The sequence below is a fragment of the Arvicola amphibius genome, chromosome X, assembly GCF_903992535.2.
Source record: "Arvicola amphibius chromosome X, mArvAmp1.2, whole genome shotgun sequence".
Lineage (NCBI taxonomy): Eukaryota > Metazoa > Chordata > Mammalia > Rodentia > Cricetidae > Arvicola > Arvicola amphibius.
This window is the reverse complement of record NC_052065.1, coordinates 88109886-88254064: the sequence shown is the minus strand read 5'-3', so window position 1 is coordinate 88254064 and position 144179 is coordinate 88109886. Positions and strand designations below refer to the sequence as shown.

Genomic DNA, 144179 nt, shown 5'->3' with positions numbered 1-144179 from the left:
GCGCCCATTTCGCTGGCGGGCTGGGGGGGGGGGGTTGCTGGGTTGTAGCTCTTTGAAGGCGAAGGCGGGAATCAGCTAGGGAGCGCCAAGAGCCTGGGGTCCACCTTTCCCCGGGGGAAAGCTAGAGGACACCTGTAGGAATTGGCACGAGGGGGGCGGGGCGACGGGGGAGAGGGGGTGGGGGCGACGGAGCGACGGGAGGGGGGCGGGGGGCGGGGCGATGGATGGGGCGGTGAAGCGAAGGGATGGGGGCAGGGGAGGGGGGCCAGAAGGGGGGGAGGGACGACGGAGCGACGGACAGGAGGGGGCGGCGGGGCGGGGCAAGGAGGGGCGGTGGGAGAGGGCTGGGAGGGGGACGGAGCAACGGGAAGGGAAGAGAGGGCGGTGGCTGCGGGGGCGGGGGCGGGGGCGGGGGCGGGGGCGGAAAAAAGAGCGAGGAGGTCGCTGCCCTGCCAAGCTGCAACCCGCTTTACTTAAAATGTTAATAGTCTGTAAGCATAAATTTCGAGTTTTTGTTTTGTGCAGTTTGGCGTTTTTAAAATATTATAGTAAAAAATGACTTTCTGCATTTAGTGAACTTTAAAACCCTTTGATTTTGCGCGTGAGATGAGCGCCACAGAGGACCCCAGTAGGGCGCGGCGGCTACATCTGCCGCTCTTCTCCCACCTAGCCCTGCAAAGCGCTGAAAGTTCTAATTGCGCTGTGGCAGGTGGACCTAGCACTTTATGGGTAACTTGGCAACAACCTCTCAAGAAAAATATTTTGAGAGTTGTTCTCTGCTGCTTCGCAAACAGAAAAGAAAAGCCATATTTAGTTAAGTAACAGACATTTTCACATATATTCCTTTTTTAAATTTTTTAAATTTTCAATTAAAGAGATAACTTGTGACTTGGAAGCCACTCCCTAAATCAAGTCTCTGCGTATTATAAAAAACTGCATTAGGAGGTGGGGTTAGATTTAATGTACATCCATATCTTTCTTTTTAGCCATAACTCCAATACTAAACATTACTTATTTTCTCCCATCAGAATGGAACTTGCCCAACGCCTGGGTTTGCCTGAATCCAGAGTGCAGGTTAGTAAATTTTGGAAAAGCAATTAGGTAAGACAGGTATTCTAAAACACATTCTAGGTAATGTTTTGTCCTGGGAATTCTCAAGTTGGTGTGTTTCTTTGGTCTTTTCTTTTTCTTTTTTTTTTTTTTTTGGCTAATGAATTTTATATTTGAACCTAATTGATCACATGGCCAAGGGATGCAGAAATGATATTGAAGGAAGCATCTGGTTATTTGGATTTTCAAAGGGCAAAGACAATTTCTTAACATGTAAGGTCTTGTTTTCCTTTTTGGTGCTTTTTATTTTAACCTACATTTTCTGGATTCTGAAAGTGTTCTCAGGCTACCTTCTTATCTGTGTTAATGTAAAATACCTTTTCCATTTATTTAGGTGTTGATAAATTTTCTATTTCATGAAATTAAAAGGCGACTATACAGGGTTATGGGGAAAATGTTTAAAACATAATTGAAGGGCTGGAGAGATGGCTCAGAGGTTAAGAGCACTGGCTGCTCTTCCAGAGGTCCTGAGTTCAATTCCCAGCAACCACATGGTGGTTCACAACCATCTGGAATGAAATATGGTGTCCTCTTCAGGCAGAACACTGTATACACGGTAAATAAATAAAAAATTAAAAAAACATACTTGAATCAAATAAGTATTTAGTAGAAAATCAGTATAGGCGTCTTTTGTCATAGAGTCCATGTGTGGTGGAAATAGCTGTGTGTCTGTTGGTGAGACATACAGAAAATCACCCCCACCAAAGCAGGCCACTGACTTAGAGCATCATGATGACACAGCCTACTACTCCCTTAGGCAGACCTAGCTCAGGTTGAGAGGTCAACAAAGCAGATTCTGAGGAAAAGAAAAGCTTAAGTTTGGTACTTTACACACACACGCACGCACGCACGCACACACATGCACGCAAGTAACACACCTCTGTCCAAGGCCCAGAAAATAGTTAAAACAGCATTAAAGGGGGAAAAGAAAAATACACCAATATTTCAAACTCTACACCAGGCTTAGCTCAGTAGTTCTAATTTTAGTGGCCTGTAGGTTTTTTTTCCTATTATGACATTACTTGTTCAATATCCTAAATAATTTTCCCCCTCTAATTGTAGATTTGGTTCCAGAACAGAAGGACCAAGTGGAGACAACTTCAGCGGGCACATTTATACAGGAGCATGTTTCCAGTTGCCATGACTCCCCCTGTGGGTCTATACTTTGATGATCGTTATGGTCCCATCCCTATTGTGGAGGTTATTTGGAAATATCAACCTGTGGCGCCCCAGCCAATCCATCCTCTAATGCTGCCTCTCCCACCCCTGATTCCTCCACCATTCATGCCTATGCCTCCTAGGGGACCCCATCCACCTCCATTTCCCTGGCCACCTGCACCACCTAATGCTCGTAATCCTCCCAATGTTCCTCCCAATGCTCCTCCCAATGCTCCTAATGCTCAAATGCCCAATGCAGGTATGGGATATGTCCCCAACCGCAATGGCCAGTTCTAAGGTCCTGAAAACTGAAGTCTACATCAGTTTTCCCAAAGTGTTTTCCAGTAAGATTCATGCTGTTCATAGACATTGTTAAAAGTTACTTATCAAATACCTGTTAAATGAAATTGTGTGCAAAGTTAATGCCTCTATGTAAAGTTATGAGTTTATTTTCAATAAAAGTTTGGTTTAGCAGCATATTAGCTTTGAGAATCATCCTGGGTTAAGGGCATGGGTGGAAATTACTACAGGTATAAAATTTTAAGAGAATATTGCAGAGGACTCCTTTTATAAGATAGTATCCCTAGGTTACTCTCAACAGGATTTGTTCATCACGAAATTTTCCAAGAGCCCAAAGCCAGTATACAGAGTAACACACAGTCTCTCTGCACACCTCACCCTCTCCATTACTATTTTGCCCAGGAGAAAGAGTGCATGCACGTGCCAGATGATTCGGGGGGGGGGGGTGTTTCTGGAAAGGAAGCAGTCATTTCTAAAGGAGGTGTTGCGGGGGAGGGGGAATAGCAGCCAGTCACTTGACCAATGCCCTAATTTTTTAAAAATCAATGTTTTCTCATTTGTGGAGGGTATAGCTATGGTAGGCATTCTGGCCCTATAACTCTGCTGTTTTAGAGAAATGAGAGTTAGCTCATCAAAACTGGAAAGGGAGGGGGCAGAGAGACATCTCAGGAGGTGAAAGTGCTTGAGATGCGAGCCTGACTAAGTGAATTCGATCCCTGGAACTCGCAGTGGAGAGAAAGAACTGACTCACCAGATTTGTCCTCTGTACTTCGCACATGTGCTGTGGCTGATGCATACCAGAACTCAGGGCACATCACATCTACATAAATAAACGTTTAAAATGTAAAAAAAAAAAAAAAAAAAAAAAAAAAAAGACCATAGGCTGGGAGTGGTGGCTCATGCCTTCAATTCCAGTCTCCTGGAAAGTAGAATCAGGCAGTTCTCTGATTTCGAGGCCAGCTTAGTCTATAAAGTAAGTTCCAGGTCAGTTAGTGATACATAGGCAGACCATGCATTTTTAAAGTAAAATAAATGTAAAGAATGATAAAATGATATTGCACCCTTCCCTACTCACAGGCAGGAGAGTCTGTTGCTATAAATTTCCCAGCTTAAAAGGCAGAAATTTCATCATATATATTTTACATTAAACAAGCCAGACAGAATCCTAGTTTCTAGAGGTGAAACACTGGAAGGAAACCTGTCGGTTTAATGCTGCTCCAAGCAAAGGATGAGGTTTTAGAATAATTCTTGCAAGGCAGCACTCATGGCTAGAGGAATAAAAAGTGGTCGAGTATTCATGAGGCCATAGGTTCTCTTCTCAGCGCGGAAACTCGGAAGCCATCAGAATGCTGCTTCATTTATGCCGTCTTTATGCCAATCTCCCCAGGCAGAAAGTTGCCAAAACCAAAATGCAGCATGGAGGAAGGGGACCAGAATCCCAATTTTGAAAACATTTAACTTTTTAAAGTAAGAGGTTTATATTTGAATAATTGCCAGTTATTTTATGAGCGTGATTGGACTGTGAAGTTATTGTAGTTCCTTCAGATAAAGTGTTGAATCTACACCAGACTTGCCACTCACCGGAGGTAGAGACTATCACAAATCACTATTGCGGCATCGTGGTACATGCCTGTATGACCAGAATTTAGGAGGCTCAATTCTAGAAGTCAAAGACCTGCTGAGGCAACATAGTGAGCAGAGTGAGACTCCATCTCAATGAGAGAGAGCAAAAAGAAAGAAAGGGAAGAGAGAGGCACCCAGAGAAAGCATGGTATAAGGGGGCTATTTGCTCAGGAAAAACATACTGTTTAGTGTTGTAAATTTGTATTGCAGTTTATTTATTTTTCTCTCACACATACACGTGTGTACACACACATGCATGCTCTCTCTCTCTCTCTCTCTCTCTCTCACACACACACACACACACACACACACACACACACACATGCAAACACACTCAGTGGAGGTCAGAGGACTGGTTGGGAAAATCAGCTCTCTCCTTTCACTATCTGGGACCATCATCTGCAGAGCCATTTCACCCTACCAAACCAGTTTTCGTGACTCACCCGATACTTTTCATTCCTTTTTCCCATCCACAACTGAGGATTTCAAACACCACCAAAGGCAGTTGTCCTGTCTAATGTGACTCTTTTACAGCAAGGACAGCATCACTGCCCCATAGGCAGCTTAGAGGAAGGAACATTCAGGAATGCATCCTCATATATGCCAAATGTTGTCCTTTTCCAGGTGATTTTGAAATCAAATAATTCTAACTTTTTGTTGTTTCCACTCTGAACTATGGGATTTCTGTACGAATAAAAGTTTCAGGAACCTTTCACGCCTTGATACCTGTAGGCTCAAAAGTCAAACATTATCCAACAAAAAATCCCCATACTTGGTTGAAGAGATGGCTCAGAGGTTAAAAGTACTGGCTGCTCTTCCAGAGGACCCAGGGCCAAATACCAGGACCCATGTGGCAACCCACAATTATCCATAACTATAGTTTCAGGGAATCGCACACCCTCTTCTGACCTCTGAAAGCACCAAGGACATACCTGGTGCAAAGACATACATGCAGGTAAAACATCCTTACACATAAAAAGAAATTTTAAAAAATCGAATTCCCATAATTGGCTTTCATATTCAGCCTGACATACACAAACAAAAAAGTTATTTCTTCTCTTGGTAACTGGGTAAGTGGAAAAGTAAAGCCGTAAAGCCGTGAAAACTCTTTCACATAATGTATGAGGGCTTCCAGAGACACGTACACTATTTTTAAAAATCATACAGATTTCAGCAAATTACTGTTCTCTTCAGTCTTCAGTCTAGGTTTTTTTTTGTTTGTTTGTTTTTTTACAAGAGCAATTAAAAAAATTAAATATTTATTTGAATAACAACTTTTAAATTTGAGCTGCAATGTTGGCAATGCAGGTTTTAAACACAGATCACAAAATGCGTGCACAAAAAAGTATGGGCGCAGAGACAAAATGATGCTAAGAATTAGGCTAAAGAGCTGTTGATTTTAAACAAGAGGCCTGAAATCACTATACAAAATATAAAATGTATTAAATGCTACCATCCACAGAACAGTCATTATTATTGATTATATTTAAAAATTATCTGCAAAGTAAATTAGATATTGAATTATAAATGAGTATTATACATGAACCCCCTATTGGAAGGCAATTCCTTGTCACACTATAGAACATCTAATTACATTGCAAAAAGTATCCTTTTTCCTATTGGTAAAGAACCATTAATGGTATTACTGCAAGTATCAGGAAAGCTTTTAAAAAAAATTCTTTTTTTAATTCTGAGTGCTTTCCATGCAGAGTAAACCTCACTGAGCTGAGTCTGAGCGACCGACTGGAGAATGTCCTGGGTAGAAGAAATGCCCGAGCTGTTAGACTCTGCTCTTTACAAACCAAAGACTCAGAGGACTCATGCAGCCCTCTGACGACTGGGAGGCCACCACGTCACTTACCAATTCTGCCTTTCTAGAATGTCGACTGAGACATTTATAGACACGAGAAGACACAGACTGCCAGGTGACACTGCTCTCAGTAATGTCTGGGGTGGGAAGCACCTTTAGAAAGCGCCTATGCGGCAAGAGATACGCATCTAAAGATTCAAAATGAATCAACAGTATTGGATAACAATATCATTCTCAACTCAGAAGCTGCCTCGAGGTTGGGTGCATCTTCAGTTAATGTAATAGGAAAAGAAGGCCATGGATTTCTTTTTATTAATTGCATCCACTCACAAACCGACCTAGGGTCACCAGATGTGTAGGTAGACACAATGAGATTTTTGTTGTTCTTATCGAGTCTTTAATCAAAGTGATGATAAAGGAAATAGATCTATTTAAAAACAAAATCCAATAGCTATCTCTGTCTAGATTAGGAGGTGGCACCAGGTGTGGGATTCACGTTTTGCGTGGCTACTTGAGGTGCGACTTCGATAATCCGAGGTTTGTGGATGATTCTGGCTGTGCGGTTGCCCTTCTCTACAATCCCAATAATCCATGCTTGGTGGCCTTCGCCATATTTGGGGGACTTTATTTCTGCACAGAACCGAGCTGCTTGTTCACGTGGTAAACAGATGAGCAGGCCTCCTGACGTCTCCGGGCAGGTCCCATGCATGAGGCCGAACATGTTCCCACAGGCTTTGCTCACAGCTGCCATCTTGGCCAGCACTGGAAGGTTGTGAATCACAAACGACACCTCGTTCCTCTGCTGCTTGGCCAGGTTCTGTGCGTGGCCCAGAATCCCGAAGCCTGTGATGTCAGTGGCTGCATGAGCATTGAACGTGTGCATAAGGCCTGCAGCTGTCCTGTTGAGCCGTGCCATGTTCATCATCGCTTCTTGGTATGCCAATTCTACATCTTCTTGGGTGACCACTAGCTTAATTTTATTCCATTTTTCAGGAATATCCAGCCACTGGTGCACAGCAACCGCAACTTGTGTCCCCAGCGGTTTTGTCAATACCAGCACATCCCCTGGTACTGCATTATCGGGCATGATAAATTCATTGGGCTGGCAGACAGTTGTGGCGACTCCTCCCAGAACAATCCAGGGGTTTAACACTGTTTGACCACCCGTTACAGAGGTTCCCGCTTCCTCTGCCGCATCTTTAAAACCCCTGTCAGTCATCTTATTGCTGACTCCAAGGAGCATCAGCATAAATTGCATAGAGGTCACTGAGAACATTAGCACATGCTATCCTGCCCATCATGTAGGGGTCATCGACAATAGGATAAATGTAATCTGTGGTTTGAACCAAGGAAAGCCCACCATGCCTCAAAGGAATGACGCAAGTATCCATCCCAATGCCAAGCCATGGCATAACAGCTCCCAGAAACTGCTCATCTTCTTGGAAGTGGTTCTCTTGTAAAGATTCCAGCAATTTTTGCAAGACATCTTGGGGCACTTTGCAGCCTGTGCCTTTCAGTTCAGTAAACCTGGTTAGGCGGAAGCTCTTGTCCAGTTCATAACTTTCCGGGTTAAAGGACTCCCGAGTAGACATGGTTCTGGGGCCACACTCTTCACAGTTCAGCCCCTCCCCTCCCTCTCTTTTGATCCACTGGGCTTTCTACTTAGGATCCACCGGCTCGCTTTGCGCCCTCCGCCTCCTCCCGAAAACGGGCCGCGGCGCTTCAGTCTAGGTTTTAAATGTTTACTACTACTACTACTGTGTGCGTGCGTGCGTGCATGCGTGTGTGTGTGTGTGTGTGTGTGTGTGTGTGTGTGCGCGCGCGCGCGCGCGCGCGCGCGCGCGCGCTCCTGCTCCTGTTTGGCTCGGCACATTTATGGAGGTTAAAGGACAACTTGCAGGAGATGGTTCTCTCTTTCCACCCTGTGGGACTCAGGTCATCAGATTTGGCATCAAGTGCCTTTATTTGCTGAGTCATCTCACTGGCCTCAAATGAGTTTTGTTGTTGTTGTTGTTATTTTTAAACAATCTTTTTTATTTTACGTACCAATCCTCGTTCCCTCTCCTTCCCTTCCTCCTGCTCCCCGCACCTTCTCCCGACCACCCTGCCTGTACCTGGAGGTGAGTGTCTGGGTTACTCCCGTGGCACATCCCGAGCACCACCCCCACCCACTGAAGGTCCAGAGACCTGGCAGCAGCCTCCCCCCTATCCCCTTATCCCCAACCATAGCCCGTGGCACCGGACTGGAGCCTTGGCCCCACCTGCACCTGGAGGAGGAGAGTGTCTGGCCTCCCAACCCTGCTCTGTAGGCCCTAGCTTCCCCCTCCCCCAACATGGCACATCTCGATCGATCTCCACCCCAACCCACCGAAGTTCAAACTAGATTTTAACTGAGGATGTGCCAGGCAATAGCACAGTACTGTAATCCCAGCATACGGTAAACAGAGGCAATTGTAGCACAAGTTTGAAACCAGCCTGTTCCACATAGTGAGTTTCAGGCCAGCCAGGGGCCTAGGGAGACACTTTTTTTTTCCTCAAAGAAAGGTTGGGGAAAAGTATTCTAAAATAATCTCATATAAAATATTCTTCTTAAAATGCATTTTAAATTTCCATATCGCATAGAGCAGAAATATATCGTTAATTATTTAGAAGCTAACCGTCTTAAAGTTATCAGTACCAGGTGATTTTCAGGCGAAGTCCAGAGACTTGATAATTATACTACCGGCCTGTAATCCTGGATGTGTTCTCTAAAACTGTTTTGCGCTGAAGTGCATAGGATGGGAAACTCTCAACAACAGTTAATTGTCATCTTCAAATTATTCAAATAGAAGGTACGAAGTATTTGGGTAGGAATAACAAGTTTTTATTTATTAAAATTAGATGTATGTAACCTGAAAATTTTTTCCAAACCGAAGTAATCAGAACTTTGAAGATCCAAACCTCAAAGTGACTGAGAATCAACATCTTAAGCCATTATTTGAACTACAAGTACTTAGGAAAGAGGACACACACACACACACACACACACACAGCATTCATTCATGCCCACATGCTAAATAAATACACCATGAATGAATGTTAAAAAAAGAAGAAAGTGAAGTGTCTCCCTTGAAATAGGTGGGAAGATTATTGTTTAAACCAGGAGGGAAGCTGGCAGGGGGATCTCTGTGAGCTTCAGGCCAGCCTGGTGTACAGAGTGAGTTCCAGGACAGGCTCCAAAGCTACAGAGAAACCCTGTCTTGAAAAAAAAAACAGGAGGGAAATTACTAGTAATTATATACACAAAAATACCCCAGAGGAACAGACCTTATTTTGAATTGTTTTCAATCACAGACATTTCCCTTATGCTGTAATCACGCAGCATTGTGCCTGATACTGGGAATGCTGTGGGCACAAGTGGCTCTGCTGGGGAGTTTTATCCAATGATTTAGGTCAGGTTTTATTACTTTCACAGTTGTTGAAGACCTCAAGGTAAAGTACAGTGTCCATACAGAGTCTTTAACTGTGCTTCCTGATGTGAGATTTCAGGTTGGTCTCATTTTAATTGATGTAGCCCAGGGCCTCCCACTGATACAAGAGGAAAAGTTGGTGCAAACTGGCCCACACAGTTTGGCCAGGCGTTTTCAAACCTTGGATGGGCAAACGCACGGGAGGAAGCTGCTCTCTTGATACAAATCTCATCATAACCCCCCCTTTCTGGGAAAACGGTTCAAGAGATTTCAGGAGGCAGGATTTATTTGCGACTTCCCTACCGTCCCCAGTTTTTCAAGGCACTCGGAAGGCAGCAGGCCCTCAACCCAGCATCTCCATCCTGGCAAACGCATTCTCGCTTGCTTTGGAGGCGCCTTCACACAAGATTACCTTAATTTCCCATGTGAGACCAGCAGATGTCCCGAGTCTCTTAGGAAAAGGTGGAGAACAGGATTCCAGTCCTATTCTTTCACACCACTCTTCCAAGAATTGCGCTTTTTTTTTTCTGCTGGGAGATGCCTGATTTAAAGGAGGGAACTGCAGGGACTTCCAGTCACCCAGCACCCTTCATCCTACACAGGAGGGAGCCCCGGGTTGGGACAGTGCGACAACCTGTCTAAGATGACATGCAGAGTTCTCACCAAAAAAGGAAAGCCTCTGTGTGATTATGTTGCCCCCCTGGAGCCAGTGAGGAGCAGCACACCACAGCCCACTTAAAACTCCTTAGTGTTTATCACCCTCCATCTGCCCAGAATGCTTTCTTTTCTTTTCTTTTTCTTTTTTTTTTATTTTTAATGAGCTCTACATTTCTCTCTGCTCTCCTCCCTGCCTCTCCTCTCCCCTTCAACCCTCTCCCATGGTCCGCATGCTCCCAGTTTACTCAGGAGATCTTGTCTTTTTCTAATTCCCATGTAGATTTCTGTATGTCTCTCTTAGGGGTCTTATTATTTTCTAGGTCCTCTGGGATTGTGGGTTGTGGGCTGGTTTTCTTTGCTTTATGTTTAAAAACCACGTATGAGTGAGTACATATGATAATTGTCTTTCTGTACCTGGGTTACCTCACTCACAATACTGTTTTCTAGCTCCATCCAGGCAGAATGCTTTCCTTAAAGAGACTGGAATCTCCTCCCCAAGCTTAGGTATTAGGCCACTTTATCGCTAAGAAAAGTGAGCAGTTTCTCCTGAAGACGTGCAGTATGGTGTCCGTTCTCCACCTCTGAACAGCAGGGCCTTGAGAGACTGAAGCAATTTGGACCCTCCTCACAAAAGGCTGAGTGCGCTTCCACGATAGCTCTTGGAAAGCTGTGTCTCTCAACTGGCACCACAACACATAAGCAAGTGCCAGCTGTGGGCGTGTGCAGAATTAACATTCTTGTAAAGCGGGCGAATACTTTGGAAAGTGTCATTATACAATTTGCAATCATGTTGAAATATGGTTATTTATGCTTTGCCTTGATCGGTGCACGCACACAGGTCTGTAGGCTCCCCCATGCAAAGCATAGATCTTAAGGAGACTAGAGTTCCAACATGGACATGCAAATATTAGACTCTAGGAATACAAAAAGACTCCTGAAACGTACTCCGTTGTGCTTCGCAGACAAAGGGACACCAGCGATTTAAGAGGTGGCGTACAGACAAGGGCAGCATGATTGTTATACCAGGACCCTCCAGAAACATAGCCGCCGCAGAAAACTAGGGCCTCTGAGGAAGGCAGTGTTTGAATATAATTTTCCATTTCAGGCCTAAGCCATTATACAACTAATGGGTCAAGAGCACTGACTGCTCGTCCAGAGGACCCAGGCTTGATTCCCAGAACCCACATAGCAGCTTACAACTGTCTGTAACTCCACTTCTAGGGGACCCAACACCAATGTACATTTTTTTAAAAAGGAATAAAAGTCAACAAAATAACGTGATATCAAAAAAAAATACAGTATCGGTACTGAAATTCTTTGCCTCTTGCTTCCCCTCCACCAACGGGTGCACAATCTCTGCAGTTAGGGGCACATCTGACCATGCCCTGGGAACTTTTAGAATAATCTCATCACACAGTTGCTAGTACAGGACTATCATTTTGTTCCCTGACACCACCAAAAAAAAGGGGGGGGGGAACAGGAGGGAGAGAGAGGGTAATGGGATGCATGTGGCATGAAAGCAAGAGAGAGAGACTACCTGGGGAAAAGGAAGGGATTGAGCTAGAAGGAGCAGTGGGTTTGAGGAAGGCAGGAGGGACTGAAAAGAAGTAGAACAAAGTTTAATATGCTACATATGGATGAAAATTCCATCACAACATCCATTACCTTATATAATGATTTAAAATTAATTTTTTTAGAAAGTATAAACATGACCCTGGTGCTTAGCTGCCTTTTGGGAACGTGTTCCCCATGCTGTATGACCTCGCCCAGCCTTGATTGAAGGGGAGGAGCTCAGTCCTGCCTCAACTTAATGTGCCTTGCTTTGTTCAAGCCCACGACAGGCATGCTGCTTTCTGAATGGAGATGGAGGAGGAGTGGATGGGGACAAGGGTAGATAGGAGTCCTGGTGAGGGAGGAAGGGAAGTAAAACTGTGGTCAGTTTGTAAAATAAATTTAAAAATGCTAATTAAATTAAATTTTTTAAAAAAAATTTTAAAGTATAAACATGTTCAAAGAAAGAAGTTCCTGAACAATAAATATCTAAAAATTCAGTAAGGGTGTTAAGAATCATTTACTAAAGTAGACATTTGGCTCATGCCTATAATCCAGCACTCATGACACTGAGGCAAATGAGTTTATGGTTAGTCTGAGCTACATACTAATTCCATGTCTGTCTGAACTACAGAGTAAGACACAGGATAAATAAACACACAAAAGGGTCATTTATTGAGAGGTCATTTCTTTGGTCCCTAAAATCACCTGCTTCTCACAGCCCAAATAAATCTAACAGAAGTGGGGATGACAATAGCACTCGAGAAGCCGTTAATAAAATGGAACCACAGTCAGCCTGCATTACAGGGTATAGACTAAACAGTTCCCCGGAGCCTTTATGTTTGTAAACCACCCCAAGCCTTTACAATCTAAGTTTCTGTCAATACAAGGAAAGTTGCCAGATACAGTGGGTTGCCCCTGTAATCCCAGCATTTGAGAGCATTAGTTAGGAAGGCCCTGTCCACGGGCCCACCTGCGCTCCACAGTGACTTCCAGGCCAGCCAGGCCTAGTGTGAATCTCTTTAAAAAATAACAACACAATAAAGCAAAGCTTTCATTTTAAGATGAATCTCAAGAAACAAGTCAGATTCAAAGCTAGGCTGGTGCCTGCGGCTGGATCTATCTCATGCAAACTCCTGAAGCTTCTGAGCTACTGAAGAACAATGTGGAAGCTCTTAAAACTCAGTGGAACTACCAAATGAACAGGAAAAAATATCCACAAAAATAAAACCACTTGGTCGTCTTAACTAGAAGAGAAAGTGCTTTATTAAATTCTAACTGCCAAGCCACAGTTCCTCACCAGGCCTTTTGACTGGGCGGGCAGAAATCAACCAGCAGCCCCCAGAGCCTCTGGTAGGCATCATTACTGTGAGAGAATACGGGGAGGGGGGAGGGGGGAATGGGAGAAAGAGGCAGAATGGTTCATGACCTGGGGAGAGGGGCAGATCTTAGCGGGTGACGATGGTAAGGAACCGGCTGATGTGGATAGCCTGCTTGCTACCCAGGTCTATGGTGATATCCAGGTAGGAATGCGACACCATAGGGGTCCTGCCGATCTGAGAGGCCTGTACTGCCACCAGGGACCAAGTGATGTCCGGGCCTGAAATACTGCCAAGGACCATGTCTGAGTCCATGGTCCAATCACAGTCAGAGTCTGTCTTGGCCATGTTGTCACCTAGGGCCACTCGGTCATCAGGGGTCTGGATGCCACCTAGAACTGTGTTAATATCCAATAGCTATGCCTCTGCCGTAGGCATACAGATCTGAGTGGCCTGCACTACCACCCAGGGCCATGGCGTCGTCTGGCCTGGGCTGCTGCCAAAGATGTCCAGGTCTGTGGCCCTGCGGAATCTGCAATCTGTGTTGAAGTTTGTAGCTCCTATTACCACCCAGGGCAGTAAGGACAGAGCTAAGCAGAGTCGCCCCCCCCCACCGGCTACAGCACTAGGGAGAACTGGTCTTGCCCCTAACCAACTGCAGCACCCATTGCAGGCCCGGGAAAGCTGCTCCCAGGGTCACAAGAATGGGGGAGGTGACTCTGCTCTTCACTGGCTACAGCACTAGGGAAAGCAGGTCCCTCACCTCAAGCACAGGAGAGCAGACCCTGCTGGACGTGGGGCTAGGTGATGCAGAACCTGTGTGGGGAACCTGAGGCCACCCTTCATCTAAGTGACCTTTCCTCCTCATTCCCTCTCCCCTCCCTGCCTGTGGCAGCAACAGAGCTGACCCAGAGATCTGAGATTGGTGAGCTAGCACTGTCCCTCACTGACTGGAGCACATTGGAGGGGGGCCTTACACTTTATCTGTGCAGCACAGCACAGCTGACCCTCATTATTGCTGGAATGTAGGTAAGATGGCCCTGAGGGCAGGAGAGCAGGAGAGCTGACCCGCCCCCACTCCTATGCCCTGTACAGTAATCAGGAGAAAAGGCCCTGTTCCTTGCCTGGGGAAAATGGGACAGCTGGCCTTGGAGGGGTGAGTGCAGGTAAGCAGGACCACCGGGTGGGGGGGGGCAGGAGAGCAGGAGAACTGGTTCTGTTCCTTGCTGCAGGCCACATAGGGAGAGCTAGCCAGGATAGTGCTGGAGAGCTCGCCCTGGTGGTGGTGATGAGGGAGAGCTGGCGGGCTGACCAACACAGCCACTACCCAGGCCCAGATCCAGGGATATGAGTTAGCCCACCCCAGCATCCACCACATGCAGGAGCATGTGAAGGGGCTGGACCTACAGATCCAAAGCTACAGGATCTCCATGACACAGGACAACATCAGGATATCAAAGTGGAGTCCCAGTGAGGGCACAGTATCCATAGTGTAACAACACTTAAAAAATATATGAACTAAAGGGTGTATTGGGTAATTTACTAGGCCACTCTACAGCTTCCACACCAAGAATTCTCCTTCATATTCTCTCTCTCTCTCTCTCTCTCTCTCTCTCTCTCTCTCTCTCTCTCTCTCTCTCTCTCTCTCTCTCTCTCCCCCCCCCGTGTGTGTGTGTGTGTGTGTGTGTGTGTGTGTGTGTGTGTGTTTGGTTTTTCGAGACAGGGTTTCTCTGCAGCTTTAGAGCCTGTCCTGGAGCTAGCTCTTGTAGACCAGGCTGGTCTCGAACTCACAGAGATCCGCCTGCCTCTGCCTCCCGAGTGCTGGGATTAAAGGCGTGCGCCACCACCGCCCGGCTGTGTGTGTGATTTTTACTTGTTTAAATTTTGTCTTGTTTTTGTGGAAGGTTACAAGGGCAGATGTGAGGGGGTAAGGAGATGAGTGGGATCAGGATGCATGATGTGACATCTACAAAGAATCAATAAAACACTTTAAAAGAATGATCTGATGAAGAGGGAAAGGAAAACAGAAATTTAAAATAATTGCCCTATAAATGAAAAATGTGTAAACAAAGATAAATATAACAAGAGGGATAAAAAATAAAAATATAAAACTTAAAAAAACTAAGTTTCATTTTTAAAAAGATTTCTAGCTAGTCTATTTGTTTTGTTTTAAGATAGGGTCCTCATTTTGTAGTCCTAGAATACAGGTTCCCCCACCCCAGGCTCCCAAGTGCTTCAATTGCAGGTATGTGCCAACATTCACAGCTTCAAAGTCTACTGAACTTTTTCCTCTTTTTTGAGACAGGGCCTCTATATAGCTCAGGTTTACCTACACCTCACTGTGTAACCCAGGCTGATTTTGAACTTGAAGTTATTTTCCAGCCTCAGCTTTCCAAGAGCTGGGATTACTGGAATATACTACCATGCCTGATTCAAATTCCATTATTGATTTTTTTAAATCTTAATATTATAGGAGTGGATTACAAATTTCTTTCAGCAACTGAAGGGCAACTCTGACAAGCAGTTACTTACATATTAGCAATGCTGGGATGAACTAATTTTGTTATGAGATCTGCATCTCTCTGACTAGCTTGTTCTGTGTCAGTATGAGATAGCCTCCCTTACGTATGCTGCAACATACAGCCATTGCCAGACACAGAGCATATATTCTCCAGAACCGTGAACTAAATACACCTCTATTCTTTTTTTCCAGGCTTTTTTTTTAAAAAAGTTTTTATTTATTTATTTATTATGTACACTGTGTTCCATCGGCATGTATGTCTGCTTGCCAGAAGAGGGCACCAGATATCATTGATGGATGGTTGTGGAACCTGAACTCAGGACCTCTGAAAAAGCAGCCAGTGCTCTTAACCTCCCGAGCCATCTCTCCAGCCCCGACACCTCGATTCTTATTGGATTACTCTGTAGATGTTCTGTTACAGCAACAGAAAATGAACTCCAACACAAGACGGCCTCACACCTTCTCTGCCCCTGCTTCTGTAGAAAACTATGATTCAACGCTGGGGACGGAGCTGTTTTGGCACAGAGCTTGCCTAGCATTAGGCAAGTGCCATATAAACTGATTGGTGGTGCAGGCCTGCAATCCCAGCACTTAGGAAGCGGAGCCAGGAGGATGAGAAATTCAAGGTCATTCTCAGCTACATAGCAAGTGGGAGACTAGTCTGAGAAACATGTGACCTTTGGTATAAATGAGCAATCAAGACATAAACAAACTCCTTGATTTGGGGCATCCTCCCTTTTCTCTTTTTGTCTATACAAGTTATGAGAAAGCTGGATGATATGAAACCTCCAGCAAAAGGGCCATGTCGTGGATGTCCCCTCACCAAGAGCAGTTATGCCGCAGTCTGCTTTCTCAGCCTGCACCTTCTTGACTCAGTCTCTGAAGGCAGGTCAGCAGCATCTTGCCTGTTTTGGACTCATCTTGCTGTCTCAACGGCACCGTTATATGTAGAAAACCATGCACAACACTGTATGCAGAATTAAAACCATTGCAGTCAAAACCAACTGTGTTCAATGAAAACATAGGTTGGCAAACTGGCCTAAATTATCAGTGTTTGTGTCTATATTAATTTGCTTTATACAGGCAGTGATCAGTTGAAAGAGCAACATAACATCTGACAGGTCCTGAATGGCAGTCCTTGCTGTGAGTAATTTAAATTAAGCACTATCATCGTTCGTGGATTTATCTTCTTTCGAATGGACATAAAAGGGCCCCCAAGTTGTAAGCTGATGCTAATAACTTTTAGTTCAGTAACTTCTTAATTTGTACTTTCCCGAGTTGTGTCTTAGTCATTATAGTGTCTTGGAAAACAAAATATTTAAATAATTCTTTAAATAATTTACATATCCTTTCTCTACTCACTTCATCAAGTTCGGCAGCTATAAATGAGTTATGATAGAGACTTTGAAAAAGAGCTGTCATAAGTGAAAGGGGGAGATGAGCTAAGAGATCAATAGAACCAAAAAACAACAAAAAAACCCAAAAACCCCACAAGTACCTGATTTCAGAAGGCAGCTTGACTATGTCTTGTTGCCATTTGTAACTATCACGGCATGTCTTAGAATACTGACCTTGACATGTTGAAGGACGTGGGTCAAAGAACCCCAGGCTAAGTACAAGATATTCCAATTCCTACCTCAGTCTGGCATCAGGTCTGGCTTATTTCACTTTAAGAGAGTCTCTTCCTCTTCCTCCTCTTCTTCCTCATTTTTTTTTTTTTGAGTCAAGATCTCACTATGTAAGCCTGGCCTTTAGCTCACAAAATCTTCATTCCTTTGCCTCCTGAATGCTGGGATTAAAGGTATTCACCATTTCTGGTCCTTCTTTTATTTTTCTTTTTGAGGTTGGATATTGCCATACAGGCTTTGCACTTTCACAGAACACACTATATAGATCACACTGGTCTTGAACTTTCAGTGATCCTCCTGCTTCTGACTCACAAATGTTAGGATTGTGGGTTTGTGCCACCATGCCTGACCTCTTTTCTTCTTTCTGTGTCATTTATCTCAAACTAGATTGTTAGCTTCTTTCCAATGCACCCTCTATTTTCCCTTATCCTCACCATCAACACTGATCTCTGTGAAGTAATATTAACATATTAGAAATTCTTCTTTAATTAATCAATTAATTACAATTAACAAATTAGAAATTATCCCTCCTCTTTCATAGCTTGTAATTTAGTACAATTTAGTAAGGAACGTTTGACTCCCAGGACCTTTATCTACAAATGCTTTACCACTGAACTCCGTGCTTAGCTCTCAGTCTATAAGCTTTTTATCATCATGACCCATTTGCTTTGTCTCTGATTCAAGCAAAGGCCATGATTTAGTATGCACCCAGTGGAGCAAAACAGTGCAATGAAAAACTAAAGTGGACCATGTATGTAAAATTCACTAGTAATCACAACTTTGAGAAAAACAAAGATAAAATTAAACAGCTCTATATTTTAATTACTATCAAAATATCACAAACATTTATGTCTGTTTACCACATTCATGCCTGGTGCCCACGGAGGCCAGAAGAAGGGGTCAGATCCCCTGGAACTGTAGTTATGGATAGCTCTGAGCCACCATATAGGTGCTGGCACCTCAAACTAGGTCTTCTGCAAGAGCAGTCAGTGCTCCTAACTGCTGATTTCTCCAGTCACTCAAAATACTACTGAGATTTTGTATTCTCTCATAAAATGTCTCTGAAATCAGTTGCATCCTTTTTTTTCCTTTTTTTCTTTTTTTGGTTTTTTGAGACAGGGTTTCTCTGCAGCTTTTTTAGAGCCTGTCCTGGAACTAGCTCTTGTAGACCAGGCTGGCCTCAAACTCACAGAGATCCGCCTGCCTCTGCCTCCCGAGTGCTGGGATTAAAGGTGTGCGCCACCACCGCCCGGCTCTCAGTTGCATCCTTTAAGTTGACAGTACATATCAATTAGGACTAGTCACATTCCAAGTATCCAGTAGCCCCATTTTGCTAGTGGTTACATTAGACGATAAAATCTAGAAAGGAGTCTTGTGCTTGAGTTCAAATCTCAGCTCTAACTTGGAGCTGTGCGATCCGTACTAATAGCTTAGCCACCCTGTGCCTAGTATATCTGTAAGATACAGGAACACCAGTACCAACGACACAGGTACACCAGTACCAACGACACACTATACCTATATAGTGAAGATTAAAGGGAAAATTGTAAGAAGAGTGCTTGTTCCTGAAGTCCAGCTCATAGGAAATTAGCCACTATTTTTAGTATTATCTTTGCAGCTACTGAAATATCTAGATAATTAATTAATGCATGAACTGAAATCTCAGAATTCCTCAAATAGTAAATGCTTAGATTAAAAATTATTGCTGCAGGAGCACAGTGGCGTACACCTGCAGTCACAATAGTCAGGAGGTTGAAGCAGGAGGGCTGTGTGTTCCAAGCCCACCTGGGCTACAAAAAAATGTGATCTTGTTAGCTAAGGCAGGGGACTTGCCTGAGCACAGGAATGCAAAGGCCAGCCTAGATAACACAGTGAGATCCCATCTCAAGGAAAACAAAAGGTAAATACACTTTTTTTTAACTAGCCCCAGTGGAAATACATGATAGCACTCACAGATGACCAAACTTGGCCCCAAACTGTGAACATCGGAGTTTTGAAGAGTATAATTGTCTGGGCCCTTTTGCCAACAATTCTGTTGTTCTGATGTACTAAGTAGTATGGGCGTGGCTTGGACACTGTTTCCTCTGAAATCTCTCCAGGCGATGCTGCTACACAGCCCAAACTGGGAGCTGCAGCATGAGTTCTAGTAGGTCTTAATAATAAAAGCTTGGAGTCAGATAATAGGGAGCCTTTGATCCAGCCATGTTGTTTTAAACAGTGGCTAACTTTCTTTTTTTTTCTTTTTTCTTTTTTCTTTTTATTTGTTTCAAGACATGTTCTGTGTAGCCCTGGTTTTCTGGAACTAGATCCATAGCCCAGGCTAGTTTCAGATTCAGAAATTTGCCTGGCCCTACCTCTCATGTTCTGGGATTAAAGTGATGTGACACCATGCACAGCCTTGAACCATTCTTCTTAGAGACTACCAAGATCAGGCATGAGACATTTGCCAAAAGAGCAGATTTCTGGGTTACGTGTAAAGAAAGAGTCAAAAGTATGTTGATGTGGGGAGATTGCTGGGGGAATAGTTCAGTTGATAGAGTGCTTACTGTCCAAGTACCAAGACCTGAGTTCAATTCCTAGGATTAAAGATGCCAGGAATGGTGGTACATGCCTGCAATCCCAGGGCTTTGGAGGTAGAAACGGGAGGATACCTTGGGCTTGCTGGCTAGCCGGCCTAACCAAATCAATCTGTTTCAGGTTCAATAAGAGACTCTGTGTCAAAAAATAGTTGGGCTGGGTGGTGGTGGTGCACAACTTTAATCCCAGCACTCGGGAGGCAAAGGCAGGTGGATCTCTGTGAGTTTGAGGCCAGCCTGGTCTACCAGAGCTAGTTCCAGGACACGCTCCAAAACTACAGAGAAACCCTGTCTCGAAAAACCAAAAAAAAAAAAAAAAAAAAGTTGGGGGTCAGTTGAGAAGACACTGGTGCTGCCTTATGATCTCAACCTGCACGTGCATATTTGCTGAATACACCCACATGCACATACTTGAACACATACACATAAATGCACGCACACGCAAAATTACCTGGGAATTTGGATCACAGGGAGTCTACTTTTGAAGACATTCCTCAGATGATGTTGCCTTCCTAGCATTCTCCCTACCCCTTCATCTAAATACACATCTTTCAAGCTATTACATAATGTAAAACATTAACCAGCCCAATTACACATATTTAGTTAGGGAGTGATTCACTGTCTTTGGTCTCTGGACAAAAAAATAAAGTCTCTTCCAAGACTGGGGATATAACTCGATTGTGGAGTGCCTGCCTAGCACATTCAAAACTCTAGATTTGATCCCTAGCCCTGTACATGGAAACTCCTTTCCCTGTTCACTGAATCCTGCCACCTCCACTGGACCTCCCTTCAATGGCTACTCCATGGTTGCAATGTGAACTCACTCCTATGGTAAGCCCTGGTTTTGGCATATCACCCATCCCACAGCAGCAGGAGGGCTTCCCAGAGAAGTGGGCATCAGACACAGACCTTACGGGAGAGGGAAGCATTTCTCAGGTAGGGGTGGTACGAAGATGCTCGCATTTGAGCAAGAATATAAGTAATTATTGCAAGGTCAAAGCACAGACTCCAGGATGAGAGGATCAAAGTCTGATCCCACACCCTAGTCTCACCCATGAGCTCACCACTCCTTTCACATCAGCATCCCTCCAGCCTTTTCTGCCTTAAAAAGCTACTTCATAGCTACTGAGTTAAGAGCCTCTGTTCCCGTCATCATGGTCAAGAAAAGCCAGTGTAGGACTAATAATAATTCCTCCCCTCCTCCAGGCACCTTCTGTTTGGGCAGTTGTCTAGTGGCAGCCATATGATTACTTTCCTTCCAGTCCTCTGCCCTGACAGGCTTTTCAAAGGTTTTCTTCATGACTGCCGAGTTGTTAGAAGTCATTATCCTCACCAGTGTGTGCCCAGTTCGCTGTGCTTAGTTGAAGATGGCTTATCCAACTCCCAGGTCACAATGCAAGAGAAACACACAAACTCAGATCTAAAATCCCAGGCCCAGCTGCTGACAAGTCATCTGCATGACCTTAAATCAGTGATTCTCGGTGTGGTGTGAGGAAGACAAGCATGAGAGGCACCCAGAGGAAGGCATAACATACAGATTCCTAGGCCCTATAGACCAGCCAGATCAAAATCTCCAGGTACAGAGCTTAGGAATCTGAATCTTCCCCCCCCCCCCCGATGCCAATTTGCTTGGTTGTGAATGGGTACTGAGAACATTGGAGAGCCTATAGAAAATGGAATATAGCAGTGCTAATGAGAAATTTTAAACATGTCACTCTGTTTTACTTATTAGCATACTGTTCCCCTTCAGGTATGAAAGACAGAGGCCAGATACTTACAGGAGTGCTGTATTAAGAAGCAATGGAGGGCTGGAGAGATGGCTCAGAAGTTAAGAGCACTGCCTGCTCTTCCAGAAGTCCTGAGTTCAATTTCCAGCAACCACTTGGTGGCTCACAACTATCTATAATGAGATCTGGTGCCCTCTGCTGGTCTAGTGGCATATATGCAGACAGAACACTTATACATAATAAATAGATAGATAGACAGACAGACAGACAGACAGACAGACAGACAGACAGACAGACAGACAGACAGACAGACAGATAGATAGATAGATAGATAGATAGATATCTTTAAAAAAGAAGCAATTGAATGGTAGATTTTTTTCCCTGGAGGCTATCCATTTTTAAACAAAAATTCTAGGAAATAAATTTTTAATGTGTGAATGGCCTATGAATAGAATTTCAGTCCCATGTCAGACTAACGGAAGCAGTGGGAGCCACTGAGATGGAAGGAAACAGAGAAAGGAAATAAAGGAAAAGTGGAATAATTCTGTTGATGTGTCCTGTTGGCAATAAATGTACAAAGGAACTAAATCTTTATGTTGTTCCCTTGGAACAAACCTTGAAAGATATTACCATGCAGTGGGCAGAAATTTTTGTTTAACCTGAAACTCCTGGGCTAAATGGCACCTTGTTCTCAGGAAGAGGACATACCTGTAAAACGTGTGATCGATATGACTATGCTTCCTGGACTCCAGCCGGACCCTGACAAGGACAAAAGTCTAGCTTATCAACTCCAATGGGGGTAGATCTACTTGACAGTCTTGGTGATCCTCTCCCTTCTTTTGTCATTGTATTAAGGTAAATCTATTGTTATCAATAATGTTGTTTGAAGGGGGAGGATTTGGGTTTTTTAAGAATGAGTGGTTTTCCGTAAAGAACATCACATTTTAACTTGATAAGCCATTTAACTGAGTTCAACAAGAATCTGTAAGGCAACCATTTTGCATTCAGTGTCCTGTTCAGAGATGTCTCTTTGCCCTGCCAGGTCCCTTGGCCAGGAGTAGATGACAGCCTCTTAATCTTCTCTTGCAGGTCAAAAGCTTGAATTTCTCATCTTCAGTATTCCCCAGTCTTAGGTGACTCAATCGATCATTCTCCATGGAATTAAGTGCACCCACGCATGACTATGTGTAGAGGCCAGACTTCCACGCCCAGTGTCTTCCCCTCACTATCCACTTTGCTTTTCGAGACAACGCCTCTTTCACTGGACCTGAACCCCGCCTATTCAGTGAGACATCAGTAATATTGGTGTAATAATATTATTAACTAGTCATATAAAAGCACGAGGTAAATATTATGATTGTCATTTGTATGCCACTCTTTCCTCTTCTGTAAAACAAGAATCTCAAGCAATATCACCAATGATAATGACACAGTTAGGATTTTATCACCAGGCAATGATTCCCATACAAAAACTGAATGAATGAATGAATGAATGAATGAATGAAGAAGAGGAGGAGGAGGAGGAAAAGGAAGAGGAGAAAGAAGAGGAAAAGGAAGAGGAGGGGGAGGAGGAAGTCACAAATTTTAAAGAGCACAATGAGGGTATTTAGAGGGAAGGGGAAAACAATATAATTATATATAAAATAATAATATAAAAGTATGGGGTAAATATTATGATTGGCATCATTTTACAGAACAAGAAATGGTGTGTCAGGGAGGAAGTGACAGAATTTGAATCCAAATCTGGCAGAGTTACATAAACCCTGTCTGTAACCGAAGTTTCCAAAATAAAAAAAATCCCATTTGTAAATGTATCAGATGATTTCAGCTTAAAAGAGGCAAAGTCAGCCAGGTGTGATGATGCACACACGCCTCAGAAAAGTGAACATAGGAGAATGGAGTTAAAGGCCTGCCTCGGCTACATCATGAGTTTGAGGCCAGCTTGGGCTACATGAGACTCATTTAAAAGATGGGGTGGGACGTAAATAGGGTTGGTATAGGACACTTTTGGGCACCACAGCATCAAATAAAATGCTGTAATTATATTCTGGACAGATTGTAGGCAACCTGATAGTTTCAAGACACTGTGGTGAAGTATCATGAACAAAGGTTTGTTGTTATTCACGGTTTTGTTTTGTTTTGTTTCAGTAACAGGGTTTCTCTGTAGCCCTGCCTGTCCCAGAACTAGCTCTGGAGATCAGGCTGGCCTCAAACTCACAGAGATCTGCCTGCCTCTGCCTCCTGAGTGCTGGGATTAAAGGCAGAGCAACATCTTTAAGAATGAATTGAACTTGACTTTGAAGCACAGAGCAGCTAGTTTCAGGGTGTACGATGTGACCAGGTTACAGAATCTCTCTGAGCCTCTGCTGCTGCGTCTACTAAATAGATATGACTGGTTTAACTCTTGACAAATTGAAACTACGAAGTTTAAATAAGCTGCCAATGTAGAAGACAAAACATTAGTTTTATAACCAGATGGGTAGAGCTCCAAATTTAGCTCAGCCATTTAATAGCTGTTTGACTGTGGGTGGGTTTTCCTTTCTGAATACTGTTTATTTTTTAGGATTTATCTTAATCATTTGTATGTGTGCATGTCTGTGTGTGGGTATGTATATATATATATATATATATATATATATATATATATATATATATATATATATATATATGAATGCAGATGTCCTGAGGCCAGAGGTGTCAAATCTTCCTGGAGCTGGAGTTACAGACTGTTGTGAGCCACTTGACATAGGACCTGCACAAGAGCATTCTTGTCTCTCTTCACTGCTGAGCCTTCTCTCTGGCCCTGAACACTGGTTTCTTTATGATGTGTAAAAATGTGAGAAATTATACAGTTCATTCTCTTGATAAATATTTGTTAAATGCTAGATACTGTACTCTGTGCAGCTCTGATGAGAAGCTAAATATTCCTTGCTTTTAAGAATCTTACATTCAGCTGGGCCATGGTGGTGCAGTACTCCCCAGCACCCTGTCTAGAAAAAAAACACAGAAAAAGAAAGAAAAAGAGGGGGGAGGGAGGGACGGATGGACAGAGGGACGGAGGGAGGGAGGGAAGGGAAGAATCTTACATCCAGATGCAGTGACATATGCCTGAAATTCCAGCACCTGATTGGCTGAAGAAAGAGGATTGCTCAATGTTTGAGTGAAGCGTTACCCTCTCTGAGGAGCAGAGGGGGTCTAGGGTGGGGGGGGGGAAGGTGGGTGGCGTGGAAGGAGGGGAGGGAGTGGGAACTGAGACAGGTATGTAAAATGAGAAAAGATTGTTTAAAAATTAAATTTAATAAAAAAAATGTTTGAGTCTAACCTGGGCTAGGAAATAAGTTCTAGGCCTGCCTTAGCCACAGAATGGCACTCTTTCTCAAAGAGGGTGAGAGGGAGGAAGAGAGAGCGAGGAAGAGGAGAGAGGGAGGTAGAAAGAGAGACTTCAGATTTTTCCAGCATGAAATGGCAAACAGACATAATAGCTTAGTGTACGTACTATGCGGCAACAGGGAACCAAAGAAAGGAGTCGAAAATGCGATGTGAAGGCAAGGGTGAAAAGAGGAGCCGGGAACCAGGAGATTTAAATGAGATATTTTAGGCGTCATAGGAAAAATGGGTGAAGGCAGGTCAGAAATGCTAAATGATGTATAGCTATTTCAGTGTGTTTGCTTTCTTTCCTGAGGCGCTGGGAATTGAACCCAGGACCTAGCATATGCTAGGCAGTGTTCTGCCATTTAGCTATATCCACAGTCCTCTTTTTACTTACTAAGGCAGGAGCTCACTACTTTACCCAGGCTGGACTTGAACTTATTTTGTAGCCTCTTGAACTATTAATCCTCCTGCCTCAGACTTTGTAGAATTGGGATCACAGGTTTGGGGCACCAAGTTCAACTGAGGTTTAGGGGTTTTTTTCTTTTCTTTTCTCTTTTTAGACCAAGTTTCAAAATCTTGGACTCCATCAATCAGTCCTCCAGCCTGAACTTCTCAGCTGTCTGGGACTCCTGAATAGGAACGTGCTACCACACTTAGCTATCTCTTACAACACATACAAAAAGGTACAGAGAAAATAAATTCACAGTTGAACATACTGCCACAAATTACAAATGTATAAAGCACCATAAAGTTCTCAACAACACCCAAGTGTTTCCCCAATACTCACCCCTATTACTATTCCTTTCCTCTCCAAAGGCCAACATCTTCACATTTCAAAGGAGCCAGGAATTCAGAGATGGCCTCGTGGTTAAGAACACATGTTGCTCTTCCTGAGGATTCGGGTTGGAGTCCTAACTCTTATATGGGGGCTCATAATTGTCTGTAACTCCACTTGCAGGGTACTTGGCAGCCCTCTCTTGTCCTCCAAATGGACACCAGGCACAAATGTGGTGCACAGACATATGTGCAGGCAAAACACCCATACACACACATGCATACAAAAAACATGCTAAAGTAGAAAATAACAATAAAAAAGAGAAACCATGGAAAAATAAATGCCATGGTTTTGCTCATATGTGAAGCCTAAATTAAAAATCATATATAAACATAATTATATATTATGTAATATAATTTTATAATTAAATATTTTTAACTTTAGTTTTACAGTGTGTGTGTGTGTGTGTGTGTGTGTGTGTGTGTGTGTGTGTGTGTGTTGGTAACAAGGCTGGAAAGGACATCACGAAAAGGAAGGATTAGACAAGGGTGAAAATATATAATAGGAAACACAAGTTGTACTCAATAGGGGAAGAAGGGCATCAGTGGAAAGAGACAAGGGAAGGAGGAGGACGAGACAGCAGAGAGCAAAAGCACAGCCCAATGGTACTGCCTATGCCGACGCCACGATGAAACCGAGGCTTTTATACCAACCTAGAAAATTGTTTTCTTTTCAAAGCAGAGATTGTGCCTATTCTTGAAAGTCGCATATTACAAATGGATTATACACTGTAGTCTCCTTTTATCTAGGGTATTTTGTTCCCATTATAATCGCAAGATTAACCCATTCCTCATTTGCACTCTCACGGGCAGTGTGTGAATGTTCTGAAGATGACTACTTTGTAACTTTGCCTAGGTGGATGTGAACAAATGTCTGTTCCACTCAAACAGAGTGACAGCCGACCATAAATATTCCATCCAAGTCCAGGTTGATAAACCAAGGAAATTATTGGGCTTATTTCTGAATCAACTTCATTGAAGAAAAGCCCCAGCGTAGCACAGGTGGTAATCTCTTCAAAGGCTAAGAATGCAACATTAAGATATGCATGCATTCAGCAATAGCTAATATGGTTAAACAGATTTTTAGAAACTGTTTACAGATTTTTACACTTCAGTTAGACCTATGTTATTTGTAAGCTATGTAAATTATTGCTTGTTTTTTTTTAAAGATAGGATCTTACTAGGTAGCCCTGGTTGGCCTATAACTAGCTATGTAAAAGAGGCAAATTTTTGAACTCACAGACATCTGTTTGCCTCTGTCTCCTGAGTGCTGGGATTGAAGGCCTGTACCATCACACTAGGGCTTTTTTTCTTTTTAAATAATTTCACCAAGTAGATACTTCTGAATCTCTTTTAGATTCTACCCATATCTCCTTTTATTGTATTTTTCTTTTGGACCTTGCCACTATGTTTATTTTCCACTGTTTTTGGAATGCAAATAGCATACAACTAAATACACAAATCTTAAATCTTAAACTATAGTTTGCTGTCTTTTCTGTAGTGCTGAGGATTGACCCCAGGGCCTTGCATCTGCTAAGCAAGCACCCCACCACTGAGGTGTTTCCCTAGTCCTGTTATTTCTTCCTGTCTTAGATATCCTTCTGGAATTATATCTTTTTCCTTAAATGTATTATTTAGAAATTTATTTAGCAAGAGTTTCTTGTAGCAATATCTATTTTTGATTGTGAAAATCCTTATTTTGTACTCATGATTAAAAATTGAAATCCAATCAAGAAAACACCAGCTTCAACAATTTATTTACACTAATTTGTATTATACTTCAGTTTGGTGTATAAAACAACGAGCTTCATTTTGTCATTTTCTTTTTAAAAATTATTAATCATTTTATATTTATGGATGTTTTGCCCCCTCAATATTTAGGTTAGAAATACAAACTCTTGAGGCTGTAGTGCTTAAAAGCACTGGCTGCTTTTCCAGGAGACCCAAGTTGAGTTCTAAGCACCTGCATAGGGTGGCTTACCACCACCTGTCAACTCCAGCTCCAGGGAACCCCAACACTGTCTGTCAACTCCAGCTCCGGGGAACCCCAACACAGTCTTCTGACCCCTTTGGGCACCTGCACATATGTACCAGACACCCACAGTTACACATGCAAATCTTTTAAATCCTTAAAAAAATATACTAATGCTTAAAATTTTATTGATCATGACACCATGACTACACCAGAAACTAATAGTAATATTTAAGATCATTGAACATCTACTCAGTCATTGTGCACAAATGCTGATTGCTTAAAAAACACAAACACCCTCAATTTCCTTGAATCAGGTCTCAGATATGAGATCTACATTGAAATCAGTTAATTCCATCTTCATGTATCTCTTTCCTTTTTGGTTTTTTATTTGTTCGTTTGATTTTTGATTTTTGGAGAGAGTCTCTGCAGCCCTGGCTGTCCTGGAACTCACTACATAGACCAGACTGGCCTCAATCTCACAGAGATCCACCTGGCTCTTCCTCCCAAGTGCTGGGATCAATGGTGTATGACATCACACCCTTCATGTATCTCTTAATGGAGAGGACCACAATTATCACCCCACAATCTTCTTGCCTTTCTGTTTCCCTTGTAACTTTTGGTGAGGAAACTGAGTCATTATCCAGCTGAAGGTCTGACTATGGAACGGACAAGCTGCATCCTTTCCTTTCATCTCAGTTTATTCAAACTTGAACCAAATATATAATCGTCCTTAACCAGAGAGCACACCTATAAACTAGACCATCAAAACTTACTTTACAGGGCCAGAGAGATGGTTCAGGGGTTAAGTGCACTTGTAGCTCTTCTAAAGAACCTAAATTTAGATCCCAGTACCCATATCAATTCAAACGTGCCTGTAACTCCAGCTCCAAGGGATCTGGCAACCTCTTCTGGCCTATGCAGGCACCCATATATATATGGCATAAATACACACACACACATACACACACACACACACACACACACACAGAGAGAGAGAGAGAGAGAGAGGAGAGAGAGAGAGAGGAGAGAGAGAGAGAGAGAGAGAGAATCTTATTTTAAAAACTTATACTTCTTCCAGCAATAGAAAAATCACCCATTTTATATTAGTGCCAACATTGACAATTGTTGGCTACTGGGAAAGGGAGCGATAAGGGCTCTGAGAGGCTACCCGGGCACCAGGAGATGGTCCTACACACATGCACAAACAGGTAGTATTAAATAGATTCTATTTTTTTCATTTGTTGTTTTTATGTGCAGGAGGAGTTGAAACAAAAATTCTTTTCTATGGGTTTTTAAAAAAGAACACATGAAATAGAGAAAGAAAGTGGTGGGGTATATATGGAAAGAATTAGAGGGAAAGGAATGGAGGGGTTGGTTTTTATCAAAGCACCTTATATGCATGTATGATTTTTATCAAAGCACCTTATATGCATGTATGATTTTTATCAAAGCACCTTATATGCATGTATGATTTTTATCAAAGCACCTTATATGCATGTATGATTTTTTTTTTTTTTGGTTTTTCCAGACAGGGTTTCGCTGTAGTTTCTAGAGCCTGTCCTGGAACTAGCTCTTGTAGACCAGGCTGGTCTCGAACTCAGAGATCCGCCTGCCTCTGCCTCCCAAGTGCTGGGATTAAAGGCGTGCGCCACCACTGCCCGGCATGTATGATATTTTTAAACAAAAATTAAAATGGATGTCAATGTATACCTATAATACCAATACATAGGACATGCAGATAGGAAGAGCAGAAGTTCAAAATTATGAGATGTTGTGTCAAAACAGCAACCAAAACAAAAGAAAAAGACGCACATAATATCCATAAAATAGAACAAGTAGAACATTTAGAACTGAAGATAAGTTAGGTCTGGTGGCACTGGCTGGGAACCCCAGACACTAACAAGCTAAAGGCGGGAGGATTGCAAATCCAAGATCCCACTGGGCCACACACTGAGGATAATATTAAATATTTTTATTGTGGGCATTGGTGGCGCACACCTTTAATCCCAGCCCTTGGGAGGCAGAGGCAGTCAGATCTCTCTGAGTATGAGCCAGCCTGGTCTATAAAGTGAATTCCAGGACAGCCAGGCTACACAGAGATCCTGTCTTAAAAAATCAAAGAAAGAGGGGGCTGAAGAGATGGCTCAGAGGTTAAGAGCATTGCCTGCTCTTCCCAAGGTCCTGAGTTCAATTCCCAGCAACCACATGGTGGCTTACGACCATCTGTAAAGGGGTCTGGTGCCCTCTTCTGGCCTGCAGACATACACACAGACAGAATATTGTATACATAATAAATAAATAAATATAAAAAAATCAAAGAAAGAAAGAAATATATGCATTAACATAGGGAAAATAGATAATTATTTTGAATTTTTAGCTGAAAATACCTCAGAAATTAAGGAAATCAGTATGTCCACGTTTGGCTACAGCCTTTTGTTATAAGTACTATAGCACCAATCTTAATTTTCTTAGGTTTTTAAATGATTATATTTCCAGTGTGGGAGGGGGATAAATATCTTGAGGCCTGTCTCCTTTAAGTTATTCTCATAGTTACTGCTGAAAAGGCAATTTCCTAAATGCACGTGAAATAAACTGGATTAACACTGATTGACACACTTGATCAAGGATGATTTACCAAGAATACTGACTAATTACAAATTAATGGCAGCATTATGAAACCATTCTGCCCTTGGCAGGCACACAACCGGCTCTAAATTATAAGCTACTATGTTCATTCTTGCTGTAAGCAGTAATTAATTGCATGGTATTTTGTGGTCTGCTTGTGATGCCTTTCTATACATTTTGGCACATTATTATAAAGTACTATATAAACATAAGATAGCAGGATACTCTGCATAAATTTTAAAAAATGATCTCCTAAGAAAACTAGTGGAGAACATCCATAATATATTTATTGTTTACCTTGTGATGATTAGGACTTACAACCTTATTGGGTCTCATTATTATTTTTTAAATATTTATTTATTTATTTATTATGCATACAATGGTCTGTTAACATACATACACCAGAAGAGACACCAGACCCCATTACAGATGGTTGTGAGCCACCATGTGGTTGCTGGGAATTGAACTCAGGACCTTTGGAAGAGCAGGCAGTGCTCTTAACCTCTGAGCCATCTCTCCAGCCCCTGGGTCTCATTATTATAATCTAAATACTTTAGAAAGAAACAAAAAGATCTAAAAAGTAAACACGTTAATGGCATGAAAAAAATTCCCCCAAACAAGAGAAAATAGCGACAGCACTCAGATTAACAAAGCCACAATTAATATCAAATCACTATCGTTCTTCATACATGCAAAGCACTTTTATAAAGAGAAAATGAGGATTAGAGGGGAAGACAGAAAAAGAAACCTAACTCTACGGCAGAATGGCATATGAGGTAAATAACCATAAAGTGGACATTTCAGTAGAAAATACATCCTAAGATAAGTTAGGGTTGCCTTAAAATGAACTAGACAAGAACTTCAGAAATACCTGTAGGTAAGCCAGACCAGAATGAAGTCTTCGCTGATTTTTAACAAAATATCCACACTGACAGCATGGAAAGGTTTTCCATTTCATGAACCATGTCTTGGTTCTCTCTTTTGCGACACTCTGAAAACCAGTGCAAAAGTCAGACTGTGTGTGTTTGTTTGCCTCTCACCCATGGGAGCTTAACACAACGCCTAGCCATTAGTAGGCATTCCACAAGTACTGCTCAACAAATGAATGAGAGGAAGCAGCATCCCTTTGCCTTCGGAGACTGAGAAAGATCTGGAAGTTGCTTCATTTCTGTTCTGTAAATGATGTATCAGTTACCTAGTGCTAAAACACAAATCGCCTCCAAATTTGGCACAACTTCTGTATTATATTATAGCAGAGTCCCCAGATCAAGACACCATATATGCTGAGATGGGTACTCTGTCTCAGGTCTTCTCAGAAGGCTGCCATCAAATATATTCTGGTATTCTATTGCTCAGTAGGACGACTAGAGATAACAATATAACGGACATTTCAGAAAGATAGAGAAAAAAACTTGGAATGTATTCACTACAACATCAGAATATTTTATTCATACATATTTACCCCAATGTAAATGTTTAATTATACACACACACAGAGGTATCAAACCATTACAATGTACTTCATATGTATGTACAATTTTATGCGTCAGTTAAAAGTAGGTTTCAATTAAGGCTGGGGATGTAGCTCAGTTGGTAGAGCACTTGCTAAGTATGCATAAAGTCCCGAGTTTAATGCCCCGAATACCATAAAAACAGCAACACTTAGGATATAGGAGTAGGAGATCAAGACCAGCTGGGGCTACACGAGACCCTTTCTCAAAAATAAAACAAAATAAAACATCACGTTCAACGTTCAACGCCAGAAAAGCTGCAATAACAAAGTAAACAAAGTAATACTGAACCACAACCCAAAGCATTAACGGAACCAGAGGTTTGGGAGATGGCTCAGTGGGTAAAGTGTTTACTAGGTGAACATTAAGACCTGGGCTCAGGTCTCCAGTGCCTACATAAAAGTTGGGTGTGGTGGCATATGCATGTAATCCTATCACTGGGAAGGGCAGAAACTAGCAAATCCCTGGAGCTCTCTGGCTAGTTGGTCTAGCTATAATACCAAGTTCAGGGTTCAGTGACAGGCTCTACCAGTAAAAGTAAGGTTGATTCCAGCACTGAGGAGTCAGAGACAGGCAGATCTCTATGAGTTTGAGGCCAGCCTGATCTACATAGGGAGTCCCAGGCCAACCAGGACTACAAGGTAAGAGACTTACTGAAAATAAATGAACAGACAAACAAAAAGAAGATGGAAACAGAGGAAGAAATCCAGCATCAATCAACCTCTGGCCTCCACAGGTATGCATTAGCATGTGTACCTCACACATCACACATACCACACAGAAAGAGAGAGAGAGAGAGAGAGAGAGAGAGAGAGAGAGAGAGAGAGAGAGAGATAATATATTAGTATATTATACATACAGTGTTCTGCCTGTATGTATGCCTGCAGGACTGAAGAGGGCAACAGATCTCATTCTAGATGGTTGTGAGCCACCATATGGTTGTAGGAATTGAACGCAGGACCTCTGAAGAATAGCTAGTGCTCTTAACCTCTGAGCCATCTTTCCAGCCCTGGAATCAGTATTTTCTAAAAGATCTGTACATGATTCTGATGTTCAGGGGAAGAGGGAAATATTGTTCCAGTGGTTCTCAAATTTAAATATGCATCAGAATCATCAAGATGAACTGACATAGCGTGAACCACTCCTACAAACATCTGTTTATATCCAGGGGAAAGGCTACACCCAGCCTTAAAAAGAGAAGCCTCTCATTGCAGTGAAAGAAGATAAAGACAAAGACTCATGGCTGCACAAAATGCTGAGATTAAAGGACTGGTGAAGGCTCAGACTCAGACAAAATACTTACACCACTTGCTTAAAGCTCGGAAAACATTGTGAGAGGAGGAAGAGAATATAAGAGCTGGAAGACGGGGAAGGGAGCTGCAAAATAGCATTCTCTAAGCTGGCTATGTACATGAGAAGGACAAACATGACAGCAGCCTTGCAGGACACTCCTAACAGTCAGCTACGAAGGTAGAAGGGACGCGTGGAGCCCTGCAGCACGCTGCTGATCTGTACACAAACAACAGATTCTGGAAGGAGGGGAGAAGCATGGTATCAAATTGTGTACCAACCGTGAGTCCACAAGGCTCTGAAGGCTGGTTCTAAAACTTAGGATCACACAGACAGTCCTGATGAAATTTTCCATGGGACACAAAAGAACAATACAAATAGAGAAAAGAGATTTATAAAGGGATGCTGGTAAGACCCAGAGGAAAACAGGAGAATGTGGGAGTAGAAAGAAAGAGGGAGCAAAAATACTGAGTGTGCATGTCTGAAAGTGTAAAGGAGCAAACTTTACTAATAGAAAAAAATAAAGCAAATTCCCAAGCCCAGCCCTAAAGCTCCTGGCAACTCCAAGGCTGGCTACCAACATCACCGGAATAAGCCTCCTGGGAATTATGATCCACTACTTAAGTTTGCAAACCACCACAGGAAACAATCTACAAAATCCCTGCAAACTCTCAAGGTGTATCATTTAACTGGCAATTGTACAGTCTGATAAGTTAAAAGAAAAAGAAAATCCAATAGTCTCAGAAACATAGTTTAAGAGTTCTTAAACACCAGAGGGGGAAGCTATAAACCTCTATTTCCTTATGTCTTCTACATGATCTTAATGAAAGTCTGTATAGTCAATTCTTTACCCAAGCTAGCGGGGGCTCATGGACTCTGGGCTGATTACTGGGGAACCTGCATCGGACCGAACTAAGACCCCTAAATGCAGGTGGCAATGGTGTGGTTTGGGCAGTATGTGGGGTCACTGGCAGTTGTAGTGGCATTTCATTTCTATTTTAATAAATAAAGCTTGCCTGAAGATCAGCAAAGTAAAACAGCCCCACTGGCCAGCCTTACAGATCAGGCAGCAATGACACACACCATTAATCCCAGTAGCTATACTAGCTTGCCAAAGAAACCACGCAGTAGTGGTGCACATCCTTAATCCCAGAACTAGGGAGCATTATTAAAACAGGAGGAGACAGTTCTCTTAGTCTCATTCTGCTGTAGGAAATCCTACAGCCAGTAGGCTTTAAGTTACTTGCCCACTTGGGTGTAGCCTTTTATACTATTTATGTTGGTGTAAAGAGCACAAGCGACCAGCCTCTTTTTCAGTTGCGGGATTCAGTTGCTAGTTTCCATTCCAGCAGAGGATTCTGATTTGTGAGTATAACCCTAAATAAATAGCCAGCTATTATTCTCAATTCTGAGCTAGTGTGGGATTTATTTTAAGCGTCCTTTTTCATCTGGTGCCCACGTAGATTCGGACTCCACACCTACCAGGTGGACAGCCTAAAGACCTAACCAGTCCATAGCCCAGAAAGTCTCCCAACCCTGCCCACTTGGCTTGCTTTTACCTAAGTGGTTTTTTGTAGAACCCCCTCCACAGCGAAGCTTACTGTGTGCAGCGACTTGAAAATTTCCCAACCGCGCACACACGCTTGCTGCCCTCACTGCCCCCCACTGTCGTGTTCCTTGGCACAGTTCCCTGTTGAGGTTCCTTGCCATGTGGTGACTTGTGCTGGCTGCTCTCGGACCCGCTGCCCCCTCTGCTCTCCAGACCTACTGCCCCCTGCCTGCCAGGCAGCTGCAAATCCATTTCGTTGGTGCCTTGAGGAGACTCCTGAACCAGGTTTTTTTCCTACTCCCACCACCGGCTTCCAGACTTCAATTGGTGAGTCTCCCCCGTTCTTCTATGGTTGCTTCCCTTCACTAAAATTGTGTTTGGACTGACCTGGGGTCAGTCATCCGGCTCTAGCACTGCAAACTCTGTGCGGTGCATTCAACTGGGGACCCAGGGTCCCTCAGATTCTTTATCTTTTTTCCTATTTCTTCTTTTTTCTTTCTCCTTACTGTAAAAGGCTGCTCAGAGTGGCCTCTGGCCTCTCTGGCTTCTGAGTCACCCTGACCAGATTCAGCCAGGCCATAGCACCCCATCCGGGGTCAGGGGACGCCCAGCCCATGGGTGCCTGCGGTGTTCGCACTGATTCACACCCCGCCACAGTCGAGAGACTTCTCACAGTGTGCCTAGGTGTGTTTTGTGGGTTTTCACAATTTCAGCTGTGGGTAGCAACCATCCATGTCCGTCCCCCGGCTTTTTTTCAGTTCTAACCGTAGCATGGTGCAGTTTTATTCAGTTCCAGCCTTTTGCTCCCCACTGCGGCTTGTGACATAGTGGCTCAGCCACAGGGCAGATCGCATCTCTAGGTCTCTCTTATTAAGCTTAAAATCCTTACAGCTCAAAAACTGTGGCTCTTACGTACAACATGTGATCACCGCCATTTTGATTGGGGTCAGGTGACTTCGCAGCCATCCTGGTTGACAGCCAGGTTAGGTGACCAAGTTCCATCTTTATTGAGATATTCCCTGTCTTGTTCTCCAGTGTTAACTCTGTTACATGGGTGACCTTACCGCCGAGTCAGGTCAGGTGACCAGGTTCTCCCATCTTTACTGAAGTATACCCTGCCCCGTCCCCTGGTTTTCACTAAATTCCTCTTGTTGACTCTGTTGCATGCATGTTTTCTGCAGTGCCATGCCTTTGGTAGGGCCCACCAAGACCATCCACTTTCCCCAATTCCTGTTCACTTTGTGTGTATGTTCATAGATGTAACTTAAATATACCTATGCTTAATGTTATAATTGTTTATTACATCTCATTTCAGACTACAAAAACAATAAGTCTCATGTTTTAAACTGGTATGTACTTTTAAGTCTCTTACAAAAATACTTTGTTTTTAATCCAACCCTCATTTAAAATATATTAAGCTGTTCTCTACTATTGTCAGTTCAGCTGTTAACCTTCTATTGCACGCAGTTTCTTCTTTCTGCCTTTTTACGAGTGTAAATCTTACCTGTTAAGAGCCAGCACAGTCAAACTCAGACCCAACCTTCCAGACAGATTCTACACTATAGTTATACCTGATAAATAGCCCTCAACTGCTCAGAGATCTGGGGAATGTGATGTTTAAATATTTGATTATTAAAAAACTTTTCATAACAGTAAGAGACAGGTTGGCTGCTAGCAGCAGCTCTCTGCTTCCTCCAAAGAAGACGAAAGAAGAAAGGACACACAGGAACGTCCATCCGCAGTTCACTTCATCTGCCAAGTGCTGACCACTGGGCAAAGCTGCCTTTCATCTAAACTGAAGATCTCCTGACGTGGACAGAATCGCTGGAATAACAGCCTAGCTGCTCAGGTCAAGGTAGGCCTGTCTTCCTACAGATTTCTTAGCCCACAGCATCTTCTGGAGCCTAGCAGACCCTGCACTAAACAGCAAAAAGCCAATGCAACCTTCAGCAACCATGGAGAACCCTGAAGAGTAGCTCTGGGTGCCAACCAAGTAAGTTCTCTGTCGTTTTTTAATCAGTAACTCAGGTAAAATTTTATCCTTCTCAAAGATCTCTGATGCAGTTTGACAGCTGAGAGGTTTTGTCAATTTAAAAGGACAACCTCACCAAACAAATTTCAGATCAAATTTTTCTCATACTCCCTTCCAAAGTTTTAAAAATACTTTTCATTGTACAAAATCGTCACAGTCATTATACAATGTATGTGTCTAAAACTTCTGTTTTCACAAACCCAAAAAATTCTTATAAGTTTCAGAGAGCCGAATTAAAGGATCCACCTTAAACAGGTCAAATACATCCCCCTCAATTTCCTGGTCCTAATTTTTCCCCTTAATTTAACTTTGTCCTCTGTTCTGGCAATACCTTAACCAGGTGTAAGAGATACCAGACATTTCCATACCACAAACACAGGACAGGAGCAAAGGGACCAGCTATGCCAGGATGTGGCCAGTGCCCAGCCTTCTCAGGTTCCCCCCCCAAAGATGATGCCCACAAATAAGCTGGAAGCAGTCTTGAAAATCCGCCGTCCCAATTCCTTCAACCTGTAGTGCCTAATCCCCCGCTTTTTATTATAAAAGAGCTGGGAATGAAATGATTGTTCTGTCTCTTTAAGAGAAGCCACGCCCACTCCCTTCCTGCTTGCTGTCTCAGAGCCCCACTCTTCCTCTTCCTGTCCCCTCTCTGGGAGAGGCAGCCTCTCTCCCTCTCTCCCCCCCACTTCTCCCCTTTTTCTTTCCCCTCCATAACCCATCTAATGTTTAACTTTACTATGTATGGTACGTTTATCCGTCTCTCTCGCCAGCTGGCCACAGTCACATGGAGACCTGCCATGTGGTCTCGTGCACAGTCCCCTCTCGGACTGGCTGCTTCTAGGACCCCAGCAGCTTGCAGCAAATCCATCTGCATGGTGTGACTATCTGTCTGCCCCTTACCCACCCACATGGCTAGCCGCTGGGGATGCTCAGGGGACCAGCCACCTTTGGAGACCTGCTTCATGGTGGTCCCAAGTCCTGCCTGAGACTGGCTGCTCTTGGACCTGCTGCCCCCTGCCTGCCGGGCAGCTTGCAAATCCATTACAGTTACTGATTCACAATATGCAGAAAGAGTTGTCTGACATATTGAAACTTCTGAATTTATACCAGATGATACAGAATTGACTTCATTATTTGTTCAGGTGCAAGACATAATCAGGAATAGGCTTTCTCCTATATACCTAACACACATCCAATCCCATATGGGTCTCCCAGGCCCTCTAGCACAAGACAATGCAGACATTGATCAGTTATTGATAGGAAGCATGTTTCAGGCCTCAGAATTTTATAAAAACATTAATATCAATAGCAAAGGTTTAAAGAAAGGGTTTTCTATTACATGGCAACAAGCTAAGGAGATTATAAAGAGATGTCCTACTTGCTTTTTCTATAACCAAACACCGCTACCTGCAGGGACCAACCCAAAGGGTACTCAAAGGAATGAAATCTGGCAGATGGATGTGTTCCACTTTGCAGAATTTGGAAAATTAAAATATGTACCCCACACCATTGACACTTATTCAGGTTTTCAGTGGGCAACTACTTTAAGCTCAGAAAAGGCTGATTCAGTAATCACATTTATTAGAAGTTATGGCCATCATGGGTATACCTGCACAAATAAAGACAGATAATGGTTCAGCATATATCTCAAAGAAAATGAAATTTTTTGCTTATTATAATATTAAGCATATTACAGGTATATCACACAATCCTAGAGGTCAGGCAGTTATAGAAAGATCAAATCAAACTATAAAGTATATGGTAAACAGAAAGGGGTAGAAAATACCCCCAGAAATAGATAGGATCCCATCTCTGTTTCCCAAGTGCTAGGATTCTAGGCATCTGCTATGCCTATAATCTGGCTTGTGTTCCTTTCATCGGGCTATGGAGATCTGTGATTGTTCTTATGATTTAACACCAAGCACTTTATCCACTAATCCATCTCCTCAGGCCATGAAAAGAAAATTCTTGGATACAGAGGCATGTCAAACAGCAAAGACATACTTCAAGTTACTGTGATCTATTATTCCCTTCCTGCTGCCTGGGAACTCAAATCATTCTATGATTTCTAACAACATACTAAGGAAAACAACTGAGACTTTGTTTCTATATAAAAGCAATAGATATCGTGCTTCAAAACACATGGGGGTCAAGGCCTGGGAATGTAGCTCAGTTGGTAGAGTGTTTGCCTAGCATGCACGAAGTTCTGGGTTCTATCCTATCACAGCATACAAACAGGCATGCTGGTGTATGACTGTAACCCCAGTGCTCAGATGGTGAGATGGAGGCGGGAAGATCAGAAGCTCATGGGTAGCATGCACTCCATAAAATTCTGTCATGAAAAGGGAGAGAAAAAGGAGAGGGCAGTGGCCAAGATACCACCAGAACTCAAGCAATAGAAAACGTAATTTTATATTAGGGTCAGCAACATGCAGAATTATTTTTGAACTTAGTAACAATAATGGTTATGTTTTTTATTGTAAATAAATAGACTACTTGACATTAGGAAGTATTTTTATAGATATGATTAAATACATGTGTGTATATATATATGTGTGTATATACATAAAGCATACACATATACATACAAGTATATGTTACAGAAGTACATTTATTTTTTACAAAATCAGACTGAGATGAAATTGTCACCTGGGTTTAGCTTTTGTAGCATTAGGGGCTGTTCTCATCCTATGGATCTCAACCCAGTGAATGACCCTTTCACAGTGGTTACCTGAGACCTTTAGAAAACACAGATATTTACATCACAATTCATAGCAGTAGCAAAATTACAGTTATGAAGTAGCATATATAGTGATTATAGCATTCTAGTGAATGTCATGCTAAAAAAAAATCAAGTGAGTGACATTGGACCTAAATCTAGTAACTGCCAGCCTATCATCAAGAAACCCAGATAATACATTATAATATTCCACTTACCATGAGGTGCAAACCAACAGCAAGAGGGTAGAATATTGTCAGGCTCAAGAAACAGTGCCTTTATTAGAATCTCCTCTCACAAGAATTAAGAGAAACACTGATCCTGTAGCTCACACTTCTATTTGTAAGAATAGTTTTACTAAATTAAATGTAATTACATCATTTCTGCTCTTTCCCCCTCCCATGCCTGACCCTCCCCTCCCTCCCAAATTCATGGCTTCTTCTTTAACCATTGTTGTTACATATACATATATCAACATATAATGCATCCTGCTGAGTCTCTTCACTGTTGCCTCCATGTTATTGTGGCTAGGGCTGAGCACTCGGTATTAGGCTGTCTTTAAAAAATGTCTGTACTTGGTTCCGTGTCCTAATACTGTCATTTACTGATTTATGTCAAAGGAAGAACTCACAGAGAAAGCTGCATGACAGCCTCTTTATAATAATAAAACTAAGAAATTGTGGGGTCAGGGGTACAGCTCAAGAGTAAGAGCATTAGTTTAACATGTTCTAGGGCCCAGGTTCAACCCTTACCAGCAAAACTAATCAACTAAAGAAATGTGCCTAATTTATCACCTTATTCAAACATTAACTTTCTCATAGTCAAACGAAATAGTATCGGAGAAATTCTTCCACTAAAACCACAAGCTTCCAACTCTGGCAGTGGTTTCATTATTTCTTTTTAAAGATTTATTTATTATGTATACAGTGTTCTGCCTGCATTCACACCTGCCCACCAGAAGAGGGCACCAGATCTCATTACAGATGGTTGTGAGCCACCATGTGGATACTAGGAATTGAACTCAGGACCTCTGGAAGAGCAGCCAGCGCTCTTAACCTCTGAGCCATCTCTCCAGCCCTTGGCAGTGATTTTAATGAAACAGAAAACCAAGTAAACTTCACTTCCCCTCCAGTCATTACCAGTTTTGTGGGCAGCAGCTCTTAGGCACTGAATACTATGTAGGATGATAATGACCACCAGAGCAACCATCAAATCTCGATAGCAGCTCTCTCCACAAGAATTCTCTGTGATTGTGGAACAGTTTTTAAAAATTGTTTGTTTTTTTGAGACAGGGTCTCTTTATATAGCCCAGGCTGTGCTAGAACTCACTCTGTAGCCCAGGCTGGCCTTGAACTCAGAGAGCCACCTGCCTCTGCCTCCCAAATGCTTGGATTGAAGGCATGTGCCACCACCATGCCCAACATTGTGGAACATTTCTCAGATTCTGTGTTTCCAAAATAAAAATCAGCCTAAAGCCACATGTGGGTATTTGGGCACTTGAAATACTGCTGCATGACTTAGGGAAAAAAATTGAACTTCATTTAATTTCAATTCATTTACACAGTCACATATGTCTAGTGCCTACCGTTAGGACAGTACAGCTATGGAGTACCTTAAAAAAGAAACACACACACACACACACACACACACACACATACAGGTTTTACTTAGTATCTAACATTTATTAAAAATGGAAGATTACAGACAGCATGAGTAAGACTGCCTTTTTCATTAAACAAGCTTAATTAATCTACCTTTGACTAATAAATGAACATAGTTACTAACAAAACATTCAGAGGATAAGTCTATGCCAATCTGTGAAACTTAAAAAAAAATTCCAAAGCAGAAAAGAACCATAGACGTCCCTCTAGTGGCAAGAAATAACATTGTTGATCAAAAAACAAAAGCAAACTAAAAACTTACACACAAAAAAACAAAAACAAAAATCAGATTGGCACCCGAATCTACACATACAACTAATCATAGACATTTCTTTTCTGGAAACTTAACTTTAAAAGGTTCTACAGCAATACATAAAGAAAATACATCGTTTTTGTCAACAACAACAAAAAAATCGAACTTATTTTCACTTATGGTGTGAATGATAATCTCTCTAGAAATCTGATCTCTTCAGAAAAAAATGTTTTACTCATGACTTTTGGGAGACTGAGACTCTCACAAAAGAAATTTGTAAAGTCCAATCAAACTGCCACCAACGATAAGGACAGTTGTCTGTTAGTGGTAAATGCTCAGGAATGGAACTTTGAGAGGAGCTGATTCGGAGTATACAGTAGTAATAGCAGTGGGGTTTTGAAAAGAGAGAATTAAGATGGAATGATTACCATAATTCTTAGAGACCAAAATGACTCATTTCATTCTGATATTGGGTTCAAAAGACAATTCTGCCACATAGCCAGCTTCAGTTATAATCATACATATTCGTTTAGACATAACAGCTAAAATATTTTCATGTGTGAGAAGGAACTCAACATAGAAACCAACTGTGCTCTATCGTCATCCCCTCCTCACATAGCTTTGAGAAAAACAACCAGGTTTTATATACACCGTAGTAGGTACAGAATGTACAGGAGACTGTCATATATACAAAAGTGCATTAATAGAATATATTTTGCAGGAATACAGGAAAAAGTCCTGGTTAACAATCTGATACTTTACAGTATTTAAGACTACTTGCAGATTCTCTGAACCAGTCACCTTCCTACTACTTTGGTTATGATATTGATACTACATACCTAATTTTTGAAAATTGGGGGAGCCCCACAATTTGCAACTCTTAACCGTCTGTGAAATGTTTTACATGTACTTGTGTTTATTGTTATATTGTTATTTTTGGCAACAGTCCTATTAAATTGCTAACACAAAGATTTATGAATAATACTTTTATCTAAGCTACTCAAACAGGAAATTAATTTCACCCACTACAGGAAGAGACACTACCAGCTCCATTCTCTAAAAGCCTCGAAATCTCAATGTAAACCTAAAAGGTCAGCTTCAGTTTAAGAACAAGCAACTTTACAGAACAAGCCATGGCTGTTCTTCTGAACAATTCAGCATCTTAAGTGTGTACTCATCACCTGTACACATTGATTCTACAATTACCTTGACATAGTCAAAACAGATATGTATTAATTAAGCAATTCTTCCTTTTTCCACCCCATACATCACCACAAAAAAGAACACATATCTCCACAGGTTCCATTCACCACAAAGATGTAACAGAAGAAACCTGACAATAAAGAAAAACTACTACATACTGAAATCAGCGAAGACCACACTGGTTTTTCTGAGTTTGGCATGAATGTCAAATTAAAATGCAATTTGCCATTGTCTGGTCTAGGTTAAAACATCAATAATCTCAATTCAAAAAATCATGGGGCAGGAAGCTGCAAACAAATTTAGTATTTAAGAAATGGAAATTAAATCATAGTGAGACAATCTGGACCTTAAGCTATGCCATGCCACTGCCTTACTCTTAATAGCCAGTTATAAGACATTTCAGACTTCCCGCTAAGCCTCATAGAGAACGAGAACGTAAATTATTTTTCAAAGACCAAATTTAAATATTCCAAGGACTGTGTTCCAAATACTACTCTGACAGAAATGCCTAGCTCAAAATACCCAAGAGGTCTTACACATTTAATAATGTTCAGTTTTAAGATAAAATTTATTCCACTGTATTAAGTTTAAAACTACTGCAAAGTTACCATACTAGATTTTTACTCAAATATTTATTTCCTAAAAGTCCCTTTCAAGACGCAATTTACCTCTAACTTAAATATGTTGAATGTCAACGAATTCAACATCCACACTACTATTGAACACAAAAGAACTATACTATCAGCTAAGTCAAACTGACTTCACCCTCCATCAATTCCAAAGAAGAATTCTTAAAGACAGAGCGCTAAGAGGTAATTTGTTAAAAAGGAGAGAGGACAGGGTGACCTGATGAATACACAGAGGAGCTCAATGAATCCCTAACATTAAAAGAAGAAACACCTTGCTCTATAATCTTGGTTCTAGAGTTTTGTCTAGACCCTAAAAATTCTTTCATGATATATGTTAGCTAGTTTAAAAAGGTACACTCCCCAGACATGTCTGCGTCCCAAAACCCAGAGAAGCTAAGGGGAAAGCATCACAAGTTCCAGACCAGCCTGGACAACATAGCAAGTTCAAGGCTAGCCTGAAGTATATAGGGAGACCTGTCTTAGAAAGAAGAAGGAAAGAAAAAGTATCCTGGCCTCAGACATTTTTCTCCAGTGGAAAAAAACAATACATTAATCAAAACTTTACATAAATGCAAGGCTCTTCAATAATCTTGTGGATCAAAACTAGTTTTACACAATTGTGTCTAAGATTTGAAGGTTTTTGCATCATTTGATACTCTGTGACTACTACTATTGGTAAGTTTTGCTTACTAATATCCAAACACCATGAGCATTATATGAACCAAATTATAACATTCTGATATTTGAGTTTGGAAAAGCCTGATATTGATGAAAATGTCAAAGTTCACCACCTTTAAGGCACATGAGGCTAAGAGAAGCCATGGAAAAAAAAAGTCTGCTACGAGAACCCAAAACAAACAAGACTTCTATAGTGTTTATGTAGTAACATTTTTGGCTTAAATATGAAGATATACAATAAATTTTACAATTTTTAAAGCTCATCAGAATCTGGATATCTTTATACAATAATTTCTTATAATTTTTCCTTTTGAGGGAATTTACCACTTTTAAAAGCTAAAAAATGAGATGTCTACGCACACTATAGGTCATTATTTGATAAGTCAGCTTTTGGGATTTAATTCAGCAATATCTAACTTACCCACCAAACAGAGGAACTGAATAAAGCTGCCACTATCTACCAAAGGTGAATAAAAAGTTTCATTTTACTCTATGTTCTTGGTAAGACAGAATAAACCAGCCCGTTACAACCTACCACATTCTAGAACACTGCCTTCCTTTAATCATTTGCAAAACTGTATAAAAATACATGCCATTTAGCTTAACTCACTACACCCACTTTTAAAAGCTGCAACAAGGACTGACATAGTCTTCCAAGGTCTCTAATAAAGTCTGGATAAATCTGTAAAGAGGAGACTTATTCGCTCCACCGTCAGCTTTGTACAGAAGATAACCAACATTGGAGCAAATTTGGGACTTCTCATTCATTCACCAATTTATCCATACATATTTATAATCTACTTTGATCATATTTACCTACCATCTTTTGCCCCCCCCATTCCCTTTTTACTAGATCCTTTCCCCTTCCCAAAGTGTCCCCTTCTAATTTCTTAATTTGCATTTTATTAAATCTAGACTTCACATGTAAAAAAAACCCCACAATGTTTGTCTTTCTGAGTCTGCCTTACTTTGTTTAATGTGACAATCTCCATCTAGTTCCATCTGTTTTCTTGCAAATGACATAATTCCAGTCTTCTTTATGGCTAAATGCAACTATGCTCTGTGTGACACATTTTCTTTATTCATCTGCCGATAAGCATCTATTTATTGGCTATTGGGAACTATACTGTGAGAAACATGGAAATATAAGTATTCCTGCCATATGCTGAATTCATTTATTTTGAGCATATACTCAGGAATGGTATAGCTGGATAATATAGTTCCATTCATAATTTTTTAAAAAAAGAACTTCCATATTAATTTCCACTGGTACAGCCGTTCTGTATTCTCCCTAGCAGATCCTTCCTACCCTCCCCTACCCCGTCTCTACTCTCACCAGTATTTGCTTTTGGCTTCCTGGATGATAGCTGTTCTGACTGGAATGAGATAGACTCTCAACAGTTTTGATTTGCATTTCCCTGATTTGCCTTTTAATTAACTGATTATGTAGGCTTTCCATTGAAAACGAAAGAAAAGATACTGACTTGAATTTGTTTTAAATAGACCCTACAGAGATAGCAGAGTTAATAAATCACCACCCATTCCAACAATTCTCTCTCAGCCACATGAAACGTCCTGACAGATAACAGCCTTTTTGTGATATAGCTTCTATTTTGGAAGGAAAGAGAAAGACTTTAATCTTTTAAATCATAAACAAGTCCAAGAGTTCCACTTTTTGCTTTTAAATGAAAGTATTTTCAATCTCCTCCAAATAGAGTTTATATTCTGGTTCTAATGTATAGAGTGAATAGACTCACAAAAAATTTTATGACATATTTCTATAAATATGCAAACTTTTATAGTTTAAAAATCTGCCAATGGCACTTTGGTAAACTTATTCAATAGTGACTTAAGTTAAATCTAAGTTAACAAGACTACATGATTCTTGGGAGCATAGAGAAATTGGTCTTAAAATTATATCCTGAACCAGTTTTGCATTTTCCTCAAATAAACAGTTGGCAACTATATGATGGATAAATGCTGCTCTGCATCTCAGTGTTACCCATCTTCCTCAGAGAACAGGAAGAGAAGAGCATGCACCAGCTCCTTGGTGCGATTTTGCTACTAAGGGAAGGCAGCTGGTTTAGATGCATTTGCTTCTCTTCTCTGTTCTATTTCTGTGCTTGGAAGGGAAAACAGAGCACACGTTTCATCAATTATTCTAGGGTCTGACCCCGAGATCTCTTTGGTCCCTCTAAACTAGAGTACCAAAGTAGGTGGGAGGAAAATCAGAACTATTCCTCGAGCTGAAAGCACACAGCCATTCTTTTACTTTAGGAGGCCGGACCACAGACCTCAGCAATGCTGCAAGGCACTAATCTTTACTCTCAGTTTCAATTCTTTAGCCTTCAAGGAAGCAAACTAAAACTTTTAAAGGTATACAAAATTTCAGTAGCACCATGCAGCCCAGGCTGGCTTTGAACTTGTCATCCCACCTCATGCTTGGATTAACAACAGTGTGTACCAACACACCAGGATTAAATTTTCACCTTGAATTTAGTCAAATTTAAGCCCTTATACCAAATGAAAATGAAGGAAATTTAAGTTGTCAATCTTTTTGAAGAACTAAACTTAAATACTGTCGAGAGCCTATCAACCTCTGAACTGTAGTCTTTTCGAAACATTGATTACATGATCAGTTTGCCTTCCAAATGCTGTCATAAAAATGAAAGTCAGAAAGCAAGTCACCTGTCAGTCTCCGTTTCTATCTTCTCTAGCCCATGTGAATGCCTGAACACGTGGTAAAGGAATCAGACTATTTCTAAGTTCATGATCATGAATTCTTTGAAAACATTAAAGAAACTCCATGATTTCACATTTAGACTTAGAGTCCTATCAGGAACCCACAAAGGTGCTTTCTACAGTCCTCTCTCAGCGCTTTCTGCAGGTTGGTAGAACTCTAAGTGGTTTCGCGGTTAAGGAACATTAGCCTGTTCATATGCTTGCAAGCTGGCAAATGAAATATATAAAATTGGAGATGTTCTGCATAAAAATCTGGGATTTTTCTGATAGAGAGCAATAGATAAATAATCTAGTTTGGAGATTATCTGACAGCCTAAAATGTAAGGATGCAATGGGAAAGTTTGATATGCTACCACTGTTTAGTTGGAATCTCCATTTGAAAATTAATCAACAAGGCATTTAGTCTAAAATTTTGCTAGTGTAGCCATTATTTTCTTAGTAGTTATTACTTGAAGAAATGATTCTCACTTGACATAAAGTACAGAAAGATAAAAAAAGACCACATCTAACTGAAAAAGATTAGGGCCTTTACTTATACCTTAGTATTAATACTTAATGAAAACGGAACTAAACCTAATGAAGGCACTATTGTAAATAGCAATGCATGACTTATGCGCACCCTCACCTCAAAGATTTGCCCCTAGGAACTGATAATTATATTATGGCCCTCTTGAAAAATTAAACTAAGAAATCTTATCATTAAGAAGGGAACTGAATTACAGATGCTACACATAGTGACAAACAATTTGTCATCTATACATGGACATCCCCTAAACTGCAAATGTACTAGTCTTTGAAAAGCCCATTTAATCACCACAAAGTTAAAATAGTTAAGACATTTACCAGTGATTCTTAAATCAGAATGTGCATGAGAATAATCTGGCATTGGTTAAAACACAGTGCTGCCCCAAATCCACACGGCCTATGGGTCTGGAATGGGGCTCAAATGCGATTCTAACATCTTTTCGGGTGATGCTGAAGCTGCAGGTACTGGGACTACCCTCTGCTAACCACTGGCCTAAATGATTAATGGTACATCAGCACAACCCTAACCAAACTTCTGGTCAAGATGCATGTAAGCCAATGAGAACAGAACAATGCTTACAAGACTGCTGATAGATTTACCCTATTACATTAAAACATCAACATCTGCTTCGTGGTCTTCCTCAGTCACTTTCAAGGACAGCACCTCTTCATTGAGGAAGAGCCCACTGAGCCTCTCCTTCCGGGCCTGCCTCTGCTCCTTCAGCTGCCTCTTGCGGAAGGCCTTCTGCTGTAGCTTTCGCTGCTTGGATCGCTTCTGTCAAAGTGAAAAGTACAAAGTCAGTAAGGCTTAGACACTGCTGTATGCAGCCCAGGGTTATGTGGCTCAAATTCTCTATTTTCTACATTTTAGGAGCTGCTCAAGTTTCTCTGCAGAGTGATTCTTATACCAACAAGTAATACATCAGCTTAGATGTAAAAAAAAATAAGATTCTATTTTTATTGTATCTGACTAGTGATTCTTGTGGCTAGCAAGGGCTGATTCTTTATTGTTTGAGCTAGCTATGGACAACAAAATACTGTCAAGAATTTGTATTTTTAAAATTCAATTAGGGTAAAATGGCATCATCACAGCAAAAACAAAATGCTAGAGTACAATACTGGATTATAAAATGCAGAAAACATTGTCCAAATCCCCAATGCTATGTTTTCAAGGTACATTTTACCCCAGAATACTAAAAATCTCCCAATGGCTACAAAGGAATCATGCCTTCCTAATATCAGGCAAATGCTAGCTTAAAAGCCTATTAGGAAACCTGAATCCTTATCACTGGTAAACTAATACCAAAAAAAGAACCACGAATTCAGTGAAATCCCTTGGTGACCATCAAAGATGGTTGTTTCTTCTACTTTGACAAAATCAAGCAAAACAAAACAGGGGGAGGAATCACTGTGTATCTTCTGATCACTGGATTTCCAAAGAGTTAAAGAGATTCTCTCATCTTTAAATGGGCTCTACTCTGTGCCACTGCAAGGAACCATACATACTCCCACGCTGAGCCACATAACCATTCCATATGTACTTCTACTTCCTTTTACAAGTGCCCAACAATAAAATTTCAACAATAAAAGTTTCAACAATAAAAGAATAGAACTAGATTACAGAAAGCCTTACTTTTTCCTTAGTCAAGGAACGGTAGGAACAGTTAAGGTTAAAACATCAAGAAAATTCACACACACACACACACACACACACACACACACACACACACACCGCATGCATAAACAAACACACACCAAAGGCATACACAACAGTTTTAGAAGCTAATAGATGGCAACATTAGCAACATAGTGAGATTTGCTCAGTAGTGAGTTGCAATCTTGAGAGTAAGCTGTTATTTTCCTATTTCTAGTATTTCTTACTGAAAGGGAACATCAAAACTGAAAGACTGAAGGCAGCATGGTAGTGCGTGAAGAGTATCTGAAAGCACTCGAGCTTTCTTCAACAGCGGAGCACTCTGATTGTTCAATCAAAACCAAGACCCACAGGCATCCAGAGAGTGGAGCAATTTTTAGTTTGCAGAAGATTGAAACGAAAGCGTCCTAATGTTAATATTGAAAGGTAAAGTTCTGTATTGAATAGACATTTTACTTTTGAATCCCGAATCCGCTCTGCTGCACTCGCAGACAGGTTGCTGTCACTGTGTGCTCGACTCATGTTGGCACTGGAGTTTGAAGCAGAGTTTCCAACACTGGACCCACTGCTGCTTGCAGAACTGACCATGCTGGCACTGCTGCTGCTGGCGCTGGCACTGGCACCGCTCACGCCACTGGTGCTTGCACAGCTGAAGTTGCTTCTCTTCCAGGCCTCCCTTGTAGGCCGCTGACGAGGGCTATGCTCCTTGATATAGTTTCTGACCTTAGGACACATGGACAAGCACTGGTAAGAATTGCACCTTGATACTCCACCCTCAAGATGGTGGAGGAAAAAACTCACAGTGTGTTCAATCTGAACGATGCAGAGATGCATAAAAGAGGCAGAACAGAAGCTAATAAAAAACACCCAAATATAGAAATGAATACCAAATCAGATGTATTAGTTCTAGCACTTGGAAGGCCGAGGCAGAGGGTTGCAACTAGTTCTGCCCAGTCTGAGCTTAATAGTGCATTCTAGGCCAGTCTAGACTATTGATTGGGACTGTTTCAAAACAATACACAAGAGAGGGGCAGGGGAGGAACAGCACGAGGAAAGGAAGGGAAGGGAAGAAGGGAGGAGAAGGACAACCACAATACCAGAAGGGGTCAAAACTCCAGCAAACACAAAGACCTATATTTTAAAAATATAAAAATTATTTAGCAAATTCTATTGGCCTTTAGAATTTGAATTTTGAGAAAATAACACTGAAGGAGAAACAACAAAATCAAACAAATGTGGTTACACTAAAAATGAGGTAAGCATATTAATGATTCCTTTTCTGACTCGTGTACATTTCCCCCTAAATTTTGCGAAGGGGACAATGGCACCTGGTTTTATTTTATTTTTTTCGAGACAGGGTTTCCCTGTAGTTTCTAGAGCCTGTCCTGGAACTAGCTCTTGTAGACCAGGCCGGCCTCGAACTCAGAGATCCGCCTGCCTCTGCCTGGCACCTGGTTTTAAATGCAACACATCAACTTACCACACTAAAGAAACTAGCAGAAATGGGGGGAAATATTTCGTTTTGAGAAATGAGAATTTTCAAATGCCAAATGCAAGACACCAGAGGCAGAGAATTAAGAGCCTTTCTATTAGAGCACGCATGAGAGAAAAGGTGCAGCAAAACTGTTATTTGGAAGGGATCGTAAATGTACAGAGTAAAACACTGGAGGAAAGGTCCCTCAGATGTCACTCTGTGCAGGCTGTTATTCCACAAGGCGACTCAAATCTCTCGGCACACATGCCTGGCCACATAAAACTCTTCTTAAGTAGGACTAGGGAGGTTTCAGTTTTTGTTTTGGCTTTGAGACATTCAGGATCCCAGATATTCCAGGCTGGCCCTGAAGTCTTTAACAAATCAAAGATGACCCTGAACTTGTGATCCTCCTAACTCTACATCCCAAGTGCTATGATTACAGACGTGTGCCACTACTCCAGGTCATTTTCTTTCCTTTTTCTTCGCAGTCCTGGGGACTGAATTCAGGGCTCTGTACATGTTACCCTCTAGCCCTGAGCTACAAGTCTTAGCTCAGCATCAGTGCTTCCTAATGTTCCATCTCACAGCAAGGATTCTGGTCTTGATAATATATGAGTATGCACATGATTCACATAGGCCTACACTTCATAAGATGGTGGCATCTTCAGTAGATAAACAGTGTACATTTACTTTTCATACCTGCTTCAGTTTTTCATCTGTGAGACAGTTAAGTTCAATAATGAACTCACTGTCAGTAGGGGAGATCTGAGCAGAAGGATCAATGATTTTAATAATATCAAGTTGCTCCCGAAGGCCCATCTCAGTACTGACTTTACGGCTCAGATACTCAATATATTCCACCTATGTGAAGAAAAATAACAACAAACAATATCAGTGTTAATACATGACTTTTACTATGTGAATTATAACACAACTTAGACGTTAGAAGAATTATTTTGCCCAAGGCTCCAATGAAGCACCAACTGCTGTCTGAATAGGAAAGCTACTAATTTCTTATGATCATTGCTAAGATGTCCTAATTTCATTTGCTTACTAGAAAAAGTTAAAGCTCAATTTCAGAATTATTAAGCAATTCACACAATTCGGGGGCTACAAAGAGGTAATTAAAGGAGGTTTCACATTTCTCTCCACACAAGCTTTATTCCACATCCACTTTAAATTAAGAATGCCAGCATGTTTACCTGCTCGTCATTTGTCATTGCACTCCAAGCAAGTTCATCTAGATTCCGGTGCTTGTTTTTCTTTTTAGGAAGCAGGCAAGGTGAACTGGGGATACTGGGTATGACGTCAGAAAGTACATCACTTCCACTGGCAATGTCACTGCCTGGTAACTTTAGAAAAGTAAGAAGTACAGGGGTTAAAGAAAGTAAAACTTGAAAACTGGTTTTTAAATATGGCGACACATTTTAGGCATCAATTAAAGTTATTTTAGTCAGCCACGGCTGGTTACATATGCAGGTAATCCCCATACTCAGGAAGTAGAGAGTGGACGATCAGTGCTCTAAGGACAGTCACTATAGAGCTGAATCGTCAGTCTCAGGTCACCCTAAGGTATAGAAGATCATGTGTCAAAAACAAAATAAAATTTACTTCAATACATGACTAAGGCAAATATACAATCAGGATCTTTCAGGCAGATTAATATTGAACCATACCTATTTTATACAAAAGGACCAACATCAGGATATTCTCTTTGAAGATATCCCATGAAAGTGTACTTTCCAAAACGCATAAGTCATAAATATGAATTACTAAAATGCTAGTTTATGTTTCAATACTACTAAGGTTTTTAATTTATAGCCACAATATCATCAGAGCCCTAGAACATGAGTAAGAAGTGCTGATCTCCATCACAGGAGGCCTAAGTGCTCTGCCATCAACTGAAGTAATTTTTTTAAAATATTTATTTATTTATTATGTATACAGTATTCTGTCTGTGTGTATGCCTGCAGGCCAGAAGAGGGCACCAGACCCCATTACAGATGGTTGTGAGCCACCATGTGGTTGCTGAGAATTGAACTCAGGACCTTTGGAAGAGCAGGCAATGCTCTTAACCTCTGAGCCATCTCTCCAGTCCCCAACTGAAGTAATTTAAAGTATGCTATTGATATAAAGCAAAAACTCTTTCAAGAATGGAAATACTAGAAAACAAAGCAAGAAAATAGATGTGTAGAGAAAACAATGTGTAGAGAAAGGATAAATAAAAACTAAACCCCAGAACACAGAAAAATCAAATAAAATCCATTTAAAGAAAGACAAGTATCAAGAATGTATTGCCTCTAAAAAGAGTGGATTAAATAGCTTCATTAATATACACTTCATAAACAAAAACTACACAGCATATAATTTGATGTATTTGAACATGTATCTACGAAACCAAAACATGTCACATCAAGGTGGTAAGTATATAAATATCCTCTAAAATTAGTTAATTTAATGCAGTATTTTTAAGATACTAATAAAAAATAGGTAATTTTTTTCCTTTCTTAGCAAATTTCAAAGAATATTTTCATGATTACAAGCTATATCAACTATTATTGGTCTTTTGGTATTCAGAATTTGCAACCACATTTGGCTCTGAATGATTTCTAGGCCTTGAATTTTCAAACAGAACAGAACTTTAGTACTAAAAACTATTGCTTTCGTATGTATTTAAGATGCTAATACACACACGACACTATAATAGGTATAGGGGAGTGAACAGAGTAAAATCATGCTCATTACACTAAAATTTTATACAACACAATACCATCCATTTACAAATGCAAAATGCAGCACAAGGTGGATGTAAAAACAGACAGATCCTTGGGGCTCACTGGCCAGTGAGCCTAGATTAAGGTCAATTAATTAGAGATGATATCTCAAAAGATGTGGATATTCCTGAGATTGATCTCTAAATTCCGCATGCTCTCGCTCTCTCTCATCACCCCACCTCTCCCTCTCTCCCTCTCTCCCTCTCTCTCTCTCTCTCTCTCTCTCTCTCTCTCTCTCTCTCTCTCTCTCTCTCTCACACGCGCGCGCACACACACACACACACACACACACACACACACACACACACCTAAAAATAGCTAATACTTGGGCTGGAGAGACGACTCAGTGATTAAAAGTACTTGTTGCTCTTGAGAGGACCCTGATTCCCAACACACACATGGTGGTTCACAACCATCTGTAACTCCAGTTCCAGGCATCAGGCATGCACACAATACACAGACTTATATGCACACAAAACACTCACAGAAACATAAACTAAATAAAGCTAAAAAATACAAAAAATTCAACTTTCAAAGTTTAGTAAACTTTTCTTTGAATCTTTGGAGACTATCTCTTTGGGATCAGACTATATGATAAGCACTTAAATTCACATCTTTGGTTTTGTCTGGTGTGGGAGATGAGGAGATATAAAAAACGTTATGAATAATAATTTTGCTATTTTTTTAGGAAAAATTTAAAACACCCTAGAACACAAAACCTAGTTCCATTGCTCACTAGAGCTAAGATCTTGTATAACTTTTTATTTAATGGCTGATTTTCTTTTTGAGAGAAGATCTCACGCTGTATGTCAGGCCACATGGAACTCTCAATATATAGACTAGGCTGCCTTGTTCCTCCTGCTTCAGCCTCCCAATACTGCAATTACAGGGATCTGGCATCATACCTAGTGATCTTGGGTGATTTGGATAATTTGAGTCAGTCTTCAACCATGGTTTCTGAGACCACTAAAAAGGTAGTAAAAGTCCTTATAGAATGTGTGCCAAAGTGGTATTTAATGACTTCAGAGGGACAGAAAAAGACATTTGGGAAAGAAAAATAATTTAGTAAAACCACAGATGGCAAAAACACAGGGTAAGGGAAAAAAAACACGACATAAACAAAAAAAGAAGTCAGGCGTGGTATAGCGCACCTCTAATCCCAGCACAAAGGAGGCAGAGGCAGGAGGGTCTCTGTGAGTTTGTAGCCAGTCTAGTCTATACAGTGAGCTCTCTAGGACAGGTGGGGCTATGTAGAAAGACTCTGTCTTGAAATGAATGAAAAATTTTATTTTAAAAAAGAAGGAAAATTATTGCTGAGGATCGGGACAACGGAAGAACTAGAAGCACTCTATGTCATACAGGAGCGGACGGACACAAAACGTTTTCCAAGTGACAGTATCTTGAGGAAACAAAACAGAATGAAGAATGATTGGAACGAAACATGAAGCCTTTGCCGTGATCGTGCCTATCCTCTAACAAGCATCAACAGGAAAAACAGATGACTATAAAAGTTTAGAAGAGAAACGAAAATGTATAAATCGTTTAGGAACTTTCATTGCTCTCTGCTTACTGGCTACTGATGCTATAGCTGCCTTGAGAGTCTGCTTCCAGGAATTACCCACCGCTAGGGAGTCCACCCTCAAAGTAGAAAAATAAAGCCTTCCTTAAGAAAAAAGAGCTGTTTGGAAACTGGCTGGTTAGCAAGGAGTCCAATATTCAGACCAGAGAAAAATAGTTCACAACCATATAACCCACACAGGATGGTACACTCAAAGACTTCAAATATTAATAATTCTAACTCAATACACCTATTCTAAAATTAAGGGGGGAAATAGTATCCAATGAGACTCGAAGAACTAGTGACCAAATCCAAAGTAGGACACAAATTCATTGCATTCACATAAGCCAGGCAATCTGGACTTCAGTATGAAAGAAGAAGATGGTGCAGTGTGGGGTGTAGGTAACAGGAAAATGGCGGGTGTGCAAATATACTCTCAATAGACAACAGTCATTATTCATCATACTGTAAGATATGTCACAAAGGCTCATGCACCTTTTCCATGAGAAGGCAATTTTTGGAAGTGACATCACTCACTGATCAAGGACTCAGCATTTCAGATAATGGGTTACTATGAAATAATAAAGTCATTCAAGTGGAAATGTCAAATAGTCAATTGGACATATGGGACTAGAGTAGCAGCTATATAGCAGAATTAATTGTATGGGCGCTTGTATATTTATTAGGCCAGGAATTTCCCACTTTATAATTGATAAAGTATTTCAGAATAAAAAGGCTTAATGAGTTCCTATCCTATATTTTTATAGACCATATTCAATATATTTATACCATCATATTCAGTATATTTATGCCATAATCTGTAGCCGTGACACATGGAGAGGATTAAATCAAACCTCTGTCTTATTTTCTGTAAGTTTCAGCAGAATTCTGTAAGTAACCTCATTTCTCTAACAGCTGATGTGTAATTTCAAGTAACTCCTCTAGGTTTAAAGTATGACAGAATTACTTGCTCATTGCATCCTCTAAGCTTTCCTGCTCAACAGAAATGGTTTCTTAAATGCAACTTTCCAAAATATCTGTGAATCATACACATTAACTATTGTATCCCCAAAACATTTACTCAGAAGTTTAACTAGATGGAGGTTTTAACCACAAGAGTTAATGTAATTTTTAAACTCTAAAACAATAATTTTCAGTAAATTCTAACATAATTTGTAAGCACAATCTTGTATAATTTCCTTAATATTATTTTGAGATCTCACAAAGATAAGGAAGCGTTTTAAACTTCTCAGCATAGTTCAATGTTAAATATCCGTGAGCAGAGTGCCTATTCTCCAGTGGAAGAAGTGGAAAAAAAAGTCAATGAAATGATTCCTAATGATACTGCTTTATATATACAGTGAGAAATCTGCAACTGAAATTATGAAAAGAATGACACTTCCAAAAGTAAAATAAAGGATTTTTAAACAAATTTAACAAAGATTTGAATACTGAGAACTATAAGGCATCATTGAGAGAATTAAATAAAAACAATACCACTTTCATGAATTGGAATGTTGAAATTAAGACAGCAATCCTCCTCACAGGCTTAATGCAAACTGTACTAAAATTTCAACTGCTCTATTTTGTAGAAATAGAAAAACTGTCCTAAAATTTGTGTGGAATTACAAGGGACCCCCAAAATCCAAATAATCTTAATAAAGAACAAAAACACTGTGCGAGTTATCTGGCGACCACGGGCGGCAGAGGCTATAGCAGGCTGAGGCTGTAGCAGGCAGTGGCTGCTGTAGCCTACGCCTCCAGAGAAGCTCCCCTGTGGAGTGGGGCGCAGCGGAGGCTCAGTGCCAACCCAGGGGAGAGTTAAGCGCCCTGGGTTCCGGCAATGATGCTAGGAGATCCAGTGCCCCACGCGGCGACAATAGCAGAGGCCCCTAGTACAACATAAACTGGCCTTCCGGGGCCTGCCTTTGCGCCCACGGCGACGCGACGGGCGGCGGCCTCGGGGACAAAGGCGCTCCTGGAGGCGGTGGTGGCAACGCCAGAAGAAAGAAGCGGCCGCAGCCCAGCATCCCGAAGCCCTGTCCCGCAGGACAAGGCATGCGCAGAACCTGCGACTGTAGCTCTAGGGTCTCCTCCCCGCCAGCCTTCCCCGCCTGTTGCCTGCACCCCGAAAAGTTCGACCTCAGCCACCACAGCGCCAGAGGCGCGGACGGCGGACCATGGAACTCGAGAACATCACGGCCAACACTGCTACTGAAGGCTCCGTCAAAAGGATTTTAGCAGCCTTTGTGACAAGCAGCCAATAGGAAGACTTCTTTTCAGACAATTCTGTGATACAAAACCAGATCTAAAGAGATGCATTGAATTCTTGGATGCAGTGGCAGAGTATGAAGTTACCATTGAAGAGGAGCAAAGAGAGTTGGGGCTAGCCATCTTAGATTCTTACCACAGATACCTCCAGCTCTTGTGAAAAACTGTAAATGGAATCTGAAGCAGAATTCCTCCCCTAAAAATGTTTTCCAGGAATGTGCTGGAATTGTCTAAACCTATTTGAGTGAAACACCACTTGAAGAATACCAAGACAGTACACACTTCTGTCGATTTTTACAGTGGAAACGGTAGAAAGGCAGCCAGTAACAAAGAACACGTTCAGATGTTACAGAGTACTAGGAAAAGGTGGATTTGGAGAGCCCCTTTATCATTTGTATATAGGAGGCCTACTGATTTTTTTTAGTTGATTTTTGTATCCTGCCACATTACTGAACTTGTTTATCAGCTCTGAAACTGAGAAGTTTCTATAAAGCAAAGCACACAGTCACTATGACAAGAACGGCACCTTACAGAATAGGAAAAAAATCTTCACTAACCCCACATCAGAGAGAGGACTGATCTCCAAAATATATAAAGAACTCAAGAAATTAAACCTCAAATTACCAAATAATCCAATCAAAAATGGGGTACAGATCTAAACAGAGAATTCTCAACAGAAGAATTGCAGATGGCTGAAAGACACTTAAGGAATTGCTCAACATCAGAGAAATTAGCCATCAGGGAAATGCAAATTAAAATGACTCTGTGATACTCTGTAATCGTACACCAGTCCTAATGGCTAAGATAAAAAACACCAATGATAGCTTATGCTAGAGAGGATGCAGAGTAAAGGGAACACTCCTCCATTGCTGGTGGAGTGCAAACTTATACAGCTACTTTGGAAATCAGTGTTGCGATTTGTCAGAAAATTGAGAATCAATCTAGCTCAAGACCCAGCAATACCCTTCTTGGGCATATACCCAATGGATGCACACTCAGACCACAGGAAATTTGCTCAACTATGTTCATAGCAGCATTATTCATAATGGCCAGAACCTGGAAACGACACTGGCACCCCTCAACTGAAGAATGAATAAAGTGGAGTACTACTCAGTAGTAAAAAAAGTGACACCTTGAAATTTGCATGCAAATGAATGGAACTAGGAAAAAACATCCTGAGTGAGGTAACCCAGACTCAGATAGACAAACATGGTATGTCCTCACTCATTAGATTAGACATAAAGCAAAGGCAAACCAGCCTATAGTCAAAGATCCCAGAGAAACTAGGTAACAAGGAGAACCCTAAGAGAGACATACATAGATCCCCCTGGGAAGAGGAAACAGACAAGATCTCCTGAAAACATTGAGGGAAGGTGGAAGAAGATGGGGAGAGGGAAAGGGGAAAGAGGAGGAGAATATGAGGGAACAGGATGCTCAAGAAGGGAGAAGGATAGAGAGGGAGAGAGAGGAAAGAGATATTTTGATTGAGGGAGCCATTAAAGGGCTAGTGAGAAACATGGCACTAAGGAAGTTCCTAGGAATCTACAAGGATGACCCAGCTAAGACTCTAAGCAGCAGTGGAGAGGATGCCTAAAGTGGTCTTCCCCTTTAATCCATTTGATGATTACCTTAATTGTCATCATAGAACCTTCATCCAGCAACTGATGGAAGCAGATACAGAGATCTATAGCAAAGCACTCGACCAAGCTACCTGAGACCAGTCCAAGACAGGGAGGTGCAATATATGAGCAAAGGAGTCAAGACCATGATGTTGCTATCCACTGAAACAACTGATCTGAGCTAGTGAGAGCTCACTGACTCTGGACTGATAGCGGGGGAACCTGCACAGGACCAAACTAGGCCTGCTGATTGTAGTGTACAGTTGTGAGGCTTGAGCAGTCTGTGGAGCCACTGGCGTGGGACCAGGATTTATCCCTAGTGCTTGAACTGGCGTCTTGGAACACATTTTCTTTGAAGGGACACCTTGCTCAGCCTAGATATAGGGGAGAGGGCCTTGGTCCTGCCTCAGAGTGAAGTGTCAGACTTCGTTGATTCCCCATGGGAAGCCTCACCCTTTCTGAGGAGTGGATGGAAGTGGTGCGGGTTGAGGGAAAGGCTGGGGTGGTGGGAGGGGAGGGAGTAGGAATAGGGATAGCTGCATAAAATGAGAAAAGATTATATTTAAAAAATTTAATAAAAAAGTCACCTTTCATTAAAAAAACACTGTTTGGGAGCAGGGGTGCAAGTTTTGAACCCCAGCATGTGAGAGTCAGAGGCAGGTAAGTGGATCTAGTTCAAAGCCAGCTTGATCTACATAGACAGGCTGGCCAAGGCTACATAGAGAGACCCTGTATAAAAAAAAGCAAAAACCAACCAAACAACAACAACATGGGAGAACGCACACTTCCCAAACAGTGTTGTACAAGCACAAGGACAGATGTTGGCATTAAGACAGGAGAACTGTGAGTCCAGAACCAAACCCATTTGTAGCAGGATGCCAAGACTATTCGATGAGAAAAACAACAGACTTTTTAGCAAATGATGCTGGATTAAAAAAAATACCTAGAAACCAACATCCACAGCAATGAATTTATATAAACTGAGAGCAGACGAGAAATTCTTCTCTATCATACAGGGCATTTACTGAAAAACTCCACTAACATTACAACTAAGAAAAAAGGCAGGCTTTCCCCCAGTTTCACTTCTTTTCTGAGGTGTGTGTGTCGGGGGGAAACATACACACACAGAGAAAAAACAAAATACATCAAAGGCCTATACATGTAAGAACTAAATCTCTAAACTCTTAAGAAGAAACAGGTAATTTTCATCATCTTGGGTAAAGCAGTTTTTAATACAACAGCATAAGCACAATGAAGTAAAACACATGCAGAGGAGTGGGAAAAATGCATAGCTCAATAAAAATAATAAAAAGAGAAAAAGAGGGAGCTGGAGAGATGACTCAAAGGTTAAGAGCACTGGCTGTTCTTCCAGAGGACCTGAGTTCAATTCCCAGTAACCACATGGTGGTTTACAACCATCTGTAATGAGAACTGGCACTGTCTTCTGGCATGTGGCCATACATGGAGGCAGAGCATTGAACACATAATAAATAAATGTTAGGAAAATGATGTAAGTATGAAAAGATGCTCAACACTAGGCATCAGAGAAATATGAACCACAATATGACACCACTTCACACTCACCATGCTGATTGAGATAAAAAAGATAAACATCAAGTATAGACCAAGATGGAAAAATTCAAATCAGAGAGGAATAAAATCCATGCTACAATATGGATGAACCTTGAAAACAGCACAGCAGCTCTATATAATTGTGTATGTCCATTTATACAGAGAACGGGAAACTGAGGTCATCAGGAGAGCTCAGAGAGGAAAGGAACTTACAGTCCAGTCTGATAACCTAGGTTTGATCTCTGGGATACACATAGTGGAAAGAGAGAACTCCCTCAGAATTCGTCCTCCAACCTCCACATGCACATGGTGGTACACATGCATGCACGCGTACACACACAAACACACACTAAAAATAATAAAAAAAAAATTTTAGAGATAAATCTACAGAATAGATTGGTGTTTGCCAGATGACAAAGGCAGAGCAGAAGTGAAGCTCTGTGCTTAACAGGTATATAGTTCCTTTGTGTGTGTTTGTGTGTGTGTGTGTGTGAGCAATTATGGAAATACCCTGGAATTAGTGGAGATGCCTATGCAGCACTGTGAGTATATTAATGAGCATATAATTGTATGTTTTAAAATTATTTAAATGGTGAATTCTATCATTTTTAAAGGTAAAAAAATAAACTTTGATCTGACGTATATTTGCATCTCTATGTGGAACAGAAGCTGAAATAACACACAAAAAAGGGGGTGGTGAATTATTTTTTCCTCTTTAAAACCCCTTAGCTTAGCATAGCACTCTTTACAGCACATATATACACAAAGCTGAAGCCAACTAAAAAACATTACGACGGATACGATACGGCTCTGAAAATGAATGAGATATTCCAGCATCTGAAAAAAAATCATACAATTACTAAGTGAAATGTTTATATATGAACATACATACTATGTGTATATGAACATACACTTCTATCTGTAAAAACTCTTCACAGTGGTAACCAGAAGAGTTTTTGAGACTTTTAATTTATACCACCTCGTATTATTTGATAATTTCATAAAAATAGTTTTAACTCAAATAATATCTAAACCTTCTTTAAAAATACAAGTTTATATATTCAGATGACTTTTAAAAGATCAGAGATTAAAGTTTATCTGTTGAATAAAACATGCAGTATATGCAAGGGAAGAATTTTTAATATTTTTTTTTACAATCACAAAATGGATGTTCCAATAAAGCAACATACATTTTCTAATATATCACATTCATTATAATGCAGTATTTGTAGACAACTTGTCACAAAGACATTTTACATATTATATATGCCCCAAGAAAAAAATTATTGTGGCCAGAAAAACATCTGCGTGAAAAAAGAATATAAAATAATAAACTAGCATACTTTGGATAAGAGAACCAAAAATTAGATGACTGTAACAGAAACAAATTATCATATTTGATATCTAATATAATCTGATATGTGTCTTCTAAGCACAAGAATGTTATCAATTATGAAGTAGGGAGAATACATTTGCATAGTAAAGTGCTGAGTGCTTAATACACAAAAATCTACAAAAGGATGACTGTAGGATCAGAAGCCTAAAATGCATATTACCAAAATTATAGAATGCGCATTCCATCTATTTCTTAACTGTATGACACACTTTGCAAAAAATACAAAAGAAAACTGACTTCACCAAGACTCCAAGGTGGCATCAGTCATACTACTGAAAGAGAAGGCAATAGATGTTAAACTGGAAGAGCTGCCATACTGAATATTGATGGAAGAGTTCATCCCCAAAGTCACTGCTGTTACATTTCATATTGGTTATGAACAGTATTACAGAAAGAATGTCAACACAAGAAAAGAGACCATCACTAGTGTTAGCATGGGGCTAACTTAGAGCTTATGTGTGTTTCAGCTACTTGGACTAACAACTTAGGATTTTTACAAAGAACTCAATTATGAGCAATGGTACAAGTACCACTGAAAAGGAACCAGAATAGAAAGCACTCTGTGCTTTTTTAACGTGACTTCCTGCCAGCTCCCAATCATGAAGAATTCAAGTCAGACTGAACCTTTTCATAACCTGAGAATTAAGGTCCAAGAAGAGGTGAGTGGCACATGCAAAAAATAAAATTAAAATAAACAAATACTTGGAGGTAAAAATGAGAAACTTGAGAGAATTTACACCTTTACTTATAATAATGATGTTAACAAGTGGGGGGGAGACTTACCTACCACTCAAAACCCACTTTCACTTATCTAATAATAATGTTAGTAAGAAGGAAAAGAAAACCTTACTTGCCACTCAAATTCGCTGTCTGACCAATCCCAGTAAGTGCTGATAGAAGAGGAGACATCACTGCAGACACTTCCCTCAGGGAATAGGTCAAAAGAAGTGAAGTCTTGATCATCCAACAGCGAATAGCAATCATCTTGATCTCCCACGGAAACGGACGAAAACAGCTCCTCGCTACATTCTGAGCTTGCGACACTTGTTCCGCAAGAAGTTAGGTTCCACCTTCAAAAGCACAAGAGAAGTCCCATCAGGAACCCCAGAACCACACAACTTGAAGACATTAACAAAACCCACTTACGATATTTGTGACGAAGGACTTTTGCAGTCCGAGGGTAGTGTGATTATTTTTTAAAGTCTTAAACCTTTGGCTGAGTTACTGTGAGGGATTATATGAAAACCCATATAAGATAACTTAACACATGCTGAAAAAAACCCACTAAATACACTAACCACTAAATGTGCATGTGTGTATTTGGACCAGAATACAACCTGTGTCAGATTTCAGGAAGTGTCCACTTTTTTGTTTTGAGACAGGGTCTCCATGGCTGGAACTCATGATGCAGGCTAGTAAGCCCCAGGATCTGGCCGTGTCCCCATCCCCAGCACTGGGTTACAAGCGCATGCTGCTGCACCAAGTTTTGAGTTCTGAGGACAGAGATCAGCAAGTGTTTTACCAACTGAGCTACTTCCCGAGACCCTGAAACATTTTCTAATATTAATTTTACCTCACGGTTACAAGGTGGATATTATCCTCATTTAAAAATAGCACTGGGGGAGCAACTCAGTTGGTAAGGTTCCCACGGTGCTAATGTGAGGAGGATCTGCGTTTTCGCTCCAGCACCCATGTAAGAAGAACTGGCACAGCAATGTGAGCATGTAATTCCCGTGATGAGAAGGTGTAGATAAGAGGATCCTATCTTACTGGGCAGCTGCTCTGGCCAAATCAGTGAGCTCTAGGTTCAATAACAGATCCTATCTCAAAAAAATAAAGAAAATAATAAATTAGGGGCTGGAGAGATGGCTCAGTGGTTGTTCTTACAGAAAACTGGGGCTCAGTTCCCAGCAACCACATGTCAACTCAGAACCCTCTGTAAACTCCAGTTCCAAGGGTTCTGACACCCTTTTCTGGAACCATGAGTATTGCATGTATGTGGTGTACATACAGACATAAAATAAATAAAATTTTAAAATATCATTTAAAAAATATGGAGATTGAGAAAGGCATATGACACCAATCCTTGTGTATGAATGAACACATATACACATATATGAACAAGTATACACAAATACACTAATAACGATAAACAACCCAACAGAATTAACCAAATTACCGGGTCTTGCAATGAAAAACTCTAATTAGCAAGCATAAGTTCTCTCCCAGGTGCAGCAATATACTGAGCAAACTACTTATTCTTGCCTTCAAATCCCATGTGATTCCATAACACTCCCTACCTTTGTTCATTCACCCATTCAACAATTGGTAGTAACAGCTAAGTGCCAGATACTATCTTCAGTGCTGGGGGAAGCTGCAACTAATTGCTTTTAATTAGAATTGCCGTTCAGCATGAAAAAATCCTGTGGAAATATGTTTGCCTCCCCGCGTAATAATGACATTCTTCACATAAAGCCTGTCTGCCACACTTAATAACTAGTCACTGACAAGAGTCGGGCCTTTGCTTGCTTTTGTACTCTTACTTTTGTACTCTCCTCGGGCTTTCAGGTGTGTGTGTGTGTGTGTGTGTGTGTGTGTGTGTGTGTGTAGCAAGGCTCTAGAATATGGATCGTCTCAGATGCCACGGCCTTTTTTATCAGCATCAAGTGAAAAGGATTCACAGCTAAAACAAATAATTGGCAAAATAGAAAAATAGAACCTTTTCCTGTAACAGATTTTTAAACTCCATATATGTATAGCTAGTCTAATTTGCAAATATAATTCTTTTATCTTTAAGCAATGCAGATAAAACAAAGTAAGTAATATTTATCCACTTCTGGAAGTTGGTTCTATGTAAACAAGAGGTTTATAATTCCCCTTCTAGGAATCCACTCCCTTTCCCAAATAGAAATTTGAAAAATAAAAGATGCATTGCAAATATGTACAAATAATATTATTTTACTGTTTTGCTGTTGTTGTTTGGTTTTTATTTTTTCAAGACAGGGTTTCTCTGTGTAGTCTTAACTGTCCTGGAACTCACTCTGTAGACCAGCCTGACCTCAAACTCAGAGGTCCACCTGCCTCTGCCTCCCGAGTGCTCAGATTAAAGGCGTGCGCCACCACTGCCTGGAAAATAATGTTATTTTAAAAAGATAAAACAAATGCCCTAAATGCCCCTTGACCGAAGAATGGATAAGGAAAGTGTGGTACATTTACACAATGGAGTACTGCACAGCAGAAAAAATGGATGGAGCTAGAAAACATTATTTTGAGTGAGGTAACCCAGACACAGAAAGACAATTATCACATGTTCTCACTCATAAGTGATTTTTAATCATAAAGCAAAGAAAATCAGCCCACAAGTCACAATCCCAGAGAACCTAGACAACAATGAGGACCCTAAGAGAGACATACATAGATCTAATCTACATGGGTAGTAGAAAAAGACAAGATCTCCTGAGTAAATTCGGAACATGGGGACCTTGGGAGAGGGTTGAAGGGGAGGGAGAGGCAGGGAGCGGAGCAGAGAAAAATGTAGAGCTCAATAAAAATCAATAATAAAGAAAGAAAGAAATGCCCTCAAAGCATGAAGAATGACAGCTATATCTCAATACTGGTATTTTCAAACTATGAGAGTACTGGGCTGGGGAGGCAGTTCAGTGGTTAAAGCACTTGCACCACAAGCCCAAGGACCAGAATTTGAATCCTAGAACCCATGAAAATATTTAGGGTGGGGATTATTGTCCACCAGTAATTCTAGCATTCTAAAGGCTGAGAGAGGGGACCCCCAGGACAAGCTGGTAAGACAAAGTAGCCGAATAAGCAAACACTGGCTTCAACTGAGAGATTCTGCCTGAATGAACAACAAGGAGAGCAGAGAAAAACACCACCACTGGAACCTACACACACAAACACATAGCACATACTCACATACATGAACACACATAAACACGAGAAAAAATAGAATACACAACATAATTACAATAAACGGTTCACAGATTAAATTGTGAACACACACACACAGGAGAGAGAAAAAAAGCCACAAATCCAAAACTTTTGGCAGGCAAGCTTTATACCATAAATAGAACATTCCACCCTGACCTCATATGATGGGGTACAGTCAAAATAAAGGTGTACTAAAAATATTATATACAATTTTCTTCAAGCTATGCCTGCACTACTCATGTGAAACATGAATTCAGCATTTAGACTTTGGTCACATCTCTAACAGATCTCATTATGTATGTGAATACTGCAACCAAAAATATATAAAATTAGAAACATCAGATTCCAAGTATTTCACATGAGCAATCCTCAATCTGTATTTATACATTGAAAAAAAATGAAAAGAAACACAGTGTTGACGATATTCTCTCTGAGAAAAGAGTGACTTTTTAAAGCGCCTTCAACTTCCTATAAAGAGCTTTTGAAATAAAAATTTAAATAAGATTCTCTTAGACTGTTCTGATAGTTTTGAATTCTCAATGAATGTTCAGTGTGTGTTCAGCACGGATTCATTCAAAATTACAAGCCTTTACACTTTTAAATTGCTTAATTATTTTATGTGTATGGGTGTGTGTACCATGTGCGTGCTTGGTGCTCACAGAGGTCAGAAGAAGGCATTGGGTTCCTTGGAAATGGAGTTACAGATGGTTATGAGCTGCCATAAGGGTGCTGGGGATGAAATCCTGGTCCTGGGGAAGAGCAGCCGGTGCTCTTAACCACTGAGCCATCTCTCCAGTGAGCCCTTATATTTTAATGCACTAAAGCCGTTGAACGCCAAAATATGACCATAACATTAGACGCAAAGGATGAGAGTAATGCTATGGTTGTAGTTAGAATTTGAAGAGAAAAATGTAGACAAAACTCCCAATATTTATGGTGTTTGACTTTAGCAATTAAGCTTGCTGTTCTAATTTCAGGGTTATTTTTTTTAAAGAGGAAAGCTAATAGCATTTCTTCCCAAAATTATTCTAGTGTACATATGGACTAAAGACTTGGTTATTTTGATAAGTTGTGATTTAAATGCTAAAATAAAACTAGTTGCTTTTGCTCAAGCCTGCTCCCAGTACTCAGCAAGCTACAACAGGAAGGAATATTTTATGAGCTTGAGCCCAGCCCAGGCTACAGAGCAAAATTCAAGAGAACCCTAGGATACACAGTGTGTTATAGGCCAGCATGTCAAAAATAAAATTAATTAGAAAAGTTTAAAATTAAGAAAAGAACTAGACAGGTCAGATGGCGGTAGTGCATGCCTTTAATGCAAGCAGAGGCAGGCAGATCTCTGTGAGTTGGAGGCCAGGACAGCCAGGATTGTTTCACAGCCTTTCTCAAAAAACCACCCTGCCCCTGGAAAAAAAAACTGAAGAGAGAGAGGGGGGGGGAGGGGGGGAGGGAGAGAGGGAGGGAGAGAGAGAGAGAGAGAGAGAGAGAGAGAGAGAGAGAGAGAGAGAGAGAGAAGAGGTAAAAGCTAGGCCCTTTTCTTAGGGGAGGGACAGTGGTAGATATGGAGAAGGAAAGTGGGGGAAAATGGGGGGGTACCTCATGCAGTTGGGATGTGATATATGAGATAAGAATAAAAAAGAATAAAAGAGAAGAGCATGGTGCAGGCCTGTTCTAATCCCAGCATTCAGGAAGTAAAGATGGGAGGAGGAGCAGCAACATAAGTCCCAGGCCAGTTAGGACTATATAACTATATGAGACTCTGTATTTCAAAAGCAAAAACCATGAGGCTATCAAGATGGGTGAAAGTGCTTGGCACACAAGCATGAAGAACCTCCAGTTCCATGCCTACATGGGAAGATTACAGGTGTATAAAAGGCACAAGACTGGAGATGGGGATGTATCTCAGTGGTAAAGAGCAGTCCCTAAATGTCTTTACCCCCTACAGTGCTGACAAAATAGGTGGCTATAATAGCTCACAACTGATCTGGGCCTGGCCTTGCTGCTCCACGGCTGTAATCCCCGAGTGCTCAGGAGGTGTAGAAAGGAGGGTAACTTCATGGCTAGCCTGGGCAGCTCAGCAAGATTCTGTAAGATCAAAATAAACATAGGACAAGGGCTATACAATAGTAGCAGAGCATTGGCTTAGCGTGCATGAGGCTCTAGGACAATCTCTAGTTCTGTGTTGGGGCGGCTGACCAATCCCTGCGCTGTATTCAACAGCTCATTTCACACCCTGCCAGAAAGGTACACAGAGCCAGGTAAGATCCTCACCCACACGCTTTTCACAAGGGTTTATGTTGATGACATAGTCCCCTGACAGATGAAGGGAACGACTCATCTGTCTGGCAGTTTTATTCTCCTCTTTCATCTCATATTTGAGTTACAGGACTTACCAACATTGCTGGGAAGGAAACAAAAAAAATCAAAGGAAGGTAAACGAAACCTCTTTTTACAGTGGAAAAACCTCACCAAAAGGAAATGTCTTAAGCATGTGTATATATATATATTTAACCCTGACATTTTGTTTACAAATCTACTCATTTTTTGACTTACCAAAACTTATTCTACTCTTCCAAAATTCTAGACAAACCCAATTACATCATAAAATATAATCACAGGAAAAGGTAAATGCTTCTGAGGTGGAGTCGAAAAACTTAACCCAGACCTGGTTCAAATTCCTGGGCTCAAGTGATTCTCCTACCTTGGCATTTCTGTGTGCCACTGCAATTATGGCCAGTGAGTTCCTTAATAAAGGCATTTACTTGTCATGGAATTTACTTTTCCCCAAATCTAGTCTGTTGGTATGGTAACCAATGTCACAGATGAGATTCAACTTTAGAAGTTAATAGTACTAGTGCCAGGACTCCCTGGGCTAATAAGACTGTAGATACAGCCTGGTATCTGATAAATGAGCAGGCACAAAATTGTCATCATCACAAGGCCCTTATCAAGGACAGTATTTAAACAGTCTGGCAATTTTCTTATCTGGTAACAAAGAGGAAACAAAATCAAGATAAACTAAGTATCTAACCACTGACAAGTTTCTAGATGCAATAGTTTGTTTTTTAACGACTAAATCTTAAGCTGGATTTTTATGCTCAACTATTCAGACCTGGTCTGTGGACTGTGGTGTGACTTGGCAAACAATGTGAAGCAAAAAAGGGATGGCGTTCAACTCCAAAATCAAAGAACTCCCGACCGAATTAAACTGTGCCCACATATATGACTTAGCTGCTTGCTTCTCCCTGAAAAGAATCAGCTGCAAGCATATGATCTCCTCAAACACCATTTTGAAGAAGGGCAAGAAGGCAGAATACTGCTTGAGGGTGAAAAGATCTAAAAAGAAAGGCAAGCCAGGTATGAAGACTCACACTGGGGAAGTAGGATCTCCATGAGTCTAGGGCCAGCCCAGGTAGAATAGTGAAGTCCAAACCAGCCTGAGCTACAGAGCAATAAAACTTTCTGTGTGTGTGAGAGAGAGAGAGTGAGAGAGAGAGGGGGGAGGGGGAGGGGAAGGGAGGGAGGGAGGGAAACAGAAAAGAGCCAGGCAGTGGTGATGAATGCCTTTAATCCTAGCACTCAGGAGGAAGAAGTGAGCTTGAGGTCAGCCTGGTCTACAGAGTGAGTTCCAGGACAGGCATAACTACACAGAGAAACCCTGTCTCAAAGAACCTATACACACACACACACACACACACACACACACACACATATATATAATAAAGTAAAAGGAGAGGGGAAAAAGTCAAGTTTAGTGACATATGCCTATAATCTTGACACTTAGAGACAGAGACAGGAAGATAACAAATTCAATGCCACCCTTGACTACATGAAACCCTATCTCAAACCTCTAGCCAATCAAACACACATTAAGATAGCAAAAATAATAAACAAGGTAGTCTGGGGCAAAAATCCATTTTGTGTGTGTATATGTGTGTATGTATGTATGTATATATGTATATGTGTATATATACATATAAGATGCCTTTCTCCCCTACTTTCTGATGAAAAATACACATATCTGGTATTCCTGCTTATTGTTCCAAGCCTTGAGAAAAGATGGGTTGAAAAAGGATATTCAAAATGAAACAGTCAATCTGGGTTTGGTAGCTCCTGCTTCAAACCTAGTACTCAGGAAAGCAGGACAGAACTGTCTCAAGTTCTAACCCAGCCTGGGTTATGCAGCCTAGACTACATAACAAGACCCTGTCTGAAGTAAACAAAAATAACTAAATAAATAGGCAGACAGGAAGTAGGAGAAATTATGTTTCAGTTCAAAAAACAGAGCCTTAGTAGAAGCCTACCCTTTCCACCCTGGCTGCCCTATTCTGGAAAACAGTCTTGACCTTAAAAGAGTCTTGAAGGGGTGATAACAGAGAACACATTGTAAAAGAAAAACAAAAAAAAATTCCTCAAATGCTGGGAACTGAATCTGTGTCCTCTCTGGGGCATTACATGCTTTTGATCATGGAGCCATCTCTCTAGGCCCTCAACTCTCACCCAGTCCCTTACCCTTAATCACCAGATTTTGCAGTGTTTATGCTCAATCACCAGAGATGGCAAATTCTGAAATTATTTAAATGTACTGGGCATATAACTTTGTCTAGTGCTTCAAAAATTAAATACCTTAAGCACACTTAATTTTGTCAAATTTCTATGTATGTTTGTTACATCATGGGCTAAATAGACTTCTCTTAGTTTAAGAAAGCTCCATGACCCCTGATAACATTAGATTCTTTAGTTCTTTCTTTTCTTTTTTCCTGTTTTGGCTTTTTATTCTCAAGCCAGGGCTTCTCTGTGTACCAGTCTGGGCTGTCCTGGAACTCACTCTATAAACCACGCTGACCTCGAACTCAGAGATCCCCTGCTTCTGCCTCCCGAGTGCTGGGATTAAAGGAGTGTACCACCATGGCTAGCAATCCTTTAGTTCTAATCCAAGTTTTCTCACCGGCTCCAAAGGTGTAGTCTATGACTGAAAGGTCTTCGCCTGACTAGAAAATATGAACTTCACACTTGGTTTCTCTCTCTGGGCCTCAGTTTCTTCATTATGCAATGAAGACTTAGTTTATCAGAAACTCCCTGTCATCTCGTTTTAAAATGTGTTGTGCTGAAATTCTAGATGATTATTAAGCTATAACATTTTCTTTCCCCAAACTGTAAATTTACCTTTTAAAATCTCATTATATACCAGGCAGTCGTGGTGCATGCCTTTAATTCCAGCACTCAGGAAGCAGAAGCAAGCGGATCTCTGTGAATTTGAGCCCAACCTGGTCTACAAGAGCTAGTTCCAGGACAGCTAAGACTGTAACACAGAGAAACCCTGTCTCGAAAAATCAACAACAACAAAAAAACCTCATTATATATGTAAATGCACGAATTACACAGTAAAGATAGGTTGATTTAAGGATTGGGGGGAATATATGCAAAATATGGATAGATGTAACCAAACACACATAGCAAACTTGGACCAGAAACCAGAACTGGATTCCTTATTTCTAATCCACAGATGGATCATTTCCCTCTTATTTCCCTCTTCTCTTATCCACACTCTACCAGTCCTGGTGTGTGTGTGTGTGTCTGTGTGTGTCTGTGTGTGTGTATGTGTGAAGTTGAGGGGCTGGAGCCAAGGCTCCATGGTTAAGAGCATGTACGCTCTCGCAGCAGAGCCAAAGCCTTTCCCAGCGTCCACATACAGGCTGTTCACAACCACCTGTAACTCCAGTTTCATGGAGTCTGAGGTCTCTGGTATCCATAGACACCTGCACTTCCATCCACATACCCACCCCCAACACACACCCACACACCCACACACACACATACACTTGAAAATAAATCATTTTTAAAAGTTGAGGCCAAATTGAAAACCCATTTCAAACTGACCAAATCAGATATAACACTTAAATGCTTGCATGTCCAGAACACTGCCTTCCAATAAAATAATTTGGATGAACCCTCTGAAGAAATTATTTGTACAAATTAACCCATCCTACACTCGCTCTACTTCCCTCGCCAGGGATGCAAACCAGGTGGTATGTTTTACAAAGGAATCTTCCAGAGTTTACATTTTGGGACAGCCTACACAAGTAATGCAAGGTGTTCACAAAGGAAGGAGAGAAAAAACTGACTAGTTTCTAGGGTAACTAAGGGTATAGCTCACTTGGCAGAACGATTAGCATGCATGAGGCTCTGGTATCAATCCACAGTGCTGCAAAAAGAAAATTATAAACTGAATTGATTAAAATACAGTAAACTTAGTTGGAAATAACAAATGCTTGTAATCCCAGAATTTGGGACAGGCAGGGAGGGGGGGTTCCAGGAGTTCAAGGTCATCCTCACTGAGTAACCAGTTTGCTGATAGACTAAGCTACAGGAGATCCTGCTTTCAAAGCAACAAGGGGGAGGCGACGGGGAGACTAATTTTCCAATGCTCTGGTACAACGTGGATTAGAACGGGGTTAAATATCGAGAAAGGGGAGGTTCGATAAGATCCACAGATCTATTTGGGGCTCCCTGAAATCGTGTACCGGAAATAGAAGGGGTTAAACTTTGGAAGATGAATCTAAAAATCAAGAGTTGGGGTTTAAGATTCTCGGCGTACAGATGGGGGGTGGGGGTCACAAAGAGGTAAAGGAGAAGATCTGGAAGAAAGGAATCAGTAGAGTCCAAAGAGGAAAGGGGGAAGAAGAAAGAAGGCCCAGGGAAACCGGTCTTAAGAAAAATCAGAGGGCAGGGGGTGAAAACTGGGAGGAGCTGGGGAAGAGCGCTGGTCAAAGGAAGATGGGGGAGGGGGTAGCTCGCGGCTCAGACCGGCACGAGGGACCAAGAACAGCCGGCAGGAGAGCAACCCGGTGTCTTTCAGCCGCCTGCGGGAAGTCCGCCCCTGCTCTCGGAAGAGCTCCTTACCTGTTGGTATGAAACCGGTGGAGCGGATCCGTGCGATGGCAGGAGGACAGCTGGCAGCCGAAGTCGCTGATGTCCAGGCAGCCGGGTTCTTCGCTGGGGCAGGTGCCCACCCCACGAGGGGCTCCTAGGAGCGGGAAGGGTTCCTCTGGGGTTAGAAACTTCTCATAGGAAGTGGTGGCCGACGTCTCGTCGGACATGGTGGGAGATGGGCCGGCTCGCACTCCGGTGCTGGAGATGGGCTACTCCGGCGCTCGCCCCTTCCCCCACGCTAACCTGTCCGCGGTGGCCGCCGCCCCCGGGTGTGCCCACTGCAGCGGCCCAAGGATTGGGGGGCTCTGCACAAAGGTCGCTGGAGGCTGCAGGGACCCGCCGGCCACCCAGTCTGCTTCTCCGGAACCTCGGAAGCCGCCTCCGCCGCCGCTGCCGGGCCCAGCGAGTCTCTGCGGCGCCGCCGCCCGGCCGGCCGCCCCGCCCACTGCGCTCGCCGCCCGCTGCGGCTTCGGTCCGCCCCGCGGCCGCCACCAGCTCCAGTGAGTGGCCCCAGCCGCTGCCCTTGCCCCCTGCCGGAGTGGAGGAGGAACTGAATGTCGGTGGTTGAAGGCCAGGGCGACCTGGCTGGCCTCGTGGATTCGGGGATGGTTGAAGGGCCCATGACTCAGCCAGCCTCCTCCTTGCGCTTCCCACTCGCACTCAAGAACAAAATGTTGGCCAAATAACAACTTACTTCTTTGGACCAGGGACTTAGCCAAGATCACACTGAGGGATCCTGTGAAAAACTAGTCTTAGGTGCCCTTGAACACCAGTAGGCTGGACCACTGTGTCTGCTTCTATTTATACTGAGCCCCCTCAGTATGTGTGCCCGGTCAAAGCAATGAGCTAGCTAGCTGTAAGGGAAATGGGCCCTAGAGAGAAGGGAAAAAAATACCTGCCTCTCTTTTAAGTCACTTTAATCCAAAAAAAAAAAAAAAAAAATCCTAATACAGCTGCTAGGCTACTCAGAGCTGCTGGACGGTAAGGTTCTTTTGTGTTCTGCGCTTTCTTTCTGTTGTGGATTCTGGAATGTCCTGCCAGTCTCCTCTGTTAATCCCTAAATCCCCAGCTCAAGTGCTATCTTTTCAGTGAAGCCTTCCCTACCTCTCAAAGGAGACTTAATGTACTACTGCTGATAATGGCCCGCAACCCTGCTTCCGTTGATGTTATGCGCTTAACTTGTTCGACTGAAATTGTTATGCCTTTCATGGCTGGCTCCTACAAAATCAACTTACTAGGTGTCACATGGGAGTCCTTTCTCCTAGCACTTCACTTTTCTTGGGTTCTAGCCAAGTGATTCCAAACATCCATCGGAGGCATGTTTTTGTTTTAATATCCAGCTTCTTAAATGCTCCCTTAAAAATGTATATACAGGCCGGGCGGTGGTGGCGCACGCCTTTAATCCCAGCACTTGGGAGGCAGAGGCAGGCGGATCTCTGAGTTCGAGGCCAGCCTGGTCTACAAGAGCTAGTTCCAGGACAGGCTCTAGAAACTACAGGGAAACCCTGTCTCGAAAAACCAAAAAAAAAAAATGTATATACAAAAAAATAAAAATAAAAAAGCCGGGCAGTGTAGTGTCGGCACATGCCTTTAACTCCAGAACTCAGGAGGCAGAGACAGGCAGATCTGTGGGGAGTTCGAGGCCAGCCTGGTCTACTAGAGGTAGTTCCAGAACAGGCTCCAAGGCTACAGAGAAACCCTGTCTCAAAAAAAAAAAAAAACACCAAAATGTATGTACACATCTGCACATCCCTGGGGGAAAATTCTGATTAATCCTGATTACGGGATCCCTAAAAATAAGAAAATTGGTGGAAACTCAAGTTCCTTAAATAAAATGATATGGTATTTGTATATTATCCGTAGAATAAAAGGGCCAGCCAAAGAAAGCTACTCTGGCCCTGAAATCAGGGCCAGTGAAAGAAACACATCCTAGCTCTGAGACCCTAGCCAGTGAAAGAAATGCTTTAGCCCTGAACCCAGAAGCAAAGAAATACACCCTGACTCTGAAACCAGAGCCAAAGAAACACACTTTGGTCCTAGAATCCGAGCCAGTGAAAGAAATATGCCCTGGCCCCAAAACTAGAGCTAAAAAGCTAAAAAAGGCCAGTGAAAGAAACACAGTTTTGTCGCGAACCCAGAGCCAAATCTGCCCCTGACCAACTATGCAGAAAACCAACCAATCAAGGAGCAGAAAACCAGCCAATCCCTGAGCAGAAAACCTGCAACTCCCTGAGCAAAAAACATATCCCTGCGCAGAAAAAAATAATCCCTGAGAGGAAAAATAATCCCTGAGCAGAAAATCAGCCAATCCCTGAGCAGAAAAACCAATCCCTGAGCCGAAAACCAGCCAATCCCCGAGCAGAAAAACAATCCCTGAGCCGAAAACCAGCCAATCCCTGCGCAGAAAAACAATCCCTGAGCCAAAAACCAGCCAATCCCTGCGCAGAAAAACAATCCCTGAGCCGAAAACCAGCCAATCCCTGCGCAGAAAACCAATCCCTGAGCCGAAAAACCAGTCAATCCCTGTGCAGAAAAAACCAATCCCTGAGCCGAAAATCAGCCAATCCCTGAGCAGAAAACCAATCCCTGAGCCGAAAACCAGCCAATCCCTGTGCAGAAAACCAATCCCTGAGCCGAAAACCAGCCAATCCCTGAACAGAAACCCAATTCCTGAGCCTCAGATCTAGCCAATCTGAGCTCAAGGGACTGAAATCTAATTCCCACCCTGAAAATCTCCAGGGAAAAACTCCTCCTCTAGGAAACCCTATGTAAATCCTGCATCTGGCCGGGCAGTGGTGGTGCACGCCTTTAAGTCCTGCACTCGGGAGGCAGAGGCAGGCTGATCTCTGTGAGTTCGAGGACAGCCTGATCTACAACAGCTAGTTCCAGGACAGGCTCCAAAGTCACAGAGAAACCCTGTCTCGAAATACCAAAAAAAAAAAAAAAAAAAAAAAAAAAAAATCCTGCTTCTGTTAAGTTTGGTGTTGCTCTTTTTCCACCCTGACAGAGGCAGCCACTCTCCTGCATTCCTTCCTCTTGAATGAGGTTTGGGTGAGCAGAGGCAGAGCGGGGCAGGGCTTGTAACACTTTCGCTGGGGGAACCTTCTAGCAGAATGGAGTTGTTACACGCTGGGGCACCAGCCGAACTGTTACATCTATGGTTCAGGAAGTCCTCTCCTACCAGAACAGAGCTGTTACATTGGACAAACCTTTCCCCGGAGCCAGGCTGTAAGCGTCTGTGACCTGTGTTATTTCCTGGTCACCGATTGCCAGAATATGCTTCCATCCCTGGCCCCTGACTGCCAGTATACTTTTCCGTCCAAGCTGTAGCACTTATTCCTTGGCTCCCGACTGCCAGGATCCCTTTCCATCTGAGCTGCAATGCTTACATAATCTACACACATTTTCCAAAAGACTTTAAATCATCTCTAGAGTGTATAAATGATATGAAGTTATGGTAATTTGTTCAAATGATAACCAAAATCTGCAAGTCTTAAACACGTGTGCATCACTATATGGTGGGAAGTGAACCTAGGACCTTGAGCATGCCTCACAACTGTTCAACCACAGAACTATACCCTCCACCCTTTCGCTATTATAACCCTGAGTTATTAATATGACTCATGCCAGCAATCTCTGCACTCAGGAGGCTGAGGCAAGAGGATTGGCAAAAGTTTAAGCCCAGCCTGGACTGCTCTGTAGGGCCTATAAAATAAAATAGCATGGTGTAATCATTCCATATCTTCACTAGTCAAGGTGTCACAAAGACGCATCAACCTCTCATCTATGGTTATTTGAACCTCATGTTTTGAGTTTTGTCAAAATTTGCATGTCAGATTTCCTTGTACTTCTTGCCATACAACAATTTGTTGGAACATTAGATGGAACAGTGAATGTGATGGGAAATCACACATCTAAAAGTGAGAGCCAGACAAATTTTTGTAGCGACCATGATAGAAGTTATGGCTAAGAATGCTGTTCAAAGCAAGGGAATAGGGCCATTGCCCAGACTGAAGTCTGCAGAAATAGCTATAATTGCCCAAACTATCCATGGTAAGGTGTAATCTCGGGGGGGGGGGGTCAAAGCATTACCTATTATTTATTTATTCATCCATTCCTTTTTTCAAACATTTTATTTTTTGCTTTATAAATAATACCATTCAAAATATCCACCTCCTCCCATTTCCCTTCCACTCCCCCCATTCACCCTCCCCTCTCCCTCTCTAGTCCTAAGAGAGGGCAGGGTACCCTGCCCTGTGGGAAGTCCAAGGCCCTCCCCCTCCATCCAGGCCTAGGAAGATATGCATCCCAATAGATAGGGTCCCAAAAAGCCAGTACATGCAGTAGAATCAAATCCCAGTGCCATTATCATTGGCTTCTCAGTCAGTCCCCATTGTCAGCCACATTCAGAGAGTCCTTCCTTTCTTACATCTCCCTTCCTCCCTCCCTCCCTCCCTCCCTCCCTCCCTCCCTCCCTCCCTCCCTCCCTCCCTTCCTTCCTTTCTGTTTTTAACAAAAACAAATTCTCCCTCAAGAAGCAATCTCATATCCTGAAATAACTATTCTGAACCAAGGCCTTTTCAGTTTCATGACCTAGGGCAAGAAATTCTTTAGTCTTAAGTGCTATTTTGGATTTCTTAAGTTAATGTAAACAACTCCACAAACCTGGTAACTTAAGACAACGAAAATTTCAATTTCTTTTCAGGCAGTTCTGGAGGCTGAAAGTCTGAGGTCTCGGAAGGCCACACTCACTCCAGAGTTGCAAGGAGGAGAAATAGGTCCTTCTCTTTCAGCTTCTGGCGGCTGCACATACCTTCCGGTACTTGTGACTTCATCTTTACATTTCATCTTAGTCTTGACAACATTTACCTTTGTGCATATTCGCCAGATTTGCCTTATGTCTATAACCACACTGTCACAAGGCTTCAGGCATAATGATCTACTTCAGTATGTAGTCCTCAATTCAAAATCCTTAACTGAATCTACTGTTTTTGTCTTCTATAGTAATATTCACAGGCTCCACATATGAAGAAGTAGATATATCTTTTGAATGAGCTGCTGTTCAACCTACCACAGAGCATGGTTTAAATCACTGGTTCTAGCCGGGCGGTGGTGGTGCACACCTTTAATCCCAGCCCTCGGGAGGCAGTGGCAGGCAGGTCTCTGTGATCTACAGAGGAATCCTGCCTCAAAAAAAACAAAATCAATCAACCAATCACTGTTTATTCTTTGAACCATAACACGTAGAGCTTTTCTACTTATGAGTCCTCTTGTAAACTATGAGATTGTAAGGGCTACAGAGACAAGGAACGAGTCCACAATTTGGATGAAGGATTTGGGGTTTCAGGTGTTTTGTTGTTACCGTGGATTGAACCCAGTGTCTTGCACATACTAGACAAGTGTTCTATCACTGAGCTACATCCCTAGACCAGGCTGTAGTCACCGAGTCAGAGTTCTTCCTTCATTTTCATATTGGGGTTTGCAGATAAATAAATGACAACAAAACAGGTGATAAATCAGTTTATGATCATTTCCATCATAACAAGAAGAGCTAACAAAATAATTGTGATCTAATTGAAACATTTAATAAACACCTCTGTCTACTAATTGTAAGCATTTTTCATGTCCTACAGTGGCAAGGAATTACAATGAAATTGCACACATATACATATACAATTTGACAGAATATGGTATGTAGGTCTCAGCAAAACAGGAGATGTTAGGAACAAAGTGTACCTCATTTTAAAGTTAGGCCACATGTTCAAGTCTGATTTGAGAGGATTTTACACTTGTACTTTATCACACTCCTGACTCCTGTGGATGTAAAATAGCTTTTCTGCCAACACAGGGAGAGCACACAGGCCTGCTTTACACAGTCTCTGAAAAATATGGGCTAGATAGGAGTCCCCCATATGATTATCTGAGAACAGAAGCTGAGCAGGACCAGGGGCAAGTGATTTATGGAGGGCATGCTGGCAAGTGCAGGACAATGAGAAAAACAGGATAGGACATGGGGAGGGGAGGGAAAGAGATGAAGGCAACCAAACTGCTTCTGCCATTATTTGAAGAGAGGCTCTGGAATAGGTTATGCAGCACGGATTGGTTATTCTTAAGGCAAAAAAAAAATCATTGTACCTTGAACCCTCACCGTCAGGCAGACACTGGACACAAGTGCACAGGTTGGTAGTGTGATCATGACATTCTTATAGGCAGGGGAGCTCTTCTATGTGTTTGATTGGAAGTGTTACCTTAGCCGCTAACATCCTTATATCCAACAAGTCTGGAATGTTTGAGTTGGGGTTTCACCCCAGCTGCTGGCATCCAAATGTCCTGGGAGTCTGAAATGCATCCCAGGGCCCCTCCTCTGGGAGTTGCCTCAGTCCCAACTCCACCTCCGAGAAAGCGGCCAAAAGGTGACCCCTCCCCAGAGAGACGCAAGACCACGCCCACAGGGTATTTAAACTATCCCCCCCCCCCCGCCCCAACCAAACACGTGGTCTTTCCAGTCTTCCTTTCCCAGCTCCGTGGTTTGTCCAGTCTTTCTGCCAGGAGCGCTGGCTTCCATTAAACCTGGGCTTTTTTTCTATGATATCTGTTAGAAAAAAAAAAAAAAACCCTGGCTTTTTCTAATTCGGTTTGATTTGGTCTTATTTGGATTATTGCATCGGCTGAGAGGCTTAAAGGGGTGTAAAAACTTTTCATCTCCAGAAGCTTAAATGGGTCACGATGAACTATCACATAAAATGAATTTCAAGTTCATAGTGATTGGTAACCTTGTGAATCAACCTCCAGCAAATGAGAAAGGGGAGGGACAGTGGAAACTCTACATTGGTCTCCCCTCCCTCCCGCCATCTCTCTTCAAGCCCTTTCAGGCATTGTAGTAATACCAATCAAACCGAATTAAAGGTGAAAAGTCCAGACTTAATGAGTACGATCTCCCGGGTGAATTCTCGGCCATCAGAGAGAAGGGGAAAAGAGACCAATAAACCACATGGCCGGTCTCTAGGGGGACAGTTTAAATGTCCTGTAGGTGTGGTCTTGAGCATCTCTGGGGGAGGAGCTGCCAAAGGGCGGGTTTTCTCATGCCTGAAAGGGCTTGAAGAGAGATGGCGGGAGGGAGGAGAGACCAATGTAGAGTTTCCACCTGAACACCAGTCATTTTACATGCTTTGGCATAAAAGATGCTCGGCTGTAACAATGAGCTAGCCCGCCAACGCCTAGCAACTCTCAGGGCTGGAGGTTGGAGCGGGCTGCGGATGCTGGCAGAACGCTAAGTGGGACCCTGTCCTAGGAGACACCGGAAGGATGCCGCGAGCTTCTCAAGGGCTGCGACTTTAGCTAAGGCTTTTGGAACCCGGTCCGGTGTGGCTACTGAGGCTGCCGCTATTTCCTGGAGGTCGCAGGTCTGGGCCAATCGGCCTCAGGGGAGAGGGGGGAAAAGGCGGGATGTCGCGGTTCGTCTTTCTGAGTCAAGGCTAGAAACGTACAGCCACAGGAGGTTCAAAGAGGCGGGAACTGAAGTGGGGTGGGAATAAGAGACTGAACGAACGCACGGCGACTGTTGATGACGCCACACCGGGGGGTGTATCGCCGTTTCCGGTGTGCTGATCTTGGTGTTTGTTTTTTGTTTTATTTAGGTTGTTGGCGGTCCGCGAGCAGCCGTCTGCAAGGATGGACACTGAAAGATAAAGCGGAGAAAAGATCTCGGAAGAAAGTGTTGCTGGCCGGTACTCATTGGTTTCAAATTCATTCGGCCTTAGGTGGGATGGTTGTTTTTTGGTACAAATTATTGACTGCTGCTCCTGGTGCATTCTGTGGCTTCCCTGTAGGCTGTGTGCCGGGAGGAAATTAGGTTTTATTTTCGCCGCACTTTACATTCTGAAGTTGTCATTTATTTTTGAATTGGAGCAATCACAGCACAGAGTTAGGAACCTGGAGACTGCCCTGGGGGAAGGATTGACAGAATGCTTTCTTTGATTGGACCGCGTTCACATCTTTTGGGCAGCAAATAAAGCAAAACTTTGTTCCAGACATTTTACCCCCTAGGGCCTTTTAGCTCCCTGTGCAGCTGTTTGTCAGAAGTGGGGAGTGGAGGAGATCAAGTAATACTTAAGGCCCAAAGTGGTTTATTGCTGGCGAGAGAATTTGATGCTATACTTAAGAGCAGGACCCCTCTGGGAAAATCAGTCTTAACTGAGGTCAAAGTCTACCCTTGCACTTGGATCTGTCTGTAATCTGTTGAGGACATAGCAACACTCCTAGCGTCTGAAATTCTTCTGTGCTAGTTGTTTGTTTAATAAGCCAATCAGTTGACAGCATGAAACCCTGACTCATCAAAATCTGAAGCAAACTTTTAGTGAGTCTGAACGGCCCAACCTTCTGCTTTGTTAACGAGAGACTAGAGTGTAGTAGGTAATCCAAGTTACTAATTCTTAAATTTGTCTGTGCATCGTCTTTATCTGAGGGACTTGTTAAGACACAGACGAATGGGCTTCACTAATAGAATTCTTCCATCAGTTTTTGTGGGATGTTTTCCAGATTTTAGATTTCTAACCATTTCCAGGAAAAAGCATTCACCGTTGGCCCACCCTTGGAAAACTGTTGAGCTGCTATTCCTGTGTCTCTCATGTGTATCAGCATAACTATGGATGTGGCCCAACACATTTCTAGGCCACAACTTTATGTTCTAATGCCAAACATTTGAACACATCCTGGAACAGAGCTCACATGTAAACATGAAAGAGTTACTGGAGGGCTTCAGTGCAAGTTACCAAGTAGTGTTCCCGCTGACCTGGCTCAGAATGCTCTCTCTTAGTAGCAAGAAAAATATTGTTTATTTTGTTAAAACTGAGGAAAGACCTGTCTGTCTCTCTGCCTTGCCCTTGGCAGTGTTATAGAAAAAAAAATGAAGCAAATATTAGGAAATATGTGACTATAGTTTGAGCTATGGAATCGGGTTAAAAGAACTGGGAACTAGTTCTTCCTCCACATACCAGGGCCTTTAGGTTGGTCCATTCCTACTGCCAAATGGTATTATGGGGACTCATACCACTTGGGAACTCTAGGAAGCCTAAAACACTCCCAAATGGAGTTTGTTTACATGTCACCTAGAACAATTTGTGTGTATATGCATGCATACTGATGCCTGTGTGTGCCAGTGCTCCACCTTGTGTACCATCTGTTAAGTAAAAAATAAGAAAAAGGGCAACTCCACCGGCACAAGAAATCCAATTAGGCCAAATCAAACCAAATCCAAATGCCCATCGTTTTATTAAGAATGGCCGAGCGCATAGGCAGGGAGACATAACAGCAGGGAGCCCATGCAGACGCGAAAACCATGTGTTTCTCCTCCAGGGAGGGGTCAGGACCTGGCATGCTGGGATTTGGAGTCCAGACCAAAGCAACTCCCAGGTCAGGGAAGCTGGGATGGATGCCAGGGGTTGGGGGCTATGCTCCCAACTCAGCCCCATCCACCATTTTTTTGAGACAGGTTCATGTTGCACTGTCACTCAAAAAGATCTGCCTGCCTCTGCTTACTGAGTCCTGGAACTAAAAGTGTGCACCACCACACTCAGGTTCAGCTGTTTTTTTGACATAGGGTCCAGGGGTTTGTTTATCTCTGCCTAATAGTGGTAGGGCCACTGAAATGTCCGACGCGAGTGAGAAGAAGACACAAGATGCAAACAAACCCACTTAGGAGTTTAATAGAAGAGAGGGGTGCTCACAGGCCTGAGGAAACGTTGGGGGCGGGGAGAGGGCAAAGATGGCAGTCCAGCTTTTAAAGACCGCCTAGCACATACGCACAGGGGGAAGACGTGACTATATCAGACGCTGATGACACAGATGGCGGGCGACCCACGCATGCACGCAAGGGCTTTAGTTGAGTCACACGTGGAGGTAAGCACGCATGTGCGCATGTGGGTCACGAGGGCCCTTTTGTTAGAAAAATTGGGGGGGGGGTTCGAGGATTAAAGTCTCTCATGACTGCTTCACGCTGACTTTGTGGGTGTCAAGGAGTTGGGATGTTTGACTACATCCTGGGGTGGCTGATCACGGCTGTATTTTCCAGGCTCTGAGGAACTGGGTTGGCTGGTAGTTTGGACCTCGCAAGATGCTGGAAAGACAAAAATTATGTTTGGGAGGGAAAAAAATTAGATCCTAATGATTAATAGAGGAGAGTCCCAAGATGGAAGATAGAGGGGGAGGGGGTTTAGGGTTTCCCCATACCAGGAATGATAAGAAAATAATTAAATGATACTTATCGGGTGAGTCTGGTCTGTTTAGCTGTAGCGGCTCTCCAGGAGAAGAGCAGGATCCTTATATTCTGCGGGGAGACCATCCCCCACAGCCCCCCACCTTCAGGCAGCCTGGCTGCCCTAGTCAGGATAGCTGCCGTCCAGGGCTGAGCTGTCCCCTGGTGGCTTGAGCCTCCGGAGCTGTCCTATTGCAGCTCTAGGTAGCCTGGCTTCCCGAGAAGTCAGGAGGATATCTTTGCAGCTCCAGAGCTGGAACACTCATTCCCCTACAATGAGGGCCTGAGTTCATTCCCTAAAACACCTAAAAATGCAGTGTGTGTGTGGTGGCTGTTAATATGTTTAAAATTTATTTCTTTTTTTGTTTTTTCTTTTTTCTTTTTTTTTTGGTTTTTCGAGACAGGGTTTCCCTGTAGTTTCTAGAGCCTGTCCTGGAGCTAGCTCTTGTAGACCAGGCTGGCCTCAAACTCACAGAAATCTGCCTGTTTCTGCCTCCCTAGTGCTGGGATTCAAGGTGTGTGCTACCAGCATCTGGCACCCTATTTTCTTGTACATTGAAAAGTTGTATATGCATATTATTTGTATGTAAATGGAATGATGAAATCAAAATAACTGACTTATCTGGCACCTAAAATAGTGGTTTTTCTGATGTGAACATTTGAAATGGTTCCTTAGTGATTTGGAAACATATAGCTCCCTGGTATTAATAGTAGTAGTCCCCATCAATTGCCATAATCTAAAAAAAATCCCTCCCATCTAATTGAAAATTCAACTCACAAATTCATCTAATTCTTCTTCCCAGGGCAATTCATGTATCCCTCTTAGGATCCTACTTGTTACCTAGCTTCTCTGGAGCTGTGGATTGTAACCTGGTTATCCTTTGCTTAACATCTAGTATTTCATTTATGAGTGAGTACAGTGGGACCAGGATCTATCCCTGGTTCATGAACTAGAGCTTGTTGGAGCCCATTCCCTATGGTGGGCCGCTGTGTTCAACCTAGATATTGGAGGGAAGGGCTTGGTCCTTCCTTCAAGTTATGCACCAGACTTTGTTGACTCCTGGTGGGAGGCCTTACTTACCCCTTGGGAGGAATGGATAGAAGATGGGCTCAGGGGTAGGTGGGAGGAGGGGCAAGAAGAGGGTGGGACAGTAAACTGTGGTTGGAATGTGAAATGAAATTAAAAAAAACCTGTGTGCTAGTTACCTCGTTCTTTTTGTCTTTTTTGTTATTTTTCTCTCCCCTCCCCCCCCACCAACCCTGGAGCTGAGGACTGAACCCAGGGCCTTGCACTTGCTAGGCAAGTGCTCTACCACTGAGCTAAATATTCTAAGAAAATTGGGAGCCTGGGGTGGGAAGGTGGGCCAAGGGAGAGCGGAAGGAGAGGGAGAGTGGTGGAGGGGAAGGGGGAGGAGAAAATGAAAGAATGGGGTGGTCGAGATGGGGCAAGGACAGAGAGGGAGAGCAAGAAAGGAGATATCTTGATTGAGGGAGCTATTATGGGACTAGTGAGAATCCTGGTGCTACGGAAATACCCAGGAATCCACAAGGATGACCCCAGCTAAGACACTAAGTAGTAGTGGAGAGGGTGCCCGAACTGTCCTTCCCCTGCAATCAGATTGGTGATTACTTTAATTTTCATTGTAGAGCCTTCATCTAGCAACTGATGGAAACAGATACAGAGATCCACAGTCACTGGCTGAGTGTTGAAGGTGCCATGTTAGCCAAGTTCCAGTTGAAGAGAAGGAGGAGCGATAATATGAGCAAAGGTGTCAAGACCATGATGGGGACATCCACAGGACAGCTCACCTCACCTGTCGGACTCTGGACTGACAGCAGGGGAACCAGAATAGAACCAAACTAGGCCCTTTGAACGTGGGTGAGAGTTGTATGACTGGGGTGGTCTGCGGGGCCACTGGCAGTAGGATCAGGATTTATCTCTACTGCTTGTTCTGGCTTTTTGGGATACTATTCTCTTTGGAGGGATACCTTGCTCAGCCTAGATATAATGGGTGAGGGTTTTGCTCCTGCCTCAAAGTGATGTGATAGACATTGTTGACTTCCTATGGGAAGCCTTACCCGCTCTGAGAAGTGGATGGGGAAGGTAGGAGGAGCAGGAGGAGGGAAGGGAGTGGGAACTGGGATTGGTATGTAAAATGAGAAAAGGTTGTTTTTTTTTAAAAAATAAGTAATTAGGGCCGGGCAGTGGTGGTGCATGCCTTTAATCCCAGCACTCGGGAGGCAGAGGCAGGCGGACCTCTGTGAGTTCGAGGCCATCCTGGTCTACAAGAGCTAGTCCCAGGACAGGCTCCAAAGCTACACAGAAACCTTATCTCAAAAAAGTAATTAAAAAACACATTAAAATAGAAGAAAAAAGAAAATTCAACTCACTTTACTATTTCTCCATTCTCTATACTCTCCAGGTTCATAGTTCAACTCTGCTTCCATGAATCTGATTGAGATTTCTACAGCCTGTGAGAAGGTAGAGAATTGGGCCTGGGCAGGTCTGGCTGTTGTCACGCCATACATATTCCATCTATGCTGTTGCAAATGAAAGAATTCACTTTCTTGGGTGTGGCAGGGTAAGTGCGTTGGCGGGGGCATGTTTTAATGTAGGCACATGTACACTGCCGGCTTTTGGATGGTGGCTTCCTCCAATTGAAACTTTCTGTCCAGGAGGGATGAAGAAGTCTTGTGAGCAGACAAATGTCTGGGAGAACAGAGAATTGGAATATTTTTGAGGGCCTCACTAGCAGTATAAGAAGGAGTAAACAGCTGCTGGGTTTGGAGACCAGGAAACCCAGCTTCAGAGAGAAGAGATTCTCAGACTGTCAAGCAACCCTCTGTGAACATCGCTCCTGATGAGAAGGGCTTTTGTGATGTGGCTGCTTTTGAGTTAGCCCTGCTCGTTGTAAAGTGAGCCCTCCCCCATGCTCCTGTTAGTAACTCCAGTGAAAAGTCACTGCTTCAGCAAGTCAGACTTTGGTACAGTTGTTACTTTAGTCTGTTGCAGGTTCCCTTTCTGAGGTCAGTAGATGTGTGTCTTGTTGGTTGTCTCCCCAGCAAACGTCTGGCTGGAGGGTAATTTTCCACATTCTTCAGGCCATACATACAATTTTATTCTTTAGCTAGGGTCTCTCTTTGGCCTCTCATGTAGGCGTGAGGCCTAGGGATCTGCCTGTCTCTATTTCCCTAGCCCTGTGCCAACATTTTAAAAATAGATTTATTTGTTTTATTTTATGTGTATGAATATTCTGCTCACTTGTATATCTGTGCACTGTGTGCATGCCTAGAGATCAGGAAGGAGGGTTTCAGTCCCCTGAAACTGGAGTTATGGACAGTTGTGAGCCACCATACAGGTGCTGAACAAGTGCTCTTTACTGCTGAACCATCTCTCCAGCCCCATGGGCAGCATTGTGTGTGTGTGTGTGTGTGTGTGTGTGTGTGTCCACTCTAGAGTTAGTGGGACCTAGGAGAATAGATCAATAAATGAAGCAGACTAAAGTCTCATACAGTAGCCAGCTTTATTCAAACAAAGCATCAGACAATTTATACACTGAGGGTAAGAAGAATCACATGGGTAAAGTTCCCACGAGATCAAGCTTTATACAATCACAAGAACGAGCCACACGTGGCAAAAACATGTTTTCCCACAGCAGCATATCAAGAATAGTTTAAACATTTAGTTGAATAACAGCAGCCAGCAAGAATAATCTGAAGTAAATGGACTCCTATCTGTCAACCTGGGAGGAGCATGAAAACACATTCCAGGAACAATTCCATGTTTTGAAGGAACTCGGGTCACAAGGCTCTTGTTTTCTTGGAGTGTTCTCATAAATACTCAGAATTCCCCCCATACTCCTGGACTGTGTTCAGGCTGTACGTGTGTGTGTGTGTGTGTGTGTGTGTGTGTGTGTGAACTTGTATGTGGGTGTACACACATTCACATATATATGTACCATATGGTAGTAAGAGATTGATTTTGGGTATCTTCAATGTCATATTTTTTGACACAGAATCACACACTGAATGAGGAGTCATGATTCACTTAGTCTGGCTGGTCATCACCTGCTGGGGCTTCCATTTCCCTGCCTTCCCAGGGGTAGGATTACAAGTTACCCCTCCAGGAGGTTTTTTATGTGAATTTGGGAGGTTGAAATCAGATCATAATGCTTAGGGGATAAGCACTTTACAGACGGAGACTTCTCCATAGTCCCCTGACCCAGTATTTTGTACTTGGGTTCTGAGGATGGCATTAAGGTCCTTGTTCTTGCATGGCAAGTATTTTATAGATTTTTATCACTTCATCAACTGAGCTATCACCCAGTCTCAGAATTTACTTCTTTTTGAAGGCTATCAAGTGTTCAATTGTGCATATATATGCAATTTTTAATCAACCCTTCAGTTGACAAATGCTTAATTTTGCCATTTTGATAATGCTTAATTCATTCAGTATTGGCATGTATCTCTTCCTTCCAGTTACCAATTTCTTATCATTTTCATATGAAAAATTTCTGGCTGGCGACATAACTCAGTGGTAGCACTCCTCCTGCTGATATGTGCCTGGATCTGTATTCTATTCATCAGATCCATAATGTAAGTAGAATTAACATGTATATAATGTTGAAATCTTTTCCTTTTTGAGTTTTCAAATGACATAATTAGTAAGGTAAGTACTAATTTCCCCTCTAATCTGCATTGAGTTACCTAGCCCATAAATTCTCCGCATTTACCTGTGCCCTTGTGTAGTCGTACTTTCTAGTTGGAACCGCCAGCTCGCAAATAATGATCGGAGACTTCTTATTAATTATGAAAGCTCAGGCTTAGCTCAGGCTTGTTCCTAACTAGTTCTTATAACTTAAATTAACCCATATTTTTAAGTCTACTTTCTGACACATGGTCAGTTGTCTAATCTCCCTACTGCCCATCCTGCTTCCTCTGTGTCTGGCTGATGACTCAACCTTTCTTCTCCCCAGAGTTCTCTCTCCACCCATACCTTCTGCCTAGCTATTGGCCATCCAGCTTTTTATTACACCAATCACAGAAATGCATGTTCACACAGTGTACAAATATCCCACGACATTTTTGATTTTTTTTTCTCTCTCAAGCTATTCAGCTGCCACATCTTTGGCTATTCAGAGGAATTTTGATTTGATAGAACTCCATATATTAGTGTTTTCATTCATTCCTTTTGGAATAAGGTCAAAAACTCATTACAAAGACCAGTGGTCTATAATTTTTTGATTGTTTATATCTAGAAATTTTACATCACAGGTCTCATATGGGACTATAAGAAAGTATATTTGTTCATGTTGTTCATTGTTGTATGTACTGTTGTATGTATTATACTACTAGTGTGGTTTTCCTAAATTAAATTAAGAAAAGGTGTTTTTCTGCCATTATAGATTTTTTTAAGGTTTATTTACTATGTATACAGTGTTCTGCCTGCATATATGCCTGCATGCCAGAAGAGGGCACCATATCTCATTATAGATGGTTGTGAGCCACCATGTGGTTACTCTCTAAAGGAGCAGGTTCCCAGGGGCTGCTAAAAGATGACCAGTTCAGTGAGGAGTGATTATGTGCAAAATTTAAAATAGAATAAATGAGAAAAGCCAGGGAGTCACCAAACAATAAAACCAGAGCAATTCCAAAGGGCTGTTGGGGCATATGCCTGTTACTTCAGCCCTAGGATACCTGTTTTGAGTTCAGCCCTAGGCTACAGCGTGAATTCCAAGGTTGCAAGAGCCCCATAGGCTACAGCGTGAATTCCAGGGTTTGAGAACCCCACAGGCTAGAGTGTGAATTCCAGGGTTGTTAGAGCCCCACAGGCTACAGCATGATTTCCAGGGTTGTTAGTGCTCCACAGGCTACAGTGTGGTTTCCAGGGTTGTTAGAGCTATACAAGCTACAGCGTGAATTCCAGGGTTGTTAGACCTCCATAGGCTACAGCGTGAATTCCAGGGTTGCGAGAGTCCCACAGTGAGCTGCTCTGTAGCACATATTCTCCCAGTTCACATGCTTGCTTAGTGACATATTGGCCACTCAGTCAGTTCCAGAATCTGTTTGTGCTCATTAGGTATACACTGAAAATCTGGTAGTAACCCAAACCTTGAGGATCAAACTGGCTGGAGATTAGAGTAGGCTGGGATCCAGGTAGTGCACCTCCTGGCACTTCCTGCTTTTGGAAGCATGCAGAGTCCTCACTAAAGCAGATACAGATAGAAAAATTATGAGCGTTCCCTGGCCAGCCAGTTTAGCCTAATTGACAAACTCCTGACCAATGAAAGATTCTGTTTCAAAGAATTTGGACAGCCTTCTAGAGGATAGCACTGGGGTTCACTTGTGTCCTCAGACACTGGTAAACCTGTTCACCCCCGTGCACATGAACACCACCTACCCCCAGGCATGAAATTACAGCACCTACTTCTGATGGATCACAAGGGCGTATTACCCAAGCTCCAGAGGATCGAATACACACACACTCTTAAAAAAAAAAACCCAAAAAGTCCTGTTAAAATGTTTTCTTGTTTATTTTTATGTCTTTGGGTAGTTTGCCTGCATACCAACTTGTACACAGTGCCCTTTGGAGCCAGAAGAAGGTGCCTGATACATGGGAGCCTGAATTACAGGATGTGTGAGCAACCAGAAGTAGTGTTGGGAATGAAATCCGTGTCCTCTGGAAGAGCAGCCAGTGCTCTTAACTACTGAGCCATCTCTTCAGCCTCACCATTTTTTAAAAAGTAAGTTTTTGAGTATTATCCTGGGTATGGTGACTAATGAGTTTAGGATCACACTAAGAGATGTTATCAGTGGGTGATGGTGGCGCACGCCTTTAATCCCAGCACTTGGGAGCAGAGGCAGGCGGATCTCCATGAGTTTGAGGCTAGCCTGGTCTACAAGAGCTAGTTCCAGGACTGCCAGAGGTGTTACACAGAGAAACCCTGTCTCAAAAGCAAACAAACAAACAAAAAGAGATGTTGTTATCTAAACCAGCCTGACCTAAGTGAACGTTAATGTCTAACCAAAGCCCCTGACTGTAATGCTTTGGTTTTAGTCAGAATGCTTGATAAGTATTGGATCCCCAGTTATTGGGTTCTTCCGCTGAAGTAATGAGCCAAATCAAAGTGAATTAATAAATCTGGATTTAATAAACAGCAAAGCAAAGCAGAGCACTCCCTGGTGACTCTCAGGAAGGCAGGAGAAGATAGATAGAAGACAGATCTATGGGCGAGGTCTTAAATAACCTGTGGACCGTCATAAGCAGTTCCAGGGGAGGAGCTGCAGATAACAGGCTTTCTCAGGGGCGGGGTTTGGAATGGGAGGAGTGGGACTGGGTGGAGCTTTCCAACAATGCTCTGCTTCATTAACAGAATTTGAAAATTACTTATTAGTGTGTATATGTGTGCATGTGCACACACACAAGAGTGCATACTTGTGTACATGAATGAATATTCATGATTCGTTTGTTGCCACATGTAGTAGACAGAAGGCACCTTTGTGGGCTCAGTTCTACCTTTAAAAGTTACTTGAGCCTGGAAAAATTGCTCAGCAGTTAAGAGTACTTACTGTTCTTGCGGAGGACCTGAATGGTGGCTCATAACCATCTGTAATTCCAGTTCCAGAGAATCTGATGCTCTATTCTGGCATCTGTGGGCACTGGGAATGCAAGTGGTTACAAACATACATTCAAATTTAATGTGTGTGGGCATTTTGTCTGCATGTATATTTGTACACTGTGTGAATGCCTGAGAAGCCAGAAGAGGACATTAGATCCCCTGGGATTGGAACTAGAACTGTTTGTGAGTCACTGTGTGGATACTTGGAATACCTGGGTCATCTCCAAGAGCAGCCAGTACACAGAATCTCTTGGCCATTTCTCTAGCTCTCTTCTTTTTGTAGATATCGGACTAGGTTATTTTGCAGGACGTTAATGGAAATCTTTTTTAAAATGAAAACTGAGTTTATTTAGAGTTGTATCCAAAATTGGGGAGCAAAAATTTCTCAGTATTTCTTGGCCTTGCCAATATCACTGTTACAACTCATAGAAGAGATTATATACATCTGCATATTTAGTTGTAGGCTAGGAGGGTGGGAGACACAAAATACGAACTTCTAGCAACCTGGGATGTCACCCTTTTTCCATAGGACTTCTGCTCAGGTAAAGGCAGGCAGTTCCTTGATTATGACATAGAAATAATTTCATAACAAGCCAAAGTGAAACAAAGTTAGTGAGCTTATTTAGTAAGTGTATAGATAGGAAATCATGGGGGGAAAGACAGTATATAATCTTGAGACATGTGTATGGTCTTCTCAAGAGAAAAGGCCATTATGGGTCTTTAAAATGTCTGTCTTTGTTTGTTTGTTCTTGCTATTTATATGCCTTTACTCCTTAGCAAATGAGCCCAACATAAAGCCTTCACAGTAGGATACACAATAAATGTCATTTTGAACCCTTTGAAAATAGTTACCCCTTTCCACCACCATGTGGGTACTAGGGATTGAACTCAGGACCTCTCGAAAATCAGCAAGTGCTTTTAACCATTGACTCATCTCTCCAGCCTCTTCTTTACCTTTTCATGTCCCCATAATTTTCCATGGCTTTTTATCCTGCCTCAGACCCAAGTTACCAAACAGGTCTTCCTCCTGGTGCCAAGCAGGAAGATTCTTGCCATGGATCATTTCACTGACAAGTCTGGCATTTCTTGGGGCTCCTTCCTAAAGGACATCTCTGGATTGCTAGGCATATTGCCAGTGTGTAGTGAGAGCGGCAGACTGCTTCTTGCCACCCGGCTAGCTTTACCCAAAATAATTACACAGAAACTGTATTCATTTAAACACTGCCTGGCCCATTAGTTCTCATATCTTGCTTTAACCCATATTTAGTAATCTGTGTGGCACCACGAGGTGGTGTCTTACAGGGAAGGATCTTAGCCTGCGTCCATCTCGGAGAGGAGAGCTATGGCGTCTGCCTGAGGCGTCTGCCTGACTCTTCCTTTCTCCCACAATTCTGTTCTGTCTACTCCGCCTACCTAATTTTCTGTCCTATTAAAGGGCCAAGGCAGTTTCTTTATTAACCAATGAAAGTAACACATAGATAGATGACCCTCCTCCATCACCAGTGGTCAGATCTGTGTGAATTTAGCTCAGAGACAAAGATGAATTTTGTTGCACACTACATAAAAAACTTTTCATTTACTTTTATTTGTATCTTCATGAATGTTAACAAGTATGTTAATGAGGTTCAATGTGAAGTTATTACATGTATACAATGTGGAATTGTCAATGTATGCAGTGAGATTCATCCCAGATACCTGGTTATGCTAATAAAAACTATTTCATGGTGAGCTTTAATGAAGCATATTAAGGAGCTTATGAAGTTGGGATAGTAAGTAGCACACACTGCAAATTTAATGTGGGCATTAAGGGAGTGGTATATACATAAGACATGGTTCTGAGCATCTCACAAGGGAGAGATATACTAATTTTTTATTAGCATATATTAATTATACAAAACAGTGATTTTTATACATAATACACAACCTATTTTGATATTACCACCATTACCCTCTCCTGTCTCCTTCCTCTTTCCCTTAGACTCTTATCACTAGATATACATATGGTTTTTTGTGTCTTTTAAACTGCTTAGAGGATATAATTTATAGTGGGTTAAAGGTTTAAGCAACATTTAAAAGTTAGGATTAAAATTAAATAGAAATATGAATTGGTTTTCTTATTTTACTTAATTTCCTTTTCTATTTTTTTTAAAAAAATTATTTTTTAATTATGTATACAGAGGGGACCAGATCTTATTACAGATGGTTGTGAGCCACCATGTGGTTGCTGGGAATTGAACTCAGGACCTCTAGAATAATAGCCAGTGCTCTTAACCTCTGAGCCATCTCTCTAGCCCTTAATCTTCTTTTCTAAATATAACTGTTAAGGTGTTTTATCAGTTGCATTGCTCAGGATTCACATTGACAAGGACTAATATAATAAAATTCAAGATCACACACATTAAGCTTTGCATAAACAGTTCATTTGTTGTTTTTGCTAACCTTGCTTGAGATGTCTTTGGGAGAGGAGGCATTGTTTTTGCAGGCAACTTGAATTTCCTCAGTTGTGCTGAAGTTTCTTACTCTTAGATTCTGGGGGTGAGGTTCTTCTTCCCTGGTTAGATATCTCCATACTTTTCTCTGTGGTTTTAAACTTGTCTCAGAATGATTCAGTCAAATTAATATAACCATTGCCTGACACATTTAGCTCATCTGATATGAACATTAGAAATATACTCATAGTAATTGTCAAAGTCCAATGCCCTCTTATTCCCATAGTGACCATGCTGATGAGAGACCTCAAAAATTAGTCCCCTCGGGCTGCAGAGATAGCTCAGAGAGAGCTGGTTGTTCTTGCAGAGGACTCAGGTTCAATTCCCAGCACCCACAAGGCAGCTCACAACTGTCTGTAATTCAAGTCCCAGGGAATCTAATGCCTTCTTCTGGCCTTTGCAGGTGCCAGGTGCACATGGGGTGCACATGGGGTGCACAGATGTACAGGCAGTCAAATACCCATACACAAAATTTTAAATGAAAATGATTTACAAAAACCATTCCTCCTATCTAATTGAAACTTCCATTTATGACCACCATCTCTCTACTCAGCCCATCTTCCAGTTCCCAATCACCACCACTTTATTTTCTGTCTGTGACTGCGATGGATTTAGATTACACAAAGGTGAGAACACACAGTATCTGCATTTCTCTAAAAGCCAGGCTGGTTTCACCTCCCAAAGGAGGCATATATAAATGTTGTACCTTGTGTCAACTCCTTTTACTTTTGAAACAGAGTCCCACTATGTAGTCCTGAATGACCTGGAATTATCTATGGAGAGCATGTTTGTCTCTAATTCACAGATATCCTTCTGCCTCTGCCTCCCAAGTGCTGGGATTAAAGCCCTGCACAACCACACCCAGCTCTGTTTCAACTCTAGAAGTACAGACTCTGAGTCCAAAACAAGTAGAAGGTTTTACACCACTGTGTTTTAGACTTATTATGAAGCAATAGGAAAACCAAAACATAGGAAGCTGAGTTAATAAAAAGTGGACTATAATTAACAAGGTGGCAAGTGGTTTCTATAAGATAGACTAGTAGAGAAGGTTTTTATTTTTGCTCCTGCTGAGCGGCCTTTTTAAATCCACAGACTACAGAATGAGCAGAAGTAGACAGTTGTGGAACTATTGGAAGGGGAAGTTATCCAGTATATTCACTTTGGGTAATCACACCTGCTTTTTTGACACAATCCTGAAGCATTTTTTCATTTCCTTAACTGAGTATGTGGGTTAAGATCAGAGATTTGTGGAGTCTGTCTAACTAAAAATAAAGTAATGTTAACACTGGCAAACCATTCTTTGGATAACAAGATATATTAGTGTAGAACAAAGAGCAAGCCTTTGAGGAAGTCCTAATGTTTGAATGTCAGGGTTGGGGCTGGCGACACAAGAGGTCTGACTGCCTTTAAACTACCACCAAAACATAAACAAGAAGTGAGAAGAGTGTATTTAACAACCACCAAAATGTTATTAGGAATTAAATGAAAAGTGAATGTGTAAGCACTGCTTTGGCATCTACAACTCTTATTTTAGCTGTTATCATTTATTATTTACTCCAACAGCATATTCTGTGAGAAGATAATATTGCCAATTTAATGAATTATAATTTCTAGTTTAGTATATTGTTTCTCTTTTCATTATCTGGTTGGAGTTATGCATTACTATTATGTCCATACTCCAGAAGAGGAAACAATGGAATAGCATACTTCAATTTGTTTTTTGCTCAAGATGTCATGGTTTAGAAAAAAAAAATGAATGGAGAGTCCAACCTAGAAATTGTGGTTTCTAAAAGACCCTGTGCTTCAGGCATACAGGGAGAATTAGGTATGAGATACAAAAATGGGGAACAGAGAGTAGAAAGTTACAGATTCAAGATGAACACATCAGAAATGGCACATTCCAAGTCAGGACTCGTCCAGTAGCTTAAGTGAATCACAATCAGCTGCTCATATAAGAAAATTAATTCTTGCTGGGCCATGGTGACGCACACCTTTAACCAGCATTCGGGAGGCTGAGGCAGGCAGATCTCTGAGTTTGAGACCAACCTGGTCTACAAGAGCTAGTTCCAGGATAGGTTCCAAAGCTACAGAGAAATGCTGTTGAAAAACCAAAAACAAAAAAGAAAGAAAATTAATTTTCTGGTAGGAGAGATTGTAATGATCTGTTCTGTCTCTTTTAAGAGACAAGCCACGCCCACTCCCCCTCCACTGAGGCAGGCAGATCTTCCTGCTTGCAGCCAGAATATTTCCCTTTTTCTGTCTCCCTCTAGAAGAAGCCGCTTCTGTCTCTCCCTCCCTATCCCCCTCTCCCTCTCTTTCTCTCCCCTCTCTCTGCTCTTCTCCCCTTCCCCACCATAACCCACTAATAAATATCCAACCTCACTCTGCATAGTGTGCCTATCCATGTATCCATCTCTCACTTGCCACAGCGTGGCTCCCTGCCCGAGACCAGCCTTAGGAGATCTGTAGTATGGTCTCGTGGTGTGCCCATCTGTCTGTCTCTCCTCATGACCTGCTGCAGCCACTTGGGGACCTTTGCCATCCCTTCCTGGGACTAGCTGCTCTCAGGACCCACTGCCTGCCGCCACTCAGGGACCTGCAGTGTTTCTGCAGCTGCAGCCGCTGTGGATCCTGCAGCATTTTTTATTTAATCCATTCCAGAGATGGCTCAGCATTTGGGAGCACTGGCTGCTCTTCCAGAGGTCCTGAGTTCAATTTCCATTAGCTTAAAACCACATGGTGACTCACAACCATCCATGAGATCTTGCGCCCTCTTCTGGCCTGGAGGAAGAACACTGTATACACAATACAAGAACGAACGAACCAATAAACGAATGAACCTTTTAAAAAGAGGAAATTAATTCTCACATCAGAATGCTTGATAAGCTTCTAAATCAACCTAGAATACAAATTTAGGGCGGGGCAGTCAGGTTCAGAAGATTAAAAGGGGGCAGGCCCAGCATTTTGTTTTAGCATAAAAGATGCTTGGGTGTAAAGAGTGTAGCGAGTTGGCTCGCTTGTGCTCAGGAACTCCCACAAGTCAAACCCTGGCTAGAGTTTCGAGCTGGCTGGAGAAGGGGGAGGTGGCTCCTTCGTGTTGCGTCTGAAGCATACTTGGAATTAGTGGCGAACTTGTCTTAAGCCTTTCCTTGAGGGAACAGTGTCAGTGTGGCCAGTGCTACCGCTACTGCGGCAAGCTAATAAGGACGCGTAGCGAAGAGAAGCAAATGGAGGAGGGACCAGGAGAGGAGGAAGTAAGAGCGCTATCTAACTCGGCGACCATTGATGACGTTTCCTCAGACCGCATCGCTGTTTCCGGTGCTTGGATACCGAGCACCTTGGAGTTGCTTTGGTAGGAGGATAGCGGCGAATTTGTAAGGAACTTGAGTTTCTGGGGGATGTTGTTGCAGGCCGGAATCCACACTCCGGGGATCCCAGTAGGATGAATTTCGTGCAGTGTCCTAGGCCTTTCGTTTCAGATTCCAACTACTGGCGTGAAGTTTCTTCTTAGAGCCAAACCTGTTCTGAGTACCAGTTTTTGTCAGCTCTTGATACTTTCTCTTTCTGACCTGCTAGTTGCCGTCCCATTTGGCACTCAGGCACTGATAAAGCTTCTGTTAGAAAAACCTATGGTAGACTCCAAGCTGCTCTGGGAATGGATCTGAGTGATACTTTAAGATACTTTGAGAGGGTTTAGGGAGTTGGATTCTTATAAAAATAATAGGCCTTCACAGTGAGAAATCACCCCGCCCACTTAGAGATTAATAAAGGAAAAGCCTGGCCAGCTGTTGGTAATGCCCAAAGAAGAGCAGGCCCCAAATAGAAGACTTTACTAGCTTTCCTACCCCTTAGGTGTATTCACTTTATATTCTCTGTAATCTTTACATTTCTTTCATGTCCAGGACCCGGTTTACACTTCGAACTGTTTAAGAGGCAGGAGACTGCAAGTCTGGCCACTTAGGAAGATTTGCACAGCAAAGATGCTGCCAGAATTGTTTTAAAGTACTCCAGTTCTGTTCTTTTTGAATACTTGTTACCCAGGTTCATCTTGCCCACCTGTCTGAATTATGCTTTTCCTGATAGGAGCCCATGGTACCTAATTGCAGCCCAGGACTTAATGGTTTTGTGACCCTGCATGGCCCCCTCAAGATGCCTGTTGGAGACTTGTTCTTTGGGAGCGGACCTAATGTCTGGTGAGTCCTGGCGAACAGTAATGTACATCCTAGCATGGTAACTGCTTATCTCAAACGGGCGTGGCTAGCACACTGTATCTTTGTGGTGCTATGGAGGCAGCATTCCCTTAGCTAAGTTCTACTTTGCGTGACTTAATGTCTCCTAAGCAAACTTTTAATAGGTCCTTTATGACATTAATTCTGTCACTTTGAAAGTCTTCTGCATCAGTCTTGGGATAAGAATTGTTGGTGTGCAAACATGAGGACCTGTGTTCAAATCCCTAGCACCCACATAATTAGCTAGAAGTGCCATCACAGACAGGGAGATCCATGGGACTTTGTTGCCAGCCAGCCTAGCAATAGGTTCAGTGAGACACTCCAGTTAAGAAAATAATGTGCAGAGTGGAGAGCAGAATAGCCTAAATCCTCCTCTGGCCTCCATGTGCATGTGCCCTCTTCCACACACATACACACAGTTGAAAAGGAAGGTTTTGAAGATAAGCTCCATTGTGTGGTATGCTGATGTAGGGGGATTCCCAAGATTGGGAGGTCATCCTCTGCTAGATAGTGAGTACTGACCAGGGCTCCATAGCAAAACCCTGTCTCAGTCTCTCTCTCTCTCTCTCTCTCTCTCTCTCTCTCTCTCTCTCTCTCTCACACACACACACACACACACACACACACACGAAGATGGAAGGAAAGGAAGGCCAAGGGAAAGGTGGAGGAAACACTGGAGAGTAAAATGTTGTCGTGTTTCTTCCTGGTGTTATTTCCGGGTACCACTTGTTGGAGGACTAAGTATTACATAAGGCCCAAAGTAGTTAATTGGTGGTCAGATCGTTTTCCTGTGCAACAGAAACACCCTCTTGGAGAATGAATCTTAACCTGGCAAGCGCTCCATTTTCCCATGGAGCCTGTAATTTCACATGGGGACATTGATGCAGGGCTCACCACCTCACAGGCCGGAATATGTGGAATACTTCTGTGCTAATTATTGGCTGTTGGAAACTGACTTCACAGCAGGGAACTGTGTACCCACCAAGCAAGCAGTCTTCTAGTGATTTGGAGTCCCCGAAACCTGCTGCTGTTAGCCAGAGAAGCAACAGGATAGCAGACACTCTCAAACTTCTCTGTGTCTGAATCATCTGGATGACTTATTAAAATACAGATTGGAGTTCTCAGAAAAAGGCTGCATGTTTGTTAATGATTCTGGAAGGCTCATTGGTTAGAACCTGTGCTTTCTGGGGAGAGCGAGAATAGTGCAGATCTGGAGCCAAATTATCCTGGGCTATTTTAGCCTCTTATTCTTTGTTTGTTTTGGATTTGTTTTTTTTTTCAAAACAGGGTTTCTCTGTGTAGCCCTCACTGTTCTGGAACTCTCTCTATAGACCAGGTTGACTTCAAACTCATGGAGATCTGCCCACCTCTGCCTGCCAAGCGCTGGGATTAAAGATGGGTGTCACTACACCCTGCTTTTAGCCTCATCAATAGCCATTCATTGTCCACGTCTGTGCTTAGCCTAACAGCTTTGTGACGTTTAGGTAAAAATCCTTTTAGGCTTCCCTAACAGACCACTTGTTATGGTTTTGCTGTGGGTCCCCACAAACCAAGGTGGCTGGTTCCCTGGGCGTCCCCGGCGGCTAGCCATGTGGGTGGCAGGTGGGTAAGGGGCAGACAGATAGGCACACCATGCAGATGGGTTTGCTACAAGCTTCCTGGGGTCCCAAGCAGGGACGGCACACAAGACCACGTGGCAGGCTCCATGTGTCTGCAGCGGGTAGGCGAGAGAGACAGATAAACATACCATACAGAATAAAGTTAGACATTTATTAGGTGGATTATGGAGGGGAAGGAAAAAGGGGAGAAGGGGGAGAGAGAGAGAAAGAGGAGAAGAGGAGAGAGAGACGGGCGGGGGAAGCGGAGAAGTGGGGAGAGAGGCAAAAGCTGCCTCTTCGAGACAGGGACAGGAAGAGAGGAGAGTGGGGCAGAGGCTGCTAGGAGGAAGGGAGTGGGCGTGGCTTGTCTCTTAAAGAGCCAGAATATTACACCACTAGCTCCCACCAGTTCAAAGCCTAATGATGTCATCACATAGCATTCAAAGCATATAATAGATTTCTCCACCTTGCTTTAGCCTGTCTACCTGAAAATTGCCTTGCTCTGTGACTTTCAGTTATTTTATCATTATGGTAACTTCATAACCTGTCATCATGTTGGAACATGATATTCAGGGCAACCTAAGCCTATGCTCCTGGGTCATGGTCACTCAAACTCGGCTCCAGGACAAACTGTCTCTTACTCCCCTTGACACGAGTCTTATAGTTTTGCCTTGACACTAGTTTCCATTCATAGAGTTCCTTTCTGCTGACCTTTGATGGGCCCTGAATTTAATTTGCGAATACCATGGCTTAATATGTTGGTTTGTGGGCTATAACTAGAGCACTCAGACCTATAACTAGGTCTATAACTAGGTCTGAATAGAGAGGACATAAGAAAAACATTTTGTTTGTTTTTTTGAGATAGGCTTTCTTTGTGTAACAGCTCTCTGACTGTCCTGTAACTCGATTTGTAGACCAGGCTGGCCTTGAACTCACAGAGATCCACCTGTCTCTGCCTCCCTTGTGCTGGGATTAAGGCATGCATCACTACTGCCCGGCTGACATAAAAACACTAAACTAGAAGTCTGTGGATATAGCTCAGTTGGTAGAGAACTTGTTTAATCTGCAGGAAGCCCTGAGTATTCCCATTGCCAGAACTGTGTTAACTGAGGGCACTCCGGAGGTGGAGGCAAAGCAAGGCTGCATGAGACCCTGTCTCAGAACAAAAAGAAAAGTAGAGTCCCAGGCCATAAGAATTTGTTCTGAGACGAACATATGCCCACATTAAGAAGTAAAGAAAGGAGCTGGAGAGAGGTGTCAGCAGTTAAGAGCACTTGTTGCTCTCGAAGAGCACTAAGTAGGATCCCCAGCTCCCACATAGTACCGCACAGCCAACTGTAACTCTGGTTCTGACCTTGGTGGGGACCAGGCATGCCCAGACAGACATGCACTCAAAACATGTATACACATATAAATAAATACACCAATAAATCTTAAAATCTTAAAAAAATAAAAATATGTAGAACAAATGGAAGATTTTTTTACAGTTTTTTTTAACCTAAAGCAGAGGGTAGAGAAAACTCACCTGTCTTCTCTGCCATGCACATAGCAATGTTACAGCATACAATAGGTCAAGTGGAAGTCAAGAAACATCCTTGGATTTAGCTGTATATCATGTTACGGGTCCTGGGAAGTAGCATTTTCTCCTGGCACCAGGCTTTTTCACTCTAGCATGGAATTTCATGGAGGACTCCAATTCCTGGGGTGTTTTGCAAAATTGCAACTGTAAGAAAGGCTAACTCATGCTCAGTGGTCAGCTCTGAACTAAATCATGGGTATGAAATTAGGTTTTTGTTTATTTGCTTGGCTGCTTTTATTTTTATTTTTTTACATACTGAATAGAAAATATTGTTATTTTAGTTGTGTTATTTTACCAATAAGCCACACATAGCTAGTGTTTGAAAGTGACATTTGGATTTATGCATACAACTTTGAATAAATCAAGGTAATATGACAATCACCCGGAATACTGTTTTTGTAGTGGGAACATTTGTAATATACTGTTAGCAGTTTTGAAATGCATAGTATGTTGTTAAGCATAGTTTTCATGCTAAGCAATAGGTCTCAAAACTTACTCCTATATCTGAATCTTCCCACATTCTTTTTCGACAGAGGGTTTCTCTGTGTAACAGTCCTAGCTGTCCTGGAACTAGCTCTTGTAGACCAGGCTGGCCTCGAACTCACAGAGATCCTCCTGCCTCTGCCTCCTGAGTGCTGGGATTAAAGGTGTGCACCACCACCACCTGGCTGTCTTCCCACATTTTGACTACCATCTTCCTATTTTTATCACTCTCCAGAGAAAGCTTTTGGTTTTTTCTTTGTTTGCTTTTATTATTTTTTATTGCTTTATAAATAATACCATTCAAAATTTCCACTTCCTCCCCTCCTCCCATTTTCTTCCCACTCCCCGACTCCCTCTCCCTCTTCCCTCCAGTCCTAAGGGAGGGTAGGGTATCCTGCCCTGTGGGAAGTCCAAACCCTCCTCCTATATCCAGGCTTAGGATATTATTTTTTTACAAATAAATGTCACCACCATTCTTCATCTGTTTCCAAGAACATGATAGTTTTTAGACTCCTCAAATATTATGCAATGTTTGCCACACTCTGCTTTGTGTATGTCAGAGAGAGAGAGAGAGAGAGAGAGAGAGAGAGAGAGAGAGAGAGAGAGAGAGAGAGAGAGAGAGAGAGAGGAGGGATATCAGCAGTTGCCTACAGAGGTCAGAAGAGGTATTGGATCCCCTGGAGCTGCAGTTATATGTGGTTGTAAGCCACTGCTATGGGTGGTGGGAACTGAACTCTGGTCCTCTAAAGAGCAGCAGGTGCTACTAACTCCCGTGGCACCTCTGCCAACCCAGTATTCATTGCTCTTTAAACACCTAGCACATTTCATGTGAAGTTTCATCTGTGTTGCTGAAAGGGAGAGAACTTTTTATAAGGAGAAAAGTGTTTTGTTTTTTTTTTTTTTTTTTGGTTTTTCGAGACAGGGTTTCTCTGTAGCTTTGGAGCCTGTCCTGGAACTAGCTCTTGTAGACCAGGCTGGTCTTGAACTCACAGAGATCCGCCTGCCTCTGCCTCCCGAGTGCTGGGATTAAAGGCGTGCGCCACCACCGCCCGGCTAGAAAAGTGTTTTATTCTGTAGATGTGCCTTATTTTTTTTATCCGTCTGTTACTGGACACTGAAGTTGGCTAATGTGGTTATTGTCACTAATACATCAATGGATATAGGGGTGCATGAATTTCTTCCTTATCCTGATTTCAAATTTGAGTGTACAAAAAGTGGGGTTGAGGAGCAGTCAGTGGTGGAACACTTACCTAACAGTGAAAGGTCCTTGGTGTGATCCTTTGCACCACGCAAAATTTAGGTTTGAAGCATTATATGTTAAGTTTGAAGCATTATAGGTTCTGTTTTTAATTTCTAGGAAGTGCATGTAGTTTTCCATAATATTACAAATTTACATCGTCACTAATAATCCATGTTTCCCTTCTCCATAGCTCTCCCAACACTCAACTTTTTGTTTGCTGATTTCTTTTATTTGTGCATATATGTGTGCATGTGTGTGTGTGTGTGTGTATGTATACTGTGTGCCATAGCAGTCATGTAGAGGTCAGAGGTCAGAAGACAACTTGCAGGACTTGGGGCTCTCTTTCCAACGGGGGGTCCTGAGGATTGAACTCAGGTTGTCAGGCTCGGTGGTAGATACCTTTACTCTGAGCCATCTCAGCAGCCCTTTTGCAGTATTAGCATGCAGGGTCTTGGCATGCAGGCCAGGCACTCCATCAGTGTGCTGCAACTCTAGCCTCTCCTCTTTTTGATGCTCGCCATGCTGACACGTGGATACAAACAAGCACAATCCTTCATTTGGATGTGTATTAACTATGACTGGAGAAATCACCCCACTTTGAGCCATATAAGCAAGCTCTTTGGCTCTCCTGATGAGTCAGCTTGGTAGTCAGTCTCCTTGGCCTGCTTCCCCTGGTGCTGTAACGTTAGAGCTATTAAAAAGCTTTCCCCAAGGGGTTATTTGTATTCTGCTTAGAGTAACGTGGTGTTATGGGATATTTGTACACTGTATGAAGATGTATTGCTGTGATTGGTGTAATAAAAAGCTGAATGGCCAATAGCTAGGCAGGAGGTACAGGTGGGACTTCTGGGAAGAAGAAAGGCAGAGTCGCCAGCCAGACTTGGACATGCAGTATGGATGAGAGACATGAGCCATCTGGCAGAATGTAGCTTAGAAATATGGGTTAATTAAGTTATGAGAACTAGTTAGAAAAAAGCCTAAGCTAAGGCCAAGCTTTCATAATTAATAAGAAGTCTCCTTGTCATTATTTAGGAGCTGGTGGCCCAAAGAAAAATCCAACTCCGCACTGGTAACACGGAAGAAGCAGCAGAGTTGCAGCTTCAGGAACAGCTCGTCCAGAAGCTGGTGCTGTCAGAGTGGCAAGGCGGCCCGCCTCTGGTTAGCTGAAGACGCAGGCCTATGAGGTTAGCAGGCCAAGGTACAAAAGTGGCAAGGCTGCCTGACAGCTAAAGGATGGGCTGCCTAGACAGTCCGAAAAGGCAGGAAAAAGTGGGTTATGGAAGTAGGAAGGGCGGGGAGCTGAGGCTGAAGACAGGTAGAAAGCTGTAAAGATTCAGAGAAAAACTGAAGGTGCTGGTTGCTAGAAGAGTTCCAGCGAGCTGTCAAACCCCAGACACCCTAAGCCTCAAACTGGAACACTGGCCAATGTCAAGGTCTGAGTGATGCTGATACATAGGCCCGCTGAAAAGCTACAGTGCAAGCTGCTGCCAAGCGTTAAGGAATTCCTTGCTTCCCGGGTGTAAACAAAAGCAGTACTGCTTGCTGAGCAGAGGGTCCTGTCCTGATAGCTTGTGTCTTTAATACCAGTCACAATAGTCCCTAGCTAGACTTCCAGGGGGAGCGCTTCTCCCGGACAAGGTGGACATGATCCTGAGCCATCTAGATAGAGTTCACTGCAAGTCAAAAATTCTTGCGAGTTTGCTTTATCTCCTTACATCTATATCTCCCTGGGACACTGATTAGCCAAAATCAGTTCAAATTATTACCACTGCTAATGCTGATTTACTTTTGTAGTTTTCTTGCCTTTTGGTTTTGAGAAGCCTTGCTATTTGGATCAGGCTGGCCTGGAACTTGTTATGTCCCCCTGGCTATTCCGGAATTCACGAACCTATTACCTCAGTCTCATGAGTGCCGCAACTGGCCGGATGTGTTATCACACCTGGCTATAGTAAGCTCTGATAGTGAGCATTCCTTCTGATGTTCATTTCCCTTTGATAAGCAGACATCGGTGACAGCAATTCCTAGCTAAACCACCAGGGGGAGCGCTTCTCCCTGACAAGGTAGAAATGAACCTGAGCCATCGAAATAGAGTTCACCGCAAGTCAAAAATTCTCTCGAGGCTCCAGGAGACCCCGCGGCCCCGCCGGGCGCCCTCGCGCCGAGCCGACCGCGAGCTCACGAGGGCGCTCGGCGGAAGTGGCCGGCAGAGGGCCTGCTCGCGCCTGCCGCCGGGAGTCGCCACCCCGCGGACCCCGCAGGCGCTCTGGCTCCGGCGTCTTGAGGTCCTGAAAGGAGGGCGCACGGAGCAGGTTCAGGTGGCAGTGACCTGCTACCTCAAACGCCGGCAGTACATGGACTCAGAAGGCCCCTTGAAGCAAGGCCTAAGACTATCACAGACTCCTGAGGAGATGGCAGCCAACCTCACAGTCCAATCAGAATCTGGTTGTGCCAATGCAGTGTCTGCAGCCCCTTGCCAGGCAGAACCCCAGCAATATGAAGTACAGTTTGGACGACTGAGAAGCTTTCTCACTGATTCTGACTCCCAGCACAGTCATGAAGCTATGCCTCTCCTCTACCCCCTTTTTGTCTACTTCCACCTCAACCTGGTCCAGAGTGGCCCCAAAAGCACAGTGGAAAGCTTCTATAGCCGCTTCCATGGGATGTTCCTACAAAATGCAAGCCAGAAGGACATCATTGAGCAGCTGCAAACCACACAGACCATCCAGGACATTCTGTCAAACTTCCAACTTCGTGCATTCCTGGACAATAAGTACGTGGTCCGTCTCCAGGAAGATAGCTACAACTACCTTATCCGCTACCTCCAAAGCGATAACAACACTGCCCTGTGCAAGGTGCTTGCGAGCACATTCACGTGGAAGGTGCAGCCTGCCAAGAGGACAGACTACCATCTGTATGCCAGTGGTGGCTCCTCGCGCAGTGAGAGCAGCAGCCTGGAACCACCAGATGTGCCCAACCCTATTCTGCAGAATGAGGCTGCCCTGGAAGTCTTGCAGGAAAGTATCAAGCGAGTCAAGGATGGACCTCCTTCCTTCACCGCCATCTGCTTCTATGCCTTCTATAACACAGAGCAGCTGCTGAATACTGCAGAGATCTCCTCTGATAGCAAACTTCTGGCTACTGGATTTGACAATTCCTGCATAAAGCTCTGGAGCTTGCAGTCCAAAAAGCTGAAATCAGAGCCCCACCTTGTGGATACATCTCGTATCCATCTAGCCTGTGACACTTTGGAGGAGGAGGAGAATGAGGAAGACAATACGGGCACAGAGATGAAGATCCTGCGTGGACACTGTGGCCCAGTATACAGCACACGGTTCCTCGCAGACAACTCGGGGCTGCTCTCTTGTTCTGAAGATATGTCCATCAGGTACTGGGACCTGGGGAGCTTCACCAACACTGTGCTCTATCAGGGACATGCCTACCCTGTATGGGACGTGGACATCAGCCCCTACAGCCTGTATTTTGCCAGTGGGTCCCATGACCGTACTGCCAGGCTCTGGTCCTTTGATCGGAGGTACCCACTGAGGATATATGCAGGACACCTGGCTGACGTGGACTGTGTCAAATTCCAACCCAACTCAAACTACTTGGCTACAGGTTCCACTGACAAAACTGTCCGGCTATGGAGTGCCCAGCAGGGCAACTTGGTGCGGCTCTTCATGGGGCACCGAGGTCCCGTGCTCGCCCTTTCCTTCTCTCCCAATGGTAAGTACTTGGCGTCTGCTGGTGAGGACCAGCGGTTAAAGCTGTGGGACTTGGCCTCTGGGACACTTTTTAAAGAACTGAGAGGCCACACAGACAGTATCACCAGTCTGGCCTTTAGCCCAGACAGTGGTCTGGTTGCCTCTGCCTCCATGGACAACTCTGTGCGTGTCTGGGACATCAGAAGCACGTCCTGCAACACACCTGCTGATGGCTCTTCGGGTGAGTTTGTGGGTGTGTACACTGGACAGATGAGCAATGTCCTGAGTGTACAGTTCATGGCCTGCAACCTCCTCCTGGTGACTGGAATCACACAAGAGAATCAAGAACATTAAGTTTTTATTCAGGCAGCAGACTGGGTGGGGCTGGGACTGGTCACAGTCCAGGACTTGCTAAAACTGAATCAGTGATTTCAAAAGAGCCCTCACCTACCACACTTAGCCAACACAGCCCTGGTGCACAAGACTCCAGTTGAGAGCCGGATGCTCAGGCTTGAGGCCTCCTGGCTGTGTGCAGGCACCTTGCTTTAGCATCTGTCTCTTCCCAGTGGGGTTACTGGAACAGTTGCAGAACTCCCCTGTAGCAGCTGTAAACAGTGTCTCCTGTGGCTTCTCGAGGAAAACAGGGACAGGAACTAGGAAAATTGGATGATCTAGCAGTCTTTCTTTATACTGATAGAACCAGGACTTTTTATTATTATTATAATTAATAATTATTATTATTGAGAAGAGGAAACCTAGCACTGGCAGAGGTGTCTCTGCTTGCATCTGCAGGTTTGACTCCTGGCACTGGCTGTGATACTTGGAATTTTAAGGTTCAGGGAATTCATACTTTGGTGACCCAGTGTATCAGGAAAAGGGGCACCGTATAATGTGCTTCTGCAAGCAGGCAGGTAGCTTAGCCGAACATGGTGGGAAAGAAAGATTCTTTATTGCCTGCACTCCTGTCAGTCCTCTCCCCTGGAGAGAGAGGCTGTGGTGGGCAGAGGGTGGGCCTCGGCTCTGGAGTCGGTTGTCCAAGGTTCCATCGCTACCACCATGAACAAAATTATGATAAAGAGTAATTTTGAGTAAGTCACAGGATAGACTTCAGAGTACTTCTGGGGTGTGACTTTCTGGTGTCTTTCTCCCTCTGATCTGCTTCCGCCCTCACTGCAGCACCAGTGTAGTGAACCGGAGCGAATCATGAGTGCACACTCACAAGCGTCAAACCATGCTCTAAGGACAGAGGAAGTTCTGATGGTATGGACAGGATCAAATATTTCTGTTTTTTGAAAAGAGTTATTTTGTATTTTGTTTTCTATTAAAATGTATTTAGTTTCAAAAAAAATTCTTACGAGTTTGCTTTATCGCCTCACATAGTCTGTGGTAATAATCTGAACTGATTTGGTAATTAACCAGTGCCACAGGAAGATATATATCAGTATCATTTATGTGCAATTCTTCATATGTCTATTGGATACATGTATATATTCCTTTATTCAAGAATTGTCTGTTGAGGGCTAGTCACTTGAAAACTGGGTCATTTGTTATCCTGCAACTGCGTTCTTTTTCTTTCTCTCTTGCTTTTTTGAGACAGGGTTTCTTTGTGTAACAGCCCTGGTGTCCTGGAACTCACAGAGACCCACCTGCCTCTGCCTCCTGAGTGCTGGGATTAAAGGCGTGCGCCACCACTGCCCTGTGCAACTGGGTTCTTTATAGATTTTCTGCACCGGCCTCTTATGGGATGTGTGGCTTGCAGACACTTCTTCCTGACCCGGATGTTGTTGTCTTTTTACCCTGCTTTGCTGTGCTGTAGGGATTTTCCTTTGCTGCGCTCCCATTTCTCTCTGTGACTTCTTGGTCAGCTTATTGGTTTTTTGGTTTTGTTTTTATTAAATCCTCCCCCTAAAATAACGTCATGCTTTTCTTCAACCATTTTAGGTCTCTTTTTTCAGTTCTTGGTATTTGTTTGACTGTACTAAAAATGGAATTGTTTGTGATATTCTTGTGTATGCATGGATGGTGGAACAAAGATGGTCTTCTTCAATTAAACAAAGGAGTTTTCCTTCAGGTTTGCCTGTACTAGACAAGTTTAAAATGACCAGTTTTCCATTTTCAATTAAAATCCCTTTTTTGGGCCGGGCGGTGGTGGCGCACGCCTTTAATCCCAGCACTTGGGAGGCAGAGGCAGGCGGATCTCTGTGAGTTCGAGACCAGCCTGGTCTACAAGAGCTAGTTCCAGGACAGGCTCTAAAGCTGCAGAGAAACCCTATCTCGGAAAAAAAAAATCCCTTTCTGGGTTATCATTTACAGTGGGACTTGTTCCCAGTTAAGTCATCAACAACATGAATTTCTAATTTCTGGTAAATTATGTAGGAAAATAAATTTGTGACAGACTGATTGACAGAAAGGTTAATTATAAAAAGGAAGAATGGAGAAGTTTCCTAGAAGGAGGCATCTCACAATTACCCCAGCCCCTGGAACCTCCAGGGGACATTTTCACTAGTTGTAGACTTCCATCAGCTCCCTGCCAAATCTCTCCCCAGACAGATGGCGAAACAAATGAAACTCAGCCCCAAACACACCGATGCACACAAAACAAGCAAAGCAAAACAGCAACAACAAAAGAACATACACCAGAACATCCAAACTGGCCTAGATACCTGTTCTGCCTCTGTCTACGGAGCAGGAAAATGCTAAGATTGAAGCCATGCTTCAAGAACTGAGAACCTCCCCGGAAATGCCAGGTTGGGAGTGAAAAAGGCCCTGCAGAAGAGCGCTGGTATTTGGCACCAGGAGAAGTATGGATATTTTCCTCTTCGGGTAACTAGAGGCCCCTGGGCTAAATCTTCACTTGCATAGTTCCCGATTTTTGCTTCATCATTTTTTTTATTTTTTTCAGGTAATGTATTTAATTTAGGGTCTCATACTTGCTAGGTAAACACTCTATCACAAAGTTGTAGTGGTATGGTTTCCCACTGTGGTATGGTAAACCAACTATAGTTTAATCTCTTCTGTAAGTTGTAGCACTAAGGGCAAGGCAGAGAAATCGAGAATTTCTCCTCAGCTTTTGTCAAAATTCTAAATAAATTAATTTGCTTGTTTTACATAAATTGATTTTTTTATTAATACAAGCAAGCATTTGGCTCCAAAGCCAGGCTTTATAGCTGAATACATCAACATGCGGAATAACCAGTCAGCAAGACAGACAGGCAGGCACGCACATGCGCATGCACACGCACACATTTGAAAAGCGAGTGATTTCCCACGAAAAGTGATTGCCCTTTTCCTCTGACATTGATCTCTTCTCTCTGTCCTAGCCCTTGGCCTAATGCACACCTACTCCCATAGACTGTCTGTGTGGGGAGATAAAGCAAACTTGAGGCACGTTTTGACTTTGCAACACCTTGTCCTAAAAGTGACCGTCAGGTAGGAATGATTGAATCTTACAGAAACATATGTCTCAGGGCACACATCTGTGAAGACATTTGGCTTTTCAATTTTCTTTAGTCACAGTGCTTATTTGCTAGAAGTATATTTACTAGAAGTTACAAGGGAGTGTTTGCTTATTTTTATCATTATTTGTGAGGAAAAACATATAATAAAAGTTCCTATAGCGAGTATCGGAGTTTCATTCCTTTAATGTAGTAGAATTCAGATAGTGTGTGTGTGTGTGTGTGTGTGTGTTGAATACAAGATCTTTCAGTGTAGCCCAGGCTGGCCTGAAGTCACTATATTCCTGCTTCTGCCTCCCCTGTGCTGAAATTATAGGCATACGGCCACCATACTTGATTTTAGTTCCCTTTTAAATTATTTTATAATTTGTATATATCAATAGCTTTTGTGGGTATGTCATCATTTCTGTTAATAAGAATAGATTCTTAGTGCTGTTGTTGGAATTGTTTCGTTAATGAGCACTCAGAGATATCAGCTATAGAGTACCACTACCAATTGACCTCTTAATGATGGGCCACACAGTGTTCTTCTTGTTTCATTCATTGTAAAAGTCCATGTCAGTTTCTAAGCTTACAAAGATTTACACTTGTACTTCCTTCTTTTCCAGGTAGATATCCAGTGGTGTCAGCATCTAGTTTCCACAGCTTAGAAGGTTTTCAAGAGTGACCAGGAGATTGAAGTATTGGACCAAGGAATGGTAAAAGGCCATAAGGATCGGTGCTTTGTTTAAGAATTTTCTTAAACAAAGTTTTCTTGATTATTAGATTATTTTAATATTTTCTAGAACATTGAAAATGTTGATTTCAACACTTTTGCTAGTATTTTGACTGCTGAATGTGTGTGTGTGTGTGTGTGTGTGTGTGTGTATACACATGAGCACGCACACAGTACTGAAAATTGGCTCAGCCCATAGTGCTTGCTTGGCAAGTGTTTCGTTACCAACATACACCTCCAGCTCAGTCATTGCTGTTTGGGGAAGGTTATTATTCTGCCATTCAGAAAGTTTCTATGCATAGGTTTTATTCTATTTAGGGTGCAGTCGATCTCTGCATGCAATAATAATCTTGCTATGTGTAGATGTTTGAGTCAGAACTTCTTAGCAGTAGTAAGGATTTAAACCGATAAAAAATGAACAGTATGGCTTCTTTTGTCTGGAAATGTCTACAGTATTGTCTTAGAGAAGAGGCTGAATTGTGTTCATGAGCAGGCTACAGGATGAGTATCATTGGCACTGAATGAGTCAATGAGGGTTTTGCTTCTAACAGATAATTTCTTTTTCCACGGACATGAAATAATAGCTAAGCTATTCCACAAACCCCATAAATAAATAATTTCAACCCTCAACTATAAGTACCATTTTTGATCCTCGGAAAAACTCTGTAAGTTATAAAGAAGTATATTATTACCTTTAAATGCCTCACTTAACATTTCACTCAGAGGCTTTATGGCTTTTCCAGAATTTTTAAATTGCAACTAGAATTCTCAGAACAGAATGTATAAAGCAACTCAATGCAATAATGCCAAGTAGCCACCAGGTGGCGAAATTGCATACGGATTTAAGCAGCATAGGCCAAGAAGGGCCTCATTCCAGCCTAGAGGCCATATTTGTGCCTACAGGTTTTCTGTCCCGGCTACAGAAGTTCTAGTGGTGATTTTATTTCTTTGTTTTCCGTTTGCTTTAGAACACTTCCATTCCTGTCCGAGACTGCTTTGGGAGCCCTGTGGTGCTGTACCTGCTGTTACATTACCAGGTAGAAGAGAGACATGCATGGGATAGTTCTTCAGCTGCTGAGATTCTAGTTCCCACACCACTGGTCCTCCCTGGATTTGCCACCATAGCGCTGGATGCTTATATCCTTTAGGATGGGGAGAAAAGCCAAACTAACAGTTTTTGAGACCTCAGATGTTCTGATCAGAAATATATTGTAATTTAGCTAAATTGCTATGAAAATATGAGCCCCTGAAAGATCAATTTGTCGTTTTGTCTATCAATTTGATTTAGCCATTCTTTACTAGGCATTGCCGGCATTGCTTCAAGTATGACTCCCCTAACTCCACAGCCTTGTGTAATTTTTCAGGCACCTCAACGGTGACATTCATTTTAGAATACTTTCTTCCACACCTCTAGAAGATCAGGAAGTTGAAAATGGCAGTACTGATAGGAAAGCTAAAATCCAATCAGATATCTGGCCCGCGTTCAGACTTACTTGGTTGTGTTATTTAAATCACAATCCAGACAAAGTTTATACATTGGATTCACTTGAAGTGTGCGCTGTGAGACATTTTATGTACAGGGAAGCTCAGGACCAGAGAAGAGCTTATGTTCAGGATTCAGTTAAAATTCTCTGCGGAATCAGTTAGTCCTGTTGGGGTTACAGACTTTAGGAAGCCATGGTCTTTGTCCTCAAGGAGTTCCATCTTGTGTTCCTATAACGCTCTATGAGTTTATCCATCACAAACCTTATATTATTAGTCTTTCTGCATCTGTCCTCAGTTAAAGGCAGGGAGCATTTCATCTTCAACATTGCATTTGGTATACACAGCTCAGTTACTGGTATGCAGTAGGAAGCAGTGTCCTTTTTCTAACTTTGCATTGGGAACCAATGGGATTTTTATGGCATGGCTGTGCCATGATAAGGTTTTCATTGGAGGTAGGTAAAGGTTGCTAGTTGTTTTGGAAACATGGACGATTGGAAGCAGGGAGGAGTCTAGTGCAGAGTCCACGCTAGAGAGGATGAAGATGAGAACTAGGGTGAAGACAGTAGGTACGAAGAAAAGACGAATGGAGAGTTGCTGAGAAGACAAGGTAGCACGATTTGGGAACCTTTCCTATGTGGAGAATGAGGAGCTTCAGGCTTGGGGAGCAGTGATGCCCCTTGAAGATTCAGAGCAAAATGGGGAAGCTGGTTTGAGGTAGGGGAGATTGATTCAGTTTTGACTATGCTGAGGTTGAGGTGACTGCTAGGAATTTGCCATCTGTCAGGATTTGGGAGATCAAACCATAAGAGAGAAGTCAGGACTGAAAACCAGAGAGTCCTAAGGACATAGGTGGTGCTTAAAATTAGATGCCATCCTTCACAAACGGAATATGTAGTGACACAGGAAGGGAAACGTTAAGAAACCCTTACAGATTTTAGCAACTAATTAAAAAATGAGAAGCTCTGGAGGAAGATAGGAAAGGAATAGCTACAGAGATTAGAGGAAAACCAAGACAGTGTGGTGTCATTGCAGCCAAAGGAGGAGAGACTTCAGGAAGGCCTGACCAGGGGCACCTTATACACAGCTAGGGGGTGATGGTAAGGAAAGTTCCATGTGGCCAAGATGTACAGTGTTTTGGCAGGAGGTGAGCCCAGAAAGACTAGTTAGGCCCTTGTACTGTCTGGTTTCGTGTGTCAACTTGACATCATCTAGAGTCATCAAAGGAAGGAGCCTCAGTTGAGGAAATGCCTCGGTGAGATCCAGCTGTAAGGCATTTTCTCAATTAGGGATCAGTATGGGAGGGCCCAGCTTGTGGTAGGTGCTGCCATTCCTGGACTGGGTTCTGTAAGAAGGCAGGCTGAGCAAGCCATGTGAATCAAGCCAATAAACAGCACCCCTCCATGACTTCTGCATCAGCTCCTGCCTCTGGGTTCCTCCCCTGTTTGAGTCCCTGTCCTGGCTTCTTTCGATTATGAACAGAAATATAGAAGTCTAAGTCAAATAAAACCTTTCATCCCCAACTTGCTTTTTGGTCATGGTATTTTGTTTCAGCTGTAAACCCTAAGACAGTCCTGGTCCTAAAGGAGCTTGGTTTTCAGGCCAAAGGACTCTGAACTTTTGTAAATGATGGAGAGTCATCAATAATTTTCAGATAAGAAGGACCTGTTCAGAGCAAGGGTTACAAAGATCAAGCTGGGGCAGCATAGGGACTCCTATGGAGGAGAATGGGAATGGAGACAGAAACCCATCAAAATGAAGTGAAGGGGCACTTAAGTTGTGGGGAACAGTACCATCTTTGAAGATCCTTAGCAGATGAAATTGGCAAGCCCTACAAGCAATAGGAACACTCTGAACCATAGAGTAAGCATTATTAATAACCATGTGAGTTATCTTGTTAAGTCCTCATAGCAAGCCTGAGATAGATAAGCATCATTAATGTCATTTCGTGCATGATAAAACAGGAACACAGAGATAAAGATATTTGCTGAACAGAACTGGTAATTGGAAGAACCTCTTTTCCAAACTCTGGTGGTTTGGCTAACCATCACCTCCCCCCCACATAGATTAAACCTATGGCTTTCCACAAGCACACTCTACTACTGACCATATCTAAACGATACCATTACCTACCAATGGCTGACCTTGAACCTAAGCAGGTCTTCAGCTTGCTCTCCTCCTGCCTTAGCCCTCCAAGTAGCTGAAATTACAGGCCTGTACTCCCAGACTCCCAGGCCTGGCTCTAACATCCATTCTTAAGGATTTCATTGGGGTTTTTTTTTTTTTGTTGTTAGTTAGAAAACATGGATTATGGTACATTGGCCCCTAAACACTACTGCAGTGGTACCCAGTCGTGTTGGCATCAACTGCCCGTGACAGAGTGGTGGTCACTCTTACCAGGGGTCTGCCAAGTGGAAAAGCACAAAGGGAACGTCTTCAGACCTGGGTATGTCCTGGGTGGTCACTGCAGGGTTACACGAATAAATGTCCAAAATACACATGGAAGACGTGGATTTAGTCCTATAGCACCCTGAATAAGTAGCCCCTGAGGAGTGTTGCTGTTGTTGACAACAGGTATTTTTTTCTGCTTTAGATGTCAGTTAATTGAACTTTTAAATAACGTGGTTCTTGTCTCTGCTTTCACATGTAAGTTCAGCATTTACAGCAGAACTTAACAGCGGAGTTCATTGGTGACCCTTTTTTAATTGATACTTATTGAGCTCTACATTTTTCTCTGCTCCCCTCCCTGCCTCTCTCCTTCCCTCTTCAATCCTCCCCCAAGGTCCCCATGCTCCCAATTTACTCAGAGATCTTGTCTTTTTCTACTTTCTACTTCCCATGTAGATTAGATCTATGTAAGTCTCTCTTAGTGTCTCCCCAGTTAAACCAGAGAAAAACAATGAAAAAGAAGAATTCTGACTGTCCATTCGACCTAGTTCACATAGCCATACATTAACCAATCAAATCCACTGTGGCTTGGGAGGCAAGACACTGTGAATGGAAGGCCCCACTAGAACTGCATGGCTGGAGAGAAAAATGGCAGGACAACAAACAGAACAACCGATTTCCAGTCCCTGAGATACCTCAGTGGGTAGAGGTACCTATTCCAAGCCTGATCACACGGTGGAAGGAAAGAGACAACTGCAATGGTAAAAGGAAATCACCAACTTCCACAAGATGTACTCTGACCTCCAGCACCTAGCCTTCTCAGCCCCCCCCCCCCAAAGACTGTGCCCACAAACAAGCAGGAAGAAGTCTTGAGAATCCGCCGCCCTAATTCCTTCAACCTGTGCTGCTAATCTCCCGCTTTTTATTATAAAAAAAGAGCTGGGAATGTAATGTTCTGTCTCTTTAAGAGACAAGCCATATCTACTCCCTTCCTGCTTGCAGTCTCAGCCCCACTCTCTCTCTCTTCCTGCCCCCTCTCTCGGAGAGGCAGTCTTTCTCCCCCCTCCCCTCCCCCTTTCTCCCCTTTTCCTTCCCCTCCATAACACCAAATAAATGTCCAATTCCATTCTTTATGGTGTGCCTATCTCTGTGTCTTCCACCCACCGCCTGTCTGTTTGTCACCACCAGGGACCAGCCACCTTCCCCGCCGCATGGTCTCTGGGACTGGCTGCTTTTGGGTCCCCAGCAGTCCTGGAGACTCAGCATCTGTGCCTCCCACCCACCGCCTGCCCACACTGCTCGCCCTGGACCAGCCAGCCGCCACATGGCTGGGGACCAGCCACCTTCGCTTGGGGACCTGCTATGTGGTTTCAACCCCGCAGCAAGCAAGCTGCCAGGGACCCGCAGCAAATCCAGATACTAGGGGGCTCTGGACCACTACCTTGTTGTAGCTGCTTGTTTGTTTCCTGGCCGCCCGGACTCCAAAATAATCACACAGAAACCATATCACTGCTTGACCAATCATGTAAGTGTATTGCTGCTAGCTCTTATATCTTTGGTTAACCCATTTTTATTATTTTATGTTTTACCATGAGGCTCATGGCCCACTGGCAAGGTTCCAGCTGGCAGCTCACGTCTTTCCCTTCTGGCAGCTACATGACATCTCACTGACTCTGCCTTCTTTCTCCCAATATCAGTTTAGTTTTCTCCACCTATCTACTCTGCCCTATCACAGGCCAAGCCAGCTTCTTTATTCATTAACCAATAAAAGCAACATATATACAGAAGGACTTTCCACACCTGTGGCTATGTTGGTATCCATGGGCCTTGCTGCCACGGGAGCCATGCCAATTAGAGTGGCCTGCAGAGCCACATGGGCCTGGCCCAGGCTGTTGCTGCAGGCCATATCTTGGTCTGTGGCCTCAACAGCAGCCAGGGTCTGGGCTAATGTCCACAGCTCATTTTCCCACAGGAAGTCATAGTAATCATGCATGTTGAAATCTGAGGGCTGTGCTGATCCAGCCCTGTCCCTCACTGGCCCCGGGATAGCTGGCACTGCTCCTCGCTAGATACTGCAGCAGGAGAGCTGGCCCCACCCCTGCCATGGGAGAGCTGACGCCAGCACTCGGGAGAGATGGTCCCAACCCTCACCACAGGCATGGGAGAGCTGGTCCGATGGTATGGACCTAGGAGAGCTGACTCTCCCCCTCACCTAAAGGGGTAGTCCCAAAGGCCCAGACCAACCAGCTCGGCTACCACTCAGACCCACGTCACAGGCCTTGGGTTGGCCCGCCCTAACATCTACCCCATCTGTGACCTGCTAGAGTGCATGAAGGGACTGGTCCTGTGGAACAATAACCACAGGATCTCCGTGACTCAGGACAACAGCATATCCGAGAAGAGTTTCTATGAGGGCCCAGTGATGATGGTGTGTCAGACGCTGCGAGGCCTTGAACCAGGCCAGTGACTCATTGCAGTGGGGCTGATTGGACAAAGGGGTATACTGCGTGACCCATCACAGCTCCTGGTGCCACTCAGAGGAAAGATGGAGGAGTGAGGTTTTTTTGTTTATTTGGTTTTGTTTTTAATTATTTTGGGGGGTCATACTGAAGGGGTGAATGATGGATAGAGAGGGACTTGGAGATGAGCAGGATTGGGATGCATGATGTGAAATTTCCACAAAATCATGTTTAAAAAGAAAAATCATTCTCTGTAGTGGTGGAGGCGCATCGCTTTAACCCAGCACTCGGGAGGCAGAGATAGACGGATCTCCCTGAGTTCGAGGCCAGCCTGGTCTACAGAGGGAGTTGTAGGATAGCTAGGTCTATACAGAGAAGCCCTGTCTTGAAAAACCAACACCCATCAAACAACCCTTGTGTGCTAATCTGGCATACTGGTCATTTTGGGATCAATCTTTTTGAGTGCCTTTTCAATACAGGTCACGTTTTCCTGTTCCCTGTGTAAATCCAATCATTCTGGTTTTTCTCGTGAACATTGTAAAAGCCCTTTTACAGACTTTGGATACCATTCTGTCCCTATGAAGTGTGTTGATATTTTGTTTATGTTTTAACAGGTAGTCAAGTGGACTGAATTCAGCATCCTCAGCCTCTGTGAAGAACAAGTGGACTTGAGTTTGTTCAGCCTTATCTGGGCTGTTTAGAGATGGTGCTACATCTGTATAATTCAAAGGTCAGCAAGAAACATGGGCAGTGTGTATGCAGAATTTGGGCCCTCCCTATCAGGCGCACCCCCCACCCAAGTCCAGACTTTTACCCTCCACTTACCAGGATATGAAAATCCTGAACTCTCTCCTCTGATCTTCAAACCAGTAAGGCTCAGTTTAAGCCACCACTCAGGAACATGACTTAGGGCTCTGCTGTGGCCAAAAGCCTTAAAACTAGGAATCGCATCTAGTTCTGCCCTCTTCTTTGAAATGCCAGTTTTCTTTCAGTTTCTTACTGCTTCAGGTTACTTGTCAGTTCTTGTATGCAGTTTTTAAAAAATATTTTTCTCCAGAGTACACAGTTGTTAGACAGTTGTAGCTGATGAAAGGTCAGCTTCCTAGGAGCCCCTTGGGCACTAACTGAAATCACAACCCATGTAGGCTGCGTTACAGCCTGCGACACATAGAGCGTGAGCACTCCAGTGGTGCAGCAAAAATGATACCTAGGATCTACGTGTTTGACTCGGATGGTGGGACTTGTTACAGCAGGCTTTGTAACCACGTAAGATAAAGGTGATGTAATCCCAGAGAACTTAGACAACAATGAGGACCCTAAGAGAGATGTACATAGATCTAATCTACATGGGAAGTAGAAAAAGACAAGATCTCCCGAGTAAATTGGGAGCATGGGGACCTTGGGGGAGGGTTAAAGGGAAGGGGAGAGGCAGGGAAGGGAGCAGAGAAAAATGTAGAGCTCAATAAAATCAATAAAAAAGAAAAAAAGATAAAGGTGATGGCATTTTTAACTGGCATGCTTGAAGAGTAGGAAGTTTGATAATCGCCTGCTTGGGGGTTTTCGTTAACTCAGGTGGCATTCCTCTGCAAGCAAGCTGAGTACCTGTCCCATGAGCAGCTTCAAGGATCAAGTATTCCCTGTCCTAATATCTCTGAAGTTTAAAAAGCACTGTTAAGCTTGTAGTAAACTGATTTCTCTGCAGTCTGTAGGTCAGATGGACAGAGCAAGACTCCCACACAACCCTCTGCCAGATACGGTGTCTATGATAGGAAGGAGTGGATAAACAGACAAGCTTGAAGAGGGATGAGTGACCTGAACACAACCAGCATAATGACAGCACCAGTCGCATGCCGCTGTGAATAGGGCATATCCTACCTGGTCCTACCCCTCGATCACAAGCTACAAGTCGTCAAGGCTGCTGAGATAGGGTGAAGCAGTTTGCTCTAGGGATGAGCTTTCACAGAGGTTGTCCAAACCCAAGTGTCAATCTTAGACACATGTAAACCAACAAAAATAAATGTACTTAGGTCATATAAACATGTATGTACACATATACAGATGAATATACATGTAGTAACAGCAATTAAAGGACAGGCCGTGAATTAGGGAGGGGGAACAGAAGGGGAAGAGGGAGGAGGGAGAGTGATGTACATGCTAATCAGGACAAATGGAGGGGTCCTGAGATGACGGGCATTTGAATGAGGGCCACCTGACTTCCTCCAGGCCACTTAGCCAACTAGCTGAGTATCCTAGGGTGGCCCAGTAGATAGAAAGCCGAGTAATTTTACAGTAAGTCTTACCCAGATTTCTCACCTACACAGTCACAAGTACAATAAGATAGTTATTGTTTTAAGACCCAACGTAGGGAGTGGTTTATTCATCCACAATGTAGAACTAGACATTGGATGTTGCAGTAGCAGCTTGAAGGGCACATACAACTAAGAGAGTATTTTTCTTTCTTTTGCTTTGCTTTTTTAAATTCTCCCTTAATTATATCCTGAGCACAGTTTCCCCTCTCTCCACTGCTCCCCACACCTCTCTGCTCCAGATCTATACCCCTTTCATTTCCCTTCAGAAAAGAGCAGGTCTCCCAGGGATGGCAACTGAAAACGGCATATATCTCCATTGCTGATGGGAGTGTTTTTCTTAATAGCAGTTTGGCATAATAGATGTTTTGCCTCCATTTGTACCACATGCGTGCCTGGTGCCTGCAGAGGCAAACAAAAAGGTATTAGAGCTACAGATATTTGTGAGCTATCATGTGGAGGCTAGGAATTGAATCTGGGTCCTCTGGAAGAGCAGATGATGCTCTTAACTGTTGAGCTATCTCTCCAGCCCCCAAGGGAACTTTTTTATAATGATGATAGATACTTGGGAATGTGTACATGTGAATAGGGAGCTCCTCTATAATGATGGTAGGTCATTGGGAATGTATATGTGTTAATAGGGAAAAGCTAGGAGAAAGAAGCCTAGAGAGGTAGAAGAGGGAGGAGAGAGCTGATGTATGAGGTATCTAAGAAGGGAAGACGAGACCCAAACTCTGCGCATAACAAGAGTGGTACACTTAAGCTTCTAAAGAAAGATGCTTTCTTTCCCATGGATCTATAAAAATATGAGGCTGCCCCGTGTAGTAAAGAGAATATATAAAGGTTAGGTAGAAATTGATTAGTATCCCAGGAATGGGCAACATGGTCCTTATCAGGATTACTTACAAGCCAGAAAGTAACTGATATGTATGTGTGTGTGTGTCTCTCTCTCTGTGTGTGTGTGTGGTGTGTGTGTGTGGTGTGTATATGTATTTGGACTAGCAACTGGGTTAACTTCTGCTAAAACCATTTGTGAACATTAAAGCCACACCTCCACATAGTTGAGCTGGTCTGAACTCAATGGGCTTTCAGAATAATAGAGGCTTTTAGTTTAGGTTGTGGTATATAACTGTATTGTAAAAAACACTTTGGCTTTGCCTTTAATAGCCACAGACTTCACACGCTAATAAGAAAAAAGTGTGTCCAGAGAAAGTGGAAAAGCAAGTTTGTATAACAAGCTCTTTAAAATCATCTATTTCATAAAATTACAACCATATGTAAAATTAGACAAACTAGCACAATGGATCCGCATATATGTATCATCCACCTTCAATAATTATTAATTTCTTTAAAACAACAAAGAAGTCTGAAGCTAAGACCTATAAATTCAGTATTAGGGAGGGTGAGACAGGATAATTGCAAGGCCAGCCTGGACTGCATGATGAGTTTCTGGTAAGCCTGAGCTATAAGGAGAACCTGTCTATAAAAATATAAAGATAAATAATTAGCAATTTTTACCCATAATTTAAATGATACACATATCTTGTTATATCCATAGATGATCCTCCTTATTCAAACAAAACTTTTATATTTATGCCTTGGCCTGTTTGCTAGAATTTGTCTCTGCTCCCGTAGTTAGTACTTGTAGTACTTTAATGGTAGTTCATAAACCTTCACAGAGGGCCAGGCACTCGATGTTCTCAGCTGAGGTTGAATAGGGAACACACTGCTTTTCTCCGATCTGGTATTTCACTGTGTCCTTTTCACGGTCTTTTAAATGCTATGTTTTATGCCCTTTGTTGGCGATTGCACTGCTTAAAGAAGCCACTGATAATAATGTTAACCCCAGAAAGGTGTGCTATATCTTATGGAGACTATGTATGATTAGATAAACTTCACTCTGGCATGAGCTATCATGTTATTGGCTATGATATTTGTAAGTCGTGAATCAGCAATTATGTACTTCTAGAAAAAGAAAGAAGAAAGTTGCCAACCTATGCATGAGCCTGCTCAGATAAGTGAAAATGTTTTCTGGGGGGAGGTGTGTGTGTGTGTGTGTGTGTGTGTGTGTGTGTGTGTGTGTGTAGGCCAGAGGTCTTAGTTACTGCTCTATTTCTGTGAAGAGGTACCATGAGCAAGGTAGCATGTAAAATAAATCATTTAACTATTTAACTGGGGACTTGCTCATAGTTTAAGAGGGTGAGTCCATAACCATCATGGTGGGGAGCATGGTAGCTGGCAGGAAGGCGTGGCACTGGAGCAGTAGCTGAGAGTTTACATATTATCCACAAGAATCAGGGAGAGAGAGAGAGAGAGAGAGAGAGAGAGAGAGAGAGAGAGAGAGAGAGAGAGAGAGAGAGAGAGAGAGAGGAGAGAAACACAGAGACAGACACACACACACACACACACACACACAGAGAGAGAGAGAGAGAGAGAGAGAGAGAGAGAGAGAGAGAGAGAGAGAGAGAGAGAGAGAGAGAGAGAGAGAGAGAGAGAGAGAGAGACTCTGACTGGGTTTGCCATGGCCTTTTGAAACCTTAAAGCCTGTCCCCAGTGACAAACTTCCTCCAACAGGGCCACACTTTCTAATTCCTCCCCAAACTGTTCCACTAACTGGGGATCAAGCATTTGAATATATGAGCCTGTGAGGGCCATTCTCATTCAAACTCTTATAGGGCCATATTATACAGGCCCATATTTTTACATTATATGGCAGCCAGACTTTTAGGCCATAGTTTGCACCTGGCCACACAAAAGGTGGTCACCTAGCCTTTCCAGACAAACTGACACCATCCTAAACAAAGGGTCAGGATATGCTAATGTTGCTCTGCTCCTTCTTTTTGATTCTGGGAGATCACCTGGGGAAGAGGTGTTAATTTACCTGACAGAGCAGGCATAGTTAGGAAGATGTGACAGAGTGGGCATAGAAAGGTATGGACATGACCAAAGTCATTTGCCTGGCTACCTAGGAAACAAAATGCTAATAAATTTCCCCCTCACTTTACGTTTTGGTATAAAAGCTGTTTGAAAAATAAACGTGGGTAAATTTTTAGCATGTAAGCTCAGGATTTCATGAGGGATCACTAAAAACTCTGTCCCAATAAAAAGATGTGAATTGTGTCTTGATTCTCACACTTTCCCACTGGTCTGAGAAATAATTTATGGCCCAGGCTGGTCCTGGACCCCGGAACTCTCAGTGAATCTGCAGCTCTCAATTGGGCTCCAGTGATCCTTCTATTTCTGCCTCCACAGAGCTCTGGTTGTTTGGCATGGGTCCTAGGGAGCTCAGGTTGTCGCCTTCACTTTGCTAACTGAATTATATCACCCCAGCGTCAGTACAGTTCTAATTTGCATTTCTGATTGCTAAAGATATCGAACTTTTCAGTCAATTAATTTTTAAAATATATTTGTTGAGCCAAACATATTTGGTTGTGGTGGTGGCACATGCCTTTAATCCCAGCAATCAGGAGGCAGAGGCAGGCAGATCTCTGTGAACAGTTTGAGGCCAGCCTGGTCTACAGAGGGAGTTCTGGGACAGCCAGAGCTGCTACACAGAGAAAACCTGTCTCAAAACAAAACAAAAAAACCAATGTATTTGTTAGCTTATTTGTGTACTGTGTGTCAGTGAGTTTGTGTATGTGTGCGTGTATGTATTGCATGTGTGTATTGCATGTATGTGGAGGTCAGAAGATAACTTATGAGACTGAATTCAGATCATTAGGTTTGGCAGCAAGTGCCTTTACCTGCTGAGCCATCTTTCTAGCCCCTTAATTTAGTTTTTTAATTTGTGTATAAAGTAAGAGTTTCATTAGGGCATTTTAGAACAGCTTGTTTTTGTTGACTTTCCCTGCCTAGTCTTCTCCCTCGTCCCCACCTTGTAACTTCCATCCGGTCTTCTGTTTTTAACTCTCATGTCTCATGTATTCTAGTATTGTCCTCATTTTCCTTCCTTCAAACCTCTTTTTCTCATTAACGGTCTCTTTTTAAAGTATTATTATTATATGCTATTTATACATAATAATGGGTCTCATTATGAGCATTTTCATAATGTACCTAATGTGTTTTGATCATATTTACCCTGGGATGCTCTTTTGTCCCTCTCTACTCCAGCCTTCTTTCCACTTTCATATTTCATCTGGGACGCGATGAGTAATTAGGGTTGTTAATAGGCACATTGGTGGGAATTTGTTTACAGGAGCGTGGCTACATGACTGAAAAAAATCTCTTCCTCCTCTGTCAACATTAACTACATTGAAATCCTCAGGAAGGGGTAAAGTCGTGGTCCTGTTTCTAGTTTCATGACCTGTACCCATAATCCCACAAAAATGTTATTTTCTTCTTTTGGTAACTGTCTGTTCGAGTCATTTGCCCTGTATTTCTAGAGTTGGAGTTCTAGGTAATCAGCTTTCTTTTCTATGTATAGCTGGCAACAATTTTTCTCCCATCCCGTAGGCTATCTCTGTTGAGTTTTTCCCTTGTTGTGTAAAAGCTTTATAATTTCATGATGTCTAAGTTGCAAATTCTTGGGATTATTTCCTGTGATACTTGAATCTCTTTCAGAAAGTTTCTGCCTATGCCTATATCTTAAAGAAACACAGAACAACAAACACCTTTATTCCATGAACTCCAGAGATGGTTTATTTGGCTTGCTGAGCTTTGATCTTCCTCAGCTGCTCCTTGCCCTGAACTACATAGCCATTTGCTCTATGACACTGAGCCCAGTCTTGGTGCAATATAACCAAGAAGCTTACCCTGCTGGAATTTATGGGTATCTCTTGAAATGTGGCCCCTATGTTTTTCTCCAGCACCTTCATAATTTGATCCAGCTGAATTAATTTTTGTTCAGTGTGAGAGTCACAAATCTATAGTTTCCCCAGCACTATTTGTGTGTGTCTTGCTCTTTTGTTGAAAATCAAGTGGTTGTAGCTGCATGCCTTTATTAATGGATTTCCTCTTCTAGTCCATGTCTGTTGTATTGCTTTTGTTGCTGAGACCTTGTAGCAGAATTTGAAATTAGATAGTGGGATACTTCTAGCAATGTGTGTTCTGCTTAAGAATGCTTTGGCTAATTCAAGGTCTTTGGTGCTTTCTTAAGAATTTTAGGGTAAGCCGGGCGGTGGTGGCACACGCCTTTAGTCCCAGCACTCGGGAGGCAGAGGCAGGCGGATCTCTGTGAGTTCGAGACCAGCCTGGTCTACAAGAGCTAGTTCCAGGACAGGCTCTAAAGCCACAGAGAAACCCTGTCTCGAAAAAAAAAAAAAAGAATTTTAGGGTATTTTTTCTACAGTGGAGAACATTGTTGGAATTTTATGGGAATTGTATTGACTCTTTATAAGTATAATAATTTAAATACCCATATGATGTTATAGATTTGATTTTCAGATATGTTCTCCCAGTCTATAGCTTAGATTATTGTTCTCAGTCTTTTCTAGAACAAGGAGTTAATTCTGTTTAACTCTAATTTTAAAAATCATGACCTCATTCTGCCCATGTTCAGAGAACGTGATTGAAGCTGAATTCAAAAGTAATAAGCAAAAAGATATGAACTAATTTGTTCAGCAGAGGGAGTTTCAAGGCAGGATGGCACTGAGGCTGGAATACCCTTGTAGTGAGAAGAAGCAACAAGTGAAGCAGAAAGACAGGAAAAGTGTGCAGTTTATCGAGGAAAAGAGTACCTAAACCTAGGCTGCTTCCTTGCTCCAGAATGGACACAGAGGGAACTGTTTCCCCAGGGTCAGCATCAAAGGCACACAAAAGCCACTCAAATGTGGTCTGCATAATCATTCACTGGAGTTCTGCTTTTGCAGGCATAGAAGAAGCAAGTGCAACTGAGTCCCGAAAACTCGCTGCTCCAAGGTTCCCGAAAGCACCTGAGTCCTGCCACTGTGCAGTATGGTTGAGTTCTGTGGAAAGAGACCCAGAGAAGCCATTTCATGGAGCTAGGAAGGTGAAGTCTAAATGATAGCAGAGACCAGGATGTTGGAAATTCTAGAACTGTGCTTATCCACCGAGGAAAGCCTGCAAGTAGAAAGTGGAACAGGCCCAAGACAACAATCACCTGTGCTGTAGGTGACAGAACCGGTGCTGGCGCTGCCCAAATTTAGAGCTCAGACGATTCCGTCATGAGTTCCACATGCTAGACACGGAGCTGTAGGATTAGGTAGTTGTTCTGCTGCATTTTTGTTTAGCTTTAATCCAACCTTTTCTTGCGATTCTCCCATTATTTCACCTTTGGGATAGGGATGTTTATTTCTTTGTTATATATTAGAAGTGTTCTACTTGTATTTTGATTTTATAGGTGCTCAAAGTTAAAGGGTAGACTTGAATCTCAGAAGAGAATTTGAGTTTTTGAGTAGAGCTGTAGCTGGTAAAGGCTGTGGGAGATGACCAAATGCACTCTGACATTAGCGTGAGACCTTAGGAACTGGGCTAAGGTAATATGTTTGGTTGTTGGGTTGGCAGGAGTGGAATTGAAATGATTAATTTTCATTGCCAATTTAATAGAATTTAGAATCACCTGTGAGACAGCTCTGTGCTTGTGTGTAAATGCAATTCTAGAGAGATTTACCTTAGAAGGAAATTTTTCCTTAAATAAAGTCTAATATGTTCTCTAATTTGTTCTTAGTCTTTTCTAGAACAAGGAGTTAATTCTGTTTAACTCTAATTTAAAATATCATGACCTCCTTCTGCCCATGTTCAGAGAACCTGATTGAAGCTGAATTCAAATGTAATAAACAAAAAATATGAACTATGAGCTGGAGTCCCAGACCGAATAAAAAGGAGAAACTGAGGGAAGCACCAGCATCTGTCTCTTTGTTTCCTTCTTCTGTTTACATCAGGTGGGTGTACTTCTGTTTGTCTATTGGTTTTCTATTCATTTCTAGTTTGTGTCTTATGCAATCCCAGTAGCACAATCTCAATAGATGCTGTCTATATAATAAATTTTAATATCTGATACAGTGATTATCCCTAGTTTATTCATTCAAATATGTTTTGGCTATTCTCATGTCTTTACTTTTCCTTATATGTTGTGGAATAAACTTGAATATATCTATGAGAAAACTCATGAATTTTTGATAGTAATTATATTATACTATATATACTTATATAGAGATCATTTTGAGAAAAATTACACCTTTACTATGTTAACTATTCTCTGCTGAGTCATACTCTTACTATGTACTTCAGACAGTCTTCTAATGTGCTGTGTAACACAGGGTGACCTTGAGCTAATGGCAGACCTGTCTTAGTCTCCTGAGTTCTGGAATTATAGCTATGTGCCAAAAGCAGGGTACAAATGTGGCATCTTTTCTGTCATTTTGTATCTGTCTCCTTTACTTTGAGTTACTGAGTATTCTAGTGAATGAATAATATGTCTCTCCATTAAAAATAGTCATTGCTTATTTACTTTCATCAGGATTTTATAGGAATGGTTACATTTATGAAAACTAAGTGACTTCATCTCAGAATAGAGCAAAAATGCTGCTTGCTCTTTGAATGCTGCACCTCCCTTTGCTCATTTGTGATGCTAACTCACTTAGGCCGTTGTGCAGATTTCAAGAAACAGTGCAGGTTTGAGCCCTGTCTCTGACATGTTTACTTCACTCTTTTCACCCATACTTCCTTGTTGGGCTTTTGAGTCCTCATCTGTGAACCCATATGCAATAATAGTTAAGAGAACTGGTTGTGCCGGGCGGTGGTGGCGCACGCCTTTAATCCCAGCACTCGGGAGGCAGAGGCAGGCGGATCTCTGTGAGTTCGAGGCCAGCCTGGTCTACAAGAGCTAGTTCCAGGACAGGCTCTAGAAACTACAGGGAAACCCTGTCTCGAAAAACCAAAAAAAAAAAAAAAAAAAAAAAAAAGAGAACTGGTTGCTCTTCCAGACGACCTGGGTTCAATTCCTAGCACTCACAGGGCAGCTCACAATTGTCTATAACTCCAGTTCTATGGGATATAGCATCCTCAACACAGACATACACGCAGGCAAAACAATCATGCACATACAATCAAAGTAAATTATTTCCAAACAAAATTAATCCAACACAGTTTGAGAGATTATAGGTGAAGGAGATTATTTAAAACCGAACAATTCCTTTTTGTTGTTGTTTGGGGGTTGCTTGAGGCTATGTCTCACTATGTAGCTCTGGATGGCCTAGAGCTCATAATACAGACCAGGCTGGCCTCCCAGGTGCTGGGATTATAGCTGTACACCATAGTGTTAAAACATGAACAGAGACAGGTCTGGTCTACAGAGTGAGTTCCAGGACATCCAAGGCTACTCAGAGAAACCCTGTTTTGAAAAACAAAGTAATTAATTAATTAGTTAATTGATAAATAGATAAAATAAAACATGACAAGTCTTGAAGCTGGTTGATGAGTAGATGAAGTTTCCTTACACTATTCTCTAAACTTGTGTGTTTGAACATTGAACATGAAAAGCAATTTGTATAATCATTTGAAAACTTGAAATTTGGAGGATTTCATAAAGCTGAATTAATTCTTACATATTAATGTCTCTAGTAGCTCAGAGGTAAAAGAATATTAAAGACAAGTTAGGAAATGAGAAAGAGGCCTAAATGTGAAGCAGTGCTATCTAAGTAAGTCATGCCAAGGACTGCCTCCCTCTCCTCTCTACTGGGACAGATGATGTATATTTTACTTGCTCAAACATAAAACAAAAAAATCATCTTTAACTGACTTGTGCATACCACATATTCCATACTTGTATTAATACAGATATGTATGCTACTTTTAAAAGTTTGTGTGTTTTCAGAACAAGGGTATCAAACATAGATGAAAATGGATAGTCCAGGTGATCCAACATCTTAGAGCATCTCTGTTGCAATTTCCTCATAGTTCTGCAACCAGAACAGCTTCAGAGCTGCTGACTGAGATGGCCCAGCCTCACAGACTACTCCAGCCAGGACTTCAAGTAAGCTTTACACTTTCCCATTACATAGAGATTGGACAAGTAATACAGCTAACTCTCCCAGGACTTGACCATTATCACAATTTCCCCAGGGTACTCTAAAGATATCAGTGCCCCTAGACAACAGGAAACAGTCTAGAAAACATGACACCAACATTCTCAGGAGATGGGATGGGTGGTGTTTGGACATTCAATAGGTTATGGATGTTATTCACAGAAAAGTCTGTCAGATATTCTAGGCTTATAGGCTAATGATAGATACCCCATGTTGCAGAGGAACCTTAGGTGATTGCCCAGGCAGCCAACTGTTTCTATCATTTCTTATAGTTTGGAAGTTGTTTTCAATGCACTTCCTGTTTACTCAGGTAATATAAAGACTCCTTCTGGAGTCTTTGATGGAATTGAAGTTTAGATAGTCATAGTTTTCCTTAGTTACGATAGAGGTAAATTAGATATAGAACTTTGGACTAAATACTGGAGTATTTTCTCCAAAATTGTCAAATACAAATGAATTGAACATTGCAAATATAATTCTTACCTGATAATTGTTCTTATTGTGTATAGTTTTACTGTATTAAAGTAAAATTTTTCCTTTTTATTTAGACAAAAATGGGGAAATGTTGTGGAATAGTCTTTTTGCACACTGTGAACATGTGTCTTTACCAAGGTGCCTTCTGATTGGTTTAATAAAAAGCTAAATGTTCATTATGAGGCAGGAGATATAGGTGGAAAAGTAAGAAAGAGAACTCTGGGTAGAAAAAGGGCAGAATCACCAGCAGACAAGAGGAAACAGACATGAGAGAAAGGACATAAAAATCACAAGTCACGTGACAATGCATAGATGAATAGAAATGAGTTAATTTAAGTTATAAGAGCTAGTTAGAAAACAAACCTAAGCTATAGACTGGGCTTTTATACTTAATTAGAAGTCTCTGTATCATGATTTGGGAGCTGGCAGGAGAGACAGAAAAATCTGCCTATGTACATTTGTAAAAAAAAAAAATAAAAAGCAGCAGCAACAACAAAATCTATTTGTTCTGTAACCGTAAAGACTCCATGAAATTACTTCCATATTAGAACATGGATTTGAGGGCACCTAAATCCTTTTTTCTAGGCCATAGTTACTCAAATTTGGCTCCAAATAAACTACCTATTTCTGTTTGAGAACTGTATTTTTTCAACCACATAAACACCACATACACACATACACATATTTCATCCATAGTTCATAGTTCATAATTCTTTCCCCATACCATGCCTCTCATTTCCAAATTGGTTCATAGAAGCATCAATCTTTCCCTGACTTTCTGTCAAGAATGATGCAGGAAGTCCTTCTGTATATATGTTGCTTTTATTAGTTAATGAATAAAGTTGTTTTGACCTATGGCAGTACAGAATATACTGGAAGAAATATATAGAGAGAGTAGGCGGAATCAGATGCCATGTAGCCGCCTAAGGAGAAAGGCGCCTGCTGAACCCTTACCAGTAAGCCACAACCTTGTGCTGATACACGGATTAATAAAAATGGGTTAATTTAAGATATAAGAGTTAGCCAGGCATATGCCTAAGCCAAACAGTGTTGTAATTAATACAGTTTCTGTGTTATTATTCATGTCCAGGTGATTGGGAAATGAACAAACAGTCTCTACTGACAGAAGAAACTCTCTGGTTACCTTTTACCTATAGTAAGTCATAAAACTCTCCTCATTCCAGAGGGATCCATGCTGCTCAGAGAAGCTGAGAGGAATCTGAACAGGACAGGCATTGCTGGATTTTCTCAACAGGGTAGGCTTTCTATCTCTAAAATACTAATTAGGCATGTAATAGTAAAATGTAGAGAGAGATTTATTCAATGTGACCATATTGGGAAGAGGAGTAGATGTCCCCAAGTCTATCTCTTTGGCACTCACATGAGTTTTAGGTTTAAATAGAGGAGGAATGGGGTAAGGGGCAGGAGGTGTACATAATTAAGCAGGTCTCCTCTAAATGTGGCCTAGTTTACCATATTGCCTCAATTCTGGTTCTGCAGGGTGGTCTGCAGAAGTCCTTATTGCTGTAACTGCTTGAGAAATTCAATCTGGTTTACTGGAGTTGGTTATTTCTGTACTAGCATACATCTTTGGTAGCATGGAAAATTCCCTCATCTGAGGAATTGTCTTTCCTGTGAAGTTCTGCTGTTCCTAGAACCCATGGTGACTTTATGTTTAGGACACTGACTTGTCTCTGTGCATTTAGCCTTGAAGAGGGGTGAGTGCATGGAGGCACTCCTTGAGTGATTAACATGCCTATGTGAAGAGGTTAACAGGTAACCCAAAGGAAAAGGGGACATGCATAAAATGAAGGCAGAAATTCCAGGTTTTCTCCTCTTGGTATCTTCCTGTTAAAGAAGGTACATATTTTTTCTTTTAATTATTTTGAGATTATGTAGCCCATGTAGCTATGTAGCCCTATGTAGCTGTCCTGGAATTCCCTATATAGACCAGGCTGGCCTTGAACTTGCCTGTCTCTGCCTCCAGAGTGCTGGGATAAAAGCACATCCCACTACACTCAGTTAGTACCCATTTCTTAAATAAAGGATAATTCAGTGTCCCACAAATGATCAGCTTTGCATCATATTTGCCAAAATGAAAATTCACACACTTTCAGATTTGTATAGTTAAAAGGATGGGGAAGTAAGACAAGATGAGTTACAGAGTTGATTTTCAAATCAGTGATCTACACTGAATCTTCCAGGGAACTTCAAAAATTATGGCAATAGTGAAATATGAAAAAAGAATGACAATAATGGCAATAGAAAAACAGCATGCATTTCTTTCTAAAATTATCTACTTTCTGAGTGAAATTATGTCTGGATATAGTGTAAACCTGAGAAACTCACCCAAAAACATAGAATAAGACTGAGAAAAAGGTGAGCAGCTGGTATGGTAAGTCCTTCTGTCTATGTGTTGCTTTTGTTAGTTAATGGATAAATCTGTTTTAGCCAGTGGCTTAATAAAATAGAGCAAGGCAGGAATTCCAAGCAGATAGAGGAGGAAAGAAGGTGGAGTCAAGGAGAAGACATATAGCTGCCACAGGAGACAGACACCTCTGCCGGAGCCTGCTGAAACTTTGCCAGTAGGCCACAACCTTGTGGTAATGCGCAGATTAACGGAGATGGATTATTTTAGAATATAAGAACTAGCTAGAAAATATGCTTAAGCTATAGGCCATACAGTATTGCAAATAATATAGTTTCTGTGTGATTATTTCGGGTCTGAGTGGCAACAGATTGGCACCCAATGTGGCCAACTAAATCCACTTAAAACCTGAGACAGCTTGGGAAGGAATTCTAGACACACACACAAAAACAAAGTTTAAGGTAGCTTCTTGCTTTGTTTGCTGACCGTAAGCTGAGATACTGCTCCTTTAAGAGGTTTCCTGACTCAGCTTTAGTGTCAAGCTGTTTCTTTAAGGGAAGGCCTTCCGATTCATGCTAGTTACAGGAACAGCTCTGGCTCTCTTGGGGGGAATGATGCCCACCACCCACTTCGAGTCCAGATGCTTATGTGCCTACTTGGGGTTGGGAGGAAAGGCTCAGCACTCCCTGCCTGGGTATGTGGCAGGATTGAGTCTGTTAGGTGTGCACAGGCAGTAGAGCGTGGTAGATTCCCACTGCCATACACAGGAGTATTTCTAGGTCATGCAGTGCACTGCATGGCAGATTTAGCTTTTACTCAGATAAAAAGGGTTTATATGCCGCATGGTGCTTTCCAGAGTTGAGGTGGTGAGGATGGCTCCCACTCAGCAGTCTCAGAGACAGTGAACATGCCTCTGCCATGTTGGACTGGGAGGAGCCAACAGGCAGGCCCAAGTTGATCCTAGCCATGCCCACTTAGCACTAAAAAGGAGGGGGCTTTTGATCAAAAAATAATTACAGATATGCAATAAAGACAGATTCGGATAAAAAACACCTCTAAATGGGTCACAGGGGTTGATTACTATATGTAGGCTTGGGGGAGAGAAGAAAAAGAATATAGACAGTTATAAATGTAAATTAATAGTTTTTTTAAAAGTCTTTAAAGAGACAGAATACAGACAGTCATAGATTAAAGAAATAAAGAAACATACGCCACTTAAAGATGAAATATACACAGTCTGGATTATGTATACTATTGTTTTCTCTTTAAATTTTGACTGTGAAGGATCTAAGTACAGAGAGACATTTCATTGTATGTGCTGCTAAGCTAAACCAACATATGTATTTTAAAGGTATCTTGAATTCAAAATTCGGGTCTAATTTGTTGCTTTGGAAAAATGGTTCTTCTTTTGTTTCCACAGAGGTTGAGAACCTGTGGATTCCTCCCAGTCTAATGTGGTTTGACGGACCAAGACTACCCGAAAGGTCTCTGTGAAAACCCCCCAAAAGAAAATACTTCACCCAACAAAAAACAGGAAGCAGTTTGAAGAGAACTATACCCAAATTTCCAAATATAAATATAAATATAAATGTTTGTTTACAATTAAAGGGGGATATGCTATAGAGATTTGCATTGGTGTGGATCTTAGTTTATTGATACAAATTTAAGGTCAATTTTGTTATATGTATATTTCTGCTCTTGATTAAGCTATTGTATTTGTGTATCTCATTTAAAATGAAATGTATAATTAAGAAATACAGATTAATAGATAGTCATCTAAAATAGTCAAGTTTGTAGTCAGGTTAGTTAGATTTTCTAGATATATAGAGATATGTTTCAGTTAGAAAGATAATCTATGCCTATGGAATATGACATTTAAAATGTTTTAAGAACTTAGGACTTGTTATCATGAGACACATCTGCTCCGGGTAACACCAACTACTTCAAGAGGGTAATGGGCAATAAAGAGGCTCTTTATGGAGTTTGTTAACCATTTGGGCAAGAAACTGCTCTTGCTTAGACTGCTTGATGTTATGCTGTATGAACTGGACATGCAGGACCCACAGAAAAATGACTGCTAAACTTGCCTAAAGGTGAGATGGTCCTTCAGGGTTCCTGCTTTCATGAAGGAGTCTGCCAGACATTCTGCAGGACACAGAAGAAAGTGACTGACAAACTGCCAATATAGGTGGAACTGTCTTTGAAATTTCCTGTTTCATAAAAAAGTCTGTTGGATACTATGGGCCTGTAGCCTGAAGATGAATGCTTCAATGATATAGAAGAACTTTGGGTGACTGTCCAGGCAGTGAGATGTCTCTGTCATTTCTAGAGTTTTGGAAGTTGCTTACAATGCACTTCCTGTTTACTTAGGTAATATTATATCCTTCTGGATTCTTTGATGGAGTTGAAGAATAGATAGTTTTTCTTAGTTATGCTAAAAGATAACGTAGATATAAATATTGTAACTATAATTCTTGTTTGATAACTGTATTATTGTATGTAATCTTGCTGTGTTAAAGTTAAAGCCTTCCATTTTATTTGAACAGAAAAGGGAAAATGGTGTGGGAAGTACTTCTGTATATTTGTTGTTTTTATTGGTTAATGAATAAATCTGTTTTGGTCAGTGGCTTAGCACAATAGGGTAAGGTGGGAATTCCAAGCAGATTGAGGAGGAAAGCAGGTGGAGTCAGGGAGAAGCCATGTAGCCACCACAGGAGACAAATGCCTCCACCGTTACCCACCAAAACTTTGTGGGTAGGCCATGACCTCATGGTGAGGCACAATTTAATGGAGATGGGTTAGTTTAGGACATAAGAGCTACCTAGAAAATACGCTTAAGCTATTGGCCAAACATTATTGCAAATAATACAGTTTCTGTGTGATTATTCTGGGTCTGAGTGGTGGGGGATGAACAAGCACCCTCCAGCAACAAGCAGCCAAGGCAGAAATGATCTTATAACCTGGGATCCAGGATAGATTTGAGAGTGACAGAGAAGAGGAAAAAGTTATAAACTTGGAAGAGGGTTGAAGATCCTGTAGCTTTGGAGGTCTGAGCACCCAAGGCTGGAAGAGGTAGGGGAGGGCCCCCTTTAGCTCCTGACATATTATGGAAGTGAATATGAGAAGCCTAGAATTATTCCAGAAAGATGTAATAAATGGTCCCCTTGAACCTTGCCCCTGGCGAGTACTCAGTCACAGGATCCCAGGAACACAAGCACTTATACTCTCTTTCGTGAAGTGCTGGGAGCAGGGGAGGTGCTAATGGGCAGAGAATAGAAGTCTGACCCTCCTCCCATCGGCAAGAAATGAGTGTGGCTTCAGAAAAGGGGATGATGCAAAATGATATGGGTGGGGAGGAGAAGGATGGAACAGGACCAGAGGCCAGGCCCAAGCAGAGTCACCCAGGGTGATTCTAGCAGAAGCACTGTAAGGCAAGTTGTGAGTGCAGCATCCCAGAGAAGCCTGCATAGGTTGCATGCAGCTCCTGGCCTCTACTCCTCACCCAGGGCCTCAGCCTGAGCTCCCATTGTCCCTATGGAGTGGGCCATAGAGTCTGTTACCTTAACCAGAGTCTCAACCACAGACCACAGTGTCCCAGGTTCTGTGTGAAACTTGCTGTCTACAGTTGTTGCCAGACTTCCTGTTTCTGCCTGCTTTCCACCCTGGTCAGGATGTGCTCGCTCCATCCTTGTTTCTACCTGGCCAGCTGTATGCTTCCTCTCCCTGACATGCCTGCTGCCACTGCTGCAGCTCTCTCTTAGACCTCTGCAAACCCTATTATATTGGGGTAAAATGATCCAGATTGGGGTTGCACAGATATCTCAGCAGTTAAGAGCACTTTATGCCCTTGAAGACCTACATTTATTTACCAGTACCTACCCCTTAGAAACTCCAGTTCCAGGGGCTCTGATACCTTCCTCTGGCCTCTGTAGGCTCATAATACATGCAGGCAAAAAGTTCTACATGTCAAATAAAAATAAATCTTTTACAAATGCTTCAGATCCTTGGATCAGCATTCATTACACTCTCCTATCAGCCTTATATGAAATCACCCTCCATTAGCCTTCTTAGTATAAAGACTAATGTATCCATAGGGAAGATGCTCAAAGATATCAGATATCTTCAGCCTCTGATCACAGGCCAAGAGGTGAGGCAGAAACAGATGGACAAGAATGGCCTCTTTGGCCCATGGTCAGATTTCACATGATACATTTGAGGCCATGGAGACATTAACTAGTTGGTGCATGTGGGAACTGCAGCCCCGAGTTATGAGATCCCTGCCCCCTTTTGAGGTGCTTCTCTGCAAAGAAAACATAATAAATTCCCTCTGCTTCTGGAGCGGAGGAAGGAAGGAATTTTGAGTGCATGGTGACCGTTCCTTGATCCCTGCCAGGTTCAGGTTACAGTCCCTTCGCAGCCCCCTCCTCATTTGGTGCCATGGTATAAAAGCCAGGCCCAGCAGGACAATAAAAAAAGCTGTTCCACCTCAACCTCGCGCTCAGTGCATTCATTCAATCGGGACACCCTCCGCCGAGATTCTTGGTTCCAGCCCGCGCTGGCCCGGCAGGTGCAGATGGCCCTATGAGCTAGGAGGCAGGCCGGTTACAAGAGGCTTTGAAGAGAGTTTTAGCTCATCTCAGCTTCCCTTTAAGTAAAATACCTCCACTATAGCTGCTACAATTAGTTTCAGTTTTTATCTTCCCCAAAGATGTGGCATGCATGACATTAAGTTAGATGCTTATATATTTATTTATTTAGAAGTCCACAATATATACTGCTTGATGAAAAAATACAGATAGAACAGCACTTATATTTGATCACTTTTGTCTATACATATATATCTAGGCACACAGGTACAGGGAAATATACAGAAGGACATTCACCAAAGGGCTGACAATGATTGTATCAGGGTGAGAATTTCGGGGTTTTTCAGATTTCATTTGGAAGGTACAGAAAGATACCACTTTATGAACAGAATAAAGTCACCAGAGAAAGACACACAGAGAAACAACTACTAAGCTGTCAGAAGATGCTTAAGCAATGAATGATGTGGGGGCCATCCCTCTCCATTATGTGGTGTACAAATCTGCTTTTTCTTCCCCCCCCAAAAAAACTGGTTTTGAATTAATTCCTTCTGAGGCCCACTCCAACTCCTCCAAAATCAGCTTCTGAGAATTAAACATTGATCTGGGGCTGAATCTCACACCTTAGTATGGGGCAGAGGGTTTTGATTACTCCATTTGAGTCATCTCCTGCAGAGTGACTATCAGATTCTCAAAAGCAGGGCCCTCGTTGCTGTTGTCACAGTTTCCTTTTGCATGGCCCTCCTTACCACAGTAGGAACAGCGGATTGGGTACTTTCGCTTTCTGGGTCTATGAAGATTCTCGGGCCCATTACCCCCTTGCCCATTATTACCACTGCTAGTGGAAGGAGCCTCATCATCAAAATTGTTGGAGGATTCAATAGCTAGCATTTGATCCTGGGAAGTGGCTCTGCCTCTGAAGGATGGGACACTTGGGGATGGCAGTGGAGGGTCCTCAGGCTCCACCAGGATCACATCTTCATCTGAGTCATCTGGGGAATCATTTATCTCTATTACGTTGTCGTCATCACTGCCTATCACTATAGGAAGGGAGCCCTGAAATACTACAGGGCTGGCGGCCCTCTCCATTATTGTCTCTGCTCTTCTGGCCCTCTTATGTTGAAAAAAAATGTCATCCCAGTCTTCTTCCTCCTTTACCATCCTCATTAACTCCAGGAAGTTAGGAAGGGCTTCCTGCTCGTCGTGCGCATGCATTTGGAGGAGCGCCTTAAGCTTGATGCGCAGGTCCCTACTGAGCTCTGCCCCTACCAGGACCTGGTGCAGGCGAATTCTGTTTGCATCTCTCTCAGCAAGGACCCCTGCCTGGATAGCATTTTGCAGCTGCCCCTCTAAACGGATCATATACAGAATTGGTCTCTCTCCAGATGACTGCAAGGTGTTTAGCAATTTACCATGTACTGTTACACTGCTCTCAGACTCCCCAAACAGCAACTTCATGGCCTGCAGGAATTCTGCCACATTTAGATTGGGATTGCCAGCCTGGAGCAAACGCATGGCTTCCCTGGCAGGGCCCCTAAGGGTTCTCATCAGGCGTTTCAGCTTTTCCTCCTCAGACATATGCCAGTTTGGCAAGACCTCGTAGACCTGGCTTAGCCAGTTCTCAAAGGTTTCTTCCCCATAGATCAGCTCTGCCCTCCCAGAGAACAACTTCATGTTTCTCTCTGCTATGTTGGCCATCAAAGGACCAAGACTCCTCCCCAGGGCCCTCAGCATGGAATGGGCCAAAGGCAGAAAAGCTGCATTCTGCCTTCGGCTGTTACCCATCCGAGCAAGGATGCTAGCCATGGCTGACAACAATTGGGTATCTGAATACAAGATGCTTCGGCTTTCTGGGAAGAAAACGGGCCCAATCGGCAGAAACCTCCAAAGAACCTTCGTTCCTGGGCAGTATCTTCCTCTCGTTTGGGTAGGAACTGTAAAAGAAAAAAGAAAGGAAAAAGAAAGGTCAAAAACACAGTGGACTTGGAAAGAAGCTTCTAATCACATTTTCTACAGGCTTGTCTATTTGCCCAGTGCCCTACTAAGCAGGAGACTGGCACCTTACAATCTTGAGGAGAAATACGATTTCTCTGCGCCAGTGAAGCCTTTGTCGGGGTCACATTTACTCCCTCCCCACTGTACCCCACCTCATTTCCTGCCTGTTCTCCAGGAGAGGCAGCCTGTTGCTTGGAATTCTAGTTGCAATAGCCTTTGGAGCCCATAATAGGCACTCAAAATAGAGGGCAATAGAATAAACCTCATAGAAATGTTAATGCGTAAAGGCCTGAAAGATAATAGGTCACAACGTCTCCCTCCTTTATTTCTTTTCTCCTATTTTTCCCCCCTATTCTTACCAGAGCTCCGAAACTGGCCTTCGCCTTTATTAAATCCAGCCTCTGCAACAGGGGCTTGCCGTGAGAGTTCAGGTCCTGGGTAGGGTTGATCTCTGTCCACAGGCTTCTCAGATCCGGGTGCTCCGAACCGCTAATTTAAACTGCGCCACAGCAAAGGGAAGGGAAGAGAAGGGTCTGAGCCGTCAGAAGCAGTCTCATCGTTCCTTCACCAGCCCCAATGTGGCCAGGAGGAAAAACCCTACCTTCAGAATAAAAGCCAAAGGGCCCACCCCTCCCCCAATACTCTTCCCCCGGGAAACCAGCGGCCTACCAGCTCCACAAGCAGCCATACAGAATTCAAGTTTGGAATCGGCTTCGATGGGCTGTCATGAAGAAAAAGAAGAGAAGTCGGCCACCCTCCCACCTCCGTTACCATTCACGAAGAAATGAGAGAAAAGGGACTTCAGGACAGAGAGACTGTGGTTTTTCCCTCAGCCCTTTGCTACTTTCCTGGGGGTGGGGGGTGGGGAATGTTCCCTCTCCAAGCCTGTGAAGTCATACTCTTAAGAAACATCCAGGTTAAGCTCACCCCCTCCCACAATGTAGCCCAATCCCTAAGGTATTCACATCTTTGCCTCAAAGTTGCCAGTTCTGAAGCCCCAAATGGTAAGGTTTCATCCTTCCATCTCCGCGTTATGCGGTTGCACCTCCCTTTCTTTACCTGGCCTTCGTAGTGGACAGCGGATGGATGGTCGGGAGCCGCGAATAGCTGTCTTGTCTCTTAGGGCCTGCAGGGAAAGGATGGCGCCTCAGCTGTCTGGGCTATCCAATGGAGCAGGGCTGCCCAGCCAGGGGTAGCGCAGTCTCTGCGGCGTTTCCAAGGCAGCTACAGCTGCCCCCGCCCTCCAGTTCAGCCTGCAGAGCAGTGGCGACTGCCTTTCGCCTCAGCCCACTGAGACAAAAGAGAGTGACGACAGGAGTGGCGTGGCCAATCAGCGGTGCGCGGGGGCGGCCTCCCTGCAAAGCCTGGGCCAGGATGCTAATGCCTGCGTGGGGGTGGGGGGGAACCTGCTGGAGGGGGCTGCGGCAGACTGGTGCGGGAGCGGGCGCGGCGTCAAGTGCAGCTCGGACTCACTCACGGACCTGGCCCATTTACATTTCACTCGTGAGTTTGCAGCTTCCCCTCTCTTCCCTTCTTCTTATCGCCTTCTACTTTGGCTCCTTGGCTGCCGCTTTGTGACCGGATGCCTTAAACACGAGGTGGGACCGAAAGCAAGTGAACAATGAGAGTTCTTCACCTTTGTATAGGGGGGAAGGGGGGAGCATTTGCTGAGCGCTTTCTGTGTGCCAGTGCGCTTGCACGGACATCCCACTTATTCTTCTCTCCAGTCTTGTGATAAAACGTAGCAGCGTGCCCATTTAACAGAGAGGGGGATATAAGCACCTAGGCAGTATGGGTAGGAAGCACCGAATGCACAGCTCACACTCCAGCCCTGGCGTCTAACCTCAAATACTCCTTTTAAATACCCCTCTCTAGTGTCAGATTAAGAGTTAGTGGAGAAAAAAAACACAAAATGAGGATGAGAGGAACAGTTTAGGGCTATATAAAATTAACGAACTGCTGTTTGCAACATACCGATGAGAAAATTGAGCCACCATGAGCTTGGGCATCTTGTCCTGTATCATACAGCAAATAAGCTAATAGCATCGGATTTTGCACCCCGGTCTGTTGTTCTGTTGATGCCAGCGTTTTCCTCTGTGTCGATGCCAACACTTTGCTCTGCCTGGCTGCCCGGAGAAAGCATATTCCCTTACATCCACATCCACAAACTATCACAGCAGCTTTGCTAAGGTGACGGCTGTGCTGAGGAGGGGAGTGAGGAGAGAGACGGAAAAGAAGAGAAGAAAGGCGACCCTCGTGGTCTGCGTTATACCAAGGGGGAAGCTGAGGCTCTTTACTGCTCACATTTTTACATGAAAATAAACCACCTGTTTATAAAAATATCAGCATTTCCCTATGACCCCAAAGGAAACCAGACTCAGAGATACAGAGATAACGTGTCTAAACTTACAGGGTGAAGCCAGAGCTGCCCAGCTGCCTATCACAGATTGATATTTGAGGGCTTGTTAGAAATGCACCTTCCCAGGCTCCAGCTCTGGGGATCTGGCTTTACGGGGACTGGGGATGGAAACTGTCATTTGTATTTTACCTGTTGCTATAACTGATTCTGGGTTGTGGAGATCTGTGAACCACGGTTTGAAACACCACACGGTTTGAAACACCACACTATGCTGAAGGCTCTCAGCAAATGAGTCTGCCACTGAGATGTTCATCCACAGCCTATTTGTCACAAAATCCCAGAGCAGAAGTTTCTACCTCGAGTCCTTCTTGAAATTGCATGCAAAAGATTAGAACACTTCTTTCTGATACCATTGCTCTGTGAATTTTCAGATGGGCCCATGGCCTCAAAACAGTTAAAAACGGCTGCCCTATAATCTTCAAAATATCCTCCTCTTTCAACACCTGCCCGAAGGAAGAAGTGTTAGAAACAAAACACCATTTGACCTAGCCCACAGCACAGCTCTCAGCAGCTGATATAGCTCTTTCATTTCCTGGCTCAAGGATAGGTTGCTAGGCTGCCCTTCTGCAAGCTCTTCAAGGGACTTCTTCTTTGCTGCCTTTGGCATCACTAGCCCCAGAGAAGGAGCAACTCCATGGAAACGGCATGCAAGGCTGTCCAGAACGAATGGGCCGTGAAGCCAGAGGCTAAAAAACCGGCTCCATTTCCCCTGCCTTCAGATCTTAGACAGCAGGTATCACTACCCTGTGTAGATGGTGGGTGGCTAGGAGGCCCCTAGGGCAAGGCTTGCTCTGGACTTCTGATGCTTGAAAGCACAGGAACGCTTTGAAATCCTTCAATTGCTGTTGGCTTCTTCAACCTGCTTAGGTATTCACCTATTCCAGTCTGCCTTCTTATTTACAACCGCAGTGACTGGACTTGCATAAGCAATCCAAATGTGGAGGAAGCACCCTCTGTGCAGCACAACCTCCACTGTCGTCCTTCTCTTGGGAATGGACCAGTGAGGCAGAGGCGGTGGAAGGTAAGAGTGGCAGGGGCACGTAAGAGGCAGGTGGCTCACCTTGCAGAGTTAGGGGTGGGTCTGGGGGTACCTGGTGGGTTTTCACATACTCTTGCTTCTGTTCCCTAGTACCATCATGTTAGACCACAACCCCACAGCAGACGCTTGGTCTGTGCTTCCATTGGCTTCATCACTAAAGCAGATATTATTATGTTGGACCTGCTGGACAGGATCAAGGAACTGAGAATAGACCTGACAGTTCCAATTTAAAAAAAAATGAAAAGAATGGATTGTGTTTAAAGGTGGAAGCAAGAACATTTTAGAGCAAAGTTCCCAGCAAGGTCCATTGGGATTCAGAAGACCTCTTATCTCTGGCCACATGTGTGAGAGTGCACACCAAAGGATGGCTCTAATGAGGTCACATTTTCCAATTTTGACAAATGATCCTTAAAAGCTTGCAGGTTTAGGAGGTAACGCTTTCAGATGAAATGATAGTGGTTCCTTTTGGCAGCAGGCCGCCTCTGTGCCAGGACCTTTCCATCCGTTATTTCATTTAAACTTCTCGGCAGTCCTGCGTCGCAGACCATTTTTTTTCAGAGAAGAAAACTGTGAGTTTCAAGGGGGTGAAGTAGCTTCTGTAAGGCCATGTACTTCTTGGGTTAGAACCACTGGGATGCTAGCCCAGGGCAACTAAATTCTAGAACCCATGAATACATTTTTTTTTTCCATTTTGAGGAGAAAAACATAAACGCTTCTTGCAGGGCTGGTTATGCAGTTCAGTGGAAAAGTATTTTCTCAGTATCTAAAAAAACTGATTTTGCCAGGGCACTGGTGGCACACGCCTTTAATCTCAGCACCCAGGAGACAGAGACAGGCGGATCTCTGTGAATTTGAGGCTAGCCTGGTCTATTAAATGATTTCCAGGACTGGCTCCATAGCTACTGGGAAACCCTGTCTCAAAAGACCAAAAACCATAAACAAAACAAAACAAAACAAAACAAAAAAAAACAACAAAAAGAAAAAAACAAAAAAAAACTGATTTTGATTTTGATCCCCAATACTTAAAAAAGAGAGAGAGAGGATAAAAGCAGCCACTCTAATACAAGATCCCAATGCAACCATTGGAACAAGGTAGCAATTTTGTCATAATTTGACCTTAGCTGCTACCGCATCCCCCCAAAATAATAAAGAAATATAAAGCAATAATGGTAGTAAGGGTCACAGTGTTGGTGAGAATTAGTTGTAAAGCGAAGGAATGGCGGAGCAGGATTGGCGTGTTCTCTAACTCCAGTGTTTTGTTCTCTACGACATCCGTCGGTGGAGAACATAATCATGGCCATCATTATGACTCCATTTGGTTAGTTTCTGCTATGTCTGTTTTTTCTTTGTTTATTTGCTTTTTTCCCCACTACTACCACCACCGTGGACTGTTCTGTTTCTACAGAGTATATATTCCAGAAGCTCAGTCACAACCAGATGAAGTGGCACGCAGGAATATATCCAGTGTTCTTATGGGAGCCAGGGAAAGTCTTTCTTCTATGGATGCAAAGCCTAAAATAGACACCATGTTCTAGGAGAACCTGCCCCATCAACATTAATTCCTCTTCTTTAAGTCTCTTCCTCAGCCTAAGATGTCTGTTTCTACTCCTCCACCTAACAAGAGGCAACTTACTTAAGGACGGTATCACATTTTTCCTGAGAAAATCTTTATTAGCACACATTAATTGCACATTTCAGTGCCCTGGGAAGTCTTGAAAAACCCTGTGGAGAGAGTGACTCCTGACTGCTGCAGATCTCCAGCATGTGAGTGCGGTTCACTGTAATGTAGCATTCAACACGCTCAATAGAGCAGGCATCTATCGTATGGAGCCATGCTTCTTCTAGCCCCATACCTGCCCAGTCCCTAACAATTGCTCTTCTACTTACAGGGCTACGGTTTGTAAGTTTCCACATATAAAAAGAGCTTTGACTTCCTGTTCCTGACGAATTTCACTTAACAGTGGCATCCAGTTCCTCCCAATCTGATGTAAATGATAGGTTTCATACTTTGGGGCCGAATAATGCTCCACTGTTCTAATCTACAGACTTCATTTTCATGATCTACTCATTTGTTAATGAGCACTTTGACCGATTCTGTAATAATCATTGTGCATAGTGTGGCAACAAATGGACAATTCAGGTGTCTTTTTTGTAGTGATTTAACAATGACTTTGAAAGATGTTTTCCAGCCATATATCAGGAGTGGAATAGCTGAACCACTGGCTTTATCGATTTTGACTTTTTGATGAGCCTTCATACTGATATCCATAGTTTCTATGCTAACTCATATTCGCATAAACAGTGTATAATGGCTATCTTTTCTCCATAATCTTGCCAACACTGAGTTTTCCCTGTCCTGGGAAAAATAAATTGTTCTTGTCTTTCTTCTTTGATTGTGATTATTTTTATTTTGTTTTCTAGTGTGGTTTAGTCCACTAATGACTGTCTACCCCACGGAACTCCCATGCCTTTGAAGACAGGCACCAAATCCTGCTTATCTTTAGCTCCATGGTGATTTAACAATGACTTTGAAAGATGATCAATATGTGTTTTTAGCTGAACAAAGAACTGGCTGAGAATTCCCCCAAATGAACAGACGGATGCAGGACTGATGATACCCATTTTCACTAGACTAGCTTGGAAAGTCTGGGTTCCCATGTGCGCATTGATTAGGTTTGTAGACATAAGGAGCCAGGTCATAGGGTTAAGATGATAACTCCTCAAAGCAGGCTCCAAAGCCATTCTCCATCCCATACTTTGAAATTAATGTTAGGGTGCCAGGTTCTCCTGGAGGATTCTGTCAAGCCTTTGAATTCATAGAAGCTCTTCCCTGGCTTCCCATAGGACAAGTGGATATGTTCCAGCATGCCATTTCATCTGACTCTAGCTAGTCTTCAGAAACATGTGCTCTGGGAAGACAGATAACAAGGCTGGGAATAATCTTTTCTGATATTTTAAATATTGAAGTCATAGATTTTCAGCAGCTGTATCTTATTTTATATTCCTAATCTTCAAGACAGCCTTCTGTGTTAGACCTTTTATTATCACCACTTTGTAGCAGAAAAATGGGAAGACAGCGCAATTCCTGCCTTTCTCCAGACTGCGCAGTTAAGAAAGTGGTGGGGACAGAATTCAGTGCTACAGCTATTTGTCCCCCAAAGTTTTCTTCAAAGAAAAATCCACAAGAAAAACATGAATTTTCTTCCCTGTGTAAAATACAGGTAAATAGATTTACAAAATGATGTACTTAAGGCAAGGTGTTTCTAAATTACTGTTCACTTTGAATCCTGCAAAAGTGTTTGCAGAAGTGGTAAAAGGAATAGGTGGCACAAAAGTGTGACCTCATTATCAGCCGGAGGTCAAAAAATATCGCCAATATCCAAGCCCTTGTGATAGAATACAGCTTTGGGGATGACTGCAGAACAACGTTCCCTGCCTGATAATTTTATAACAAATGTAAAAGAGACTCCAAGAGGTCATTAAATTTCTGAAGTCATATAAAATGTTAATAACAGAAAAAAGGCTTACAATATGGTTGTGCCAAACCATTACCCTTCTACTAAGCTGGACTACCTTACAGAGTTGATGAACAGATCTTTATAAAAAGGTGGGCAGGAACTGGAATGCTATTGAACTGAGACTTAAAAAATATGAAATCCCTTTATCTCATCACTTATCCTTGTTAAGGCCAAGGTAGGATTTGGAAGAAAGAGCTGTGGAATGTTCCAGACTCCTGTAGCTTTGGAGGTCTGAGCACCCAAGGCTGGAAGAGGTAGGGGAGGGGCCCCTTTAGCTCCTGACATATTATGGAAGTGAATATGAGAAGCCTAGAATTATTCCAGAAAGATGTAATAAATGGTCCCCTTGAACCTTGCCCCTGGCGAGTACTCAGTCACAGGATCCCAGGAACACAAGCACTTATACTCTCTTTCGTGAAGTGCTGGGAGCAGGGGAGGTGCTAATGGGCAGAGAATAGAAGTCTGACCCTCCTCCCATCGGCAAGAAATGAGTGTGGCTTCAGAAAAGGGGATGATGCAAAATGATATGGGTGGGGAGGAGAAGGATGGAACAGGACCAGAGGCCAGGCCCAAGCAGAGTC

At 42.6% G+C, this 144179-nt stretch overlaps 4 protein-coding genes and 1 long non-coding RNA gene across 25 annotated transcripts; 2 read left to right on the top strand and 3 right to left on the bottom strand.

Moving 5' to 3' along the window:
• Nucleotides 1-5433: 5433 nt before the first annotated feature.
• Nucleotides 5434-7713, bottom strand: LOC119804865 (selenide, water dikinase 1-like). Its single transcript, XM_038316637.1, is given in 2 exon segments — nt 5434-7251; nt 7253-7713. Coding segments are annotated over 2 exon segments (1125 nt in total). The 5' UTR covers nt 7594-7713; the 3' UTR covers nt 5434-6467.
• Nucleotides 7714-39113: 31400 nt separating this feature from the next.
• On the bottom strand, nt 39114-72651 carry Fam199x (family with sequence similarity 199, X-linked). Its single transcript, XM_038316845.2, has 6 exons — nt 72194-72651; nt 62196-62415; nt 51358-51507; nt 50855-51016; nt 49138-49404; nt 39114-47802 (listed from the first exon to the last, which is right to left on the bottom strand). Exons 1-6 carry the CDS (start codon nt 72388-72390, stop codon nt 47632-47634), a joined length of 1167 nt encoding a protein of 388 aa, XP_038172773.1. The 5' UTR covers nt 72391-72651; the 3' UTR covers nt 39114-47631.
• A 6682-nt stretch (nt 72652-79333) lies between these two features.
• Nucleotides 79334-112588, top strand: LOC119804729 (TAF5-like RNA polymerase II p300/CBP-associated factor-associated factor 65 kDa subunit 5L). Of its 20 annotated transcripts, none has more exons than XM_038316341.1 (12): nt 79334-79626; nt 79861-79983; nt 83279-83385; nt 84123-84354; nt 84899-85057; nt 86955-87071; nt 89029-89218; nt 96667-96776; nt 102745-102896; nt 103507-106673; nt 109477-109566; nt 110552-112588. In XM_038316341.1, the coding sequence occupies exon 10, from the start codon at nt 103779-103781 to the stop codon at nt 105765-105767; it is 1989 nt and encodes a 662-aa protein (XP_038172269.1). In that variant the 5' UTR covers nt 79334-79626; nt 79861-79983; nt 83279-83385; nt 84123-84354; nt 84899-85057; nt 86955-87071; nt 89029-89218; nt 96667-96776; nt 102745-102896; nt 103507-103778; the 3' UTR covers nt 105768-106673; nt 109477-109566; nt 110552-112588. The 20 variants fall into 20 exon arrangements, 16 of the variants coding, with proteins under 16 accessions (XP_038172269.1, XP_038172270.1, XP_038172284.1 ...); XM_038316356.1 differs by lacking the exon at nt 79334-79626 and adding an exon at nt 108734-108842 and having other exon boundaries at nt 79819-79983; nt 103507-105435; XM_038316357.1 differs by lacking the exon at nt 79334-79626 and having other exon boundaries at nt 79819-79983; nt 103507-105435; nt 106590-106673.
• A 1676-nt stretch (nt 112589-114264) lies between these two features.
• On the top strand, nt 114265-131150 carry LOC119805526. 2 transcript variants are annotated; one of them, XR_005283910.1, is made up of 4 exons: nt 114265-114978; nt 116527-116642; nt 127075-127150; nt 128767-131150. It is a non-coding gene; the product is annotated as an uncharacterized LOC119805526 (long non-coding RNA). The 2 variants fall into 2 exon arrangements; XR_005283911.1 differs by lacking the exon at nt 127075-127150.
• A 3723-nt stretch (nt 131151-134873) lies between these two features.
• Nucleotides 134874-137783, bottom strand: Zcchc18 (zinc finger CCHC-type containing 18). Its single transcript, XM_038317232.1, has 4 exons — nt 137682-137783; nt 137292-137343; nt 136982-137121; nt 134874-136561 (listed from the first exon to the last, which is right to left on the bottom strand). Exon 4 carries the CDS (start codon nt 136431-136433, stop codon nt 135276-135278), a length of 1158 nt encoding a protein of 385 aa, XP_038173160.1. The 5' UTR covers nt 136434-136561; nt 136982-137121; nt 137292-137343; nt 137682-137783; the 3' UTR covers nt 134874-135275.
• Nucleotides 137784-144179: the final 6396 nt, after the last annotated feature.

What these genes read in the sequence shown, in the direction of transcription:
- Zcchc18 (XM_038317232.1), bottom strand. Translation starts at nt 136,433, where the DNA reads ATGGCTAGCATCCTTGCTCGGATGGGTAACAGCCGAAGGCAGAATGCA.
- Fam199x (XM_038316845.2), bottom strand. Translation starts at nt 72,390, where the DNA reads ATGTCCGACGAGACGTCGGCCACCACTTCCTATGAGAAGTTTCTAACC. An exon ending in CACCGGTTTCATACCAACAG is followed by an intron (nt 62,416 to 72,193) that starts GTAAGGAGCTCT and finishes GTGCTTTTGAAG; the next exon opens with GTGGAACCTAACTTCTTGCG. An exon ending in AGCGGATTCGGGATTCAAAA is followed by an intron (nt 47,803 to 49,137) that starts GTAAAATGTCTA and finishes TCACTTTGACAG; the next exon opens with AAGCGATCCAAGCAGCGAAA.
- LOC119804729 (XM_038316341.1), top strand. Translation starts at nt 103,779, where the DNA reads ATGAACCTGAGCCATCGAAATAGAGTTCACCGCAAGTCAAAAATTCTC.